Here is a 144,179-nt window from a genome sequence, read left to right as displayed (position 1 = left end):
AGTGCTTGTTTGTGTATAGTGTGTGTATAGTGTGTGTGTGTGTGTGTGTGTGTGTGTGTGTGTGTGTGTAGGATGAAGTGCAGAGCAGTTTTTCATCCCGCCGCTTTGTAAACCGCAGGGGCCTGAGTAATCTACCTCTAACCATGTGTCAACGGGCAATAGAAATCTGACTATCACAGCCATCAGACTTTCCTTCTTGTCTCATTCCTCTTTCATCCCTCATTTCCCCCTTCTCAATCCTCACTTCCTTTAACTTGAGCAATTTTGTTCGCGCCTAATCAGAAGATTTATGCCTGTCCGCAGATAAATATGAACGCTGCGGACCACAGAAAGTATAACTAAAGCCCAGTATATATAGATTTAATACTTTGGAGTTAGTCGGAGGACAGCTCCTCACATGCTGAGTTAACGTTCCTGAAGTCTTCACTCAGAGGGCTACCTCTGTGTTGAGTCATGTATAGGCAATGCAGTCCAGGACAGATTCAGCCGGTTCATTCTCTATCTCTGTCTCTGCCCTCTCTCTCTCTCTCTCAGCAAAGAGTTTGATGTTTAATCACCACATTTTTTTTCTCTCTGCCAATTAATGAGAGAGCATCTGGACAGAGGCATGAACATATGTCTGCCTCTGGTCTCCAACTGCAATTATGCACTGGAGAGGTCACAAAAGAGAGAAAAAGAGACGAAAAAGACTGAGATGCCTCAGTTAAATGGCAGATAAGACAAATAATGTGGTTGAAAAGAAGAGAATGAGTGGGCAAACTTACAAAAACATCCATGAGCATGTGTTCCAGGGTGACCTCCAAGTCCTCGAGTCGGGCTGCGAGAGTCATCGTTCAGCTGATCCACAAAAGTAAGAATAAACTCCACCGGAAGAAGATTTTTGATTCTGTTTTTTTTCGTCAAAATTTTCAATCAAGACCCAAACTCTGGTTTTCCAGCCCCTCTCGCTTCCTCTTACTTATTATGTGTTATTATGGGACATTGACCGATTCGGACTCATCATATTTCAATTGTCCATCGGACCATGCCATGACAGCTTCTAACAGTCCATCCTATTTCGTCCACAGCCTCCTTTCATTCTCCATCCGCGTGGTTTCCCCCCCCCCCAAAAAAACTGTTGTAGTCCAAATCTGACAAGTAAACAAGTATATCTCCACTAAACTTGGCTTGGAAAAGCGTCTGGATTCTGATCAGCATGCTCCAAATGTTTCCAAAACGAGTGCGGGGTTCCTTTCAGCTGTTCCTTAGAGTGTCCTGTGCTTACTGATGAGAATTTGTGACGGACCACAGCTTCGCAGTTCCTTGTTCAGATCTGAATCATGATCCGGGGAAGAGATTAAGACACTGACATCTCCCTGAGAGTGAGTCTCACTGTTCCTGCTAGGATGCACAGAAGAGGAGGACGAGGTGGTGGAGGAGGAGAGAGCATAAGGCTCATTGGGAGCGAATAATACGTGATGCAGTCATGCATCTGTTTCTTTTTTCTTTTTTTTGTTTCTATCTCACATTCTCTAAGTTGTTTGAGCTGGATCTTTCCTCTCTCTTTTTCGCCTGTGCCCTTTCAGGTCTCTGTCCACAGTGGACGTCTTTGTGTGGAGGGAGAGCCCCGGGGCAGCCGATGCCCAATTCTGGGTGCTCTTGGCTGGGGTCATCCTGTCTCACACTGGGCCTCTCATCAATGGGCCTTTGTAGGGGCCTCATTAAGGGTTGGCCTTGGATGCTGAGGCTCCCAGACACACAAGGGGAAATCAACAGCGATATGGCCTGGATCTATGACTGGAAGCTTACGTAACAGTGACAGGGAGGGGTGGGTGGGGTGGTTGCAGAGGACAGAGCATGTGGGGTAGAGGGGTGATTGGGTAGGAGAAGGGTGGCTGGGAGGAGAAGGGTGCATCGCAGACGGGCGGTGATTCAGTGAGGGAGGAGACAGAAGGAAAGATGGGAAGCAGGGGGACGAAGGATGTTGATGGGATGCCATGGAGAGGGGTTGTTTTTGTTTTTCTGGAAAGCGCTGGTGGAATGCCCCGCAACCCCCGACAACACAGAGAGAGCGACTGAGTCAGACAAGAGAATCATAGGAAATGGGTTTAATTGGGATGCATCACCAAACAGGACATGACTGTGTACCGTATTATAACATTTGACTGAACACCTGCATCATGATCTCAGTGCTTGCATCTTAAATGTTTGTGACAAATGACTAATGAAAGATGATTTTAGGTCACATTATGGGAATATCACTGGATTATGAATTTAAAGTGCAAGTGTGTCGACAACATATTGAACAACAGTTAAGAATTTTCGGAGTAATGACTGCTGACTAACCTGCTTTGGGCAAAATTATATATATTTTTTCGTGCAGCCACACTACTATGGTGTACACAGGTGTTTTTGTCAGGCATATGGGGATTTGTTAATAGGTCGTTGTTACTACATCCCTCTCAATCTTATCTCTTCCCACTTCCCTCTTCTTGTCCTAGAACTGTAGTTGCTCTTACACATTGTGAATGAATCACAATTCTTTAGGGTTTGCTTTCTCTCATTCTTAAACCTGATTTTTTTCACACCACATTCATCGAGTTCCTGCAGAGAATAAAAAGTAACCAACAAAACCGATTTATCGAGGGGTAGAAGCCAAATAACTGATTTAATGATATGTTTTTGACTTAACAATATATATTGTTCCTTTTGAACCAAAGTATTTCGATCCACCTGTAAAATGCTGACCATCTAACCTCTTCACTTTTTCGGTTCCTTGTCTCATATTTAACCTTTTTTCCATCCGCTATTTCTTTCTTTCCCATTCTGTCTTCATTTCTCTCTCTCTCAGCCTCACTATGTCTCATCTTTTCCTCATCCTGTCTTTATCCTGCCCTCTCCCAAAGCCACACAGACCCTGAGTGCCAATGACCTTTGACCTTTGCTCTGTGTGAGGTCGACAAGAACAGCCACACATCAGTCCTCGCATCAACTCCGTGGTCAGGACCAGTGGGGTGTGACCAAGTCTATTGCACAGCTGAGATTCGTACACACACACACACACACTCTCGCGCGCGCACACACAAACACACACCACTGGGTGTAAAAGAGTGCTCAGATCCATCAGTCCTTTGTTGCCCTCAGGAGGCTTGCTGTCTTCCTGAAGTCGCTTCTAATGCTGTGAATATGTAACACTCCACCATTAATAACTCCCTCTAATTCTCATCATCTGCATGCCACTCATGCATTATAAATAGCCAGCATGGTGGAGATGGACAGTATATGGCCACTAAGACTTGTGAAGCAGGTGGCGCGTGGAGTCTGAATGCAGCGAGGAGTGTAGGGAGCGGCAGGTAGCCTACATAGACCAGCATTTCCCCATTAGTGAAGAGCTTAACCCCCAACAGAGAGAAGACACAGGACAGCATGTCCCAGTGTGAGTTCTCCTTGGTACGGCTGGGGTTAAAACCCAGATTTCAGTGTGTAATCCAGCATGTGTGTGTGTGTGTGTGTGTGTGTGTGTGTGTGTGTGTGTGTGTGTGTGTGTGTGTGTGTGTGTGTGAGTGTGTGTGTGTGTGTGTGTGTGTGTGTGTGTGTGTGTGTGTGTGTGATGGTAAGTGAAGGAAGTGGAATGAATCGCTGGTGTAATGTTTACAAGAGCCATGTCAGAGACAGCCGGAAATCATCTCACCTCTTTGCATAATATACAGGAGCAAAGAACACATTATGCTCCATCACATGCAGTACAAGGCCTCTCAAACTCTCACATGTACTCACAAATGCACATATGCAAGCGTATGACTGTAAAAGAGGGAGTTGGAACTGTCACACTCCTGTATCTGCGCCTGATTTAGTTACATATAAAAGGTGGAATTTATAAGAAACTCCTCTGATTTCCCATTCACACTGCCTCATAAACATTATAATACACACATACAGCAAATAAACAATAACCATAATATAGATTTTTATAGATCCACATGAAAGCATAATGAAACGGTATAATTCAACATATGATTCATACAAATAATTAACATTAAATCACCTAACCGCAGGCTTGCTCTAGGCTCTCAACTATAGCTGAAAATCGACCAGTACCTTGAGATGAGACAGGCCGAGGCAGTCAAAGTCTGAGGTGTTGTTCTTCCATCTCTCTTCACCACCAGTTTCCTCATGGACGTCGACTGTCTCCGTAATCTGGTAAGTAACAGCAACAACACCAGGCTCGTGGCAGCAGCTCAGACTGTGCATTACAAAACAAACTTAATGAGCCTCTCTGATTCCGATTCACGGTGAAAAAAAGCCCCCACAGAGGACCGTTTTTGCATTTCGAATCTTTCTTTGAGCAGGAGTACAGAGTACGTGTGTCAGCGTGAGGCAGATTGGTCGTGATATCCACCTGGCGTGGAAAGTAGGGATGTGTGCTAATCAAACTCTGGGCAGTCTTCCAAACGGTGTGAGGATTGCACACACACACACACACACACACACACACACACACACACACACACACAAACACACACACACACTGGCACATTCAAAAATAGTATCTATTCCAGACATGTTGATAAAGCCTCTTAGGCACCTGTTTGCGGCTAACTGTGTAAAGGGCTTACTGCCAGTCTTACACACTGGGCAGGTAGGTGTTAAAGTCCGCGGAGAGTGCAACACACTGCGGACATTCGATCACATGTCCACCTGCCAAATGTCCTCAAGTGGCTTTATTCACTCACTGTGTGTGTCATACTGTAAGTTATTTTCCCCTTTGTTGCTTTTTTTTTTCCTATGTTCACCCCTCCGACTGAAAAGCTTTATTATTATGAACATATCTTCACACAATGTAGGTCTGTCGCTGTCTTTCATCATGTTTATCTTTTCTTCCCGACAGTTGTTCTGTCTTTTACAGTTCCTCTCATTTCCTTTCATGTGTCTCTTTCTCTCAGCCTCGAGCGATGGAGGACAAGCGGAGCGCAGATAAAAGGGATTCTGCTAAGTCATTCTCTGCAGCACTCTCAGATTCTGAATTTTTGCCGTGTCACTCTGCACCCCAAATCTGTCATTACACATTACAGAGAATGGTTCTCTGTTATTTCTCTCTCTCTCCCTCTCTCTCTACAAACCTCTGTGAGGAGAGGGGCAGGTGCACTCTACTATCTTGTGTCATTCTTGCTGCAGTGAAAGTCACCTTGGATTTTGAGGTTAGACCCATTCATAAAAAAAAAAACAGCATATCTGATAAGTAAGGGGGGTCGAAAGGCCTTTCATAAAACAAATACCTTCCACCTTTTCTAACTTGATCTGAGCCTCTACTTCTGTCTTTCCTGTCCTAAATACGAGCCTCTCACGACAGGGCGAGTGTGAGTCTAAGAGGCACTGAGCAGACAGAATGCGACAGAGGCATATTTTAGTGGCTGGTTTGTATGTAGGCACTGCATTGAGTCACGCTCCAGCATTTTCTGCCCCAGTAAACTTAGCCCACTTTACCCAGCGCCGAGGAGGCTTCCCAGCCGACGCCATGCACAGAAATAGACACAGGAAGACGCACACCTACCCAGCAACACAATTAAATGGATAAGAAAAAACATTGTTTCCCTGACACTGATTTCACAATTAACACTCGTGAGGGGACATGCATGTCTGCGCCGTGTTTATGAGTTACTCGAGCGTGCAACCAGCACACTCACATCAACTTAGGATCAAGACATGCACGTGAGCCCCCCCCCCTCAAAGTCCACATACGATTAGGAATCTGATTTGTAGCAGTAAGAGCGTTAAATGTTTGATGATACGGCTAAATATTTAATGTTTACAGGCCAGATCATGGGGGTAAATGGGTTAAACATGATTGTATTCCCGGGAGAAAACACTGGGATACTGGGGAAAAGAGGGACACTTGGGTTAACATAGTTTGATGTGTGTGTCTATGCGTGTGTTTTAATAATGTGTCCTGAGCATTTTGAAATGGATCACTGTACTTTATATTCTGATGATTTACGCGCGAACGGTTGTTTGTTCATCTTCGGACAAAACACACATGGATGTAACCGAGGATTATTTTCATCATTCCAAAAATATTGGTGATTTATTCTACAAAATATCATTAAATAGTTTAAATCCAGAGAGTAAGAGGATCTCTCAAATTGCCTGTGTTGTCTCACCGTCAATCCTTAACTTCAAGATATTCAATTTGACTGTGACGCCTGAAAAACCCGATTTGTTCTCGTCTCAGTTGGATTCCGACTGAAAAATCAACAAATCGTTTCGGAACTGTAGCTAAAAACTGGAAACCCCTAAACTGATGTAAATTTTCCCTGTGTTTCCTCACACTCTGACTCCAGCCGATCAGTTTTCATTCCTCAGACTCATTCGTCTACATGCAGGATGCAGCTGTGCTTATAACCCTCGTAAACCTCTCAGCCCCTCGTAAGCAGACAATTCTGCTTCTTCATAGACAATGAATCATTTATGATACCTGGGACTCGCAACACCACAGATATAAAAGTATGCGCACAAACAAATGAAAAGAACAAAGAGGACGCACCTGTACACACCATGCCAAACATATCACACACTCATACTTGCATTTTCTCCGAACCCACTCATTCTATAATCCACAACACTCTTGGGTGCTTTCTCCCATGGGTGCAGTAACCCGAGCCAGACTGTGGCAGCTCCACCTTTAGCTGCAGGCACGAGGCTATAAGCTGCTTGTTACAGTACAGATGGGCCCCACATCTACGACAGGTGGACCGGCCCCCCCCCGCCGCCACACACACACCCATGGCGAATGCTGGCCAAATGACTCAGGCAGATTGTCTTTGTTAACATACAGAGGTGGAGGAGGAGGAGGAGAGCCCTCAGGGTTCAGGGAAAGAAAGATGTAATTTGAGGAGATCATCTCCACCTCCTGACATCACTCCAGGCGATCCCTGCACAACATTGTGAGTAAAATGTGAAAATCACAACAATGCAGTTTAGGGGTTTATCGTTGTTGTTTTTTCTCTGTGTCTAAATCTCTGCAAGGACAAATGGATGGAATCAAGGAGGGATCCAGAGAGGGAGTGTGGGCTGACAGAGCAGAGCCAGACTAACCCCCCCTGAGGCAAAAGCCTCCACTGGGACCCCTGGTTTAGACCAGTGCACCTCCCACCTTTCTGTTGCCTTTGTCCTTGCTGCACCTCCTTCGCCTCCACCAGGCAGACAGAAAGAAGATGTGCTGTGACAGGCAGGGCTTCATCAGTCAGAGGTTTCACTGCAAACTAGGGTCCCGTCCCTTGGTATTCACCGTTTATTTACATTCAACTCCTGTTATTGCCATGGGAACAGTGGAGCTGCTCCAGCCACAAAAGGGAAGGGAAGCAAACAAAAAATTGGGCAGGATGGGGCACATGGAAAATAAAGGTGGAGGGGGAGGATTTACTGGGGAGTGAGCATGGGGGCAAATCCCACATAATTGCCCCTCCAGCAGACAGCAGGGGCAATGGGACGTCCGCTTGGTCACTGACAAACGTCATGATCCACTCATGATTATTAATCAAGTGCAGCCTTTAACATATGCTTCCTTCCTTCCATCTTTTTCACTTGATTTCCCTTATTTTTGTCCTTCACCCACTTATTGTCTCCTTCTCGGACAGCAGGAGGAGCAGGATGAGGTCATTAATTATACATATTCCAGTTTCCTGGTCACCACACACACACACACACTCACTCTCCTCTTTCCCCACCTGGTCCCCTCCACAAGCCTATCTGTCTGTGATGACAGATAAGAGCATCCATGGAGTTGTCCAATAAAAGCTTGGTGTTTATTGGGGCCAAACGACCAGCCTACACACACACACACACAGACACACAGACACACACACTCACACACACACACACACACACACACACACACACACACACACACACACACACACACACACACACACACACACACACACACACACACACACACACACACACACACACACACACACACAGAGCAGCGGCAGCAGCAGCGGAGCCACAGACCACTGCTCATTAGAGCTGAAGGTCTCCCCTTATTGGCTCCATACATCAGGCCGGTTGCATCTCACAGCCAATCATCTTAAGCTTAGAAGAGATACTTTCGAACATACAATTAACCAAGGGTAAGAAATATAGACACAAATTCAACAGCAGGGCCGGGAGGACAAGTTCCTCTTCAATGGATGACAGTGAGATGGACACTCGAGTACCTAGGCTCATGATTTAAGGAAGTCTCGGGCGAGGCAAGGCAGTCCCATAGCACAGACGCACTCTAGTGTCCAATGTGTGGAATACATCTCAATCGCTCCAAGTGGTGGAGAAAATAACAGAATGAGTTCATGAAAGGGAGTTTAAAGGAAAGCAGAACAGATTTATGAGACTTTCAAACAGGCAACGACTTTGCAAAGAGACTGTTGACATTGACAAACAGGTTCAGCAGATGAAAGCTCAGAGACAGTTAACAGTAAGGTTGCAACATGGATTTCATGTATCTGGGAAGAAACACACCTTTGTCTTGCCAAAAATGTGATAATTATTTACAAAGCTAGTTATTATGCCGCACTATTATTTGGGAATCACCTACTTCCAACTGCATCCACTTCAGGACTAGTAGGACGACATTCCACGTGAGACTGATGATATACTGAATAGAAGGGGTCGGCCTCTTCATTATCTGCTATATATTTATGTATTATAAAGGAACTTACTACCTACACAGGAGTCAACATGTAGTTTTTGCATCTGGGAAAAACAAACTTTACCATCTGATGTGGAAACCAGTTTCAAAGTGTAAGGACATTCTATATGCGAGCATATATATATGAACAAACAACAATAATCACACTTTCAGGAAGAGCAGGATGCAACTGTTTCTGAACTGAAAAGAGACTATCCATGTCTCATGAATACACATGCATATTTCAAAATCTTGCAGCGGTGCACGCACAAACATAACACAGCAAATAACAACAGCTGTTGCTAAAAAAATGACACATCCACGTACAAACACCTCTAGACATGTATTAATGGCCTTAACTGCAATGGCAGATGCTCACATCTGTTCAAAAATGAAATACACACGTGTACATGTACGCACACAAACACACACAGGGGTGAGTTATAAATCTGAAACATGTCACATTTGATTGTTGTAACAAGAAGTAATGAGACCGCGGAGGGTCAGCGAGACACTTAGGATGATGTAAGAATTCCTCGGAGGATGGATGAGCATCAATCTGGCAACCTTGATTTCATACTTGGGTGTAATTCAGCGTAAAGGCAGGGTGATAATGGGAAACCTGGCAACCGCTGCAACGCGGTCGAAGCTGGGGAACTGGATTAGTGATAAGACGAGAGAGGGGTCACATAAAACACACAGTACTACACTTTGGTAATGAGGCAAGAAAGAGGGTGAGCTCCTTATGATGGAAAATCAGATTTGGATTCCTCACATCAGTTGAAATATATTTGGGGAAATGACCTTCAGTACGTGCAGAAACATACTGCAAGCAATCCCCTGAAGTGGGCTTCTTAAAGACAGGGATATTTATTAAAAGCATGTTCCCCATCGCTGCATTTCCCCAAGAGATGCCCCCGATGAGATCACTCAAGCCAGAGCAGATTGGTAAACTGCCAGTGGTGTCATGGACTACTGCTTCTGAAAAATCAAAATCAGCCCCAAAGATTCTGCTCCACCTCGTCCAAGTCCAATTTGCCTCCTGAACATATTTATTCCTCCTCCTTCCTGGCACTTTCGCCATCACCATCTCTCATTCTATCTCTCACCTTTTTCCCTATCCAACCATCTATCCATTCGTTCTTTTGGCAGCTCTGAACCCTCTTGCCCCAGCCTCACTGTTGGTTGGCTGACAAAGCGTCATCAATAAGGTGGCCCAGTGGCCGCCTGCATGTGAGCCTGTAGAGTCTCCGGAGCAGATTGCAAATTGACCAGCGTGCATGTGTGTGTTTCCCAATCAGAAATGGCTTTCATATAAGGAATTCGACTCTGGTTTTGACATTGCTCTCAGTGTACTTACACATAAAATAGACCTCCAGCAGAAACGTTGAAAGCAAAAAAAGGGCTCTTGTGGCTCAGGAGATGAGAGAGGGTTGTCCACTAACCAAAGGGTCGAAGGTTTGATCCCAGACTCCTCCAGCTGATGTGTCCATGGGCAAGATACTTAACCCTAAACTGCCCCTGACGGCTGTGCTGGCAGTGGATTAATGGTGTGTGAATGGGTGAATGTGACTTGTTCTGTAAAATGCTTTGGGTGGATGATAAGACTAGAAAAATGCTATATAAATACAGTGTATTTGCCATTTAACGAAAAAGGCCAATAAATTAAAGAACGGGCAAAAAAATAACTAGATAAGGTGGTGTATAATGGTGAGATTTTTTGGGGGGTATGCACATTTTGTGTTTGTACTAAAATGGGGCCATTGTCTTGGTCTCCCTGCACAGTTGATCACTACAGCATACAACATGTAACTGTAAAATTTGGGTATGAAATTTGCACTGGTGACATTTTACACTGAAAAGACTGGTTTCACCCTTATTGCTTTTATCATTTAATATGCTGCAGCCGTTAAGGTACATTATACAAGCGCATCTTTGCAGTGACATCATATCAAGCAAACACACACACACACCGGTTAACAATGACCTGATTATCTGGGGTGGGTTTTTTGTATTCATAGTATAAAGCCTCCTTGGTCTTGGATGAGATTTGTCAGTGTTAAGTGAAGAAGAAACGAACAGAGCAATCCTGTTTCTGTCTTAATTGAAGCAAAAGATGCCTTGCAAAACACTATGCCTAAGAGAGGGTCTGTTTCATGAAACAATGGCAGCATTTGTGTTTCTTTCATGTTGGGTTTTGACTTTACTTTTTTCACCATTCTGTAGTGGCCACTTCCCACTGCACTGCAGTTTTTGCTGCTCCTAACTCCCTCTGTTGGCCTGGCAAGGGTATAGACCTTTGATATGCACATCACAAGTTACTTCTTTTCATCTTCCAGCCAGCAGCTACACCGGGAGGCAGTAAGACATGTGGACGTCCATGTGATCGACTCTGAATGAAAACCAACAGCCAACCAAATGGTAGCGATCAGCGCAGTTAAAAAGATGTGACCCTTTGCGGATACCTAACTGCTACGGGAGCACAATGCTTTTATTTTGCCTCTTTCCTCTCTCTCTCTTCTACAACAACACACCTCTCCCCTCAGGACAGTGATGACATCAGTCCAGGTCTTAGTCAGCCAATCAAATTTGAGGAGTCCTGCTACTGCCTGCTGCCATGCCTCCTCTCTGCGCATGTGAAGAGGTCACAGTTCAGAGCCCAGGGGAAGACGTATGGGGATGGAGGGGGCGAGTGATGGTGGGTTGCTTGTGGGTTTGAGGTGGAAATGGCATAATACAGAGTGTAGGAAATGCTGAAGTGCATGTGACTAAGGGAGATTAGGAATAATAGTTAATGGGTTGAGGGGTAGCACGAAAACGCCTATTTCCTGAGTGAATTTGTGTGTATGCGTAAAATTGTCTGATATGTAGATCAACTCATAGGATGATGTATGATACCTGTACAATGCAGGGTCACCCTCTGTAGTGGGGGTGACACTACTAATCCTCTGCTCGTTCATCAAAGGTGTCTTTGTTTGTGTGAGAGTGAGAGTGTGTGTGTGTGTGTGTGTGTGTGTGTGTGTGTGTGTGTGTGTGTGTGTGTGTGTGTGTGTGCACTCTTGCAATTATATTCCAGTATATGAAAGTGTAATTGTCGCTCTTATTCTCTAAAGGCTAAAAGCAGTACAGGGTGAAGTCTCTTGGGACTATCCATTCTTTGCAATTACACACACAGAGTCAATATACATAATAATAATGCTTCAGGCTCTTCAGAGGGCATGGTTTTAAAAGTGACAAACACAAACGCATTAATTGAAGCGTGGTGTTCCGTGTGTTCTGCCTGTCTTTGTAGGACACTTGACTAATTTTCCCCTCCCATCTTTCAATTGCTTTTCTCAAAAATAATTCAAAAAATGCCTGTAGTCTGATGGCACGCGATGATGTGGAAAATCTGCCACCTCTGTTTCCATGACAACGCCTAACATTAAGTGCATCACTGGTTGGCTCCTCTGGTTGCTCAATTGTGCTATGATTGATCTCATAGTTCGAGCCTCTTCAAGGGGACAAGAGCACATTTGACATGCTTGACACAGCTGCTCACTCTCATATGTGCAGACACACAAACACTCGAACAGACACGATCAGAGATGGTGTGCAGTCCAACATGCAGTGCAACGTTATCAAACGCGGAAAGTGGAGATATGCGGCAGAGAGGAAAGCTTCGAACAGGGAACCGTGGGAGTATTTCTCTCTCTCTCTCTACATAACTCACACTGATGTCATCTTTAGTAAAGCAACAGTTCTGCTCTTTGTCTTTCTTCTCCATCAAGAGATTGAAGCTAATAAGGCTAATAAATATTATTAGCTAGAATTAATTTTATGAAAGTTTGAATGAATCTTATTTTGTATTAAATAAACATTTGCAACATCAAATCTATTGTTGCACCGTCTGTCGCTAATGCAGACTATACCCCTGACAGTACACTTATTAGGCTAAGATGACAGCTGGGAGATGGGGCTCTACATCCAATCAGTGTGTGTGTGTGTGTGTGTGTGTGTGTGTGTGTGTGTGTGTATGTTAGCTGGTGCCCCATGTGGTTCCAGTCACTAGACACCAATGCTCTGCTGCTTACTTTGGCCTTTAAATGCTGCCAGCCAACCTGCTGTGCAGTGTGTGTGTGTGTGTGTGTGTGTGTGTGTGTGTGTGTTTGTGTGTGTTTTGGATGGGTTGCCAAAGGCAGTCACACCTTGTGCTGCAAATCCAAAACCCACCAGCCCTTCCTTTCTCTCCTAATTATTTTCATCCAAGCAGCAAGGCTGTCGGCATCAGGGATGAGAGTCTGGTCACTTCCCCTTTGGCTGTTTCGTCCTCTTCACCTTGACACCGTGACCATAACCATCCTGACAGCCGGCTGTCCGCTACTGAACCAGGTGGATGGATGGACGGAGTGTGGGAGGAAAAAAACAGGCGAAGGAAGGAGCGGGATGGTGGGTTTAAACGTTTGATAGTTGGGAATTTGTCGAAGGGAGAGCGATGAGTCAAACTCATGTCAAGTTGGGGTGCTTTTGTGATGGTTTGCATATGTGGATGCTATGCAAAGGAGCAGAAGGGGAAGGTGAAAAGTGTGTGTGTGTGTGTGTGTGTGTGTGTGTGTGTGTGTGTGTGTGTGTGTGTGTGTTTAAACTGGTCTTTCCTTAATGCAATAAATATGTGCTTGTGGGCAAGTGTGCATGTATGTCCAAGCGCTTGGCCATTTCTGTAATGGCTCCATCTGTCAAGGGCAGCTGGACACACACACACACACACACACACACACACACACACACACACACACACACACACACACACACACACACACACACACACACACACACACACACACACACACACACACACACACACACACACGGGCACACACACACACACGGGCACACACACGGGCACACACACACGGGCACACACACGGGCACACACGGGCACACACACACGGGCACACGGGCACACACGGGCACACACACACGGGCACACACACACACGGGCACACACACACACGGGCACACGGGCACACACACACACACGGGCACAAACATGCCCTGAAGAGGAAAGAGCCAAGAGAGGGGACAGGCAGTGACACTGTGCCGAAAGAGCGATTGAGCCAGCGGATAAACGAAAGGAGTGCAAGAGGAGGACCAAAGGAGTCTCTTTGATTAGATTGATAGAGCATTGACAGGGTTAATCTCTTGATAACTACTCTCTATTGATCTGCTAACACGCAAGAGAAGTTGACTGGAGAGGTGATACACACCACACACAAACTAACTGATGCATGTACAAAGTGTGCTGTACAATAGCGCAGGTCCTCAGGAGGAAGATTTCTGTGAAGCTAGAGCTCCTTGTTCTACTTACCTACATGCATATATTAGACACAACTGGGGACATCATCAGGGAAATTTAGCATTTCTCTGACGTGTGTGTGTGTGTGTGTGTGTGTGTGTTGGTGTGTGTGCGTGCGTCTTGATCTCTCTCTCACATCGTTCCTAAAGACAGACTTTACAATAATAAGGAATACAGTTGAGCAAAGTTCATGAAGCGAGGATAACAAGTCGGCCACTTCTTTCACAGATTCCCACAGGATTACTTTGCTCACTATATTCTGCATTGCACTGTTTGTTTGTGTCAACCTGCTTGTGTTCCATTGCGTGTAACTACACTAACAACACAGACACACACAACTCGCGCTTGTCTTATTTCATCTTCCTGCGTCAGTGCCCATTACTGTCATCTTAAATACAGAAACAGAGAGGAAGAACAATGCAAAGCGCAGGGAAAAATTGCAAATGTGCTGGAGTGAGGTAGAGGAACGGGAGCTGAGAGGAGATATGAGTACAGCTCTTCCACCAGATAGCCTACAAAGCCATCTCAGCACAATTTTCCCATTTTAGCTTGCAGGATTTGGAATGGTGCAGCTTTTACAGGCTTTTGTTCTTCCATGTCTGTGATCTTGGGTTGAGGTCACCTTTCGTCTATCCCTGAAACAGGACCTAGACATATACTGCCATACAAAGATACGAAGAAATTGATTTATTTGATCTTCCTTTTTTGTCTTTTGACATGTAAGGCGGAAGTAAATTGGGATTTTGATTTTATACGAGCAAAGAGAAAGAAAAAACGCCCATGAAAGCTATTAATGGGATGGTGGCACAAATTTTCGTATCAAAGGTAGGGGATAAACTTTGAAGTAGTTTTTCTCGGATTTACTACACTTGTTCCACACTGTTCCTCTCCCATGAGAGAGACCCTGACATTGCCTCCACTGTGAAAAAACTCATTTTGTATATCAGGGGTTTGCTTTTTAACATTTCTCATCTCTTCCACCGTTTACAAGTGAACTGAAAGTTTGGATGAAAAACATAATTCCCAAATCAAAGCTCCATTTATTCCCGGAGGTGAGAAATAGCACACTGAAGAGAGATTATGCAGTGTAAACTTTGACAGTCCCCTGCACTGGCTCACCATGCTGGGATTCAATTCACATAAATCGACCAAAGTGACTTTGATGCCAAAACTGAGATACACAGATCGACTGCGGGGCACGTGAAGCTCAATGTGGCTGATGAAGATAAATGCAAAAGTCATTTAGTCACTGAAAATTGTTCCCACAGCTCTTGGGCAAATCTGGCCATGGTGGCAGACAGCACAGATATACAGTAGCAGACTTGATTCCACGCCACGTCTTTGAAGCCAAGTCTATCTCCAAACAGCCCGCTAACACTCCCCGTTTGGAGCAGATCATGGGACGATGTGCAAATACCAATTACGGCGCTCGTATTAACTGCCAAAGACACAGTGAGGGGCAGACAGACAGGCAGACAGACAGATGGGCAGGTGGGCAGACAAACAGGGCAGGGAACCATGAAAGACAAATCCACACTCTTAGCTCAGAATGTGTGTTGCACTTACTGCACAGGGGGGGCAGTCAAAGAAAGAGCAGAAGAAGAAGGAGAAGAGACAATTTGTACAGGTGAAGGAGGAAAGGTGAGCAGAGAGGGGTACTCAAGTGGGACAATGCCATCAGATCATCCCAGTTGACACTACATAGTTTTAAACTAATCTGTTGGGCTATGCTCAAACAGACTTTAAAAATAAAGGCACATTTGGTGGGGGATGCATCGATGCATAATTTTTTGGTCTTTACTAGTAGTAATAAAACAACGAGGTAGGGAGGAATGTATAAGAGAGAATTATCTCCGTCGTTTTACGTAGAACAGGAAAGAAAATGAGAAGTAAGAATGAGGTTTTTTTTAAGCTGCTGCAAAACTGGGACCATATTTCACAATCAAATCAATGTTACAGTAAAGCCCGAATAGAGTTGTAACTGCAAATAAGTCACAAAATCACTCGTCTCCTTCTAAAAGTTAAATCACACCTTCATGAATATTAATAAGACAATCAGCTTCTACATTACACTGCTTACCTCCAACCACCTATCAAACTGCCTCTCCTTCTCCATGTATATTACATTAACTCTCACTATTACATCTCAAACACAAAATCCCAGCCAGAATAAATAGGTTTTTATTTCAAATCTCAGCAAGGAGGGATTCACTTCACATGGTCAATTACTGTCCACTGGGGAGGGAAAGATTCACTGTTTCTTATTGGTGCACGCGAGTTGGAGGCAAGTTTTGTTTTCCCAACCTAGTTTAGGTGAAACAACATCCACATCCGTATGATGAAAGTCATGAACAAACAGACCAAAGCCCTTTCTCTAACTGCGGGCGAGGAAGTGGGCATGGTTTCATCTAAATTATTGGATTATCATGGAGGAGAAAGATACACTAATTCAAATGAATCACCACAAATATACTGCTTGCCGAAATTTTTCAAGAGAGACAGAAAAATTGACAAGTATATGTAATCTGCAAAATACGCTGCTTTCAAGCATAGAAACAAGAGCCCAACAGATATGGATTTTTTTGGGGGGGCCGATGCCTATATCAGTATTAGGGAGTACAAGATTCCCGATACCGATACATCGGCCGATATAAATATATATGTATAATTTTCTTTTTCAATGATTCCTAAGATGTCGTTATCAAACTTTATGACAAAGAAATGTAATTGGGGATGATATTTCAGTTTAACCATAAACTTTGCCATAAATAACTATAAATTGAAACAAATTACAAATACAACCAAATAAATAGAAGTTGAATAAGGAAAGTAAACATTATTTTAACCTTAAACGTAAACATAAATGTACATTTAAAGGCTCATATCAGTTGGCCGATAATATCGGTTGGGCTCTAAACATATCGGCCGATGCCAATAAATTAGTGAAAGGCTAATATCGGACGATATTATTGGCCAACCAATATATATGTCGGGCTCTAATAGAAAAAGCACCGCTGGTTTCTGCTCACTTAGCCTACCTGTTGGAAAAGTGTAAAGCACATCCAGCAGCTTCATTTTTTACATCGCATCATATCACATCGAATCGCATTCAAATCAAATTGTGCGGATTTGTTCCGAATCGCAGCAGGAGTTTTGTTCATATGCATCTTGTTGCCCGATGCATCGAGAAGTGTGTCGCATCCGCCTCTGTGATGGTGATGCGCATCCCTACTGTCGGTACAGTTGTGCTGGATGTCAAATGCAGTCACGTGGATACAGACAAATAACCTAGCCTGTTCTGACAGCTGCACACATCCACTGACACAGGCTCACACACACATAAAGTCTTTTCTGTATCGTACTGACAGAGTCAATCACGGTCGGACAAATGCTGAGCACAGTGGACTTTGAGAAAGCAACCTAAAAGCGTATAGACAGACATTGGGTATATAACACAGAAGGTTGTGTATAAACAACAATGGTGAATTGCCACTTCTAGAAATTCACCCAATCCACTGCTCCAACCAGCTTCTCCCTTGCACCTCTTTCTCCGCTCCCTCGTTCTCTGTTGTAAATCAAAGGGCCAGTGGTTTGTACTGAAGGGAGATAGGCACCACTCTGGTGTCATTCTCTCAAAGAGATCCCTTGTTAATCAGTGAACGGACGGACGGACACACACACACACACACACACACACACACACACACACACACACACACACACACACACACACACACACACACACACACACACACACACACACACACACACACACACACACACACACACACACACACATCACATGCAAACTCTAACTCTATTTCAGTTTTTCTGCACTGCTTTAACATTTTTCAATACTATCTGAGACCTGCTGTGTCTCCCACTCACACCCAGCATTCTGCCTAGCGCCCCTAGCAACGCCGGAAGCTCGGAAACTTCTCAGCTCCAATTCCAGCATCACCACGGCGACTGCTGCCGAGATTCACTTGAGCTGCCTAACTATTCGCTGCATGCTACATCTTCCTATATGCCATTTTGGTGTAGCTTCCCTGTGGAGGAAAACATTAGGATGCAATCCCCGTGGTAACCTACCCGTGTCCTCATTGGAGACAGCAGTCCCTCCATGGTTTACTGGATTGGTTCCGGTGGGCTCTGGTCCCCTCAGCTGTGTCAGTGTATTATCCCAGTCTGCAAATAGATCCTGTTAGAAACGCTGTCTCATCCTCAGAGCGAACATCTCCTCTACAACGCAGCTCCCTACCCACCCACCCAGAGAGCCCGGCACACTGACAGGCACACAGAGAGAGTCTGTGTGTGTGTGTGCGTATGTCTGTGACACACACACACACACACACACACACACACACGCACACACACACACAGTGGGAAGCAGGAGGAGCGAGGGCAGTGCCAAACTTCCAGTTCTTCTCCCTCTTCCACCGACCTGTCAGTTGTGTGTGAGCTTCCTCTACAAAGCACTGAGATTTTATTGTGCAATGTCCATGGAAGGGCTCTCGCTCTCTCTCTCTCTCTCTCTCTCTCTCTCTCTATCTGCCTCCCTCTTCTTGGCTTCTCGTTCTCCCCTCTCTCTCTCTCTCTCCCTCTCTCTCTCTGCCTGTCCCCTTCTCTCTCACGCTCCCTCACTGCCTCCAGCTACATTTGTTCCCCTCAATGTGGCAAATGATTGCAGGTCTTTTTTTTCTTTTCTTGCTATGGCTCTCCTGCTAGTGCTGTCCCTCTGCCCACACTCTCCTCTTCCTCTACTCTTTTCTCTCCCTCTGTCCCTTCTCATCCTCTCAGCCCATACTGCTTCTTTTCACTCCTCACTGTCAACTCCTTGTTCCCGCCCTAGCCCAAACAGGGGGGAGTGTCAGACGATATGTACATTTATTGTGTGTGTGTGTGTGTGTGTGTGTGTGTGTGTGTGTGTGTGTGTGTGTGTGTGTGTGTGTGTGTGAAAGACAGAGCAAAGGAGGAGAGGGCACTCTCAGGTCCACTATTGTCCCTCCAGACAATAGTGGCTCTTAATCGCCTAGCAACCTGATCACCCTCTATTCTTTTCATGGACAAGACATGAGTCACTCTCTCAAACACACAAAAACACACACACACACACACACACACACACACGCACGCACGCACGCACGCACACACACACGCACGCACGCACGCACGCACACACACACACACACACACGCGCACACGCACACACACACGCACGCACGCACGAACGTTGCTTCTCCTCTCCACACATATCCATGCTCACACGGCTACAGCCGCACCACAACCTACTGTATTCATACCCTGTGACATGGTAGACTGTTCTAATCATGGTTGGATGTCATGTTCACTGAAAGGTTTCTGGTTTGTTCTGTCATAGTCATGCCTTTACAGACCAACTAGGAGATGGAAGGGTGACGGTTCCGCCGGATATTAGCCTTTGTGTGCGTTTGTGTTAAGTGTGTTAATGTTCCTCCTCGTATGAGGGGACGAAAACACATTTGAATCATCACCTCTGCTCTGAGCTGCATCTTGCCATTTCCATGGCAACAATGCCTGTGGGGTTAGGAGCACCGGGAGGCAGTCAGACCATTAAAAAGATGGAAATAAATAAATAAATATAGGTGCATTCCTGTGCCGGTTTCTCAGTTGAAGCGGGTGGTTGTAAAGACACTTGTGGCTCATGGCTCTCAGTACCTGGACATGAAGAAGTGAAGGTCCCCCTCTCTCTTTCTTTCTCTCTCTCAATTACCTTTAGCAAGCCTTCTCTGTATTGACTCAGATAATAAGACCAAAAATATCGAATTAACCAAATTAACCACAGTTGACATTGCCAATGACGAAACACGATGTGATTTGGTGCACAGTGTAACAGAGTGTGCCATGTACCACAGACCCTCACACACATATTTTATCATACACCAGTTTGTACCAGAAATGTAAATTCACAAATAACCAAATCTATGTGTCATGACTACATGAAAATATTGAAAAAAAAAATGGAGAAAATAATTAGCTCTCCCATGATCTGATGGGCCATCAATGTGCAGTAAAATGTGCAGTGTTTGCAGTGTGTGTGTGTGTTTCAACATACATTTAAACCATTTCAACACACGACGACTGTTACACCATCACATTACCATTGCTCGGTGGAAAAAAGCAGGTAGACTGGAACCTGCTGTCACATAACAACATTGATCGCAGGCTTGCCCGGGCGACGCAGACATCAACAGACACAACAATGTGTGGACGAGCATAATAACATTCAACCTGAAGGTGGCACAGTCGCTGTGGCTTTATATATATATATATATATATGTGTGTGTGTGTGTGTGTGTGTGTGTGTGTGTGTGTGTGTGTGTGTGTGTGTGTGTGTGTGTGTGTGTGTGTGTGTGTGTGTGTGTTTGTGGTAATGTCGCAAAGCTAGTGTCAAGCTGAGGTTTTTACATTAAGACTTCAAGTCTTAATTTTTAATAGAACACACGACTCGTGATCACACACACATGATTGTAGGCTGTAAACTGAAACACTGCTCATGGGGCCGAGAAGGTGAAATCTGAGGCAATATTCATGATCACCGAGCTAATTAACATCTAATTATTGGACCTTCGTGTAAAGGGGTTTATAGTCATGTGTTTTATTTATGAAGCATTTGTGAACAGGACATCTCCCCGGGGAAAACACTCCATGATCCACTTCACATCAGCCAATTTACCTCTTCACACAGGACATAGGCATCAGACCATATGATTGAATCTCTCTCTCTCTCACACACACACACACACTTATTGACTATGTAAAAATTGGGTAAATGCAGCAGAGGTCTCTACAGGGAGGCAGCGGCAAGAGCTCAAATCTTATTATTCAGCTGACCTCTGACCTCATAGCTGTAGCTGACCCAAATTGTTCTCCTCGATGTACACTTATAAATAAACCTAGCGGACCTTTACCCCCTTGCAATAACCAGAATATTATCTTCTCCTTTCACTACAATTTCTTCCATTTTGTATTTGGTCCCTTTTTTTCCCACCATGCAGGGTTGATGTGCACGTGTCTGGGAAGCCAAAAGTAACATACAGCCCCATACATCAGCAGCACGCAATGCTGCTGACAGTGAATGTTAACCTGTCAGCGAATCCCGCACATAAAGCACACAGCCTCCGTCCCTGCCCCCAACCCTTCCTTCCTTCACAGAGCCAAACAGAGGAAGGGAATGGGTGGATGTGATGTAGGGGGTGATAACCATTACAATCACAGGACAATACTGCACAGCACACTGCAATATACTGCACATTGGCCTTAAACCCACCCCCCTCTGTCTCCCCATCCCCCTTCTCCCATTCCCCTCACCTCCTCCTCTTCCTCACTCCTGTTCCCGCCGCTCCAGCTGGACCTCAATACGAATCCCTTGTGAGTTTTTACATCACACAGATGTGAGCTGACACACGCTGGTCAGTGTGCTGCTGATGTATCGGTGTAAATCCTCATGGTTCTTGTTTTGCTTCACTTTTAAGATTTCTATGTTGTGCAGTATTCAATTCTTCCCAATGTTCTCTCTGGCTCATGTAGCCAGATGAAAAACATTACTGTATAAACTGCTTTTGCACTGAGCCCATATAGGAGAGCAACATCATGGACAAATGTGAAAATGGTGTGTAATTTTCTCTTACTGTTTGTCTTTCTACTGAAGGCTGCAATTACACTGCAAAAAGCAGGCGTCCAATGGGCTGAGGTAATTAGCCGCTGCTGAACAGACTGTAACTTCATGGGGAAACAAAGGAGCTAATTGCAATGATTATCAATAAAGTACATCACAGCAAGAAAATGTGCATAAGAGGATTTCTTCTCTCTTTTAGAGCCGCTCAAACTCCATGCTTCAATGTGACGTCTTTTTGTATTTTAATCTGTTGTCCCATCTGCCGTTGTGACTGTTCCAATACTCTACTGTTTATTTGGCCAGGCATCACATTTTATTAAGTCTACTTTTGATATTTAATGATGGAATTTCATCCAGGGGATATCCACTTACATGTTGAACGGTTTAAAACAAGATTGTGTCAAAAATTGCCTTGTCCAGCAACCCAGGTGACTAAATTAAACAAGAGTAGGTGGGCTGCCCGGTGGCACAAAATAAAAGAGAGAGAGACAGAAAAAGAGGAAGAAAACGAGAGAAGTCATGTTCATCGTTTCACCCTGTGTGTCCAGGCGCCTGGCTGGGAGTGGAGGGACCGATAAGTCAGTGTGTGACCCTGTCACAGCATTACAGCTAAATCAATGCCACGAGAGAGGGAACTGCTGCAGACACTCATACGGAGTGGGACTTCTTCTACACGCAGACCAACAGCATCGACTCCGGAGGGAGTTGGAGGGACAAGATGTGTGCCTGTTAACAATAACTGTCAATACTATGGGTGGTCACATGGAAACACGGATTGAACTGGAACCTGCTGCTGCAGGTCTTTACGTGCTTGGTCGCGAATGGCAGTTGGGCAGATCCATGCTTTAATGTCCGGGAACAGAAAAAATATACATTTATGACTATGTCAGAATTTATATATCAACTTGTATTTTTTTTTTCATCATTCAGATTAAGACATGTATAGAGGCAAAAGAGCAATTCCCTATTGACATATCTGTGAGGTATGCATCTGTTGGATTTATAGCAAGCCAATAAGAGCGTTAATTAGTGCCTAAATCAATTAACCGCACATTATCATCATTAAATATTTAAAATCATCATTCCTGGTGGAGACTTGAGGTAAGCTGCGGTAAAGTAGATGGGTTAATCCAGGAATTACTGGAGCAGTAATAGGCGGCGATATCTTAAAAACTCACACACATGCTGTACCTCTGAAAAACCGAGGTAGGTTTGTGCCTGCTCCAAGAGCTTTCAACAGGATTTTAGCACAATTGGTTACTGCTGTTTGGTGTCGGCCTCATGGCCAGGGCTCAGATTTACTATGATATATTGGGAGTGTGAAACTACTTTAGCTGATTCCCAGAGCCAAGGGTCCTGGCCTTGTTCGAGAGAGCTGGGCTGGTTGTTGCCAGAGGGAATTTGTCTGACATCCAATCTAAAGTTCATTAAACAGCAATCCGGGAAACATGCTGCAAATGCACAATGACATGCCAGTGCCCCGCTTCTGCGCGCGCACACACGCACGCACGCACACACACACACACACACACACACACACACACACACACACACACACACACACACACACACACACACACACACACACACACACACACACACACACACACACACACACACACACACACACACACACACACACACACACACACACACTGGGAGAAAATGTCCTCCACCAGTATGCACATATATACATTTGCTATGAGTGGCTGCCCTCATTGGCCTGCAGTCCTGGAGGTAGTTGAAGGGGGAGAGGGGAAGCCCCCTTCTCTCACACCTCACCACAGCTCAGAGGGAGGAACATCTTATCTCACTACTGCAGAGAGACAGAGAATTAGAGAGGGAGAAAGATGGATGGGTGAGGTTTATGTGCCCAGGGTTTTGTAGTGAGGACATAAGGGATCGAGAGGGAGAGAGAGAGGGAGACAGACAGAAAGCGGGCAATGGAGAATAGAAGCGAAAGGAAGAGAGACAGAGAAAATATTTAATCAATCTCATTTCCATAACTTTCATGCGCCAAAGAAACAGCCTTTGTGGTCCCACTGATTAGAATGTTGTTTTAGCCAAATCCAACAAAACCACAACCGTCAGACTGACGACAATCACATTTCTGCCACAGGGACCCATCTCAGGAGATTCAGGCACGAATCAGCACTAACGTGAGAACACTTCCTACCCAACAGCCACATAGGCGTGTATGATATCGGTGCTAAAAAAACGTTTGATTCTTATTTAAATGCACATTTGTATGAAAAGGACAAAATGCGAATTTGGTTTTATTCATCATGAGCCACGGTATAAGCGTGCACGATGCTATGAAGTCACTCCAGAACGGTCTCCTAGCAACTGTTGTCAGGGGCAACCGGCATTCTCTGCAGACAGCACACCAAGCCTTGCAGAGGGAGAAGGAGAGACACACAGAGAGTGACAGCGTGGTTGAGGGTTGACCGTGGCAAAATAACCGTTTTCTTCTGCTTCATGGCTTCGGGGGCAACATAATCTTTGTATCCATCCGTGTTCTGGATTCATCCTTCACCATCATGAGTCAGTTCTCATCATATAATGGTTCATGGAAAGCCCATTTCTATTCACAGAGCTCTGGCTCTGCATGTTTAGCAGGCTGATTTAGTTTTCAGGCACAAACACCCACAGAAATTTGACCTATTTCTACATCTCTTATACAGTCTGTATACTCACACACATGCACAAATCAGACACTCACTACTGCATGGACTAGTCCTGTTATACATTCGAAACATCACCCACCCACATTCACACACTGCCATCTACTGCTAATTCTCAAACAAAGCATGCAGGCAGGTACTCAGTTCGAGGAAAATTATGAATTAAGTGTGTGAGAATTTGTCATTACAAGTGCAATATAGTGGAAAACAAATCAATTAGAATAATGTTTGCCAAAAGTTGATCTTCAGCCAAATCTCCAGTCATCGTGAATAATGTAAAAAACACCGGCAGGGCCAGAAATACAATAATAGGATAGATAATGAAAACACTGAACCCGGTCTCCTATCTACATATTGATAAGATCTGGATTCCCATTACTTACTGGAATGTTATAATACACACTTTTTATTCACCACATTCCTCTCTTTGTTGTCTTGACTGACTATAATTGAATCCCTGTCCACCACACTGACATACATCCATTAACAAGACGTGAAGATACTAATAGGATTTCTTCTGTTTCAGGATGGAATAAAGTAGGTGACACAATTCAAAGCAGAAAATAATACAGAGGGTAAACTGTTTTTCACCGTTTTTCAAACACCAGGGTATGGCAAGGAATGTGAATTACCTTAAAAATATATATACATACTTTTCTTACAAATATCACTGATGTTAAAGGCACCACAACTGTCATATCTACTGGAATATTTTAACCCCTGTAGATAAACAGTAATCCAGCATTCAAATAGAAATAGGTACTGTATGAATTCATCTAAAATTCCTGCTAAACTTAAACTGAAGAGCAATAAGATATGAAATGGAAACCTAATATGTTTGAATATTAAAATGTACACTTGGAAAATAATTCTATAGATTTTAATATTTCTACAGCAGCAGCATGAAGAAACTTATTTCTTCTTTCTTCTCATCTTTCTACAGTGTCTTTTCTTTTTAAAAACATTACTGCTGCCTTGTAGGTAAAAATTTTAACCACACCTCAGTTACGCACAATGTACAGAGATTATCGTATCGATCGGGAAACACAGATCAATACAAGTTTGTCTTTTCCTCTTAATTAGTTCGTATGATATCCAAGATGGAGTCACAACTAGTGTCAGTGGGGAAAACAGTCAAGTTTCACCAGCAGCAGCCTGGAGGCTGGAAAAGCAGTGATGTGATTCCGACGGTGTGCAGGTTTCAACCCTGGCCCTGCTAGATAAAGGGCTGATGAGAGCAGAGAGATGACTTTGTGTCAACATGACCCCTGAATGCTCAAGTAAAGCTGCTCTATGGTCCGAAACCCAAGGGTTCTGGGCTGAACGTACTGTCCATGTGAATTTTATGTCAGGAACGGAACCTTTAAGGTGAAAACCTATGGAAAAGTGCAAAGCATAAATGATGTAACTGACATGCAGTAATTTAACATCCACAGATTGTATGTTAACACAGATTAAATTAATTGCAATTGTGATATAAGAGGTAATCAAAATAAAATGATGTGTATGCTTAGATGCAATGTGGTTTTGAGGCATTACAGGCGGCTGCCTGGTTGGTGTGTGTCTGCTGGGTAATATATTATGCATTACAGGAGGGATTAGTGTGGCTAAGGTCTTTTAATGCTGCAAATCAGCAGCTCGGAGATCAGTCATGGCAGACCGTTAGCAACACAGCTACGTTAACTGGGACGAAAAAACACAATCAAGAACTGCTTACCCTTTGTGTTTACAAATGTCAACAGACTAATGGGGCGATGCCATTTACAGATGCACGTTGAGAGGGAGCGTCCACCGTTGACCTTCCTGCTCCCTGACCTGCTCGTGACTGCAGGGGTTTCACATTTTTAACCAAGCAACTGTGTTCAGCCTCAGACCACTTGAAGGGATGCCAACACCAGCTACAAACGAACACTACACTCCCAGAGACCTCCAAGAAGCCAATTAGCCTTGCATAATTCTCAGAGCATCATGAAAAAGCACAAACAGGAATCATTTTCTCTTCCTCTGTAGAGGGTTCAAGACTTCATTTGGAGTCTACATCTCCCTCTGCAGGCAGATAAGAGAAACTACAATAAACAGTTAACCGTGTCCCACCTCCTGTTTCTCTTTGCTGTGTCCTGCTCTTTCATCATCTTCCTTCCCTCATTGCTCCCTGGTGAATCAGCTGTAAATTGTGCATTATGGAAATACCCCTTTACTTTTCTAAATCCTCTCAAAGCTCAGCTATCATGTTTCAAAGTGGAACCACTTCCAAATTTAAAACCAGGGGGAAAAAACTAAAAACACCATGGCCCAGCAGTCATGCACAAATCAGCTATAATAAGACACACACAAAAGAGGTAAGTCTCTCTGTTATCACCTTATGTGTAAGTATCTCTCATTACAGTACGTTTACTTCAACAAACTCAAGTCTTTTATTGCATTCCCATGTTTACTGCACCCATACATCATGTTTGAAGGTTTGTCTGTCTCTAACATTTACTCCTGAAGCTTAATTTGCTCTCTATTTTTTTCAAATAGCTGCAATAATAAATAAACTAAACTAAAATTCCTTTAATGAAAAGATGGCCACCATACTTCAATTTATGATACCAGTAGCTATAAGGCAGATTTTTTCTTCCTTTAAAATACAGATTTTGAGGAAAATAAAACTTAATTGCTCTAAGCATATGGAAGGTCTTAGGGGTAATCGTATATTAATAATGAATTCATTAACTTTGTGCTGAGCATTGAATGTAGAAAAAAGAAAAGAAACGTCTTTTCAAAATGCTTTGGAGTAACGTAGCTGTTGCTAGGACAACCAAGGTCGGTGGAAGTGAAGCAAACCCTTGAGAGAGATGCCGAGGAGTCAGTCTCTGAGCTTGACCATATTCACTGCTGATTCTCTCTTGTGGTGGCTTGTGGTAATGAAATTAGAAATAGACAGTAGCAGTCATCGTAAAGGTGTTTCTCAATATTAAGCCACAACTTAAGTCACACCATGACACTTCCTGTTGAAAAAGGATGTTGGTGCTTGCTCTCCCTCCTCCTCCTGGTTTCACTGTTATTGTGTATGCTTTAGTTCAGTAAAGAAAAACCCTTCCCCAAATAAAAAATAAAAATATGCCATTTGAACTGTAAAGAAGTGCAGCAAAGTTCACATTTCAACCCATAAGAATACATAAAACCCTTATTTGTTCACATTAAATGCTGTGAATCCATAAATGTGCCCTGGTCCTTCCTCTTTTTGAGTCAGATGTTCTCATCACCATCCTTCGCCTTGTACACTTGCTCACTCAGAAAAGAGGAATCAGTAAAATCACTTTCAGATTTATAAATACGCACATGGTCATGTCACAGGCTCATGTGTGCTGATGTATTTTTTGCCTTTGTGCAGCTTTGACATTTAAAATAAGCATTTGTTTGTGACTCTCAGCTAATCCTGATGGGCAAGTGGGACCCTGGTGCAAGAGGCCGAAGTGGAAAAGGGATTAAAATAAACCAATTCTCTTTAATTCAGGAGATAGATCAACTCCAAATTTCAAGAAAGATGTCATCAATAAACTTTGCATCATTTAATTTCTGTGCAAAGTGATTCAGTTATCAACCTGTCACGTCGACACTATGTTTATCCTGCAAGTGTTTCTAACGAGACAGATCTTCATTATATGACCAGGACCTGTCCTCTGTTAACTCACTCCGTATGGAAAACAACCCTTCCCACTGGGACCCGTGTCAACCAGAGTGTGAAACGTCAGAAGCATTCCCACTGCAGTGCACACACACACAAGCACACACAGCAACAGACACACACACAGCAACAGACAGACAGAAACACACACACACACACACACACACACACACACACACACACACACACACCCACACACACACACACACACACACACACACACACACACACACACACACACACACACACACACACACACACACACACACACACACACACACACACACACGTCTTCCCACTGAGACATCTGTTCGGTCCCGGAGACAAATGGTGAGCCAATCAGACCACCTGGTGCCTTTGTTACCCCCTCCCATGCCACCCTGCTGCCCCTCCCCTAAACCTGCATCCTGGGACATATGAAAAGTGGCACCTTGCAAATGTGACTCCGCTATATTGCCCCGGAAAATAATTAATGTAGTCCTTACATTAACACTGACATGCAGCATATAACCAAACGTGAATCCAACCCTGCCTGCTTTACATTTTCTTTTCCACCAAAGTATTGGATTTACACCCAGTTCACTTGGATTAAAGGCTGGGCATGACACGCAAATCCAATGACCAAAAAAAAAAGGAGCAGTCAGAGTGCACTTCTTGACCTCTTCCTTTGCTGTGATGGTAATGCAGAGCATCTACCATACCAGGAGGCTTTGCCTCAGATTCTGCCATGATTGATTAAACTGGAATACACTGAGCTTATTGTGTTTTGATGCTGTGACGCGGAGCAGAAAACCCTCATTTATCTACCCTGAAAGCTGTATTTCCACGGCAGCTTGACCTTCTAAAGGGGACAGCCGTCAGATAAATGTCATATGCAGGTTTTGCTGTGGGCAAGATCCTGCAAGCAAACATAAAAAAGATAAATCTCCTCAAGCTGCAGCAGGAATTTCATTTAAACAGTGCAGACGTTGTGTGTAAATGTAGGACTGTGTGTGTGTGTGTGTGTGTGTGTGTGTGTGTGTGTGTGTGTGTGTGTGTGTGTGTGTGTGTGTGTGTGTGTGTGTGTGTGTGTGTGTGTGTGTGTGTGTGTGTGTGTGTGGTACGAAAGAGGCAGTTCTTTCTCATGCTGCTGTTCAATCAATGAAATGACCAGTATCTCATAGTGGGTGTAAATGTACATCTTGGCGCACGTTCATGCATAGATTCATACACTGCATAAAAATAACTGACTCCAGCGAATCTCATAATTAGCAAGCCGTGTTTCATCTGAGCAATTTCGGTGAACATCTGTGCACCCGCAGAGGTGTAGCCAGAACAGACCCGGGGAGCTCTAACACACATCTGGATGGAGGCAGAGACAAAGCACAGGCAGGCAAAGAGGCAGAATTTGATGAGCATCTGTCAGGGGACACACTGGGTCACGTTCTGGTCGTTAAAGGCTTTTTCATTAACCCCTTCCCCACATCACTTACACAAGCTAAGCTCAGCTGATAACCTGGCTCACAGCCGGTCGACCATTAGACACACAAGGGCCCATGTCACACTCCACTGCGAGGCTGGCCATGCATTAACATGCAGGAGGGGATGCACTATGCACAAACACACACACACACACACTGCAAACACTTCACATATTCACACCCGAGACCTTTTCTCGAGTGACCACAGCTGAGTGAGCAGATACTCTGGTGAAGTCAATTAGAATTGAGACGCCTTCACCTCTGCAGCTTGTCGATAGTCCTTAAACAGTCTGACTCTGCAGTGTAAACAGCTGAGAAGATTTAATAGTATGCTGTGGTCTCTGTCTCACACACACACACACACACACACACACATACACACACACACACTTTTTCCACCTTGCGCAAACCTCTGGACTGTCTCTGGAGTAACTGGGCAACTGGCTGAGGGAGGCAGAAAATGCTAGTGAGATTTTGGTTCATATAAAGTACAACCGATAGATGCAATCAAGAAACAGTTATCTAATGAACCAAGTGAGCATACACATTTACTCCCTTCTCCAGTCAGTCAGTTGCACAGTTCCACCAAAAATGTGTCCAGTGGCTATACTGTGAGAATACAATGAATGAATTTGTGTTACTTGACATTATTCTCAGTTCCTTTCACCTGCTCTCATTAATACGTTTGGGCAAACAAAAAACATCATGTCACAAAGGGTACAACCCAAATTCAACGTGAAGCAGCAGCTCTTGTCACTGCTCTTTTGATCCAAGATGAATCAATACTGTGATCATGGACACATTTTCACAAGTCAGAAAATCAAAGCAGCAGCAATCGATGTGGAACCTGCAGCTGTGCCCATGACTTTGAGGACTCAGCAAGTAGGTTTATAGAATCGACCTTGAAGAAACTAATTAAGTAATGACATCAAGATTAAAACCACTCATATCAATCAATATAATAAGGAATTAAGTAATTCATTGACATCTGGAAGGAAGCCATCACATTTTCATCATCGCGGTATTGCAGGTCCTTCCTTCCTGCTGCTGTGACACTGTACAACCAGCACTGCTCTCAGTAGAACAAACACACACACACACACACACACACACACAAACACACACACACACACACACACAGGACTCAACCACTGTAAAAGAATAATTCACTGGCACACTTAACGTGCAATAACAAACTGTGCAATATTTATATTTATTCTCCATGTGCAACTATTGCTACTGCTCTGTATGTAGTATTTATATCTATCTTTTTTATATTGTCTGTTATATTTTGTATATACCTATTGCTTTTCTAAATTCCTTTCCATATTCTTCTGTCCACTTTGCTGCTGTTGTGCCCAAATGTCCCCATTGTGGGACGAGTAAAGGTATATCATATCTTATCTCTCTTTATCATATTTATGCTCATTGTTTCAGCATAAATATCTGCACATTAGTTTAGCTCATGTGTGGTTCAATCCACCTGCAATATTTTTCCAACAAACAGCAATTTCTTTGACAGAAATGTTCAAACTAAGACACTGTTGTATTCGCAGTGAGCTGCTAGCTTCGAGCTGCGGAAGAAGGCAGGCGGCTAGCAAGCTAATACAGACACAGATTATTTTATAATTTCCCCTTGGAGTTGGTTGGAGAAGAAACCACAGAACTAGACCAGAGAGAGAAAACCGAACTTACGTTCTCCGGGTGTCCAGGAAAATGACCCTGTGGGATGATGATGTTTCTTCATGTCTGCCGGATGTTTGCTAACACGTTAGCTGTGATGCTATTCGTGTAGGGTGACCGTACGTCCCGCCTTCAAGGTCCGTGTCCCAACAAATATCTGATGAACTCTGACATGTCTGTATGTTTGTATGTTTTGAACAGTCCCTGTCCCCTTTTCAACAACTTCTCAAATACCAAAACAATGCGGCATGCTTGCAAACACTGGTGTATCTGTACATATGTCAATCAATGTCGTTGCCAAGGCTGTCGCTTGTTTTGACCAATAGAAAGACACCAATGATGCGCCGCGAGTCAAAGTTCAACGCTGATTTGTCGGTACATGTGTCAATCAATCTGAGCGCGAAGCTGTTTGGTTTCGATAGCCCCGCCCGCAACGTCAGGTAGTCCTGCTGCAGTCACACACACGCGCGCACACACACACACACACACACTGCAAGTGTCCATTTTCAGTCGCCCACAGTGGAAATGCAGAGATACAAAATCATATTAAAACGAGCCTCTCTATCCTCTCTACAACAGCCACCAGGGGGCAGATAGGCTAACTGTGACTGAACGAATCAACATTGAGACAGTTTGTTACTGTTAATAACAGATTGAACTCCCTGCAGTTTCATGCATTAATGTTCTGATTTTCAATTTTATATTTTTATATTAAAAATAAAGGCCACTGATGATTGTGAACCTAATTATTACAGAAAAAGAAAAAGCAGGATAGCCACAAGTACGTTTTTTATTTTAATTTTATTTTGAATCTATCAGAGATCAGAGATACCCCATGTAATTTTTTTGTGTTTTTACATTTTTATTCAAGTTAAATAGGCCACAAGATATGTCTAGGCCTACCTTGTTTTATTGTTAAACAATTGTATATATATAATTTTTCTAATAAAGCTTTGGGGAGACTCAATTTTCATCCGCTGAGGCGCTGTCCATGGTGTTGAAAGGTGCGCTGATGAAAAATCGAATTGTACCATAAGATCATATATGTGGGTTTGCGGTACAATCTAAGTGTCCCAGTTTGGAGATTTGACAATATGATAACCCTATGTTCATGGAAAACATGGGAATAGGTGGGGTAATGGGGTAGTCTGATATAAAAAGTTAATAAGGAGCTCTTGAAACTGACAAATACATTTTTTTAACTGTCTAACCAATTTATCAAGCTCAACATTTCTTTCAGGCCATTTTACTTTAAATTTTACTACTTTAAATTTATCATACTGAACTTACACATGAGGAATTGCTGATGTTTTAACTCAGTTTCTGATGAACTGAAGTGGAGATAATGTGCCACTTTGAGGAAGTGGTAGCCTAACATGTTAAACACAAGGTTGATGTTTAACTCACCTTTATATCATTAGCCTTTTGGAAAAAAAACACAGCCTGTGTTCTTAATTTTCAAAGATGATTTAATCCACGCATTTAGGTTTTTACGTCCCTGAAGTGTAATGGATTCGTAATCTTAGCACCATAGCTCTAAAACACACAGACATATTAAGATTCATATTCACACAACACAAACACAAACATACCAGTCACCTGACACCGTTGATTTCATTGTCATTAGAAAAGCACTGTACTTAACAAAAGTAGTATGGTGAGGTGTGTGAAAGGCATATTTTTCTGTTGTGCTTCATTCCTCCTGCAGCAACTCCGGAGCCTTAGTTAGCTGACATCAGCAGAACCAGCTTCCAACATCACTCAAGCATGACTGTTCTGCAGTCAGACTGCAGTATTAAGGAAATGAACTGTACAATTATTGTTATCCTTATTATTACTATAGGGAAATTGTAATTGTTCAGATAAGCAAAAAAATGAAGTAGAGAGGAAGAAGTGCCAGAGTATGACAGAATGGCAGGAACATAAATTGTTAAATATTGAGACAACAGTAAAAAAAAAACTTTTCAGTCATACTTATTATCATCCACAGGAGGTAGAAATATGTGTGGGTTATATCAGTAGGAGAACTTAAAAATTACAGTCAATTTCGGGCAATTATATGAAGGCTTGTGTGTTTGTGTTGAGTATATTCTGTTTGTTTTCATATGTCTTGGAGTAGATTGTTGATTTAAACTCAGTTGAGCTACTGAGCGGTTATGATATAATTACTGCATCACTCTAGACTGATTGCTGCTGTGTGCTCCATCCAGTTATGCCAAAAGTACAACATATTCTACTCATGCACGCACCTACTCAGACACAAACACACACGCACAAACACACACACACACACACACACACACACAAACACACACACACACACACACACACAGGGTTATCTGCCGCTCCCCATTGTTACAGGACATTAATCAATTATCTCAGTATGATGTCATTCATAACCCTCCCCCATGCTGTTTAGCCCTCCTCCATTTGTACACTGGCTTCTCTATTGTAGTGTGCATCAGTCAAGGAATTGAAAATACAACAACAATCTTATATTTGGTATAATAATTTCTAAACATTAGGATAATATAGATTATCCTTGATTTATATGGACAGGCAGAAGATAAAGCACATTGCAATCAAGTCACATGTATGTTCCCTACATCACGTCATCAACCAGTCATTTGATTAGTGCTGAATGAAACCGCTGGTTTGCTCACACTGAGTCATCTGGTCTCCATCCTCTCCGACAGGATAATTGAATGAGGGACGATAATGAAGAGACACGGACGCCAACATGAAGGGCAAGGTGAGGTCTTTGTTTTGGAGTTTGCCTAGTTATGGATTTGTTGTTGGACCCTTTCCCCAGGTATAAGTAACACTTCAGTTGTGAGGTTATCACCATGTCTTCACACATGGCAATGTGCAATGTGCAAAGTGTTACAGCTTTATAGACATGATAATTGCTTGGTAGCTGTGCGATGATGTCATCTACCAGACAGAAGACCTCTGACATCCTGCACTGAGGAACACACAGTTGCGAGCCACCATTCTCTCACAGTATTCTAAGCAGAACCCTCTAGCGATACGGAGATAATCCACTTAGCTTGTGTGTGTCAAGATACCAACTTGCCCTGCTTTCCCTCAGCTGTATTTACAGAGCCCAGTGTAACTGATGGCAAAATGTATGCATGTTGATCAGCTACCTCAAGACCACCACTCCGATGGATCAAGTGATCTGCAAAATAAAAGATATGCCAGAGTAGAGCAGTGACATAAACTGTTCCCAATTTTGACAGCCTTTATTCCCTTTACTACTGATAATTCCACGTGACACTCTATCAGCATGTGTTGAATTTATAATAAATTCTGGATTAGCTGCATCAAAAAGCTAGACCTTCTGAACGGAGCCTGTGAAATGTTGAATTTTGATTAATCATTGCTGTTATTTGCCTCCTACGTAAAGCAGCTGTTATAAAAACCCATATTTAATTTCCCTTTGTTGGTATTTAATTCTGCACTGCAGCGTGCCTCCATGGTATATGCATCTTGGAGAAAGCAATGCAAGAGCCACTCTTCTCTGAGCTCTCAAGAACAGAACTAATGAGGTCTTATGAGTGTGGTGGACTATAGCTGCTCCAGTTCTGATTTGAAGCACTAAAGGAACCCTGCAATCAAGAGCACATAAATCGGTTAAAACACAAAAGAAAATACTTTTATTTCACCCAAGTCCGGGTTCAAAATAGCATTACAGTTTAGGTAACGGATAAACCCATGAGACGTCAAATCCATATGATAGAGATCTTAGCAGCAGCAAGGCAATAGCTTTTGCCATTCAGGTCAAATGATTGTATCTAGTGATCTGTTCCAATATCAGGTGACATTCTGTCTCTGTGTGTCTTAGCTGGAGACTTGAGACTTGTTATTGATCTCTACATCCTTCTCCATCAGACCAGGCAGACAGAGAGCCTGGTGCGATATTTGTCCAGACACAATTGGCGCAGAATCCCCCTACATGTATAAAAATGTGCCTGTGTGTGGTCAATCTATGAAAATGAAGCACTTTTAAAAAAAATAATACCCCTACGACTCCTTCATGAGTCTCTCCACCCAGCTATACTATTTTGTTGATGCAACCCATCCACAACAATATGAGGATACAGGCCATAATTCTCCCTAACAACAGCCCCCCCCCCCCCCCCCCCCCCCCCCCCCCCCCCGGCCCAGTCTCAATGGCAGACATGAGACCATTCAATATAGCTGAAACAGTGTAAGTCTTGGCCAATCACATTAGTTCCAGACCAGCAGAGCCCAGAGGAGGAATAAAAGACAATTTGCTGCATTTATTTATTTGTCTCAGCTACAATTGGAGCATGAAAGAAAACAAGGAAAAAAAATGTCTTCCTGTTTGTGGTAACTGAATGAGCTCATTTCCTGACAATAAGTCTTTTTTTAAGTCGGCGATGCAGATTATTTGTTGTGCTTTCAATGGAAATTATCTGAAGCAACTCCTGTAATTACTGCAGGAGATAATCACTCATACACCTGAAATATTAATACACAGAGGCAAGAGGCATGATCAATATTAATCTTGGCCCTCGCACAGACACATGTGCGTGCACACAAAACACACACGCACATGTGCTGCGTAAACCCCCATTAATAATTAAGATAGGTTCGAGCTCTGAACACAATGCCAGGGATTTGGTGAACAAATCACTGAGCTTTGAAATGAATTATCTGATGCCAATCTTGTTCAATATGTATGTTAAAGAAAATTCTCTCCACAGAACAGATTTAAGTCATGTTATTCTTTCCCCTTGGTGTCCTCAACAGACGTAAATAATTCTCTGCCAAAGGCCACACCAGAAGAGCCAATGATTCACACTTCAGTGTCGCTGCTCGTAGCCAACTGTGGAGACTAAAACGGCTCTGCATGGTGAGAAAATTGTGGATGTGGGCCTCTAATCATAAATGGAACAGTGGAAGTAAAAATTTGTGACAGTGAGCTCCTTTTCCTGTGAGAGCTGGGGTGACAGAAAAAGAAATCTGGGGTGACGGCAAGGTATTTTAAGGGCTGACACCTATGACAGTAAGAGCACTTGTAAAGAAACACCCACTATGCTAATACGTATACGTATGCAAAGGTGGTGCAAAATGAAATCATTGGGCACCAACTGTCTACGATGTGAGGCAATGCTCAACAAATTAACACATTCGCCTCTCTAAGCCATACAAGAAAGAAACAAAAACCCTTAAGGCTTCATCTGTTTTGGTGGAAACAATAGCAAAGAATTATAATACCACTTTTACTCGTGTATTCCTGCCCTCGTCACTCACAGTTTTCCTCTTCTTTGCCCTGTCCATCCTCTGCTGCACCCTTCTCCCTCCCCGCTACTTTTACTTCTGCCTCCCCCCCAAGTGGAGTGCATGGCCTATTGCCATAGTAACAGACAGCCATGACAGGTGGAGATAGCAGGTAGTGCGGCGATGCATGACTCCCCCTGGGACTGCAGAATGCCAAAACTATAGAATGAGAATAAGTAGATCGTGCCCTCTTATACAAGATCACCTGTGCACAGGATGTACATGTGATTCATTGAAACATATCTTAAGTAGGGTCCATGCGTTATCTGTATTCCTCACATGCAGCAAAGCCACGCTGCCATTGTTTCACTGTGCAGCAGGACAAATGAAAAAGGGGAGCTCAGTGTATTTAAGCATGTTGTGTGTTTCTATGTCACCACTCTCTATGGCCAGACCTGGACCTGGGATTGCCAAGCCACTCTGTTTCATGTCACTGAGGGGCTGTTTTCTATTCTAACGAGCCTAGAAATCCTCTGCTATGAAGATGCAGCAAAACTGTTCCTTCTATCACGTGCAGTGGAATTGATTGAGTCCCGAAGATGATACATTATCCCATGCTGATCTCTCTCTCTCTCTCTCTCACACATGCACAAAAAGAACACAACGTTTTTGCAACTTATCTACATGCACGGCAGACACAAGTCATTTTGCTCACACATCCATAAATAATAAGAAACATTAAATGACATCAGTCTCCAATGTGCACTGACACCATGTTCAGCACTGCGCTCCCACGGCTGCAATGCTCTCCCAGGATTTTCTCCGACACTTGACCACTGCAGCAGTGGAACACGTGGAGGGGTTGCACAAAAACGAGAGTTTTCTGAGCTGAATGTAAAAGACACACATATCTAGAAAAAGAGAAAGCAGCTTCTCGACCTCACTAAGAAGTTATTGGAGGATTTCAAACTGATAGATCGTAGTAAAGAGGAGGAGTAAACAAGCTCGATCCCTTTTAATGAGGTGACAGCTCACCTCTTCTTTAGGGGCTGCATGGGCATTTGCAGAGAGGAGAGAGTGATGTTGGAAAGGCACAGCAGAGAAAGAAACAAAGACAGCCAGTAGACAGAGCTGGCAATGCTATACCCCTCTGAGACTCACCATGAGCAAACACACGGCAGATTCAGGGATGAGTTGGACAGCCATGATGCGATCCTCCTATAGAATCTTGTAAAAAAAAAAAGAAAAAAGGGGAATGTTGCAAATCTTCTGGAGGGAGTCTCTTCGTTATCCTCTTCTTAATTCTGGGTCTTCGGTCAGGAAGCAGTCTAAGCTCTGCCCAGATGAAGTCCTTTGAATAGTCCTCCCACCCTGTGTCCCCTGCTTCTCAGTCAGTGCTGCAGACAGCCTCTGGTCTCTGCCACAGTCTCTGAAGAGCCTGTGACTCCCTAGTTTCTCCAGACTGAGTGAAAAGCAATCTTCCTTCTTCCAGTTCTTTGATCTCAGAGCACAGCAGACCCCCCCTCCCCACTCTTCCACTTTTAAAACACTCCCTGCAGACCCCACGGCCGCCTCCCCCTAACCCCCGTGACTTGGGTGCCCCTCGCAAAACGCTCCGGTCCCTCAGTTGCTTCCCTCTGCCTCCCAACACAAAGCACATCCAAGCGTGCACGTGTGTCCCTTGGCTTTCTCCTCAGGCTGTCCTGCCGCTGCTACAGAGGATTTGACGTGCACCAGTGATGCTCCCCAATCTGAAGCTCTCCTCCACTGTGGTGGGAAAGACAGACGCTCACCTCTCCACTCAGAGATCCAGCGCCGAGAGCTCCCCTTTACAATAACCCCCCTGCCTCATATATCATGAGCATGAGACAAGGGCAGAGAGAAAAGCAAATAAAGGAGAGTATGATAAATGGTTTTCAGCAGGACAGAGAATGAGGTGAAGAAAGCCAGGGGGAGAGAGCTACAGTATAGTGTAGAAAGCAGCCGGCGGTATGAGAGCTCCACTCAGGGCTGAGCGTAGATGAAGGTGGGTGGAGAAGAGGGAGGGGTGAGAGCAGTAGAAATGCAGAGAGTAAGAGCAGACTGCGCCTATCGCTGTCGGCTGCAAAAGCAAGGCAGCATGTAATACGAGTAAATACACCTCCCACCCTAATGAAAGGTGTGTACACGTGTGATTGTGCATATAATAACATTTAGATCCATGTTAGCTGTTGTGCCCACAGGAACCTTTGCTTCAGACTGATTTTTCCAGATCAGTGTTTGGCATTAATAATTTAGACACTAATCACTCACAGTGTGGATTTTGTCTCGTGTTTGCACGAGGGAGCATACAGAGCAGAGAGACAGCGAGGTAAAGAGGAAGAGATGCTAGGAAGGTGGTTAGAAATCATGTAATCATCGGACTGATTGATGCTATAGCCGGATTAAAAGCAAGGCTCAGTGCGGTCAATTGGCTTTACCTCAGCTTTATATGATGTGAACAGGTAATTATCTCTACAAATGTGTATTAACAAGCATGTTTCTGTGGAGGTTTTTTTGAATGTGTATGCACGTGTATTCAAATCTTTACAGATTAAGTTTTTGATATAATAAGGTTTATCCCTTAATGGATAAAGAGGTATAGATAATGGATGTAGGGATATTATTATTACATATTACTTTTTCTCGGGAGAACTTGCAGGCTAATAACTCATTGTAACTAGTTTCATGACATGTATTTAATCCTATGTGATTTGATTATTTGTTACAGTTATTGTCTAAAAGTGGCGTAACACTCCACTGCTCATTGACCTCCATTGGCCAAAAGTCAAGCCATCGCTCTCTACCGTCAAGAACTTCTTGAAAACATTTCTTTTCGGTTAGGAACATCCTTGCACCTCCAACACGTAGTGTTTCTGCTTAACAACATTGTGTTGGACAGATGACAGTTTTGAATGGCAAGTGCATTATTTTACCTCATGCCCTAAATTGTAACCAATCCAGTCCTTTTAACCAGTTTAAATTTCAGTAGTGACTAATAAAAAAAGACCCACAGTCTCTGCTGAATGTCATTCCTAGATCGAAAAATGTAAATTCTTGACTGGCAATTTATACCACCACCACCCCTTCATATAACAGATCTAAAAAAAAAAAAAGGAAGGACCCTTTTTAACTTCCCCTCACATTGCATGCTTTCTGCCACACCAGGAAGTTAAAAACGTGCAGCAGCATTTTATAGCCACTATTAAAATAGTGATCTGTCTGTGTGTTTTACAGGAATTATTTTGCGGCCTTTCAACTTTATAGTTTTCTTTGTAGAGAATTGCAGTGACGCTTTGTTGGTGGAGGTAATTCATTTCGGATCATACAGTCTCTCTACAGAACATGCCCAGCTCTAGTTCTTCTCATGCCTCAGTAATTGCTTCATACTTCTTAGAGGAACAGGAAACTTGAGCTTGTATTGTCTTGCCTCGGTAAGACAAACTCCTATAGTTTGAATTTTTTGAGTGGACAAAGTAAGAAGGGATATATGGTGAGTACAAGCCAGATTTTTTAAATTTATATATATATATATAAAGAGAATTAGACACAAGAAACATGTTGATGGAAAATGTGTGCCAGTGTTGTTCTGCTTTACACAAAAGGTGGATAGGTTTGACCCGAGTCATGTAATTTCCCTGCGATATTAAAACTGCTCCGAGCTGTTTTTGTTCGTGGTTAACTCTTTGTGTACCTGTATAAACACCGCCCACGGGCACAAGAACACAATCAGTTTCGGTGTAAAGAATGTGAGAGGGTCACTCCGCAGAGGAGGGAGTTTAGAGACCGTCAGAATCCACCGGGACACCCCAATAATGATCTTTATGAAACACGTATTCAATATCTTTGATAACTTTCAGTTCAAGAGGTCTCTAGTGCCCTCACTGTGTCCTGCTTTGTGATATTTATCCACCGGACACTTTCATGTTTTCCATCCGTGATACTGATCATGTGATCAGTAATACTGTATGATGTGCACGCAGTTCACGCGTTAGTCGTGTTCACTGGACATTTAAATGTTCTCGCGATCAGTCACGCCTTTGAAAACCAGAGTATAAGAGGAAAATAATTTAAAGTAAAAGTGACAATAATTAATAAAGAGCAATAGATATTTTCATACTAGATGATTGGGATAATTTGGCTGTCTCCTGACAGTGTTGATGCTATTATTCTTATTCTGTCACCATTATCCAAAACAACATGAAGAAAATAAAAACTATTAAAAAAGAAATAAAAACTTCAGACAAAAATATCCATTTGTATTTACAAAAATGTCAGTCTGAAACAGTGTGAAATTTTCCATACAGTATCACATGCATCACATTTTGTTCTTGCATATTCACTGAGTTATTGACCCGATATAATTAATTTTTTGAAATGCCATTTAGAGTGTATCCTTGTTTTTGGTAATTCTTGTAATTCCCTTTTTAAATTTTAATAGATTTGCATTTGCAGCAGCAGATGGCGATGCTGAGTCACACAACTGAGCCAGTTGGCAGTGAAAGCTTGGAGAAATGGGAGTCAGTTGGCTCGGGAGGGTTTGGCCATGTCTATAAGGCCAGGCACAGGGACTGGGGGTTTGATGTGGCCATAAAGCTACTTCATGATGGTGTTGGGTAAATGTATTAATACCAGCAACATTTCTGGAGGATGCATTTTGAATGATTAATGCCTGCACATCCATATGTGTATGTTAAATATGAGTTCAAGCTGTTTTCTCTCTTGCTTTCCATCTTCTTCCCCAATTAAGGTTTTATTCCAGTGCCCCCATTCACAAGGAGAAAGCACTGGCTGAGGAGGCCAGTCATATGGACAAAGTTTCCTGTGAGTTTGTGCTGAGGGTGTATGGACTTTATGAGGGAATTCCACCACTCGGAGGACTCGCCATGCAAAAGGGAATAGTGATGGAGTTCATGGGCGGAGGATCAGTTCAGGCCCTGCTGCAGGACCTGTCTGGTCCTCCACCGTGGCCCCTGGTCTTCCGCTTGGCCCATCAAGTGGCCCTAGGCATGAACTTCCTCCATTCAAGGAACCTTATGCACCACGACCTGAAACCAAGTAATGTCCTGCTGAATGACGAGTTTAACGCCAAGGTGGAGTGCATAGACCTAAACCCCTAAGTCTGTATTTAGTATAAAGCTTCTTTGTTTGATGTTATATGTCCCTTTCTGCTCAGTAGCTGGCAGACTTTGGTCTGTCCAGGGTTTCCACCAGTGCTTTGAACAGCAACAACGAAATGACAGGAGAGGCTGGAGGCACTTACAAGTACATGCCTCCTGAGGCTTTCGAAGCATCGTATGAACCTGTCCGTGCTTTTGACAGATACAGGTAAACATTCGAATAAATGCTTTTAGATAGGAATGCTGCATGGTTCAACACTTCAAATGTTTGAATGTGTAACTAAAAATGATTTTTCTTCATCAGCTATGGTATCCTTCTCTGGTCTATTGTTACTGGGAAAGAGCCATATCCAAGTACGTACAGTATAATTCCTTTTATTGTCTTACCATTTAACTGTAGTCTTTTTTCAAGGTTTTAAATCTTTATTTCATTAAATAACACCCTACCATCATTTCTTTAATTTGCTTATGCTCCTCATGAATTATCTCTTTACAATGAAAAGATAATGTATGTTCATTTCACACATAAGTACACACAGATGTGTTTGTTTCATATGTTATCTCACACGTTCCACAGTGGCTCATAGCAGTCTTGTGGCACTGAGGATTCCTGAAGGGGACAGACCCCCCTGCAAGGAGATTAACCACAGGGAAGCAGAAGGGTTAGAAGAGCTGGTTGACCTCATGAAGTTGTGCTGGGACCAGAATCCCTCCAAGAGGCCAACCTTTAAAGGTGTCTATATGTGTATAAAGTGTAGTAATATACGTGCTAACTATGTCAGAACATGATCTTGACTCAGATGGGCTTGAGGGACTTTCAACGATTAACTTGACACTTAAACCTGCATTGTTTGAGAAGCCACTGTTCATTCATGCACACTTTGTCTCCTAAAATGAAGCTCCGTCTCTGTTCCAGAGTGCCTTGAAGTCACGGAGAAGGTTTTCTCAAAGCACAAGAAGGAAATTCATGGCGCAGTTCATCTAGTCTTGACAAGACTGGTAGAACCCACAAGTTTCCTTTCAGAAAATTAAGTATACTGCTGATAATAAGGACTTTTAATAAACGGGAAATACTTCTTATTGTTTTGTTTTTTCCCTCCTTGTTGTAGGAGTCACACACCCGTTATCAACATTTAAACACACGTGTGCCATTCAGTTTTTCTCCTGAGACACCAGGTACATGGTTAAATACTGCATGGGTGAGATTAATTGATTAATGATTCATTGCTTCATAAAACATGGTGTATATGTTTCTTTCTCTTCTGTTTTTCAGAATCGTCAAAGTCACATGAAACTATGGATCATGTCAGAGTTACAGAGACTAAAAAGGCTCCAACACCGGTAATCTGCCAAATGCATTTTGATCATTGTCTCACAAGAACGTGAAAGTAAATTATGTAGTTAAATTCATGAAATGACATTAAGGTTAAGTCGTGTAGAATGAGAAAAAAGTCAGGTTAGGTTTCACAGTCAAATGCTTCAATGCTCTCTTTTCCTTTTACTGTAATCATACAATGCATGTATTAGTTCATCAGTATAATTACACAGTATAGACTCAAATTGATTTTCACTTCTGCCAACAGGAGTCTGTCAGTGTTTCTACTAAAACAATGAGTGATACAGACAAAGGTGTGTGTTTTTTCTCACTGAATTGATGCATGAGAAGAAATTCAAGTTTTATTTGTAGAGCAAAATCAAATGAGCATGAGACACTTATGATTTAACCATACTTTGTATGTGCATTTTTTCCCCCCATTCCTTTTCATTTTCAAATAGCAAAGTTCATTGATGACAACAGGGCGGTGTTAATTCAAGACGTTTCTGAAGTCATGGCAATAGTAGACGAGCTCGGAGACATGGTCCACAGTGAAACATACTCAGCGATTGAAGCTAAACAGACAAGCCAGGAGAAAATGAGAGCACTTTTTCTGGAGACATTTCGTCCAGGAGGGGTAACCGTCAAAGCCGCCTTCTACACGGTGCTCAAAAGACATCACCCGAGACTAGTGGAGAGGCTCGGTAGGAGTTGTTCCTTTTTAAAGCAGTCAAACACGACTGAATTTAATACACGTTAAGTTTTTTAATTTCACTTTCCTTTTTCCTCAGGTGGATAATCCTAAAGCAAATGTGACCTTCGAGTGTCAAGGACTTTCCCTGCTTCTCACCAACGTCTTCATATTTTATGAAAAATGTGTTTATGGTATCAATTTGTATATTTATATGTAACGTCTTCACATACCTGTACAACATAATTTACCACAAACAACGAGAATATATTCTCAAACATGTTTTTCACCATCTTTCAGTCTGTTGTTACACTGGCTTCCTGTTTGTCAAAGAATTGTCAAAATACATGTCTACACAAAATACAAAATACAATTCTTCCGCTTTGCTACGAACCATCCAGACCTCTCAGGTCGTCTGGAACAAACTCCCAGAAAACTGCAGGTCAACACTCAGTTCTATTAAATCAAGACCGAAGGCTTTTCTGTTTGCCGCTGCCTTTCAGTAAATAAACTATCTATGCATTTGTTGTACTGCACTGTAACTTTTATCACCTGTCTTATTCTACTTTAACATGTTTTTATTTTCTCTTTTTCAACTAATTTTAAAGGGATTTTATGTGTTTATTTCCCCCATTGCTTTGAATGTTTCATGCAAAGCACTTGGAATTGCCTTGTTGTTGAAATGTGCTTTACAAATAAACGTGCCTTGGCTACTTTTTGGTAGTTCAGAAAGTGTTAATTATTATTTTTTTTATTGTGGTGGTGTTACTGTGTGCTTCTTTCAGCAGGTTGAAGAGAGAGACAGACAGACAGACAGACAGACAGAGAGAGAGAGAGAGAGACAGACAGACAGACAGACAGAGAGAGACTGGGTAAGAGGCTTTTCTGGTTCAATCCCTCTGTAACTGTCACAAGCAGTCAGTCAGTCAGTCACCTGCAGATGAAGGTGTCGAGGGCAACCTAGGCAACAAAGTTATTCCCCTGCCTCGGTTTAATCTAAAGGTTTGTTGTTCACTACTCTCACACTGAATAATGATCCTAATGATGACTTGTTGAGGACAAATTATTTTGGTAAAATAAAATATTATATTTAACAGTATTCTCAAAATAAGAGTGTGCATGTACACATTTCTTTCTAAAGAATCAATTCCAGTATGCTTCCTCTGAATGTTCTGCTTTTCTTCACACAAAGAGAAAATTAATGTGCTTCTTTTTCTCTGTCTGTCTCAAAGGGGACAAAACTTGCGTTGTCTGGGATTTGACCTGTGCTTCGTTCATCGAGCCGACTCTGCACAACACACACACACACACACACACACACACACACATGCATGTTCACACCATGCTAAGTCTCTGAAGGGAGAGTGTGTGTTTTAAGTGTCATCTTGACCTATCCTTTTCTTCCACAGTCCTACTTCCACACTCCACACTAAACACCCATTTCACCCCACCCCATCCTGTATTAATGCTCCCAATCCTCTTTGTGGGAGAGTGACGTCTGCTACTGTCAGAAACAGAGTTAAGCTCAGCAGGCACCAGGAGAACGGAGTGGAGAGAAGCTCCCAGCCTTAGGGATAACCAAGCAGCACTGCACTCCTGGTCCTCCAGAGAGACGGATCGCTGCCACCCAGCAAGACCTGACTCTCTTCCCCTGTGGCCGCTCCTGCCTCCGGCTGCGGAACATACAGGGAAAAAATATACTACCTTTTGTGTGTCAAGCTGCTCAACTTCATCCGCAGGTCAGCTCAAAACACCCACATTGCGCGGAGGCCTGGATGACCTCCAAGGATGAGTGTTGAAAACCTGGAATACAAACTCTCCTCTGGGAAAACATTATTGTTTTAGGAGACTTTTTTTGCTGCTTCTGGTTTGAAATTTTTTTTTTTTTTTTGAAAAATACTGACATTTTTCATCTGTTTCAGTGATCCTCACCTGCAAGCATACTACTGCAGGCCTTTGCTTGATCTTGAATTTTTGACCAGTTTGGTTTAACTGCTGCTTTAACCACTGACAACAAACCAGATGGCAGGACGGCTTCCTCCCCTGTCAGGTGTGTCTGAAAGGTGTTTGTGTGAACATGCACTCAAAGCACTTGATGTTTATGAGTGCTTATAATTGAACAGCCATCTAAGTGTTTTAGTGTGCGTCTATTGGGAGCTGCTGGAGCCACTGTTTACTTGGGAGTGTGAGCGTGTGCATTTGTTCATGTGCATGATACAAGTCAGTAGAGCCTGAAGAGTGTGTGTCTGTGTGTGTGTGTGTGTGTGTGTGTGTGTGTGTGTGTGTTTGAGTGGTGGTGGTGCCCTGTGGAGATCATAGCCCTGGATTTCCCAGAGATGGAGGGTCATGGTTATGACCGCTTCGGGGAAGGGGAGAGGGACAGTTACCAGATTGATTACCGGAGGATTGTAGGGGACATGGAACCAGCACGGCCACGCATCTTAAACAGAGATGGCGAACAACCGCACCCCTTCGGGGCCTATGCCCACCAAACGCCACATGGACATGGGCATGAGACTGCAGCCCAGCGATACAGCGCTACACGAATCCAAGCTGGATATGAACCAGAGAGGTCAGTCTCACACTCACCCCTCTACATCACCTGTAAGGTCATGACCTTAACTTCACTCCAGACTCTCTAATTTGCAGAAGTGACTGTGTGAAACCTTGTAACTCATTGTATTGTATCTTAAGCAGCAAGTGAGTTCTTTTCTGATGTTCTTTCTACTAACATTGGCTGTGTGCCTTTACAAGCCCATTTATCAGCTACCCTGCCAAATCCTCTTACCTAATGTACTGCCGTCACAGGTGTATAGAAGGAGTGTCCATTGACAAGGACGGATTCTTTTTATTAGCATTTCCTGTCTCAACGTTTGTAAGAGGATCTGTCTAAAGCAAGAAACAGAGGTCAAAAGAGAGACGAGCAAAACATGTTTGTTTTGCACAAGGGATAAATATATACAAAAAATAAATGGATGTCTAAATGTAGTTTATTTTCAGTTATACATTTGCCAATGATTAATGCATACGACTTGATATCACAAGAGGTTGTAAGAAGTACAATAAATGTAATTTAAAGTTAGAAAATGATAGAAATACAAGTGTGATGTTTTCTTTGTCACACCTTTACAAACTTATTTGATATACTGAGGATTTACTGAGCATTTCGTGTGCACTTTTTTTTTTTACATTTCAGCATGGCAGACTACTTGATAAGTGGAGGAACAGGTTATGTTCCTGAAGATGGGTTAACAGCACAACAACTCTTTGCTATCGGCGACGGACTTACATACAAGTAAGAAATGCTGATAATATTTTTTTAAAACACTGACATATTGACTGACTATTGCATGTGCAAAAATTGCACATACAGAAACACACAGAATTATAAAATGTGTTCCATTAAATGTTTGGTCATATCAGTGATGACACATCTGCCTGTATTTTTAATGTGCAGGATTATAATAAATAATACGCCTTTCGAGGATGACTCTTAGTGGTGTCACACACATTAAAAGCAGTGGTTGTGTGTGTGTGTGTGTGTGTGTGTGTGTGTGTGTGTGTGTGTGTGTGTGTGTGTGTGTGTGTGTGTGTACTAATAAGTGATGAGTGTAGTTTCCTTAATGGAGGCTATATGCAGGATTTATCAGTGTGCAGAGGATAAATGCAGAATGTTTCAGTGAGTTGAGAGGCTGACAGATTGCATTATGTCTGCACACTATTTATCAAGTGTAAAAAAAAAAGATGCTGCTTTGGGGAAATGGATACAGTTCACATACACTGTGAAAGTTAAATGATCCTTATTTATGGTCGTGACTGACACTAGTAATTATGATGATTGATGTTATAATTAATTAAGTTCCTAAATAAGATGCTCTAATTTTCTACCCTCTGATGATGTGTCTCTTTCTCCTCTCAGCGACTTTCTGATCCTCCCTGGTTTCATAGATTTTACCTCTGACGAGGTGGTAAGTATCATCACACTGTTGAGAATATCACAGGCCACATACACTGTTTCCTATAGAGAAAAATATACAAATGATGATATATAAACAGCTACATTTGTCAAAGGGGTCAAACTATGCTTTTTGCTATCACTGACATGTCATTCTTTTGGACTATAAACACGTTGTCCTTTACCTTATACATTCCAGTTTGTTGATATTTCATATTTATCACAATATCTCACAAGCACAGTCAGTTGTTTGTGTGTAATCCTTGTCATTAATCCCTAACTCTTTGCTATATTTATAAGTTAAGGGTCCTTGGGCACAGGGATGTTTATATGACTTGCTTTGTTTTCTTTGCGCTCTGCTGGGACATTAAATTAATTTCATGCCTTGGTCACATGGGTTATTCTGGGAGTAGGTGTTCAAAACAGACACAGGCCTGCATCGTCTAACTCTCAGTAGGTTAATTCAGATGTGTTTTTGTCTTTTTAGGTGAACATGAAATCTTTCAATTATGTTGTGGTCCATCTTCATTTACTCTGACCCAGTCACATCTATACTCGTTTTGACTCGCCTCTGCTGAAATATCACATGCCAAGATATTTCATGTAGACCTTGTAGTTGCAGGGATACATACAATTTTTATTTTGGGAATGTCATTTTCGAGCAGGGACATGTGAAAAGGGCTAAGGAGTCGGGTTTAAGGGTGTCATAAGATCATACCATGATATTCATGTTCCCAAATGCACCACACTTTTAGGATCTAACCTCAGCATTGACGAGGAAGATAACCCTGAAGACACCTCTTATCTCATCTCCCATGGATACAGTCACAGAGTCATCTATGGCCATCGCCATGGCAGTGAGTACACAGCACAACCTTACACACACAGCACACCCGATTGTTCACTCAGCTAAACAACGTCCTGCTTCACAGTCAGTAGCAGGTACACCAAAATCTTCAACTATTGAATGATATTTAATATGTTTTTTTATTTTCTATTTTATTTTTGCTCCTCTGTCTCTTTTTTGGATGTTTTTTTAGCTGATGGGTGGAATTGGCATAATTCATCATAACTGTACTGCTGAGTTCCAGGCCAATGAGGTGCGCAGAGTCAAGGTAAGAAGGGCCAAATCAACAAAGCAACATATTTATAGTATAGAGAGAAAGTTATCTGTGTTGTCTATGACACAACAACAGCCCACTTTAACAAAGTTACTTGCAAACACTGTTCCCTGAAGACAAATGAACCATATCACTGCCACGATAGAAAAGGAAAAGTGGATCAGTATGATATGGTAAAGTGGAAAGTTTATCATTAAAACAAGATATTTTTTCAGATTTTAACTATTTTCATGTTATTACAAAATATTTTACAATATTTATTGAACATGAATTACAGGTTTATCACATTATAATGTGAAATATTACAATAATATATATTATCGATCACATTGTAAAGTGAAACATTTCACATTATAATGTTATAACATTAAACTTTTCACATTGTAAAAACTACGCTTTATCTCATTGTCATATGAAAATACAAGATGAAACCCATTTTGTAATATTGACAAACATTTCACGTTATAACCACAGACTGTAAATTGAGGTGACACTCATCCACTTTTCCTCTTCTGCTGTAGCAGTAATACAGTTCCAGGAAAAGTCTCCTAACCACTTAACACTTGTGTTTTGTTCCTGCCAGAAATTTGAGCAGGGTTTTATTACAGATCCGGTGGTAATGAGTCCTCGACACACAGTGGGCGATGTGTTTGAGGCCAAGATACGCCATGGTTTCTCTGGGATCCCTGTTACAGAAACTGGCAAGATGGGCAGCAAGCTGGTCGGCATTGTCACCTCCAGAGACATAGACTTTCTGTCTGAGAAGGACCATGACAGACCCCTGGAAGAGGTCCGTGTATAACTGATGTGTGTTTTTAAATGTGCATGTGTAGGAGAACATAACACATGCAGCAGTTATATGACCTCAAATAAGTCGGTGGCATAATGTTTTTTTTTTCAGTGATTTAATCATTCTACCGTCGTTTTTATTCAGGCAATGACAAAAAGGGAAGATTTAGTTGTTGCACCGGCTGGAGTCACACTAAAAGAGGCTAATGATATTCTACAACGGAGCAAAAAAGGTAAACCTGTCAGAGAAGTCTCACTGCTATAGATCCAAAGTAATTGGCCTTGGACTTCTTGCTTCCTTCTTGCACTCATTTTTCTTTCTGACTCCTCTAGGTAAGCTCCCCATAGTGAATGACAGTGACGAGCTTGTTGCCATCATTGCTAGGACTGACTTAAAGAAGAACAGAGATTATCCACTGGCTTCCAAGGACTCCCGCAAGCAGCTTTTGTGTGGCGCTGCCATCGGAACTAGGGAGGATGACAAATACAGACTGGACCTCCTCATGCAGGCTGGGGTGGATGTGGTGGTCCTGGTAGGTTTTAACTGTGTATTTTTTTTACATTACATGTATTATCACATTCAGTTTGCATTAGCACATAACATTCGTTCAATTACAACTGTCTGTCTACAGGACTCCTCCCAAGGGAACTCGGTGTATCAAATCAACATGATAAACTACATCAAACAAAAATATTCTGAGCTTCAGGTGGTTGGAGGAAATGGTGAACTTAACTTTTTTTTTTTTTTTTTTAGTTTTCTTGTGCATTGGTGGAATCAAAACTCCCTCTCTCAACATTCTCTCCCTTATTCAGCTTTTTTTTCCCCACCTGTGCCTTTGTCTCTCTCTAGTGGTGACCGCTGCTCAGGCTAAAAACCTCATAGATGCGGGTGTGGATGCTCTGAGGGTGGGCATGGGGTGTGGCTCTATCTGTATCACCCAGGAAGGTATGATGTAGACGACCGTGTTATGAACATCCGTTGTGTTTAGGAAAAAGAAGAGAAAAACAATGTACTTGTGCAATAAATTAACTTTTGGAGTAAGAAAGATATGAAACATGTTTATATCTTTTACAACTAAACTAAGAAAAATGTAATAATGTGTCAATTTTGTGGCTAAACCCTTTCATATATTTTACTCCTGTTCCCTAGTGATGGCATGTGGACGGCCCCAAGGAACATCGGTGTACAAGGTGGCAGAGTACGCCCGACGTTTTGGAGTGCCAGTCATTGCTGATGGAGGAATTCAGACTGTTGGACATGTGGTGAAGGCGCTGGCCCTGGGAGCATCTACAGGTAGAAAAATGAAATATTTTTTCTGATTCCACTCTTAAGTGGCAGGTAGAAGTACAAAAAACAAGATCCAAGAAGACTCGGGGAAAATGAGGACTCATCAGGTGTTTTCTATTTTCTACCCGTTGTCTATTTTGTCTTCTACAACCAATATCACTTAATCCCATTTTTTTGTCCCGTCATATTCCTGCCTCCAGTGATGATGGGGTCTTTGCTCGCGGCAACCACTGAAGCTCCAGGAGAATATTTCTTTTCAGACGGTGTGCGTCTGAAGAAGTACAGAGGGATGGGCTCCCTGGATGCCATGGAGAAAAATAATAGTCAGAAACGTTACTTCAGGTGCAGGCCCTTGTTGTATAAACATTTCTTCTGGAAAGATCTACAGTTGGAGGAATTCACTGTGATATATGTCTCTCTTATTTTGTGTGTCCAGTGAGGGAGATAAGGTGAAGGTGGCTCAAGGTGTCTCAGGCTCAGTACAAGATAAAGGCTCCATCCATAAATTTGTTCCTTACCTCATTGCTGGTATCCAACATGGCTGTCAGGACATAGGAGCCAAGAGTTTGTCCATTTTACGGTAATTGTGAAATTGTGTGTGTGTGTGTGTGCGTGCGTATGTGTGTCTTGTTTGTAAATTTAAATTATCTAAGTGCTTTTGGTAAGCATGAGCTGTGTGTCTCCCCTCCCAAGGTCGATGATGTACTCCGGAGAGCTGAAGTTTGAGAGAAGAACCATGTCTGCTCAGATGGAGGGAGGAATTCACGGCCTCCACTCGTAAGTCTGACCTCTGACCCTAGTGAACGTTTCCCCTCCTCTACTGTACAACTCCTTCTTGGTCCATGTGTCTAATTTTTGTGATCCGTATTTCAACAGTCTAATCCTTTTAGTGCCAGTGATGGTTTGGTGAAGTCTGTTTCCTCTTGTCCTCAAAGCTACAATTGTATTCAGTCCCTGTGTATCGAAAACCTTTCATTGTCAAATTCAATGTACTTTACCTTTGGTTAGCAGCATCAAATGGTCTTCTCTCTTCCTCTTTTCTTACCCATGCTATCATGTTAGATATTCTTTTGTGCCATGTAAGTACAACAATGCGGTTATCGCACCTCCATCTTCATCTTTTGTTCATTCGTCTCCATGCAGGACTGTTTTTGTAGTGGTGAAATTTTAGCACAAAAGCTAATACTTCACTGTTTTCAATTCCAAATGTAGTTATGAAAAGCGGCTTTACTGAGGCAGCAGGAAGAGGACATACTCGATCAGGACCTAACGTCCCGACCCCAGCAGCTATGAGCAGATGCACCGGGCACATGTGACCAAACTACAAAAACAAAGCTGTTGTTCAACATCCACTCTCTAAAATCTGACACGACTTGTTTATGTTCTTGTTTTGTCATTTTGTTTGACCCATCTCTGACCCCTTAATTGGTTAGACAAAACAATACACTAGAAGATGAGTCTGAAGTTTAAAGGAGAGTCAAAGAGTCACTACCATTAATGGACACGACTGCACATGAACTCTTTGTCTGTCTTTCTCCTGCTGTGCTCAAGTTGTAGTGAGGCTAGTGTAATTGACTACTCTACTGATCCCTTTCAACAGGCAAATGCATGTGTCATTACTACTTTAGGAAGGAGAGGCCATGATGGCCCCTGAATTGCACCATGATGCAGAAGGGTATATAAACTTTGTATAGTAGCAGCCCCACATTTCCATGATTAACTTATCACACACAATCGTTCAGTTTCTGCATGAAAAGAGGAAGTCATATATATTTTATTTACAGATAAAGATATTACGAAAAAGCTACTTGTCCATGACATAAAGGTTTGAAGGATTTATTTAAATTAAAGATGGTTTATTTTATTGAAGAGGAAAGAAACACAGGTTTAAGACAGCCCTCTACTGATTGACTGAGTGTAAGATAATGTTGAATTGTATGTAGCCATGCTCAAAATTGTCTAGCCTGCGAGTCAAAAGTAAACATAGAGTACACACAGGTCATTGTGTTTTCATTATCTTCTTAAATCTAATTGGGAGTAGAAAATATTGGATAAAAAAAAACTGAGTGACAAGACAGAAGAGAATCCATGCTTTACATTTCGGAAATCTGATTATCATTCAGCACATTTTCTGCACTTCATACTCATAGTACAAATGATTCTTCCAATCTTCCATAATTTAATTTAGCAAAAACAAATTGTTAATTATATGGCTATTGACTGTTCATAATACAGATAGTTATATTTATTTGTTATATTTATTTTTTCAGGCTCAGTATTTTTAAAATTAAATAGTGAGTCAATAAAATTGGGCTATGGACCAAATCATATATATAATTATATGCAAAAATATATATATTTTTGAGCTTTAAACATAATTTCTTCTTTTTGTGGAAGGTACTTTTTGTATTACATATATTTTAACTGGCAACCAATTATAAGGATAAAGGAGTACCGAATATAATTGTCTTCTTGTATCATCCCCAATAAGTAAAAAGAGTTCCATGAATAAAGGTAATTTTGACAAGGGCATTTGGATATTGTTTTAACCTTTTTGTCATACCTTCAGATATTTTTGTTGTGACAGAAATATAGGAAGCAAAACATATTGCTGATATCCTATGTTTTTTGGCATTTCCACAAGGGGGCAACATGGTACAAAATTCGAAATATAGTTTAAAAAACACACCACTCAAATAGTTGGCTAAGCAAGAGATACAAACTCATCCTGTGTATATATGGATTTCCTTGAATTTCCATGATTTTACACCACACTGAAATAACAACTATTTAAGAAAATTACTACATTCCAAAATGTCTGTTCCTATGATGATGTACACTAAATACACCGTATTAGTACTCTGATGACCATTGAGAAGTCAACATAGTGGGTAACACTATGTTGACTTCTCAATGGTCATCAGAGTACTAATACGGTTTTAGGATTTCCTTATATTGTTTACATATGTGGATGAAATCGTTTCTAAGGTAATACTATCAGATATGGGGGGGGTCAAAGGGGTTATATCACAGCAGTACATCAAAAGTGTTTTGGGTCCACATTGTTTGTCCACTCACAGTGGAAGATGGATATCCTTTATATTCCTATATACAGTATTTAATCTGTATAAATACTTTTATGATGTACAATTTAAATCAATTGTAAACAGAGTGCTATTTCTCTGCAATGCCATGTGCATTTCAATCACAGATGGACTTTTACAACTTCTTACAATTCAATGGTGTCACTGCAAACACTCAGAGCATCAATTTGTCTGCACACAGTGACAAACTCTGCCTGTACAGTGAGGTCCCATTCAAGCTGTTTGCTTTCACTCAGGTGTTTAGTCCCTGACAGTTGACCAGAACTCTGGATGTCCTGAGAGGCCAAGCTCAAGGTTCGGTAACGCCTGTGGTAAGACAGGTGGGGAATCCCTCTTGGAAGGCTGTGCTGAGCAAAGTTTTGCCCTCTGTTGGCCCAGGAATGTGAGCGCAGCTTTCCTGTCTCCTTGGGATTGCTGCACAGACCCTGTGTTGAGCCGGAGGCACTCCCTTTCCAATCCCATTGCTCTGGTGTTCTGCTGTGAGATGTCAAAGAGCTGTGAGGCTGGGAGCATCTTGAACTGGGCAGGGCTTTCTCTTGATCCACATCTCCACAGGAAGAGGTTCGGTATAAGGCATTTACTGAAGAACTGGGCCCTTTCTTTGATGTACCTTGGCTAGGAGAGCTCAATGAATGGCTTGAAGAGGCATGGAACAGCCTTGGTAAACCAAAGATACTGTGAGAGAATAGGGACTCACTGAACAGAGCCTGGTCAATGCTGCGGGACAAGTCTATGGGAGAAGGGGGCCGCAGGTCCACAGTTGAATCAGTCTCTTGACCTAAGCTATCCAATGACGATAGCTGAGATTTGTGAGGTGGGCTTGGGGGAGCGGATAGAGGTAATAGATTACTCTGTGTTTTGCTTGATTTTGGGAGAATATGTAGCCCATTTCCAGGAGGATCTGCCATTGAGCAAAGAGGAAGACCCTCTGACTGTCCCCCGGTAATGACATTACACACCCCCAGCTTTTCCTGCTTACCTTGGGAGCAGGAATCATGTGAGGAGAGGACAGGAGAATTTGCACCTCCATGAGAAGGCAGGGTGATCCCTCGTGAAGGGGAACTACAGGAGAGGCGGGACCAAGATGGCCGAGGGTGAGTTATGGACTTGATAGAAGAGTTGTTTTGACAGAATAGAGGGTGTGTGCCAATGAGAGACAAACCAAGACACACCCCAACTTCGCACAGTCTGCAGCCTACCTGGTAGCCCCACCAGGACCAGGGCCGGAACCCATAGCCATCAACCCCACCTAAACCAAAGGCATGCAGGATCCCATAAAGCTGTAGGCCTCCACACCCCAACAAACACAACGAAGCTCCTACTCCAGCTCCTGCTGCCCTACGCCAGTCCTCCACTTTAGCAAAGGGACAATTTGCAGGTCTCATCACTTCAGGAGATCCTCCATTCTCTCCATTGTCATTCAGTCTGTAGATGTGTTTGGTGTCGACTTGTATTAAGCAATAGAAAATGATATAGGAACATGAAAGAAAGATGGTGAGACATACGAAAAGACTGTGAGGGAATAGCAGGATCATGGTGGGGAGGATGTGGAAGAGCTGGAGCATGCCAACACACCCTAGAGAGACTACAAAATGCAACAGAGACACACACAGTAACAGGTGAGGTTTTGGCAAAACTGAAAATGAGGTAGAAATAGCAAGTGGGAGTGAAAGACGCATGTGTGCGCGCAATGACAGGAGGTGGAAGGCCAAAGAGAAAGCTGAGATCAAGCAGGGAAAGGGCAACTCTGAGAGTAGCAGAGAGCCAAGAGGGGGAAGACGATCTTGGTGACTGTAAGCATCATAGAGCAAACAGAAAGCTTGGATCCCTGCAAATGCTAGGAGGAACAAGTGCAGGAGAGTAAAGTAGGGACTTCCTGGAGGACACCGCAGGGGAAGGCCTAACAGACAGACAACGGAGATTAGGCCGAACACAGTGAAGACAGAGCCCAGGCCATAGATGTGAGCTTCCCAGGCAAATCCCCATGTAGCGAGGGCAGAGTTCCAGTCCGAATACAGCGGGACGTAAAGGGCATGGCTGGGAGCCAGAGAGGGGCGCGGGGACTCATTGGGTATTAAGTCGTCTGGGTAGGTGGCAGTCCAGGACTGGTTTGTTTTGCAGAGTGAGGTTGATGTGTTCACGTTACCATCACGCAACAGTGTGCCACTGGTCTTTGTGACATGCAGGCCGTTGTCAGTGGAGTCATCTGTAAAATAGGAATAATACAATAACATGTTACCAGTGTATATGTTGTGTCAACAGATAAGGTAAAGGGAGAATGTTTAAATACAAATACAGTCGACCAATGGAGCTAACACATTAGAAGAATATGGAGAATGGGCTACAAATGACCTGCAGTACAGCATTTTAACCTTGTTTTAACCTTGATTTTAACATTCACACATCAGTACTGATGTATCCAAAATGCAGCCTCACTTTGCTACTATTGTGATAGTGTACTGTTGTCATTGTATTTTTGTGTAGAGTTATAAGAATGATGACAACCATTTACTTTTGAAACCAACACTACATGAATACAGGACCCCAACATTTGCATTTCCTGTCTTTATTGTCAAAAAAGAAAGCTTGGTGGAATCTGTCGTGTGTGAAGTTAATCTATAATAAAATAGAGCAGGCTCATAGCTCGGAATCTCTAACTGGGTCACAGAGAGAGTGGGAGAATGAGGGAGTAGTGTGTGTGTGTGTGTGTGTGTGTGTGTGTGTGTGTGTGTGTGTGTGTGTGTGTGTGTGTGTGTGTAAGAGAGAGGGAGATGTTGATTAGCCAGTACTGACCTATTGCTGCTGTTATTTTGTGTGGCTATTATGGAGCATGATCAGGAGTTGATATGCTACTGTATCTCTTATTTCCTTTATCAAGAAACTGCAGGTAATGACCTTTCATATTTGTCTGCTATTGTGTCACCAATAAATAATGTAAGCATCTCATTCTCTGAGTGAGATAACGTCCAGAGTAAGCTGGTTGGAGCCATCAGAATGAGGGAACCTACAGGTTATAAATAGAATGTGTCCTATTTCTGCTCCTCCATTAGCTATGAAGTGACTGTTAATGAAGCAAACAAGCAGGGAGAGAATTTCCACGCTAAGGATTTTCTGTGTTCACTTAAAAAGTAATATATATATATATATATATATATATATATCTTTTGGTAATATTTGGTAGTTATTCAACAAATACATGAGAAGATTTAGGAAAGGCAGTTTCTCACACGTTGCTGTCAAATCCCTCCTCTGCCATGTTTGTAGACACAACACATCATTTACTTTGACAAGTGATTGCCATTGTGTATAGTAAATATTGCATGTTACCGTGTGCGCCACATTATCCCATGACCTTTGGCTGTTGGACATTGGTTGAAATGGGAATTGAGTGTTTCAACATTACAGTGGAGCACTCTGTGAGAAGGTATGACAGAAGTATTGAGAGCAAGAGACAAAGGAGAAAGGGTTGAGGATGGACATTTTTTGCCCTGTTTTTTGAGGAGAGAAATCTTTGGGGAGTGAAGTGATTCAAACCCTTCTATGAATGTAAAACAACTGTGTCTGTCAGCAGAATGCATACCACAAACACTGCAGTCACACATCGACTCCATTGAGCCTTTTATTTCAGGCATTTTAAGAGACAACACTAGAAATCCTACCATCCATAATAGGCCATAAGTCACAAGTGATAACTGTGATCGCTGTCAGGTTTAATGATGGATGTTCCAAATGCTTTATATTTCATTCAAGAAAGGACTCTTACCATTTCCTGCCTCCATGCCAACAGCTCCTCTGTGGTTTGTAATATCAAGCAATCGATCTCCAGTCTCTTTCACTGGAACAGTACCCTCCCGTGTATTTTCCTGTGAAGGACCAGTGGTCCATTCCCAACTGCCAGTGGCTACAGGGGCAGTGGTGCGGTCAGGGCTGGGCCCTGATCCAACAGAGATTGGTGATGTTGACTGCTGGTCTTGTGTTTCTGATGGAAGTGAGCCAAACAGTGGAAAAGGTAAGTGGCTACCACTCATCTTATTCTGTGAGGCCCGCAAAGTTAGCTGATTCCCTCCAGTCTGTGTAGAATGCAAAATAGATCCAGCGCTGATCTCAGCTGGCTGATACTTAAATGTTTGTTCCTGGGTAGGTTGAGGTGGTGCTGCTCCTGATGAAGACCTTAATGTTTGTATATTCTCCTTAGAGGTAATATCTTCCATTGAACTTTCAGTGGGTCTGGATTTGAAAAGTCCCTTTTCATTCGGATACAAAAGGGATGTCTTTGTGCTCTCCTGTGAATCAGTGTATTCACCAATCACACCTTGTCCGTCTGATTCCTCAGATGATGACCCAGCGTTCAACAGGAAGTCAACATTCATGGGCCCAAACAGGGGCTTCACCGATGCAAAACCAGATCCATGAAGTCTATTTGAGGGCTGTGGGAGATGCTGCACCACTGGATCTGTTTCTTTGACATTTTCTCCTGTTAGGGCTGAGACTTGAAGCGAGAGAGGCAAGGAGAGGGGGAGGAGGAAATAAAGATTCCACAGAGAGAACATGGCGAGGGTCTGTAAACTCCACGGCAAAGTCACATGCTGTAGGTTTTGGGAGTTATTATCCAATCACGGTTGACAGATCTCCAAAGTCAGGTCTCCAATGATCTCATGATAAACACACTTGGAGATAAAAGAGAGATAAGTCACAATCACAAACAGCAGAAACATTAACTCTGTCTATTACTAGACTATCTGCAATAAATAGTCTCTGCATATGGGGTGAATATCAAAATGCATATGAAAATCATTTCAATGAGGTATATGAAAACACTCTATACCCTATGAAGTCCTGTGACATACATTAGTAATTGAAAGAGCTACATTTTCAATAACATAAGGATTAAAATAACCAATTGCTCTTTTTCTTATAGCCAGTATAGTTTCAGCGTTCTTACCTCATTAACAGCCCGCTCTGCTGCAGCCTCTTTAAACATGTATGCCGCTCTGTGTTGCTGCATCCCTGCAGTCTCTCTCTGCGTAGCACTCTGTGTCCTTTCATACTCACTGTGCTGTGCCCCTCTCCTCTCCATCAGACAGTCGACACATGGGACAGACCCCACCTCCTCCTGACAACCCCCGCTGTCCCACTGCCGCTGCACTGACCTGACAATGAGTTTGACTGTTTGCTCGATCCCATTCTCCCAAATCTGAGACGTCCACCACATGGAAAAGCATCTCTTTAATTGTTGCATTGGAACCCTACTTCTGTCTCTCTTCCCCACACTCACACACATCCATCTGGTGTGTTTACAGTGTGTGATGTTAGAGAAGAGAAGAGAAATATGTCGTAGGGGCACAGGAAGACTCATCAACCAACAGGCACTGAACTAACCAATGCTACAGATCAATACGTCATTGAATGTAATTTACAACTGATTCTGTTGCCTCCCTTCTAAAGTATCCATCACATTAGCAGCTCTGTTTGAAAGATGTCAGAGAAATAAATGAAGCAGAATATTCTCTGTGAATAGCAGACATGCATAATGCATGATAGTGGTTACTTACTGTGTGTGTATGTGTGTGTGTGTGTGTGTGTGTGTGTGTGTGTGCGTGTGTGCGTGTGTACATACAGCACCTCTGATACTATAGCACATACTACTTTGCAAAAAAAGAAATTGCTGGACTGTGACCATGTTGCCATGTCAATTATTGTGACAAGGGATGTTTCAATTAGTGATCTCCCTCTGGTGAAGTCATGTTACTCACTTTCTTTATTTTATTCCTTCCAAAGTTATCAGACTTATTCACATGTTCACTGTTTTTACCCAAATGGGGTAATCTAGTAGCCTCGTGGCCTAATTCAATTCCCAAGGATGGTTCCAAAATAGACACTGATCCACATACCTTTGGATGCATTTAGAGTTAAGGAGTTTAAAGCACAGTCACACACTGTGTACGTCCTCTGTCCAGTTGATGTAATGATCTCAAAAGTTCTGTTTAGACCACTGATGAATTAGTAGTGTGTTTAAATTCTGCCAACTGCACATTGATTATTCTACTATCCACAAATAGATTAGTACTGATGAAACTGCATCCCAAACAAAACTGCCAAAAATATTAAGTTTAAAACTTTAAAACTTTAAAGACATACAGTCTCGTTCTGTATACCAAGAATAATGTTGACTATGACAGCAAATACCACCAAATGAATAATTGTGACACTGAGATTCAGATTTCACATAGACTGAAAGACAGTAAAGACTATTTCAGATCATCTACACAGTGGCGAAGATAGCATCTTCCGGAGGGGCGTGATTCGTGAATAACCTGCTGTCTGATGAGGACACAGGAAATAATCAACCCAGCCGTAACTAAAGGGACTGGAAAGGAACAATGACAGGCCAAACATATGAGCTCAGTGAGGGACATGGCCAAATTATTGCCGCCTCACACTCGCTATCCTAACTCATTGGGCAACTGGTTTCTGTTTAGACAAGTCATCCTCCAACAAGACAAAGTCAGCAGGGACTGGGGTCCAGCTGGGAATATAGACAATCAGGACAAGACACAGAAACAAAGCTGCGCAAGCAAACCATGGCCCTGGTTAGGGTGAAGGGTGTAGATAAGTCAAAGTTTTATACTGTATACTGTGTCCTGGGCAGCATGGTGGTACAGTGGTAGGCACCCTGGCCTCACAGCAAGAAGGTTTGGGGTTTCAACAAGCCAGAGACCTTTCTGTGTGGAATTTGCATGTTTTCCTCGTGCGTGTGTTCCCCCGAGGTACGCCAACTTCCATTAGGTGAATTGGAAACTCCAAATTGCCCACAGGTGTGAATGTGAGCACGAGTGGTTGTTCAGCCCTGCTATTGACCGTCGATCTGTCAGGATGTCTCATATTCACACATCTTTATTAGTTTGTTCCTTTTAAAGGGTTTAGGGGTAAAATCACAGCCACAGAAAGAAATACATTTGGGATTTCAAATTTAAGAAACGTTAAAGTTTCACAAAGACATATCTTTGATATTACTACGGACATAAACTTGTGTATATGTGCCCGTTATGAGAGTTTGATCCTGATAATATTAGTGTCTGACAGACGATCACTCTTTGGCACCACATGTGGCATCTCTATGGCAGATTGTGACCGTGGTGAAATAAAAAAATGTACTCTTTACTAATCCTGTTTAATTATTGATGAGCAAATTGTTATATTGATATAAATGTGCGAAAACAGGTTATAATATAATTGACCGAACATAATTTCAGCGACATGAAGGCCAATAAATGAATAAAAAATACAATTCTGAAAAAAGATTGTCCATATTGTCTTCGTGTTTTTATTTACAAACGTTTTCAACTTTCTTTGTTGTGAAATTTTAGTATACAGCTGGATCAAGTCACTTCGGTCTGTGCGCCCGGTGGCTGTGACGTCTCCACAGCGCCAGACTGCTTGGTAGATTTGACATTATCACCTGTCCCTGGACAACGCAACAACCATTCCCCTAGAACACATTGCATTCAGGACCTGATACCACTCATGAAAGGTGCAATTAGCGGTCATTTACTATTCAGTAGCATCTTAGTCTAAACGATAGGGCCCACGGACTATGCAAATGTAAGTTTTGAAGGCCATAAACAGAATTTCTGGGGTAGACAAGCAGAGTCCAGGGTGTGGATGCCAGTGTAAAGCAAAGCATCTGAAATGTTTTGAAGCTTGGAGTAGCAGGTCTGATCACACTGGGTCATCCTGTCATGTGTTGTTCAGGCTCCTCCCACTGAGTCCAGAGCGAACACACATGTTGATCAAAGGGGATGTGCAGCACCAGCAGGTCTGGTCTGTCCACTGTGACAAACACAAGAGCATAGCCAAAGTCACACAGAAGGAGAGTGACATGCACACTGTACATCTGAATAACTTGAATGCAAGTAATAAAATGGAGAAAATAAAACGGCTCTTTAACTTACGAAGTCCACCATCCATGTCTCCACTCTCCAGTCACTTGAACGCTGGGGGCTGCCGCTGCTCCTGTGAGCAGTGCTGTTAATAACATTAGCCATTTCAACCGGGGTCGCATCTTACGCCTCTTCTTTGGAGGAGGCCGGTCATACAACAGATATAGCTCTGAGTCTGCATTACGGCCCCTGGGCTTTTATCGACAGTGGAAAGACCACCGACAGTTTGTGCTGAAAAGCCGGGTTTTACAGAGAGCACTAGTTCCACCGGCGTAAACACAGCCTCACCAGGAAAGGCCCGTCCAATCGGCGAGAGCCATGTGACACAGACCACTCCCCTTCCGGTAGACGTTGATGGCGTAGTGTTTTCTCTTTCGGCGTAGTGTTTACTCTTTCGGCGTAGTGTTTTCTCTTTCGGCGTAGTGTTTTCTCTTTCGGCGTAGTGTTTTCTCTTTCGGCGTTGTGGTTTGCACTTCAGGGCCACCGTAGAGGGGTCTTGAAAACAATGTCAAAAGTGAGGCCGTACTTCTATTTTTTTTTTTTTTTACCCGAGATGCCTTATGAAGTTAACTGAGGACACAAAGAGGGCGGCGGGGTATTAAGGACACGAACGAGAGATCACTTATAAGCGAAGGCGAAACGCGGACACCGATCTGACCGTGGACAGAGCGCGTCTGTTTGACGGGCGGACGTTACACTGGAGACGACGATGTGCCGTGGAGAAGTCGGTTACCCGATCTATTAACGCATCACCGGGACAGACTCGACAGCCGGTCAGTAACTCAGCCAGCAGACATTGTGAAGCAAAGGGGCTCAACTTTTAATGCAGAAGTTCTGGACGGTTTTTATTCATTTATTTCATTCATCTCAGAGGACGGTTTTATCCTTCTTCAAGGTCGCACATATAAACCAATTCATATTTCACAATGGTGAAAAACGAAATTTTCGGTTTGTGACATGAATTTACTACAAATAATAAAAACAAGAAAGCTTGTTTCACTTCTAAGGGATAGAAGTTCTCGCGAGGACCGCGAGGAGATTAGGAGCAAGATCCCTCACCGGGAGAAACTTAATAAGAAAGCAAAGGAGCGCTACTTAGAGAAGATTAAGGGAAATTTACTTCATCAGCCCCCACATCAATATTCTGTGACACAAAAAAGAGGTTCAGAATTGAAGTAGTTTGTTATGGTAAAAACATATATGGGACTTTCACGTGGCTTGTGGTTTAAACAGCGGGGCACATACAGCACACAGACACAATCTTGTCACCTTCTCGTCTTCTCATGGGAGCACCATGCTCACTGCTAGGTCTCAGTTAGCATGGTGTACTTGGGGCATACACATCCAATCACCCTCACCCTGCAGCCAGCTAGTTGTGATGAAATTAGCTCCCTTGGCATTGTGTTGTTGAGCGGTAACCACATCACACACAACAACATTATGGAAGTATTGAACGACATTAGGGTCAAAAAGGGCCGTCGGTTGTGGTTGGTGCTCAATTGAAATTTTGATCAATAGCCACAATGTTGTCACTGTCCAAGGTAGAAACGATGGTATATGTACACGAAGAAGCCACAAGTCCGTGTGAAATCAACCTTGTTTCAAGAAAAACATCTTTTATTCTCGATGTCATTGGAAAATACCAGTACAGTACACACAATCGAGTGTAACATCGACGTCTCTGATTGGACTACTACACCTGCGAACTCCAAGTGACGCTGCGTTCCATTGTAATCGGAGCTCGGGGGTCAGGGTTGTCTATGGAGCCAGAATTGGGTCAAAGTTGTCCTTCCACTATACATAAGAACTCGAAATTACAAACCCGCGAGTCGGAGGTTGCAACTGGAACGGCTTCTCGAGTGGGAAGAGGAACCCCACCAACCCCGACTTCGGAGCTCCTAGTTCCGAGGTGCAATTGAACGCTGCACGAGCTACTGGTTCCCACTGCTACCACTCAGTGCTGCCAACGTAGTGTCTTTGTCGCTATATTAAGCGAGTAATCAGACCCCCCCAGCGACTGCTTCTCAACGAGCAGCGGGTGCTGCCGTGGCTCCCTCCCCCGTCGCAAAGCACTTTTTTGAGAAAATGTCAGATTCCCATAACACTTAAGGAATGTGCAGTCGTTTTCCGATGCAGTTCCTCCTGGAGTCATAATGCTGCTGAGGGGTATTAACGTCTAATGGCAGCTTACTTACACTCTTAATGTATCTCACACAGCTGTTGATCTTTTCTGCAAAGCTTTAGAGCAATAGCTATAACTCTTTCCCCCCCCCCCCCCCCCCCTCTTTTCCTCCTGCAGACTGTCTGGCCCCTCTTAATGCAACGAGGCTGACAGCAGCAGCCATGTTGGCAAGGGCAACTCTGAGCAGAGGAATTACTTCTCTCCGCCTCAGTAAGAATGTCACTTTGTACATGAATGAATTAGTATCTCCAGCCTCAGGATGTAAGACCCCGGCCTCGGAAGACCATAAACCCCTCATGCTGATGCTGCCATGGCTGGGTTCCCGTCCCCAAGCTTTGGCCAAGTACTGTGAAATCTACTTCCGCACCGGCTTCGATGTGCTTGTGGTGGAGAGTGAGGTGAAGACAACATCAATCAGCAATGATCTTTAATTAGGATTGCTACTAGCCATAATTACATTATGGATATGCTGGCTTCGAATTCTCAAGTCAAAAAGCAGCTGTTGACATCTGCAACTGCTCTTACTGCTGCTGACTAAATGATTTAAACTACTTGCCATACCATACAACATGTAGGAATGTCTACCTTTGTCTACCCAACATTAGAATAATACAGCACTGGTAACATCAAATCCACAGAAGCCCATTTTTGTGTAAACAGGATAAGAGTTAATTAATAATTGTCCCACAGTTTATGAATTCACATTATAGGGCTTAATGTTCAGTACAGATTTATTTTCTTCTTTGTACTCAGATCTGATCTTTTTGGTCATGACTGTTAACACGTGTTAATTATCCATGTCCCACATCAATTTTAACAAACGTATACAAATACAAATATGATATATACCATTTTCACTGGGGCAAACGTTCATTTCAAGATTTATTAGCTTTGGGGGTTGTGTGGCGGTTCAGGGCCAGCCTCTGGTCGGAACTATGGCTGAAATAGCAGCTGATGCTGGTGATTCTAGTCGTCTTATATTTCAGGACAAAACAATTCAGTGTCCATTCATTACAATAAATATCATTTTTGGAATGGAGCAATAAGCAGTGTAATCTGATTCTGTTGTCTGTAGCCGTATTACGTTGCTAGGCTATTGAGTGTTTTTGAGTCTGTCTATAATCTTCATCAACCCTAAGATAGTTTCATTAGTCCAGTTTAACCTTCTGAAGTTTCTGGAGGCTGGTATAACATTTTCTGCTGCCATAAAATAGATAATGACGAGTGAAAATTAGTTCTTAGCATATCCCAACATCTTTACTTCAGAAATATAACAGAAAACTATCAAAGAGCCAAGAATTACATCTGTCACAGTCTGAAAAAATGTTGGAGAAAATAATTATGCCAAAAGAATGTACATAGTTCACGTTTTCTCTTGCATATGTCTGAGTAAAACAACATGTTTTTTTTCTAGATAGTGTAATGATAATATGATACCATAAATGATGTTGATAATTGTCCAAAATTATGTGCAAATGTTTGTCACAGACCCACCCCCCCCCCCCCCAAAAATGTCTGTTATTGTTATCATATTTTTAAGTTTCATTTTATTGGATTTCTTAATTACATACACAGCCCGTAAGGCTGTCTATGAAATGAGAGGTGCTTCAATGTTCTGTTTGTTTCACACACAAGGTGCAAGAGTTCCTGTGGCCTCGCTGGGGTCTGGATCGTGGGAAGACAGTGCTGGATTTGCTCCAGAGTGAACGCTTTGTGTCCCGCCCACTACTTGTCCATGGCTTCTCAATCGGTGGCTTCATGTTTAGCCAGCTGCTGGTACATGTGTCCCAGGACACGCAGAAATATCAGTCACTCACAAAGAGGATCAAAGGTCAAGTCTTCGATAGCTTGGTGGTGGGATCTCTGGAGAGAATGGCCACAGGTATTGACGTGATTTAAGTCATTCATTTCATGTCATTATGAACAGCCACACATACAGATGATACATGTACGAATAGGATTAAATAATTTATTTATTTATATTATTAATGAAATTTTTTCCCCTCTTTTCCCCCAGGTCTAGGTAAGACTGTATTTCCTCGTTTTGACACTCTGGTAAAGAAAGTATGCATGCTTTACTTTGGTATGTTCAAACAAAAAACGGTGCACTACTATGACACAAGCATTAAAGTGTTTTGGAACACTCCCCTCTCCGCCCCTGCGCTGTTCTTCTTTTGCGAGAACGATCCGCTGAGCGACTCACAAAATTTGGAGGAGTTGATCGATCACTGGCGCAAGCGTGGGATAAACATCACAGCAAAGAAGTGGGAGGATTCAACACATGCAGGTCACCTGAGGAGACACCCACAAGAGTATCTGACCACACTGGAACTGTTCCTCCATTCACTCAACATCACTCAGCTGAAGGCCAAGATGTAGGATGGTTTCATTGCAACCTAATTTGACATTAGCTTGACTTTTTCTGTTTTCTGTGTTTGACCTTAAACATTTGTTACTTTGGGAAATACATTAATTAAGGTATGTTTAACTTAAATTATACTGTTAATTGTTATCCATTCCAAGCTATTTGTGAAGATGAGTGCAGACCGAGTTTAGTGGAAAGATGTGAACACTATAGCACAAGCACATATACTGTCGGCGAAAGAAGGCAAAGGAATGTGTATACAAGTTTCCTTACAGGCAATTTCAACCTACTTTACATTATAGTGTATTGCAGAAATTACTAATACTAAACAACTTAGGCTTATGCACATCTGTTACCTAAAAATGTTTAATTTTGAGTGGAAAGTTGAGTTTGTGATAAAACCAGTCTGTGTGAGACTCATTGTCTCCGCAAACTTCATCACCACAATATCTGACTACATGAAGTCCGATAAACCACCCCAGTGGTCAAATTCACTCCACTTAATATCTCATATCTGTTTACAGTTGCATAGACAACTGCTGACCTCATCTTTTAGCACCAAAAAAATGTGCAAAATGTAAATGTCATTGCTATTTATTCCTGATGATTGTTTACACTCAGTACATTTTTGAAAGATTGTAAATTTGCTGGTTTTGTAACTTTCTATGGGAATTTCTTTGTCACACAGGAAGTACTGCAGTCTTGTTGCTGGCAGTAGGGGGTAGTTTTGCATACACAATTGGAAAATTAGTAATAAGCATGAATACAGCTGAAAGACATTAATAGAGCTTAAAATTCCTAAACCTCACGAACAGAAACTAAAACAAACATTCTACTAATGAATGAACTGTCTGTTGAGGTTGGTTGTTGAATGTTGTTGTTTAATGTGAAATGGTGCCTTAAAAATTGTAAACTGTATCTCATAACTTGAACCTTTCACACATTTCAGGAATTTTTTTCCAAACTTTTTTTTGTTACATTTTCTCTTCTTTGTGCTTTAGAAATAAATATGAGATCATCTTTTTGAGGTGTGTGTTGTTGTTTTGTTTTTTTTGCTAGACTCATTTCTACAACAGTAAAAAAAAATGCAGTTATATTCAGTTTTGTGCGTTGACACCTCCGGGCCGGCAGGCGGCGCCACAGTCCGGATTTCTCCTGGTCAACGTGAGAAGTGACGACTTCCGCTAACTTCCGAAGATGTCCTACACATGTAAACATGCGACGAAACTTGGCAGCTAATGGCGTTCAAGTTTAACAGCTCAGCGGCGTGTATTCATCTATCCGACACGTGTGATTATAGAGTAGTTTAATATTAGCATCCAGCGCTGGACTGTTAAGAGACTAGAGAGCAGTTTGTCAGTTACTTCCGAGCCGGACAAGCTAACAACCGTCGTGCTAACTGCTAACGTTAGCCAGGCAGCAGGGAGCCATGCCTGCTCAGACCATATTCGTTGCCTCACTACCAGCCACAGCCACGAACCAGCGACTTGAGGAAATATTCTCTGAGATTGGCCCGGTGAAGCAGTGCTTCGTGGTCAGAGAGAAAGGTGGGTCTGTTAAAGTTAACCATACGAAGATAACCGTGAAAATGATAAACTGAAGCCAAGTTGGAGAATAGCTTGGTCCAATAGACTGACGTCTAAGTCTGTACATGTTAACAACGCCTTACTATTTAGAAGCAGCGGTGTTAGAATATGAATATCAACATAAATAGCATGTTCCCACCTCATTCTCATTTATAAACCAGGTACAGAAACATGTCGGGGATTTGGCTATGTCACATATTCCATGGAGGAAGATGCACAGCAAGCCATGACACAAATAAAGGATTACGACGGACAGAGGATCTCTCTGTCGGTGGCAAAGAAGAAAATAACAGATAAAAAGAAAACAGGTGTGTATGAAGATGTGTCTCCAAAACTAGCAGCTGACTGGAAGCTCCCTGGCACCATGTCAGCTTGATGATAACCTTGCTCGTGTCTTTAATTTAGCACCTAGTAAGCCGGATGCGCCGCCAAAGGAGAATGAGAAGAAACCCGATGGCTTCAGGAAGAAACTACTGAAGGCAAGACTTATCATAAGGAACCTCAGTTTTAAGGTACAGTCTGCTGAAAGGGTGTAGGATTAAATCACTGGGAATCACACTTTGATCTACCAACCTGAAATCCATAGTTACCTAAGGGCAGGTTGCTGGACCTGTAGGGTGATAAGTGTCTTGTGTTACAGTGTTCCGAAGATGACCTGAAGCAGACTTTTTCCAAGTTTGGAACAGTTCTCGAGGCCAAAATTCCCCTGAAACCTGGTATGAATGTATTTCATTCTTACGACTAAGCAATATTTTTGAGCTGTCGTCTGACTGTTGAGTAGTACAATCGATCATGTACTTTCCATTTTTACTCCGTCTGTTTATTTTTTTGCTATAGATGGGAAGATGCGAGGTTTTGCCTTCGTCTTGTTTAAAAATGTGTCTCAGGCAGCAAAAGCCTTAAATGATATGAACCTGAAGGAGATAAAAGGTTAGTGACTGAAACACTTACAAACGTTTATCTAGTTTGTATCATGTGACTGCATTTGTTATAAATGTTATATTTATATTTACAGGGAGGCAGGTAGCAGTTGACTGGGCAATACCAAAGGACAAGTTTATTGCCACACAGCAATCCTCAATTGCAGGTATTTTTTCCCTGCTAGAGTAAAGAACGCCTCTGTTTTATATCTACAAAACAATGAAAAGAGCACCCTGAGTCCTCATAGTCATCAGAAGGTATGTCAGCATTAAAATAAAGCTAGTAATCATCAACACCATTTCCTTTGCCTTGCAGGAAATAAGAATACAGAGGAAGCAACTGGAAAACCGTCAAACTCAGAAAGTGACTCTGAAGATAATGATGATGATGAAGAAGAGAAACAAGCAGCACCTTCGAAGACAAAGTGTGGACCCCAAATATGTTAACTCTGTTCATATGCTTCTGGGTGTGAATTTTTTTTCAATTTAACTGGTTGATTTTTTGTCGAACATTTCTGCAGAGTCGCCTCAAAACCAGCTGTGCAGCAGGTGGAAGAATCCCATTCAGATGATGATGATGATGATGATGATGATGGGCAGGAACAAGAAAGTGAGGAGGACGAGGAGGAAGATAATGATGATGATGGCCAGGAACAAGACAGTGAGGAGGATGAGGATGAGGATGAGGAAGATGATGATGATGATGATGAGGAGGAGGAGGAGGAGGATGATGATGAGGAGGACGAGGAGGACGATGGGGAATCTGGTATAAATTCTTAACAGTTTTTCATATTTTTGCACGTTGTGTATATATATTAATAAATACAGTCTTCGATAAAAAAAATATTCTTGTTATGACCCGTGTTGTCTGCTGCTTTTGACTCTAGCTCAAAAGAAAACCCAGAAGAAACTTCTCCCTTCAGATGTGAAAGAGGGCAGAACAGTTTTCATCAGGTTGGATAACTCTGTTTGCTTCATCTTCAAGTTGTCTCTGAGCATCAACGCTCATTTATTGTCATCACCTTCATTGTTCTTCTTGCTCCTGGCTGATACAGGAACCTGTCCTTTGACACCGAGGAAGAGGGTCTTGAGGAAGTTCTCCTGCAGTACGGAGAACTTAACTACATAAAAATTGTTGTCCACCCAGACACGGAACATTCAAAAGGTCATTCAGCAGTGCTTGAGAAAAAGACTCTTTTTTTGGGGGAAAATGTGCTGCTTGGCTCATTTTGTTTTTTTATTTTGTTCTGCTAGGTTGTGCATTTGCTCAGTTTAAGACTAAAGAGGCTGCAGACAGATGCATGGCTGCAGCAGAGGACCAGGCCGAGGTAAAATGCAATCTCGTATGCATGAAATCTGAATTATTAACCACTAAAGATTTCCATTCTGCCATTTTATGGCACGTCCTAATCTGTTTGTGTGTTTTGTGGAATAAGGTGATGTTGCCGACTTGCTCTTACACTGTGTTGTCTGGTGCAGAATGGTGGTATCCGTGTGGATGGCAGAAAGCTGCTAATTGTGGCTGCAGTGAGCAAAGAGGATGCTGCCAAGCTGAAGGTCGATAAAGTGAAAGTAGAAACGGGCACTAGGAACCTGTACCTGGCCAGAGAGGGATGTGAGTAAACTTGTTCATGCTCTCATTTTTTTTTCCTCTTGTTTTCTCACGCATCTTTACTTGACAATTTCATCTAACACATAGTCATGTTGTTAAAGGGCTTCATGCTGATGGGATGTAACGCTCATGCTCATAACATGGAAACTGTGAATGAATATATTACCATGTGAGATGCAAAGCCAGGAAAGCCATGTCTGACCTTTGGGAGATCTGTATTTATATATTAGAATGGGTTTATTTTTTACATTCCTTTGCCGAATTGACTCTGGATCAATTCTAGGTCTTAGTTACTGTTTGTTTTCTCTTCTGATTTCGCCCAGTGATCCGTGCTGGAACCAGTGCTGCAGAGGGTGTGCCTGAAGCAGACATGATCAAAAGAAACAGAGTGAGTTTATTTTTCGTCACCATTGTAGACCTTTCGATTTGGGGCAGGATTCTTAATGCTCACAATATTGTACCTGAATTAATGACTGATATATTTGTTTGTTTCTATTCCTTAGTTTGAAGAAATAAAGAGGGCCAAGCTTCGGGACATAAGTGTGTTTGTGTCAAAGACTCGTCTGTGTGTCCACAACCTCCCCAAGTCCGTGGACGATAAAAAACTCAGAGCACTCTGCCTTCAAGCCGTGAAGGGTGGAAAGGGTGGAAAGGGAATCCGCATCCCAGAGGTATACCAGCAGACATTTCGTTAAATATAGCACTGTAAGAATAGATTATTATTTTATTGCAGCTTTGTAAAACATTCCTGGAAACGATTTTGTGGGAGCGGCGGTTATGGAAATAGTCTGCGTGCCCATTAGGGGGTGCTGTTGTCATTCATATTCACTGTGAGTGTGTGTGCGTCTCCTGTTTCTCCTTTCAGTGTCGAGTGATGTATGACAAGAAGCCAGAGAAGGGCCAGGTGGTGGGACAGTCGTTAGGTTACGGCTTTGTCCAGTTTCAGGAGCATGAACATGCTCTCGCAACACTTCGTTACCTCAACAACAACCCTGATATCTTTGGGTCACACAAGGTACATGTTTACATTGGAGTGTTTAGGCAGTCAAAACAAATTTCGTGTGTTTGTCGGTCTAATCTTGCATCATCCTGCAGAGACCTATTGTTGAGTTCTCCTTGGAGGATTCAAGGAAACTCAAAATTAAAGAATTACGACAACAAAAAAACAAGGTATGTTTCTAACAATTGTAGTGTTACACCTACAGCTTTAAATACCTGTTCAAATGATCTTTTTCTAAGCAGAAAGTAACACTGTGGACATTTTTGCAGCAGTTTTTACAAAATCGCCCCAATAAAGGAGGAGCCAAACCTCAGTCCCCAGCAGGCGTAGGTGAAGTAGGAGGAAGACCACAGTCATCCTCATCGGAGCTGAGAGGAAAGGAGAGCGGTATGTATTATTAGGCTATAAGACATGAGGGTTCAATGCAGTGAAGTCACAGTTTTTGATGGGTTATGAAAAACCCCTGCATGTAAAAATGCAAACAGATATATTAGCGCATGCCAGTGCTGGGGAGGAACCATATTACATTTGATTGGCTGTGAAATCTGATTGAAATGGCAAATGTGGTCTTTTCATATGTACTGTTATCAATTGCCTCCTTTTTTTAAATAACAAAAAATATTCCTGTCTACAATTTTTTTCTGTGTTGATCAGCACCTCCTCAAAACCAGAAAAGAGACAAACGCTTCTCCGGCTTCCAGACCAACCCTGAGGTTGAGCACATTGATCTGCAGAATGGAAAAAAACGAAGGAAGGTTCTAACTTTTCCTTCTCACCGGGGACCTAAGATCAGGTGCAGTATTTTTATGACCCACTAGTCAAGATAGATCCATGAAACACAACATTTTAGTATATCGGCAATCTGATTTTTCTCATCGAAATTTAATAAATGGTTGCAAAAAAGCACCAGAGAAATGTCCTTCTCTGGAATGTCAACAAAGTAGTGGCTTGTTTTGAAATTTTAGCGATTGGTTTTGCCGATATGTGTATAGTTCACCCGTTAAAGCATATGAGCCGAGCAGTATGAACTTTAAAACCTCTTTGAATTTCAGTGATGGAACTTATCGGTTACAATGACTCTAGATCTTGATCTATTTCACTCCAGTTACCACAAAAACGTCAAATAGTCCCAGTGCGAATAACCAATGTTACTGTTTTGAGCTCTCGTATTACAAACAGGCTTAAAAAACAATTTAGAAAACAGGCATGTAAAACAGTAGGTTTTTCTTCCTAAAACCCTGTGACACATGAACTGTTGCCTTTCGCAGAATGCGTGATAAGGGAAAGCAGCAAGGCCCACCGCCCAAGAAAGCGAGACCTGGATCCAAAAGTAAAGAGTGTCAAAGAGGGCAAATGGAAAAGCCCACACAGCCCAGAAACCAGGTTTGTACATATTCTCGTGTATATGCTTTTTGTTGGTCTGTGGTCATATTAGCTGCTGAAGCACTGATTTATTAGGAGCTATCAAAAACAATGAATTGTAAATCTTAATTTTTTTAATTTCCTGAGGCTGAGGTGATTCGCGAAGACTCTTCAGAAGACTGTTTACAAAACCAAATTGAATATTCAAATGTTGTTGAACAGTACAGCCTATGAAAAATGAATGAGATTTAACCATGAAACATGTTGTGACAGATTCACCAAAGACTGCACATTTAGTTTAGTCCATATGAAATGTTCATGTTTTGTCATCACCAAGTGAAACTGTAGTGGGGTCATCACAAAACTTCTTTGGAGAAGGCAAGATGGACAGCAGCAGTTATATTATTTTAGAGCATTACATTGAACAAGTAGTAAGTAATAGAAGTTGGTTGAAAGTGAAACTGATGATCTGTGAAATATTAGTGTATGCTTAATTATGAAGTCTCCACGTGTTACAGATCACATGACGTGCACACAGCCAAATATCTACGAGACCATAAGAAAACAAAAACATTCTTCTGCCCCGCTCAACCAATTTGTTAATGAATCTCCAGTGGCGGCAGATAAATCAGCCAATATGAAATTTTATTACTAATGTATTGATATTGGCACACATTGCATGTTGAAAGAATTATTAACTGCACCATAAACTCTCAGTACAAAACGATTACGCTGTATATTGCAAGATTTAATCTTAAGTGTTAACCACCACAATCACGTGTCTCGCTTTGGACACTGCATTGCTATTTAACTTTTAGTTTTTAAAACATTTGCTTGTCGGTTTGGTGACTTTCTTTTTGACCTCACAGACGTTATTTTATTTTTATTTTTTCTTTCCCCAGAAGGTTAAAGGAGCCAAGAGGAATTTCAAGAGCAGGGACGGGGACCGTTTTGACAGCCTGGTGGAGCAGTACAAGAAGAAACTGACTGGAAACAGTGACAAGAACATCAATTTCAAAAGAAACAAGTGGTTTGATGGTTAGTGCTGTGTGTGTGTGTGTGTGTGTGTGTGTGTGTGTGTGTGTGTGTGTGTGTGTGTGTGTGTGTGTGTGTGTGTGTGTGTGTGTGTGTGTGTGTGTGTGTGTGTGTGTGTGTGTGTGTGTGTGTGTGTGTGTGTGTGTGTGTGTGTGTGTGTGTGTGTGTGTAGGCTGGTCGTTTGGCCCCAATAAACACCAAGCTTTTATTGGACAACTCCATGGATGCTCTTATCTGTCATCACAGACAGATAGGCTTGTGGAGGGGACCAGGTGGGGAAGGAGGAGAGTGAGTGTGTGTGTGTGTGTGTGTGTGTGTGTGTGTGTGTGTGTGTGTGTGTGAGAGAGTGAGTGATGTGCTGGACCCTTCAACATTTTGAGGATTTGGAGTAAATGCAGTGGTTCTTCATGTGTTAGTTTTGTGACAGATTGTACAGGATGTGATGCCCACATGTTAAACTATCACCAGACTTCATTCATCCTGAAATTTTCTGTAATCAGTGCGCACATGTTTGTTTTTTCCCACTGAAACATGTCTTGTGTACATGTCTTTTTAAGAAAATATACAAAACCCCTTGAATTTCTTATTTCTATTGTTCATCTTTGTGTTTTATGTCTAAACGAAATACAGAATTTTTGCAGGATTCAAAATGTTTCGGTTCATAGTGATAGTTGGCATTCCTTCTTATTTTTACCAGGAGTTAATCATAAGCCGATAGCCGGGGATAAACACTTCCCACTCATGACATACAAGTTGGAGCAAGAGATAAGCACCCACCACATTGACATTTTATATTAAACTGCTCTACTTGTCTTTTTCCACTTGATCTCTCTCATCACGCAACACAGACAAACTTGCATATATATTTTGTAAAATATTTATTAATTTTTAAAATTCAAGTTATAAAAAATACAAAGTAATAAAGCTTAAACTGTACAAAAATATTCTAAATATCTATGATATAAATAACAATTTAGATGAAATTGCATTGAGATAAAAGTTGCCCTTTACCCTTCCTGTCCTAGTTCTCATACAAACAATTTCTTGGCATGTTTCCTCCATCGCTGACATCACAGCTCAACGTGATGCCCTCTCACACTGATGATTCAGGACTGAATTAATGAGTAGATTCATATTTTCAAGTTTTGTTTCCACAACAGTTGTCACATGATACAAACCTACGAGCAGCTGAAGTGTCTTTGTGTGCAAAACGTGCCGTAGATTAATTTGTATAAAAAACATTCCTGTGGCAACAACACCCTTTGCTGCAGACATGCTGATGAAAAGACAATGTTTTTTGCGAAATACAATTTTTTTCTAATAAAGTAGATAAATAAATACATATGTATATAAATAAGTGCACGTTCAAGAATGAACTTACTTCAAAATACATTGCAAAAGTTGAACATGGCCAGGAGGAAATGAAAAGTTGCCCATCACTGATGATCTCTTGTCCAAAAACCAGGCCAACAGCTGATAAATATTGGTCCTCATGTCCGTCTGTTAGCAACTCTCCAGATGATCCAGGTTTTTCAGGAGAAGATTGAGCAGCTCTTTCACCCTCATGAGAGCTTCGATGGTCACCGTGTGAACGAACTCCTTTCGACTCAGTAGATTTTGCAGCGGCCCCGGCACCGAGGGCTTTGGCCGCTGCTCGCTGCAGTGCCCCCGCCTCCACTGATCGACGTAACCCGTCAACGAAGAGATTTCGGACTTGACCTGGGAGACGCCATCAAAGGTGTCGGAGATCAGGCTGTTGTAACCCTCCAAGACGGTCACTATGGAGGAAGCTCCGTCCAGGTCATCAGTAGGTGTCAGGCTAGAAGGGAACTGCAGCAAGAGAGAGAACATGAGTCAGACAAAACAAAAAACCAAAACATAAAAACTACTTTTATAAACACTTTTTTCATCATAAAAAAAACCTATGAATATTACCTGGAAATCTTCCATCCTGATAATAAGCTGTTCAGCCATCCATTTCACTTTGGATTTCATCTTCACCACTTCCACCGGCAGAGGAGCGGCTGTGCACACACTTAAAACTTGCAGCAGAGAAAACAGGAGGACCAGAGTGTAATCCATAGTTGTGGTGTTTCTGGAGATGGGTAGAATTCAAAGATAACACTGCTATTCCTAGGAAGAAGAAAAGGAATTTGACATGATTAGAGACTTTGCAGGGTCATAATGTAGTTTGTAGTTCTCCATCTCTCACTTGGCTTCACCATTGTGTCATGTCTCTAAGACGGGAGGTGTCATTTCAGCAGGTCATCTGTTTTGATTTCTAAACAGGTTTCCGTCCGGTAATTTACTCAATATGTTTGATTATGGCAGCAAATATTTGTGATAGAGACACCTGTGAATATACGCCTGTGCAACTGGTACAAAGATCGCTGACTTTGGCGAACACTATTTTTTCTCAGCCCCCAGTTTTTCCAAATCTCTGCTCACAGGCTCTGTGAGGACTGACTCGAAGGGTAAGCCCATAAAAAAAAAAACTTGGCTGGAGAACTACAAGGCACACGATGAACAACCAACAAGAATTTCTATAAAAACGACACCTTTCATCTTTTACAATAGATCCTGCATTTTAACGACAACGAAAGATGGAGGAGCCGGAGCTCGAGTAAGGTAGATGTTGAATGCGATGGTAAAGAAGAGTTGACCTTACCTCGGCTGGTGCTGGCTTGTGTGACACTGTTGGGCTCCATCAGGACATCTTATAGTGGAGGGCTGTTGACTCATCTCTTACTCACCTCTCTCCGACCCCCCACTTCCCCCCCGCATCCACCCCCTCACTTACCTCTCCCCATCTCATACCCCAGAATCCCCTGGTGGCACTGGGACGGGAGGCAAGTTGGATATGCAAGTGCATTTCAAAGTAACTATCCTTTGACATAAAAAAAAGTACACAATTTGAACATGTTAAATCCAGGATTGCACAACGCCTTCATATTCCAGTCTAAACTGATTCATTACAGACAGGAACAAGGATATTTCAAATTTTGTGACTGCGAAGCAAATGTTTCCGGCTTGAATGACCAAACAGACAATATTACCTTATATGTCATATCCTGTATTGACGCACTTTACTGCACTTTCTGAGCCATTGCATGATGCCACGAAGGTCAGGATTTATTTAGGGTTCATTTTAACGCAGCATGTCAGAGCACAACGGGGCTGAGCAGTGGCAGAAGATAACAATCCTCTCCTTACTGACAACAAGTTCTGCCCTGGAATATGTAAATGAGCTGCAACTCTTAGGTCTTATTGTCTTCATATCTTTAACTTTATCATCGAATTTTTATACACAGATTTGACATGGTTGGGTATCAAATATCAATTTATTTGTTTTGCTTGTGTAATGGATACATGTTGGTGATTACCAGCCACATTCGCGGTGTCTGAGTCACGGGGTAAACATCTACTCAAACATAATTCACACATACTGTGGCATTTGATGAGTGGTTGGAATAATAAGAACACGTTTTCAGTGTATTACATTTTATTCTTGTCTGTTATTTAAAAAAAAACCATTTCGTTATTTACACTACTGTCTACAGCAGTATTACAGTAGCGGGGCACTCTGTGGTAGAGTGCATACAGTCCCCTTGAAATTCAATCAAGCTGCACCAAATTGCATTCTCTCATAAATGTATCAGTCCCCTAAATATGCCTGATTTGCAGGATCCATGCATTATTCCCTGGGAGATCTGTGAAAATGTCCACTAACGCCATATCTTGCACTGTTTAATGAAGACTTGCTGGATGTGGCCCTTTGCCCCTATCCTCGCTAAAACTGAATGAGTTATTTTTTGGCTCCTGTCCCATCCTTCCACCGAGTTTCGTGGAAATCTGTTCTGTCATTTTTTTGCGTAATCCTGCTGGAAACTCAAACAAATGGACAGCGGTGGAAACGTAACCTCTTTGGTCAAGGTAATTACCTTTTACAGCCTTGAAAATGTTTGTTTCACTTGAGGATCAAGGAAGGAAGTCTGTCAATGAACAACAATAGCGTTGTCATGTCATGTGATAGATAGATAGATAGATAGATAGATAGATAGATAGATAGATGCCAGGTGTGTCTAATGTAGGCCAACCGTCTTCTACCGTCTATAACACACAATTCGCCACCATTCCAGTTGTTTGTGCGATATTCTTCCACATTGCTCTAATTCATTCTTCTTCTTGGAATTCCATGTATTTTTCTCACAGTTCGGCTATTTTAGGAAGCAGATATCTGTTGTTGCTCCAAGGAGAAGGACGGGAGAGGCTGTGCAGAGAAAGTTTCTGTTTCTCTGAAGCAAAAAGAGGTCAGCGAGGCCAGGAATCGTGTGTGTGTGTGCGTGGGTGTGTGTGCGTGCGTGTGTGTGTGTGTTAGAGGGAGGTCTGCAAGTAACAAAACAGGACTATGATGGTAACTTCACTTTTCTCTCAAGGTAATTTACAGTAAATCCTGCATACTGTGAACTACCATGTGCACCCAAACTGCTGACAGCACACATGCATGCAACACAGACACACACACACACACACACACACACACACACACACACACACACACACACACACACACACACACACACACACACACACACACACACACACACACACACACACACACACACACACACACACGTCTCACAAAACGATTAACACATGGGTCATGGTCATACTTTCGGCAGAATAAACAGACGTGATTGGATCTGAAAATTGTTGGGAAAAAGAAACACTGAAGGAGGACATATTTCTGGGAAGAAAAGTAAATGGGTGATAGTGTCCGCTTGTAGTTTCAACGGGAATAGTGTATTATTCATGACAGAACAGCCTGAAGGAATGAAGTGTGCGATATAATTGGACGGAGTTTTCTTCAGAGTTGGAGGGTTTGGGGAGCTGTCGCTTGCCGGCAACACAGTTGACATCTGGGATGAATAAAAGCTGCCTCTTGCTAAAACTATTTTTAAATCAAGCTTGTGTCTGCCAGTATGTGACGTCTTAGTGAACAGGAAACATGGTAAGATAATGCAGTGGTCTGTCCAGATGAGGTTTTAACCATAAATTGATGCTACCACTCAGTAGAATACACATTCGTTTTATCTCATTGCAGGTCAGTAAACAAACAGCGTCACACTTTATTTTTATATTTCAGATGGATCCTTGGTATCTGTGGTGTTATCAATTCGACCTCAACGGGTTGATCAAAACGTTAGTGCCTCTTCTAAATAGTCTCAGCAGAACACGTGCTCTTCGCCCGACCGAGTCGTCGGTCCATTGATCTGTTGATTCACAGCTCTCAGCGTGCACAGGCTACTTCCAAAGAGCAAAGATACACTTCTGTGACCCCCACATTATAAACCACAACTGGAATTAACAGCAGCAGGTCCTGCGTTTTTATGTTTGGATGCCGCTTTGATCGCGGAGAATCAGTTGCACATCGCTGCAGGACAGACAAGTCACCCCCTGGATTGTGGCAGAAGGACACGGCAAGGCTTCATCAATAATTCATGAGGACTTTGTGCCACATGACTTATGGGAGCACATGAGTCACATCATCATAAGACGTGTGTGCTTGTCTTCAATCAAACTAAACACACTTGCACGCATTCCAATACTGCACACATAGGACCCATTGACCCTTATGGGTTAGGAGAAGGGATGTGATTACTTTAGCGCTGAAGGACGTGGAATAATATACAGACCATGAGGTTAACACATTGTTTCTGACCTGTGCCCTACAGCAGCACCGGTTGAGCCGTGTTAATAGGCCTTTGCACAGCATCCGATTACTTGTCCAGATGCAGCGTGGAAACCAGGAATTCCACTCAGCAGGACCTGAGCGGATGAGTCACAGGAATGACGGGAATTTGGACTGGGAGTGAGCCTGGATGGGCTTCAATGCAGGAGGATGTGTTGTTTTCACCCCCAGACACTTGAGTGACGTTAATTCCATAAAAACGAGTGTGAAAGGACCTGAATCAGCAGTTTATTGGGGGGGGGGGGGGGGGGTCAGAATGAGCCGCACTGCTGCGAAGTCTGAGCAAGCAAATCATTTTCACAAAATGTCTTGTTAAGCAACACGGAAAACACAGGTCTTTCTTTCATGTTTCAAACATGTACTGAACAAAAGCGACCCATTACAAAAGATTCAGTGGAAGCTCGGCTGATTAGACTTGCGAATTCATAACTTTATGGTTTTATATTTTCTTTATATTTCTGTCTCTCGTCACCCACAGGAACATTCACTGTAGGAGTTGACCTGCACCACCATGCTGTGAACGTAAGAATGGTGCCCGGGCCCTGGAGAAGGCTCGTGGACACCTGAGCTGGACCTTTGTGAAAACAGCCCAAAGGCCCCAACACCCAGAGAACGCATGGCTCAGCTATCGTCAAAGGAGGGCCACCTCCTCAGGTCAAGACGGGGCAGGTTTACCCACACCCTAAGGACAAGGGCCAAGAAGACACCCCTCATTCGAGGAGGAAGTCTTCTTCCAGCGCCTGGGCCAGTGAATAACCTCCGGCTCAGGCGGGTATAGAGGAACTCACAGGGGCCCCCTGAGCTGCAGGTGAAACACGGCAGGTGAAACACGGCAGGTGAAACACGGCGACTCCACGGAAGAAGACCGGCTCATTTTAAGGTAAGAAGAAACACACAACTGCTCTTAGTTTCGAGTGATGATACTCTCAAAGAAAAAGCTCTGATTGTGAAATGTTGTTGTATCTCGTTGTGTTTTCTGAAATGGACCTCAGGGCCACTGTATAGATGAGAGGTGGCATCTTCACGTATCCGCACGCAGGTACAGTTGCCCCACAATTCCAAAACGTCTTGGACAACCGTGACCTGGACGACTTTTGAAAGTCGCCACCGAATTCTGTGTGTATAATCAGGAGTATCTCTCGTCCCCACACTGTCGTGTGAGCTACACGTTAACGAGACGGTCACCTGGCGGCAGGTTTAAGAGCATTCCCTCGTTTCATCTCTTTGAATATGATGACTCACTAACTCGAAGCAGGGGGGGGGGGGGTTCCACCTCCGAGTGAGGTGATGACGAGGCAGCTGCTGAGCAACAGTGGATATACTCTGTGTGAATATGAAGCACACCGATGGCATCAGAAAACATGCAGATGTTGAGAAAGTCAACACAGAGTTATGTAAAAAGACGTGATGATCAGATGCAGAGCAAAACGTATTTTCTGATTTTATTCAACCGGAAAACTGAAGAACTTAGCTGATGACAAACTAGTCGTCAATGACCCCTCTCTTGTCGCGGCATCATTTTGTTTCCACATTGATGTGAAAGTTGTTTGAGTCATTTCCTGGACATTGACTGACTTCCAAAGTGGCTGCGATATCACGATGTGCATACGTGGTTACATTCACATGGGTCACATTCAAGGTCAACACGGAGAACATTTCCTCCAAATGAAGATTCAAAATGTCTTCGTAGTGTCAAGCGCTGCAGATACTGCACGTCCTCCTGCTCAGTGTCAGAGTTAAAGTGCAGTTTTTCAGGCAGGAGGACATTTTAAAATAGGTCCTACCCGAAAAAGAAGTGTCTGACCGAAACTGGTTGAACCGTCGTGAGAGTGACGAGACCCACTGATTTCTCATACGCGTCAGGACATTAGTAAGTGATTGGTTCCGCTTCTGTTGTTTGAGAAACGACACCAGAACAATAGTCTAAAGGCAAATCATTTTACATTAAGGGATTGTTTGATGATGTGTTTTGCGTGCGTGTTTTACTGGAAACAAATTTGCATCACTGCTGCGTAGAAGTTGTTAAACAATTGGTTTCCAGCTGTTCTTTACAAAAGGAATGTTACGGAAATTGATAATAAAATGCAACTGATATTTTAGTCATGCCAGGATGGTTTATTCAGATAGGAAACATTCACAGGTGCTCAAAAAGAGAGACAACAGCTTCTTGTTACTACTTTATGGACAAACTCTTCCAGATACCCGTTATAAAGCCAAACAGAAGTATACAATTAAAGTTAGGTTACTTGGATACATAAAAAAAATATTTGTAGTTATGACTGCTAGAATGAATTGTGCTACATATCATCAAATTCATTTTTGTCACCCGAACTATGTCAATGGATTTGATGTGTGTGTTTTGGGTCAAATTAAATTTAATTAAAAAAAAATAAAAACCTGAGCAATGCTGCCACCTTCTGGTATAAAACATGTAATGCTTAATATGCTGGTTTTCAGTCAAACCAAGTCCGAGAATAACTTGCATCTCGGACTAGTAAAAATGACCGGGTTCAGCACCAAGGCAAATCACAGAAGGGATGACAGACTTGTTCCTGGTTGACAAGGTCCATTTTATGTATTACACCAAAATACATGCATTGACATGCAAAATGACATCTTAAACCACACACACACTTCTTTTGGATAGTAGGTTCTTTGGCTCTGCTGGCCTCTCTGTAAACGTCACTGATATACACGCACACTCAATTGATGGATACATTGTTCGTCATTGTTCAGAGGGGTTTACAGTTGAGCTCAAATATCAAGAGGGATTTTTTATCCTGCAAACATCCTTGATGTAAACGTCCCTTGCAGATGCTTTTTGGGGTAAGGGCTTCCTGGATAGTCGTTTGACAGCAAGCCCAGACCGCAAAAAGACCTGAAAGGAACAACACTGCTCAGCTGAAACCGCGGCCGCGACCACACACAGCCGATGTGGAACGCAGCATCTGAAACACACAGTTATAGAGATCCATGAGATTGAACAGAAATCTGATTCGATATTCACTTTTTGTCTCCCGTCTGCTGGACCAAAAGGCCTCAGCTGGCACATCAACCCTGCACCCGACCAACCCTGACCAAGAACAGTGACACATTTCAGAACTCTCTCTTCTGTAATTTTACCTTGGTGAGTTTAAGTTCTATTGTGGGCAGATTTTCACTAAAGCCACAGATACAATTTCACAAAGTGGTACCACCAGGAAAATGTGTTCATTTTCAGCATGACCTCAGTTCTCTTAATTTGACGGTGCCATTTCCTATACATTTCACTACCTACAAGGTCAAAGAAAAAATAGCAACAACAGCATGCAGGGGAATTTAGTTGTTTTTGAATGTGAAAACATTAAAATGCTATAAATCGGCATCACGTTGTCCATTCTGACGACATTTAAATCATATGTTCGTATTTCTAATGCTGTTTTCCCTCTAAGCAAACAGCATTATAAATATTCAACACGCTAAAAAAGGACTGAGTAGAATCTTCTCAGACGATTGATTATTTGAGTTCCAAGTAGAGAAAATGCCATTTTTGAAATAAACAGCCACGTGCATACATGTACTTGTGTGTGATTTCAGTGTGATTTTGAGTTATTGGCTGATTCAGACTTCAAAGAGAGAAAACATCAGTCATGTTTAATGTCAGGCTGATGATGTTAAATGCTTAAAATCAGCCAGTGATCATTGTTTGCTCCTTCTATAGGTATTGGTGATCAGAGATTGAGATCAGAAATAGAGCCGTCCACTCCCAACACACAAGCACAAATGCATCACCACCAAGCCAATCGACAAACAAATAACCAGGAGTTAAATATGGCAAGAGATTATAGAAAAATGTTGGTGAATTAGGAGTTTCTACGCAGCGCCCTAATATACTTCATCACAGTTGACACTCCAGGAAGCCAGTAACTGACCATGGAGTGTGATGTCTATTGGCACACTAAAATGATTTCTTTTTTTAAAGAAGCACATTGAAATATTGGGGTTTATGGGAATATTGGGGAGTGAACAACACTGAAATGAGAGTCAGGAACAAGAATCTGGATTTCAGGTGATGAGAGTTAAATGTGGACACACAAGTTGGCGTGAAAGGTGACATATAAGTGCACAAACACAAATATCACGAGGTATCATTAATCCAACTGAATATATTACATTCATTTTAACATACACCTATTTACCCACATAGTGGTCAGTTGACATCATCCGCTAGGTGGCAAAAAACGTGATGTGTGCAGGAAAAGGTATGACCACATGTCACTTGTTGCAATAAATGACCTCAAGGTGAAATATCAACACTACTGTTTAGAGGAAATGTGCTCCTTTATCAGCGAAAGTTTTATGTTTCATGAAGTGCTGTTGCAGCCAGACAATGGTGGAGGTGGAGGTGGAGCTGACAGAGGACAGGAGACACCGATGGATGATCTTCACGTGAGCTGTCCATGGTTCTGAAGCCTCACACCAGCCCTGCCGGTAAACGCCCTAACCCCCCCCCCCCCCCCCCCCCTCACGACACTGTGCATGTGTGTGAGTGTGTGTGTATGTGTGTGTGTGTCAGTGTGACCGTGTCCCCCAATGTGTGTGTGTGTGTGTGTGTGTCAGTGTGTGTGTATGTATGTGTGTGTGTGTGTGTGTGTGTGTGTGTGTGTGTGTATGTATGTGTGTGTCAGTGTGACCGTGTCCCCCAATGTGTGTGTGTGTGTGTGTGTGTGTGTGTCAGTGTGTGTGTGTATGTATGTGTGTGTGTGTGTGTGTGTGTCAGTGTGTGTGTGTGTGTGTGTGTGTGTGTATGTATGTGTGTGTGTGTGTGTGTTGAAGCCGGAGAGGCTTCTTCTCGCTTTGTGCAACACGCATCTCTCCTGGGCTTTTTCTTGTAGCACGGTGACAATTCACCCCCCCCCCCCCCCCCCCCCCCCATCGTGGATGCGCTCGCGATCGGCGGGAGATGAACGCGAAGCAATGACACCGCGAGCACTCTGACAAAACACACTTTTTAAAACTTTTTTACCGTAACGAGATGATCCACAGGCGATTATTTGTGTGTGTGTGTGTGTGTGTGTGTGTGTGTTGGAGTTTTGGAAAAGACCAAGACAAATCTCCGCGCCTCTCCAACGCTTGGCACCGCGCGCGTCGGCAGGTCGCCGCGCCGCGAGCGACCGTGACGCGCGCAATCTTCCGCAGCTGGAATAACCGACGTTGCTCTCGCTACACCGCGCGAGCCCCGAGCAGCAGCTCCCCGGACACACGCAACACAATCGCGTCAAACACGAGAATAAACGGTCAACAGCTGCGCCGGTCGATGCGATGTGAAGATGAGGGAGACGTCTCCGGGCGCGAGGCGCTTGGCAGAGGTTGGGTTTGTGCACAGGCAATACACAGAAACTGAACATGCGAATGAAACGGAGCATAATCACACGTAGCGACAGGCGGCGGGACGGACAATACACAGCGTTACGCAGGGAAATACAACAATGAGACAATGTGGCTACACACACACACACACACGCGCGCGCGCGCGGATCACGAGAAGAACAAACAGCCGAGGCACAAACATCAAACCAGAAATGTTCTCGAAGACGATATTCCACGACGCGTCGTCTCTGACAGGCTTCATCCCCCCGATGAGCCGCGGATGAGGAGGGAGAAGAGGAGAAGCATCCGTGTCTCCCGCCGCCGCCGCTCCGAGGGTCGGGGGCGACGCGTCCGCACTTCTCGCATTTGGATTTCGATGCATTCTTTTTTTTTCTTTTCTCCTTTTTTTTTGCGGAGGAGATTTTTTTTTTCTTCATTTTTCACTTCCATTTTGTACCCGTGAATCCGTCCTTTCTGCGGGAAACACTGCAAAAGCCCCAAATGGAAGCCACTCAATTCCTCCAGTCGGCGATTGACCCGCATTGACGTCATTGCGTCATTAGGTCTCCCCTGGAAACACGGGGCTCCCAAAAATAGCAACACATTAATTCAGCCTGCGCCGGGGCTGGCTTGGCGGGGGTGACTATTTGTATCAATCCATAACCCCTCCTGATTCTGAGCAATACTACAGCCCCCCCCCCTCTCAAGGACGAGCTGATCACGACTCACGGCTATTTTTGGAAAGAGAGAGAGAAAGAGGAGAGAGGGAGAGGGAGAGGGATGGAGATGGAGGTGGGTGTGATGAGAGACGCCCGCACCTCTGCTCTCCTCCCCGCTGCTGGCTGGCCGAGGAACAGAAACAGCACCACGGGGATAAAAATAGCACAGGAGCGGTCATCCGGCCCAGCGAGCGGTGCATGGCTGTGTGTGTGTGTGTGTGTGTGTGTGTGTGTGTGTGTCTGGTGGTGGGGGAGGCAGGACTCTAAGCCTAGTTAACGACCATCACACCAAAAAGGGCCCCGTGGCCCCAGGGGGACCGAACTGTCACAGTGAGGAGGAGTTTTCATTCATTCATTCATTCATTCATTCATTCATTCGTGTGTAACGTCGGAGAGGATGATTCTCCAGCCTGTGCCACACAGATGAAATATTCCAGCTGGCCACTGAAAGTGCATCATCTCGTTTGTCCCTCGAGGCCCCTGGATTATTCATTCATATAGAGCAGAGGGTGCTGTGTGACACAAAACCACTCATCTCTCTCTCTCTCTCTCTCTCTCTCTCTCTGACCTGATTCATTCTGGTTTTCTGTTATTTTGTTGTTTGTGTTGTTTTTCTTCTCATTTCATTTGTAGAGGACCGTGATGTTCTCTTGTAACTCTTAATAAACATTGTGTTTTTTAAAAATCAAAAAAATCTCTGTCTCTCTCTCTCTCTCTCTCTCTGTGTTTATGGGTTTCTATATTTTCATCATTTGATTCTTGTGTCACCTCTCTGCTTTGAGACAGATGCGGTGGGACGGGAGGTTATAAGCACGTGCTTTCATGCTCTATACTTTACTATACATTGGTAATACTGACATGAATGTATTGCTGACAGCCTTTGTCATAACAAGAGACTTTGTCGTTAATGTTACATCACTTTCAGCTTTTCTCCCAGTCATTAATTGTCATATTAGCAAATTGGTGACCATCATTGATTCCGTCTTCACGCCGCAGTCTCTGACTTGTATATAAAAACAGCTTTATTAACAATGCTCATGTTTAATCTAACAGCTCCTGTTCTGTTCCTAAGTGTTAATCTTAAACTGCTGATGCCATCTACTGGTGATGGAAGAGACTTGCATGTGAGAGAAATTTCAGTTGTTTCATCCCCGAAGCAGCACAGGTAGAAACGTCTTTCTCTGCCCAACAGTTTGGTCAAATGCTGATGTGGCCATTTCACAACAGCTGGGTGGAGACATGATCTGCTTTCTTTATCATTCCTTTCTTTCCTATTTAAATTTCAGAATTATTTTAAAGGACAGCATCACATTTCAAGACTGACGGATTTTCGATTTCCTTTTCTCGGACGAGCAAAGATCTGCAGACAACGAGAGCAGCGAGGAACTGAACCCCCTGGAGAATAAAAGTGACAACCAACAAGCTGTGCAGTGGGCTCCACGAGCAGCAGGTGGCAGAAGGGAACACTGCCTGGAGGCAAACCTGTTGCAGCACATCCATAAAGTGTAGTGCAGCTTATGTGAGCGCTTTCCTCTGATGAGCTGCCAACGCGTGAGCCCCTTAAAGTTGTAAATAACTGTTTGTGAATATGCAGGCTCACTGTAGCATCTTAGCTGTACGAGCAGCCAGAGACCTCCAGGGCAAACAGAGAAAGACAGTTTGTTATATTTATTTGCAGTCTTGCAGTTAAACTGCTAATTGTGTGTGTAAGAGTGAGAGAGGGAGGAAAGGGGTTTCTTTCCTGACGTACATACTGTTCTCATCTTCACATTTGTTTCTCCAATTGAGAGCCCACGTTATTTAGTCCCAAAGTCTTTTTCCAGCTCGTCTTTCGCTAATGTGTCTCCCAGCATCGCGGCATCGGGGACTCATCACAACATCCACAGTATGAGAAACAGTGGATGGTCTGTATATTACAGTTGCTTATCGGAACCGAAATTGCCTTGTCTCAGTGATCAATTTCCGAGGCCTTCATTGTTGTTTTAATTGCAGCATTTTGCGGCCATATGGTTCAAATATAACACAGCGGGGTACCTTGGGAGACATCAGTGAACTCGCCTTGGGAGAAAATAGCTGCAGCAATATCTATCCCCTGCCACAGAAATTAAGAGCAGACGCTGGCATCCATTACAGCTCCTGACGGTAAGCAGTTTAGCTCAGCCCGCTGTAAATCACCGCCACTGGAGACGTGTGCACTGCACTGGCTTTATGTGTGGTTTTATCTCCACATAGTCCTGATTTATCCGCTGTTCCTTTTTTTTGGGGCAAAGAATAACAGTGCCTCGGCTTCACCTGGCGAACCTCCTCTGCATGAAAACATATCAATTTATTCACCAGAGCGAGCGAGCGACTGAGCGACTGAGCGAGCTACACTCTTCTGCATACATTAGGGAGCTGTGTGATGTTTGTCCTGCATCGAAAAGGGTGTGTGCCTCTTTAACAGCTTTGGGAAGGCACTGCGGAGAGACTGAGACTAGTTCATTTTCAATTAGCCAGAGACTTGCATTAACCGAAGATATTGAAGAGGGGAGTAATGCCGTCGTATAAGCCAATAGTCTGTGAAGGCTGGAATATGCTGAGTCTGAACTCTGCACATGCAATTCACAGACGCTAACACACACACACACACACTCGCCTAGTTTGAAGTTAAAAACACCATTCCCCAATGTACGTTCAATTAGGGACACGCCCGTCACTCAATCAGAGCAATTTATGGGCGCACTGGCTCCACAGCGACATTTGGTGTTGCATGTATTGTTCACTTCATTGCTCCCTGTAGATTTCCAGACAGCATAGTGCGGAGTCAAAGGTGAAGACCATTAGAAACCCCACAGCATCTCTCACTAAGGAGGACCAAAAAAAATAAACACATTCATCATTAAAAATAAGTTGCTTTTTTATTAATTTCAGTCCTGTGTTTAAAACTGTGAGAAATCGAGGCTCGTTTTAGAATGTGAATAATGGTCTCAGCCATAAAGAGAATTTTTGATGTACGGGGTCCATTCTGACGAGCTTGTGCTTGGGGCACCACAAGGCCGTGTGCCGTCTCCACTATTGTTTTACATTGACAGAAATGAAATGACTGAGAACTCCGAAACTGTTCAAATATGCTGACGATACGACCCCTGTTGGTCACGTCCCAAAAGATAATGCCATACTCGAGGAGCCGTACTATGGCCAGGTCACTGTACTGCAGGACTGGAGTCAGGCAAAATGGAGATATACATGTTGCCAAAACAAAGGGGCTTACTGCATAATGCAAACAAAACCGAGGGAAACCAGTAAGTAGCAGTAGAACAGTTTAGGTTCTTCAGCACAATCATAGATCAAACCCTAACTTTTAATGAGAATTCAGAGAGCTTCTTTTTTCAGAGAGCTAATCAGCGATTGATTTTAATTAGGCAGCCGAGGAGCTTTGGTGTTGGCCAACACATACTTGAAATGGCACACGAGAACCGAGTGGAAGGCTTCTTATCATTCGCCATAAATGCATGGTGCGGAGGCCTTTAGCGTGAAGAGCAAAAACAAGCTCTCCAAAACTGTCAACCTCGCAGGGAAGGTCACTGACAAGTCCCAATAGCAATTCTGCAATATATTTTGACAGTGCTGTACGCAGGAAGGCGAAACACGTGATTGCAGATACTCTCCACACACTCACCTCACTCTGAGTCTGGCTGTCGATTCAGGGGCCCGAGGGCCAGACCGACGCATACACAAGAAGTGACTGCTTCAGAGAACACGTGTCACCTTAAAAGATCATTACAACTTGCTACCTTCTCATTTGGTCTATTGTATGTTGTATGATTTTCACCGTGTGCTGTGTTTACTGTAAATTGACAAACCACACATTATTTTCAAGTCAATCAATCAATCAATCATATATAGTGAGACTGAATTCAAACATTCAACAGTCAAAACGTACCCGGTGCCCATTGATCAGTTGACTGACAAGATGCCATAACTCACATTCAGGGCACGAGCTATACTACAAGCTTCATGAAGACCATGATCATTGTCAGGTGCAGTCTGCAGCATGTGCCTCGCATGCCCTTGTATATGAATCATACATCTTTAATGTATAATTCATGTATGTTAAATTATCTATACAATTCTTGGAAGTCCCGCCATAGTATTCTGTTTCATGTATCATCATTGTACACGTGTAACCACTGCTGTTCTGCTGCGGATGGGAATGCCACTGAGCCTTATGAAGCATTTAAAGTCCCTGTGGTCCAGTGGGAAGGGAAACTGAGAAGCCACTGAGACGCTCGTACTAGCGCAGCCTGAATGTCAAGAGAAGGATTGGACCTATATGCACATGTGTCTGTTTTTTAACCCGTGGCGTGGTTCTAACTATGGATGTCTGTGGGTTGGCCCATCGATTTTGGTCTAAACTGAAATATCTCCACAACCATTTGAGGGATTGGCTGTGCTAATAACCATCCATCCGCCAGACGATGAGTCTTAATGACTTCGGTTATCCCCTGATTTACTCCGTTGTACCGTTATCAGCAGGTGGACGTTTTTACTCATCCAGGGAAATATCTCAACATCTGCTGGATGGATAAAGACATTCATTATTCCTAGAGGAAGAAAGCTAATGATTTGGGGGAACTCCTGTTTGAAATTTAGAACCAGTATCATGTCCCCAAGAAGATTAATCATAAAAACTCTCACATCACATGTTTATCTAGAATCATTTGGGTCTAAATTATTTAACCTAATGACCAGTTTCAGCTGTATTTTTGCCTTTTATTGCTTATTAGCCAACATTAGTATGCCAATATGCACTGAAATGGGGAACAAGGTAAATATCATACCCTCTTAACAGCAGCCTGTAAGCATTTTAGCACCACGTGTGATGTCTCGTCTGGATGCTTTGAAGTAATTTACCGTTTTATTTTGACATACAGTTTATTTGTCCATTGCTATTATACTTCCTGCCTTTGTCTTTCAAAGTGAAGATGCAGAATACCATATCTGTGAACAAGCTAGGAACAGGTCAGCTCAGGAGAATATATATCAGAGCCAAGTTCCATCAATCACCTGGAGAGAACAGTCTAAACGGGTTGACTGTTTGGGGAGTGAATTAGCAGAAAAGCTATTGACTGGTGCAGAATGTGGACTTCTAACGGGATCATTCCAGTAATAACCAGTCACGAGCTACAGGACAGTAAAACTGAGAGGAAGCTGCAGTCGGTGTTTCTATCTGAATTATCTTAATTTCTTACCTACTGAGTGGGACAGGAAAACGGGGCCCACTGAGGGAGTGTAATTCACTTCTCAGCAGTATTGCAGCAGCATCATACATCATCTCTTGTATAAGCATTCAGTGTCCCACTGTTCGGCAAATATTGATAAAGTTGCATCACTCCGAGGAAAAAGAATGAAGCTCTTTGTCGTGCGGCGGATCGAATGATTTCACATTCTGCATTGACGGATGATGGATGATGAAACGCTGGCCTAAAAAAATCAAAAGTGAACAAACAAAACAAAACAGCAAGCTCTGCTGGAATACCCAAAGGACAGTCACTGGAGAGGGAAGACGGAGATTGATATTCTATCAACAGTCTTTGTTTGTTTTTGCTGTAAATCTATTGAGAATATGCCCCCACACATTAATAGAATGAAAACTCTATACAAGCTATTTTTTCTTGAAGATATCCGCAGTATTGCTCCCCAGAAACCACCCCTGTGTGTTTTGTTTATGTGAAGATTTAAAAGTTGCATATATTTTTTTCCCTGCTTTAGTATATGTAATACCACTATCAATGCAGTACATCAAAGTGAGCACATCATATACAGTATTATGTGAGGTTTATGTCCCATTTCCAGCTGCAAGGTTGGGAAATATTTTTTTTTCCCATCTGTCAATTCATGTTTGGATGTAACATTTTGATGAATACCTTCTCTAAACTCATACACATGAGCCTCCAGTATAATTTAAAGGGGGGGGGGTTGCCACTTTTAGCTCTTTAATAACAGATGATACGTTTTATTAACCATTTTGGAATTGATGGTTTACAGATTTTTTTGATGCACTTTTCTAATAATGTACCGATTCTTTTTCTGTTCCATGGAAAAGCCATTGCTTTCTTTTCCAAATGCGAAGAAAAAAATCATCAAACTTGCTCAAGTTCTGTAGTTCATCACAGATAGTGGCAGTGATTTTGAGTAGGAGCTCTTGGATTTACAAAGTAATGTGCAGAGTCTTGGAATTTGGTCAAGAGGTTGTCAACGTTGGGATGGAAAGCCACCTAATCTGCGAATACGAACAAATCTCTCCAAGGTCAGATGGTGAGAACCGACTGGGGATTACTTCAGGACAGGCAGGGAATGAGAGGCTCTAAAAAGACAGGACATGTTATGTTAGAGCTGACAGGCATGGATGATTGACTTCATTGTCATCATTTGTCATTTCTTTACCTTTCAGTGTAGCATGTTGAATGACTCTAGTCTTAGCAGTCATTGTGCAGGAAGCAGGGGAAACCAGAGGCTCCTGGCTGTAGTATTCAGAGCACTATCCAAAATACGTCCAAAATTTATTTAGAATCCAAAACTGATTCAAGCTGATGAATGTAGGTTTACAAACGCAACCCCCACTGTCAGTTCACCAGTAAAGCAACGGAATTTTAAGCGTGATGATTGTACGGCACGTCTCTTACATGTAAACCACCGTGTTCCTCGGCTCCTCTCCAAAACATTTTATGTACAAGACCTTGTATACTTGACATTTTATCGATGAACCATATTTCTTTTTTGTTCATGGTTTTTACTGATGACTCAAGATAGTTTTATGTCCATCCAAGAGTTGAAAATGCTCTCATGGCCAAACACATTATACCTGACATAACTCTGTCCGACTTGCTGCTTTATCCAAATCGTCTAAACTGCATCCTTACTTTTTTCTTAACCCCTTTTCTTTTTTTTTTGTTTAGATGACATTCATTTGTTGTTGTTAATTTCTCAGAGAATTGCTCTAACATTCACCATAACTGCTACTTTTCTAACCCTGACCTCAACCTAACCACCCAAAACTTTAAAACATGTCTTGACGTTAAAACATTATGACTTGTGTTATAAGTATTATCTTTATGTCCCCATATGGAAAACAAGTCTCCAAAATGTGACTGTGAATACAGATTAAGGTCCCCATAACATGAGTTATACCTAGACCACACACACACACACACACATACAAAAACACACACACACACACACACACAGGGGCACGCACGCACGCACGCACGCACGCACACACAAATCAACAGAGCACTGGGACTGGGACTGCCTGGGGAGAAAATGTCAGTGTGATCCTCTCATTCTCCACCTTCTCGCCAGGGAGTCTGAGGGATGTGCGTGTCTGTGTGTGTGTGTGTGTGTGTGTGTTGGGTGGGTGGGCACACATGGGTGCCTCTCTGCTCAGTGTGTCCATGCATGGCGCACGTAAGTGAAGAAGCAGCTGGAGTCCTGCCACTGTTATCAGCCCTCCTGAGGGACGAGGAAGGACACCAGAGAACTGATTCACTCTGCGTGTGTTCGATGTGGACACGGAGGACGTGAGTCCGCCTGCAGTAGCAGCCTCTGTCCTGTGTGAGGCGGCAGAGATACAGCCCTCTGTTCCATGGTGATATCACCATGTTGACTGGCACTGTAACAGCACTGACACACATCAAAGTCAAGTCAACACACACACACACACACACACACACACACACACACACACACACACACACACACACACACACACACACACACACACACACACACACACACACACACACACACACAAACAAACACACACACACACACACACACACACACACACACACACACACACACACACGTGCACAAACTGAGCCACTCACTGGGGCCAACATGCTGGACACAGATTTAGACTGGCCAGATCACTGGGTAGTCAAGCCTCCTCATTCCATACTGACACAGATGGCAATGGTTTATAAAGTATGCGGACGGGGAGAAGGAGTAGGTGTTGACAGACTGGGAATTGTTATAAATCTTTGTCTTGCATGGAACAAAGAGATTTCATCCCACATGTATACGGAGGCTGTGTGCGACACCTCTGTAAGACGGCAGGGACAGATGCATGAGTGTATGTGATGGATGGTAATATTTAGCGTGGAGAATTGGAAATAGGGTTAGGAAAGCATTGAAGCGAGACAGAGTGGGCATGAAGCACTCTCCCTCCTGAAACTACGCTTAAAGGGTAAATGTGACTCTGTCCTTGAGGAGGAGACAGACAAGAGATGCAGAATGTGACAATATCCTCGTGCACTGGGTTGGACGGGAGCCATCCTGTGGAATCGTTCATACACGGCGTCATTTCTCAAGCACTTATCCCGGAATGATTGACTGTCGAGAGTTTTTCATTTCATTTCAGATTCATTCTCTTTGGCCAAGTGGCCCCGTGATGAGTGACGGGCCGCACATTGCTGCCTCCTGCCCCAACAGGTGGTGCATAATGATGTGTTCTGGACACACACACACCCCAGTGATGGTCACAGCCCACACAGACTAATTGGGTCACACACACACACACACACACACACACACACACACACACACACACACACACACACACACACACACACACACACACACACACACACACACACACACACACACACACACACAAATGGGGGCATGTAATCAAGAACACCTGCACTCCTGACAGCTGACACTAAAATGATAAATATTAAATGGTAATTTGGATATGCAAAATATGCAGCATGCTTAATTGACTAAAGAGGAAGCGGTTGCTGTACATGTTTTAACAGTGACAGTTTCTGGCTTGCTATTCACAAAAATAATAATAATAATAATAATAATAATAATAATAGATCCGTGAGGCAACTTTCAAGGTCTGCTGAAAGTGTATTCAACGTTTCATGGTGGTCTGCGGAAAATGATCTGGCTTTAGGTGATCATGAATGGAGATACACTCTGTAAATCCACAAAAGGACTAACGGTTTCTGTGTTTGAGGGATTTAAGGAGGGGCTTTGGGAGGTGAGAACATGGGAGGCTGAAACAGTACTGAACCATGTGTGTGTGTGTGTGTAAATCCCACAGCACAGCTCAATAATGACTGGCTGATGAATGACTACAGTGTCTAGAGGGCATCTCATTGTCCTGTGGCTCACGACAGGGGCTCGTCCGAGCCAACGCCTGACATACAGCCTTAACTCACATGTTCACGTCGTGTTTTCTCCTCGCTGCTTCATTATCTCGGCTTGTTTAGTTTACAACCTGACGTTCTTGTTTCAAAGCAAATGTTTTAACTCACTTTGCAAAAAAAAAAGAAGCAGCGGTCTAGTGACACGAGCGGTCAACCTGTTCTGTTCAAGTGTCCGCGTAGGACACGGCAGCGTGACAGCGATTCTGCATGAACGATAGGAGCCGGGAACCAAAGCAGTGAAACCGTAGGCATCACTGACTTATTTTAATGTGTGCTTTTCCAACTGTGACACACGTCAAAAAGTTCTTTGCCCTTAAAAGTGGAGCGGCTTACTGCAAAACTGTAAACAAGGTTACTTTCACTTCAAATAGCTTGCTCCCTTATTTCATACCTTCTTGTAGAGCAACCTCTGCTAACCACTGTGACGGCCTGAAAACACAAAAAGGGAAAACGAAAAAGATCCTGTTGTTTCGCTTGATGCTGAAGTCACATAACGCAATTACATTGGGGGAGTGGAAGGTTTGGCAGATGGTTCATATTTGTTTGTTCGTCTCACGTGTGTATAGCAATTCAAAATTGAAATCGGCGACGCCGAAACTTTGCAGGAGCTCAGCAATCAGCTCTTGGAAAACTAAATGATGAGCGACTGGCAGGTTCTGACTAGTGGGATGAGGGAACACTCCAAGGGGATAACATCTTCATCAACTGTAATTATGATGATTCCTATGTTTGCCAACCTGGAGATAAAGGCTGTGATTTAAAAAAGAAAGGCTGAGTCAAAAGTCAAACGTGCACTGGATGCCTATGAGCTCTTACCCGGTGATAATGAGCAAGGGAAGCTAAGATTTTTCCGAAATGATTATGTAAATGTTATGCTGAATCTTTTTTCTAAATTACTCGGCTCACTGATTGATATTGGATGCAAAAGCTAACAGGCTGTAGTGATGTGGGGGTTTTCATTCCTGCAAACCCACAAGATCAACTACATGAGTCATTCTGCCTGCAAAGCGTTACAATGCTGAAACTCTTGCGTCACATTTTGAGAAATGCTAAGACAATTTACTACACAAGATAGATCAGAATTACGACGAAAGAGCATTAGACCACCCCGACTTTTAGCTTCTCCAAGCAAGATGTACCGGTGCTGCCTCCGCCTGTGCCCTTGAAACACATAGATTCAGGCACCATGGCATGTTTATGTCCACAGCTCCATTTGACACCCAAACGAAGAATCACACTGAGTGTCATGATTCATCTATGGACAATTAGCCTCTCACTTTAAAGGTTCTTGTGTCTGTGAGAAACATTTGCACACGTCAGTAGTTGTGTGTTCCTTGAAGGGGGGAAACGGCCAGCGTGCTGCAGTCAGAGTGCCTTTACGAAACCAGGGATCCCTTTGCTCTGAGTGGTTGACAAACGAATGGTTACACAGCAACACAGTTGTCAGGAAAAAAGACTGCAAGTTCAGTTTACTCAAGAAAAATACAGTTTTTAAAAACATCCACTGACAGTCACCGGAGCCCTGCAGCTAGAAACTGGACTAATTAGTACCTACACTACAGGAAGAGTTCAGACGATGATGTGACACACACTATTTCGTGGCACTCCTGACATGTGTGACTAACTACTTCATTAAGATGTTATCAATATAAAAGGAAGCCTGGTTGTGCAACTGTATGATCTGTTTAATTTCATTTGGTGGATGTAATTTGTTATACACACACACACACACACACACACACACACACACACACACACACACACACACACACACACACACACACACACACACACACACACACACACACACACACACACACACACACACACACACACACACACACACACACACACACACACACACACCAGTCGACATGTTGAATAGGTGCTGGTGATTTGTGATTCAAGGATATGTCTATGAAATATTCTCACATTTGCATCGAAATAAAAATGTCTCTAAAGCGACGAAGCCTCGAATCCCTTGGCTTCTGTTGACAAATACAAAATTACATTTTCTGTGCTGCTGTTTGAGGTAAGCGGTGGGAGAGGTCAACACGGCGGGCTTTGTGTTCCCTTTGTACCGGTGACTTTAGACACGAGTGTAATCCATCATTCACTTCGGTACAGAGGAGTGAGAGTGGTTTGTGTGTGATGTTTCTCCTTTTGTGGGATAATGATTGAGATTAGAGACTGCTGGATGCTGTCATAACTGGTCCTGACAAGGGACCATGAGAACACACACACACACACACACACACAGAAAAAAATCATACACACGTCAAACCGCCACACACAGACACACACTGATCTGCACTGTCACAAGCAGTGATCAAAAGGAAATTGCAGTGTGCTTTGGGAACCCCGATGCGGCGGGGATGAAATTAAAGGTGCTTAATTCAACGCGACATTATTGCTATTACTCACGTGTACCTAGACTTTCAAACTCACCACAGATTATACAGTATGAGGAACCTGGTGGGTGGAGATAGAATAGAACATGGGTGTGTAGTGTGTAGCCTGTAGCCCAGTACAGGTTACAGTCTATTCAGTCCCACATGAGCGGAGTTAGAAGTCTCACTTGATTAAATCCAATCCGGCCGTGGAACACGCTTTCATAAAAATGACATATTTATATTCAGTTACTCTGCACATATACGACTCGTCTCTTTGGAAGTCTTTCCCGTTTCAGTGACGGCTAATATGTTGCGAGGCCAAAAGCAATAAGCTCCCGGGCAGGTGATGGTGAATTCTTCCGCATTCCCGCGCACGACTCCATGTGCAGAGGGAAATAGACTAAACACAGATTACACAGTAAACTTGCTCTTTTGCCCGTCGTAAACCAAACTGGAGCAATGAGCTGCAAGGAACTATCAGCGCAAGTTTGGAAAATATCTCCGGAGGTGAAAGGGAAGCTTCAGTTACGCCTGCATTGTTGTGAAGCTGCCATTCATTATCTGATTTATAGCCACTCCATGTTCCACTTTGCTATAGATGGCCTCTGGCTCTTCAGCCTTCCAAATCCCAGTGGGACCAGAACATCTGTTAGTGTGGACTGTTTCATATGAAACACACACATAATTTACCAGGGAATGTTTACCATTTGAGAAGAATGAGGAGACAGGAAGAATATGTATAGAGGACGATGACAGAGAATACAGAATCACCAGATGGGAGGTGTTTGAGTTGAAAATGAAGTGAAGGCAGCGGTAGCTGAAGAAAAGAGCCTGAGTATAGGTACCAATACATGAAAAAATACACATTAAGTCCTACATTTGTGAATTATCAAGAAAATCTACTTTAAGTGTCTAAAGTTAAAGTCCCTTTTGTTCACAAGAAATGTAATCTGTGACACATATGGCTTTATTAAATACTTCATACTGTTGCATCATTGTATAAGCAACATTTTACTATTGCAGTCTTTAAAGATGGGACTAGTTTTATGTGTTTTACTCCAATGACACCCACACCAGGGGCTGAACCTACTGCCAAGTGTCACATGGTAAATCTTAGGGTTTGTGAGATGATTAATGAGGTATGATAAAGGAAAAATACATTTTTTATATAACTCATATGTGCATGTTTATTTGCATCTAGTGCACAACTTTACTAAGACGGTAGGCGAACGAATTTCCAAGTTTCCCATTAGGGTGAACATCAGTTACAGGACGGAGACACAAATGAGCCCCCAGCACAACCTGCTCCTGCTACTTCCTTTAAATGTTTTCATTACATGTGTAAAAAGTCGGCGTAATCAACATTTTATTCCCACTCAATTAAAACAAAATTAAAGGCTTCAGGGAAATAATAAGAACAAAAAATATATATACACACATACACACACTCTCAACGTTTCTCCTTTGCTGTCTTTCGAACTCACTCTATTTCTCTGCCCTAATCCCCTGTTCAGCGCGAGGTATTTTATTCTGTGCCTGTCAGCAGTTTGAAACGGCAGGCTCATATCCATTCATTGCATTGTGTTGTACAATTACACTGACAAATGCTTGAGTGATTTTCTTGGCGGTGTTTCATTAAAAGAAAAAAAGAAAAAAAAACTATAGTACAAGGGTGAAAAGAAATAGCTTGAGAATAAAACTGTGTTCTAACACTACAGGGTCCTTCTCATAAATATTGTAATTGTCCAGTGATAGAAGGAGGAAAGGCAGCCAGAGATATTGCCAGTTTTCTGGTTAGTAAAGAAAGCCTTAACTTGTCTGCAAGCTGAGCCCAGGAGATAATAAGTGAATATCTAAACAGTATCTTCATCATTATGCTGCCTATAAAGGGATGACAGTGCAGTGTAAAACATGCAGATTTAGCAGACAGAGGTCCATGAGGAGAATACTAATTCTGTGGTGGTTTGTGCCACATTTAATCTGTAAGCTTTCTGCGACAAACATGAAATGTAATTTACAGTCAAAATGTGTGGCGCGCGTGCACACACACACACACACGCACACGCACACACACACACACACACACACACACAGTTACAAAATACAAACACTGGTAGACAAGTGTGTGGACAGGACAGGCCGACGGACGAATGAACACGGCCAGAGAATGGCAGAAACATAACTTCTCATGCTAATTAACTATCTGAAGTGGCAGAGACAAATATAGGCGGCAGCAGGCTACTGGTGGCGTATCAAAATATATGCAGTGCTCTGTGGAAGGAGGATGATGCTGCTTTAGACAATAAAGGATGGTTTGTGTCTCTCAAGAATGCAGACACAGTAAATAAGCTTATTTCCAAAAGTGAACTTTAAAAAAGAAAAGTTGTAGTTTTGCACTTGTTTCCAGCAATGTGCCTGAATAATAAATGCTACTGTCAGTTGCAAAGCCAACCAAGCATTGAGAGAGTACCAGTATTTACAAATATTAGATTTTAGCTAAAGCTGCAACAAGATAAAATATAACTTTCTGAATACACACTGTATGTGCTGGTTTGTTAAGGCAAAATCCAGTACCTTCCACTAGAAACCTGACTGTCTGTCTGTCTCCTGGTGGAAGAGGTAGTTTTTCGATGTATCATAGAAATTATGGGGGGAATTGTGGGTTATCTAGGACACATTAAATATTAAAATCCTTCTTGGGAAGTCCTCATGATCAGCATATGTTGCTCTCATCTGTGGTCCACTCTCTTCTATCACTCCCCTCCGTTACTATTCCTCCCACTTGTAGTGTCAAAGTTCTTTCCATGCCCACTCCGACCGTCATTCATCCATCTCTTCACTCCGTTGGAGATTCAAAAGTAGCTCACTCACCCTAATAATAAATAAATAAATATATATTTGCTTCTTACTCTTACAATGTGTTTTGTTTACATGAGTGGCATTTTCCCCCCTGAGATCTATTTGGCATCATTAAGCATTTGGCCTGTTCAGCAAAACCACCCCCGCACTGGCACATCTACTGATAATGACTTTGTAAAAAAGAGAAAAATGGAAAAAGGTTTTTAAAAATCTAATATGCTTGATAGTTAAAAAAATATTAAAAACCCAAAGGCAGATATAATAATTAGGAAGCCGATGATATTACTGGAAGCTGTTTTAAACAGACTTTAGAGTTTTTCCAAAATGGATTTATGCTTTCATTAGATTTTTCATCAACATTTCCTCTCATCAGCATATCATCTACTCTGGTCCTCATTTCAAACCTTTTGAGTCATTATCCATACGTGTTTGTTGGTTTGTGCTTCTAAGAGTGAAAAATGCCGGCTGCTTCCAGATACCTAATCTCCCACTTGGGAAATAAAAAAAAAAAAAGAGATGAGACAGAGAAAGAAAGACAGATGAGAGCCAGCGATGGCCCATAAAGGTAAACTGGGCAAATGGCCAGACATTTAAAGTCTTCCTTTACAGGGAAATAGCTTCATAAGATAAACAGGGGTGCTGATGTAGAATGCCAATAAGCAACACATCCGAGCAGAGGGATTTACAGACGGAGGCCGTTCAATCCGAGTGTTGTTTGACCTTCAGGAGCAATCTGGCTCTCTGTTAAGCCTGTCCTACTTAGTCTCATTTGGCTGTAATTGGCTCAGTAGACCAGTAGACATGATCAAAGGCAAAAGTTTCCCTCTGAAAGCAGACTTGTTTACGCTGGACCTGCTTTTCTACCGAGAGGGAATCTTCACTAAGTGGAGTGAGGATGGAAGAGTGAGAAGCTGTTTGTTTGTTTGGGACCAAAAATGGGAAAAATGTGATTTTCCCTCCTGGGTCAAAGCAGTTTCCTAAACACATTTGGAGTGTTTTTCTCAAGTGGCTCAGTAGCAATCTGTGTGTGTGTGTGTGTGTGTGTGTGTGTGTGATTGCCACAGCTACATTTTGTTGATGATGCTGTCACTACTGTTGGCATCTTGGATGCGTCCCAGAGCCTCTCCAGGCAAAAAGCAGGGGACGATATATCTTTTCTTGCGTCAGACTCAAAACACACACACACACACACACACACACACACACACACACACACACACACACACACACACACACACACACACACACACACACACACACACACACACACACACACACACACACACACACACACACACACACACACACACACACACACACACACACACACACACACACACACACACACACGTCCTCTAGCCTCCGCCCCACCCTTCTCTCTTCCCATGTGTGGCCTTGGTGGGCTGTCTGGGCTCTAGTAGGAACAGGGAGTGGGTAACTAAGCACATCCCGTCAGACAGTCATGCTATCTTCTCCTGGTCCAGACCTCGCCTTCCCTTCATGCTCCATTTGCCTGTTACTCTCAGGAGGCGGCTGCTCTGAATAAGAAGCCTTGCAGCACAGGCACCTACAGACTGTGAGATTTCAGCAGTCGTTTAGGTTTATTAGAAGCCACACTGTGCCACGGAGGTAGTAATAAACTCGGGTATGACATCAAGTTTGATGTGTGTAGACCAAACAATCATAGCACCTACGGACACATATAGGCCCCGACGCAAATCGGCAATCAGTCACATTGCAACATGGTCATCCCGAATTCTGATAATGTCTTTTTTTTCTCCCAGGCTGTCTTTGAGAGCAAGACTGCGGCAACTGATCGATTTGAACCTCTCTCAACGCATCAATTTCCCTTTTTTGATGAGTTTTCATTGATATTTTCTGTAGTTATATGTCTAACAAGTTTGGATAAAAGCCCCAAAATATCTTCTAATCCTATTCATTTAAGTAACATGGCCAAATTAGCCCAGGTGGTAACTTGCAGGTTAGAATCCCATCCCCTGCTTCGTGGTACTTTGAATCCTAGCACAATGATCCAAGTGGAATCAACGGTTGAACAGCCGGTGGCGATTTGAGTGTTCAGTAAAAAGTATTTATTTTCCATTTTCCTCAGGAGGTGTTCTGGGTTTGGTCCACTGAGAGCAGGACTCACCCTGGTTATTGGATACGTTCAGACATTTAGGCATATGGGCACACATGTTTAAATGTTTTCCTCGCCAGATTGTTCTAACGGTTTTTGTTCATTTAATTGATGTCAGTGATAAATCCTCCATGACTTGATATTTTCTTGCAGAAAAAAAAGGAGCTGAAATCATTAGTAAAAACGAGTCACTACACGTGTACATGTATACATATATCACAACCAATATTTAACAACAGCAGAGGTTCCTCTAGCGCTCAGTTGCATAGTCTGTATTCAAGGTGTCACTTTCAGCCACATTAGCTTAACTGTGTGTGTGTGTGTCTTTCACTCACCATTAGCAGAATCCCTCATTACCCAGGGGTATGAGGGACATAGTAGCTGATGAAACAGAGGTTTCGGTGTCACACTGAATAAATGTGCCTAATGATGAGAGGGTCACAGTGCACGAGCAAAAACATATTTGCGTTTGGCTCCCCGTAAGGACACGAGTGTCCGGGGACAATTCACTCACCAGCAGGGGCAGCGTTCTTGTAAGCATCCCCATAATTATGAGGGTGTGCTTTAATATATTACAGACAGACACTGCCGCGCATGCAGGCATTTGCAAAATAATTCAGCGTGTGCATGTGTAGATACTTGTAGTAATTAAACACGAGTTGCTCTTTGACATTGATTTGCATCGTGGTGTAGGTGGAAACATTTCCCGGAGTCCACCTGGGGACCCACTGCCGGGAGGCTGTTGAGCATGACAGTGGAAGCTGAAGAAATATGATCAGGTGGGCTCCTTTAAAAGTCACACATTTTGGATAGTGAGCAAAACCTTTTGACAGTATGAGAAGATGAAATGAGCTTCCTTCATTATGCGTCCTGCTTGTGCCTGAAAGGAGCTGGATGTTAAAATGCGGCTCCTTTGGAATCATAGTAATATGGTTACTGGTTCGTCTGTCTGATCAGGATGGCTCCCATGCACCTCTGTTTGTTAGGTATTCTGGGCACATGCGACTGGCAGGAAACCCTAGACTCATTCTAAATATGCTTGTGGGATTATAGGCCACATCCCATCTGGCAGGGGACTACCTTGGGATTCCCCAGAAGGAGTTGGAAGATGTGGCCGGGCAGAAAGGATGGGTTGGATGCGTTCTCAGCTTAGTTTGCCTCCGCAAACCAAACCCAGGAAAAGCACTAAACTATGTTGGAGGGATGTGGGCGTCTTGGTGGTCTGGCTCCGTCCCTCTGACACACACACACATACACAGTTCGACAGTTCAAAAGCTGAGTGTCAATTCATGTCGAGGCAGCCCACACAACAAGTAGAGATGCAGGAATGATGCAATATTGCAGAGATGGAAGAGGTGGTGGGTTTGCAAAGTTGATTATGATTAGCCCCTTAGACAATACTCAAATTTTTATAAATATACTGTACGTGAAAACAAGCAACATGAACCGCCAATGACTGAACGCAGGCACGTTTCTATAAAACTTAAAACATACACTGTCCTTTTCTTCTCTTTGTGGTGCTTGTGTAAAAAACTTCCAGGTAGACTTCCAGGTAAAGACTTCCAGGTAAAGACTGTGGTTTTCTCCATCCTAAACTAATCAAATGTGGAGGATCGATCTCCAGTTCCTTACACGGAGAGAGAAAGGAAGAAAGAGAGAAAGGCTAATACTTAAAATTTCCCAGAGGGGACTGAGATAATCTCAGCAGTTTACAGAGTCATCACTATTGCGACCGCGCTGCTCGGAAAGTGTGTTTATATGTGCTGGAGTTTTTCCTTAACTCATCCGTTACAGTCTGGTTGTCCGTGCCGTCTACCGGCAGCAAGGCAAACAAGCCTCAATCATGCAGTAAAGTGAAAGTCAATATATTCGTGAACGGATCTGAGTGAGCTGCCTAAGGCCTATAAAAATAATGGAGTGTGTAACATTATTCCTGGCACCCCAAATAGAAACAGCCTTAAGGGGGAAATATCGAGCACAAGACAGCTCCACTCGTCTGTGCACAGCAGGAGGAAGAGGGTGCGACGTGAACACTCACCTGTGCTGGGAGAGCTGAGTATAACAAAGCATTGCTTCATTGTTATTCTCCTCTCCGCTATAAGCCTCCCTCGTGTTAGTGTACTTTTGTGCATGTGTGTGTGTGTGTGTGTGTGTGTTCTTTCTCTCCCGGTGAACCAGTGTTCACACAGCTCTCTCCATTTGCATGCATTCGGATCCCGCAGACAAAGGGGCTTCAGTGCTTATCTCTGACGATAGAACAGAGGCACTTTGTGTACAATTTTTAAGTGAAGTGCGGCTTTAAAGCTGAATTTCTATTGTCTATGTTTCTACACGTATTACTTCCGTCCAGCTCACGGACCACTCGTTTTTATCCAAACCATGTGCTCAAGCTGAAAAAGATGAATTGACAAATATGTGGGGGAAGAAAAAGGTCAAGGGACTTTCTGTGGCAGCTACTCTCTAAAGATTCACAGTGGAATCAAATATGCTCAGTTTTGAGACGGGCCTGACTGCTCTGCGCAATACAGCATGCTTTCAAAAGCCGGTCCCTTGTGCTAGTGTCAGGGAGGCCAAGGATGACAGAGTTGTCAGGAAAAAAATTCAGTTAGACAATGTCACAAACACGGGGACACGCACCCTGTCTTCATGTGTCTCGGCTTAGCAAAAGTTGATTTTCTCTTCCTCCTTTTGCGTGTTTCTCCTTCACCTCTCTTCAACTTCCTGGTCAAGTCTAACGGTGAGTCACACCAAATGGGAAGCAAATGTTTCTCACGATGAGATTACATGCAAATTCAATGCAAAGACGCAAGTATACGTGAATATTGCGTCACTCGCTTGAGCTGCGATATTTGAACTCGAGCGAAGTGTTCGCGTCACGCGATGTCAAGAAATCCCCCTGAAGTCACTGACAATATTCGCGTTTGACAATATTGTGCTTATTCGCTTTACTTGTGCTTTTACACACAAATGATCCTGCGGCCGAGCGAAAATTCACTTCATGTCTGACGCACCATGTTTGAATAACTGTGAGGTGAAAACTTGCTTTAGTCTTTTGTGCACGCAGCAAGAAAACTGAGTAGTCGTTCGGCACAAAATGTCTCTTGATTCGCTGAATATTTCAGTGCTTGAAAAATACATGAGTATGGCAAGATAAAACTTTCACCGTGACAATAACTTGATGCATTCCACTGCCTTCTCTGTTTTGAAACACATTTGTCTTTCAGCCAGATGCACACGACAGTGAAGCCCCTAATGCCTAGCTCGTGTTCTAGCCCGATTTTTCACTCGCCGACAAATTTCGGAACTTGCTGTCAAAGGCCTCGGAGATAAATCTGCGTTTAGGAAAAAAAGCTGCCCGAGAGGCGCACTCACACGCCGCCTCCTCTGACTACATTTCTGGCAGGCTGATTATCTGGATGAATCTGGGACAGCCGCAGCCAATCAGAGCACAGGACTACGGCGTAGTCGGGGGTTTCTCCTGGTGAAGCTGTTTAAAAACACGAATGGGGATGAATCGAAAAGTACGAATCCTACTGATTTTGGTAAACCAATGACTTTTATTTAGCGCCACCATCAGTCGAAATTTCTAATTTATTGTTTCCGACCAAGTACCTGCTGAACTGATTACATTCCAATCAGCCTCAGCTCTATTTTTCCATTCAGTTCTAAATGCAAATGTTGAAGATTATACCTGCGAAGCATCGTATTGATGATGTTGTTTTACGTGTGCCTTGATAACATATCATGAACAAGTATGGCCACGTGACAGATGGAGCGACTATGAAATAGATATTTTTTGCCCTTTATCATTTTCCCTTTCTGTCTCTCTGTCTGCTGCTCTCCCTCACTCTGTTTTCATCTGTCACTCTTTTCTAACTAGGTCATCCCACCTCATCTCACCTCACTTCAAAACGCTACAGCCATATCATCAGTTATTTCCATGTCTCCATCTCTGCTCTGCTTCGCGGGAAGTGCTGCTCCTTGGTATTTCAAGGTTCACGGTCAGTGCCTCCTGTTGTACCACTTTGTGTTTCCTGCATTTTTTGCCTTCTCAATTACAGCCCCTCCGGAAAATTTCAGGAAAATGTCTAGACTTCAGAGCGTGTCTGAAAGCAGCTTAATACTACCCAAGTCATTCTCTTTGTTCACTTCTTTTTTTATTTTTAATAATTCAATTCCATCTTGTTCTCCCTCTTACCTTTCACCAATCTTCCTCTTCTCTCTCCTCTACTTCCTCCCTCCACAACTTTCTTTCCTACATTCTTCCTGTCCCGCCCTTGTCTTACAATGTCTCCCGCGATGTGTCTAATGACCCCGGAACACGCGCAAAGCGAAGTACAGCGTTGTGGAGATGGAGCAAGAAAGAGAAGAAAGTGTCTCAAGCCCTCGCAGGGCAGCAGTAAGTGACGGGCTCCCCCCCCTCTGAGCGACGTTCTGGGGTTGCCTGTCACTGCGCCCTATCTGGTACCAACACTCCCTCTTTGCACTCCATAAGCTGCAAAACTGTCTGTGCCCCGTGCGACAGCCTTAGTGTCACAAGCTGCATTTGCCCCCAGAGTCTTGTTCGTCTCCCAGTCCCACCCTTTGGTTTCCCATGGGATAAAGGCACCTTATTTTTAATCTGGTGAAAAAATACATAATTTAGCAGAATGCGTGGGTCTAGATTTATTTAAACTGTCATACGCTGTGCATTTGTCAGGTATTTTGTTTGTACTTATATTACTGCATATTACCTCCTCATTTACCGTTTTGTTATATGCATGGTGCTGCTTTTTTTGTGGATTACATTGTGGTTATGTAATTACTGTTACTTGAATCACTTTGCCGCTCCATTGTGCTGCCTGTCTTCCCACAATGTCTGTGACCTGTTTCTTTAGTGTAAAATACAGTCATTTAATTGGATTCGGCTGGTAAAAGGCTCCAGCGGAGAGCTGCTTTTAAGTTATAATTTAACAGCGTTTAGCAATCACATTCAGTCTTTTTCTATTTACTCGACCCGAATGTGCTGCTGACAAGCATTAAGGGTTTAGTAACGTTTCCTGAGAGGGACATCACACCTTCACTTATTTCATCATCTGAACACTCCTCGAACATCGGATGCTCACACTCCAGAGATGGAGGGCGGTTCTTCACTATATTGCATTAGTCAGCTCACTGATGTCAGCAGACGAGATTTAGCACAGTGATACTTTTTAATTAACATTGTTTACATTCATCTGGCATCCATCTCACATTGATCCTGCAAACAAGGCAGCCACTTGCCAAGGAGAATGGACAAGTCCCTGTCCCCTAAAAGTAAAAGCAAGCGTATCGACCTTCACATCCCCCATCAGCCCTCTTCGTGCACACCTACTAACCCCCGGCCCCGCTCCTCCTCCCCCCAAACCCCAATGTGCGCGCACGCACACACGCGCCTCTCTCCTGACCCATCTAATCCTTAATTACCATGTCTAATTAGGTCTTGACAGCAGAGGTCAATCAACTAATTACAGAAACACAGGATGAAAGGAAGAAGGAACAGAGGAGCAGTCAGTCAGCGACCTCCCATGATTAAAACCTGAACATCGCCATCATCTCTCTCAGCACATGCATGTACTGCCCAACACTCGACCTGCTCTTTGACTGATTTAACATGCAAACATGCACACTCACTTCCAGGCATGTGCAGGCTTCAGGGGCAGAAATGTTCCCACACATACAGTGCGCACACGCACGCACGCACGCACGCACGCACGCACGCACGCACGCACGCACGCACGCACGCACGCACGCACGCACGCACGCACGCACGCACGCACGCACGCACGCACGCACGCACGCACGCACGCACGCACGCACGCACGCACGCACGCACGCACGCACACACACACACACACACACACACACACACACACACACACACACACACACACACACACACACACACACACACACACACACACACACACACACACACACACACACACACACACACACACACACACACACACACACACGTCAGGCTCCTCTCACACATGATAACTACATGGACAGTAAAGTCTATTCCGTGTGACAGGAGATTCCCCCACAGTGCAGCTTGCCCCCGGGCCCCTCACTCACAACTGTCACTTCGGGACTCGTCTCTCATTGATCTACAGCCGGAGACCCGTGCTGGGTACAACTCTGATCGATCCATTGGTTGTGTGTGTGTTTTTGTGTGTGTGTGTGTGTGTGTGGTGGGTCAGATAACCTGCCTGTTGGTTGTTTTCAGTTATTTGTATACAGGAATGTATGTGCTCATGCATTTGTAAGCCTCTGTGTACGTGTATATGTGCCTGCAGATATAATATTTGGCCAAAAAAAGTGTACCTGCGTGTGTGAGTGTCTTTTGTTGGGTTAAGACCTGGATCAATCCGTGGTGAAGTATATCTCGTATTTTATAGCCGCATCAATACAAGGATCAGTGTCTTAATCAGCAATGTGTGTATGGCCTGGAAACTGAGTCTCGAGGGAAATGCTGTTTGGAACGCCGTTGCAGCTTTGACGCAGGCAGCCCACAACCCCTCCCATCATCAATGTTACATTTATGTACAGTGAAGCAGCTACAGGATGCAGCATTATTCAGACTAAAGACGACCGATTATTTGCTCCTCATAAATGATGCCTAGACGATGGAACTTCACGGGTCCTGGATCTATTCATGATGAATTAATAATTTCATCTTCAGTGCAGTGCTTTGCTCCTACAGGCTTGTCAGTCTGTTAGCTTGTCGGAGTTTCATGAGCACATTAACGGCTGTCTTACATGGAGAAGTGCTGAAGATCAAAAGCTGGAAAAGGGGAGGAAAAAGGAGGCTGTGGTTTTCTCCAGCCTTCGTATTTTAATGGATCGACATGGAGACACTTTATTAAAGGATAAAGGCGAGCAATATTTTGTATTTGGCTACTGTCAACAAATCCAATTCAACCACCAAAAATGATATGTGGTAGAAGAGCGGTGGTGGTTGAGTTCCAGCTGATGTGACAGGCTGGAGGTGAGGAAGAGAAACAGAGGGGGCGGGCAGACATGCAGATTATAATGGGGAACTACACGAGCGGGCAAATAGCCGAGGTCCGCAGGTCGCGCCTACGTCACTCTGCTATCGTAGGCTGAGATTAACACTGATGCGTTTTCGAAGTAATTACCTTAAACTGGCCTGAGAATCGACCCACTGACGTACTGGTTTGGCTCCATTGGTAACTGGGTGGTTGTGACCAGACTACTTTTAATTCATCATTTGCCTCAGGGGTTGCACTTGTACTTGACTGTAAAATCACATGTCTGACTCGTCCCTAATTTTCTCCTCCTCTTCCATCTTTTTCCCCCTGCTCTCTGCTCCTCCCTCCCTGCAGTGTAGATGGGCATTAGTGGAGATTAATAGAAGGTAGTCATGTTACAAATCATCCGCTGTGCATTTCCCTGTTCATCCTCCACCCCTCAGTTACTCCTCACTTCTTTCATCATGTCTTTCTCATTCTCTCTCTCTCACCTTCCCTCTGTCTCTTTCACACGTCCACTCTCTCATAAACAGCGAGTGGTGAGATTGGAGGCCAGGCCAAGGGAGCAGACCATTTATCCACCACTGAATACTGGAAACCTGCCACAGGTGCAGTGGAGCACAATAAGTCTTTCTCTTATAAATGCACAAGCTTCCATTTGCTGCAGAGGATGCTATCCAAAGTGTGTGTGTGTGTGTGTGTGTGTGTGTGCGTGTATGTGTATGGGTGAATTTGTATTTGAGCCCATGCCATCATATGGATGCAGGTGAGATAAATTGTGATGCTGTGCAACCTTTAAAACTGGCTCCATAGAGAGTCAACATCCAACATGCCCCTCTGGTTCTGGCCAAATTGTTTTTCTCATCTCATCTTATCTCATCTCATCGGGGTGCAACTGTGGCTCATGAGTTATAGTGGGTTGCCCACTAATCGTAAGTGTCGGCGGTTCAATCCCTTGTTCCCTTTTGTCTGCACTGGACCCCAAATTGCAACTTACATGTGAAGGGGATGTATTGCTAATAGTGATGAACTACACTGTATATAGAAGCACTGTATGAATGTGTGTGTGTGTGTGTGTGTGTGTGTGAATCAAGTGGCAACGTCACCCTTTGGTTTGTGAGCTGATATTTTGAAGTTTGCGCGTTTATCATTTTGTTCAGCGACATCTTGGTTTTTAGAAACCAGAAGATATTTGCACGTAAATTCAATCACGCCCCAATTTACTCTAACTGGGACCATAATTTACTGAAGGAACATCATGCTGTACATGAAGAAGACTTGAAACTAGCAATTGAGACCAAAAACTCAGGAACATGTTTACTCATGTTAAAAATCAAATGAGGACTAGAATCATTTCCTCATAGACTTCTACAGAACCTGACTTCTTTTTGCAACCAGTGGAGTCCACCTCTGCTGGTCATTCCAGCGACTACAAGTTTCAGGCACTTCCATTTGGCTTCACTCTCCGAACCCAGTGACTATAAGTCCATTTTTATACGCAGTCCATGGTGTGAATGGGATGAATGTCAGTAGTGTACTGTAAAGCGCTTTTAATGGCCAGTAAGACTAGAAGAGCTCTCGTCTTTTCTTACTCGTTTGTATAACTCCACTCTCTCTCCTCCCACTCTTCAATGGTTCTTTATTTCTTTCTTATTTTCTTCAAAGCCAACTCCTCCTCCTGTCCTTGCTTTCCCGTGCCAGCGTTCTGCTCATATTTGTTTTCTTAGCCGTCCTCCCCGGCAGGGGATTTGTATTGTCTGTAATAAGCTCCGCTCTTTGCCACCTGTGTCGGCTGGCTCTCTCCTCCTCCTGCCGCTCGTCACGCACAAAGTTGTTAATGCATTTACATCCTTGCTCGCTGGGAGGCAACCTGGTGTTTGATTTGACGTGCGTGTTTGCGGAATGCAACGTTGTGTATCTCTGTCGTGCACGTTGTGTAGGGTGTGTTTGTTGATACGCTGGCGCATGCGTGAGCATCTCTCATCCCTGTCATATTCATGACTGAGTCGGTCTCCATGAATTTCAATGTGATGTTATCTGTGGCGGCTGGTGACAGTTCGTGATAAGACTCCGGTGCTACCTAGCCTCTTCAAACCAAAGAGGTTTTATTTACAGACAGTGTGTGTCTGTGTGTGTGTGTGTGTGTGTGTGTGTGTGTGTGTGTGTGTTTGTGTGTGTGTGCTTCCAAGACAGTAAAAATCTTTCATCTGTTTCTTTCTCTAGTTACCTGTAAATGCTTGTTTCAGTTTTGTCATCACACTAAGAAGATGATGTAAATATGGTTTTGCAGTACATTTGATATCTGATGAGTTTCCATATGATCAAAAAAAAGAAAAGAGTGCTTGATGTGCTGTGCTTTTGGACTTTGATCCAGTAGCGTTCAACGCATGGCCCCTCTGTGAAACTGGTTTCTGGGGTAAATCTCCAGCAGCAGTATATCTGAAAGTCTGTCTTGCTGATGAAAGGATTGTGATGAAATGATGTGATATGTCTTCAGTTGATGAAGTCAAACCAAAATTGTGACCTGATGCAAGCAGCTTGCTCCAGACTGACTGAATGATGGACAGACGGGACGTGCAGTCTCTTATCAATAGTGCACACTGGCAGAGAGGGACGCTCAGAGGCCAGTTCACGGGGGACGTGTGTCAACAATTTTTGTCTGGAAAATTGACACACAGGCTGCACTCGTCTACTGTTTGAGATAAATGTGGACGCTCTTCACTTCAACTTTCATGTGGAAGACAAAAAAAAATATCTTCTTGAAACTGCTCTACATGAAGATAGTGAGAGCAATCAGTCATCATATTTAATGTCTTTAACCCACTAAGACCCAAGGCTCCCTCAAAGAATAAAATCCTTTTTTCTTCTCAGCCTCTGCGGCAGACAGACAGCAGCATGAAAGAAAACATTAAAGAGTTTGAACCTTCAGCTTTTTATGCCCTGCAAACTGGATATGGCTGTAAACATCAAGCCTTTATAAATATTTTCAGTTCAGTCACATTTCTTATTGCTAAGTGAGTTTAAAGCAAAGGGGTTTGGCTTACAATACAAGCCAAAGTATTAAACTTTCATTTGAAAAAACAAATATATATTATAATTTTTTTCAAATCTGCTGCAGAGGTTGAAAAATGTATGTTTTAGTGACCCTGTATCAGCTCTGCATCAGGTCAGTCTTTACTTAGTGATACTCTAACCTGCCAAAATCCTCCTCCTTCCTTCCTTCAGCTCAAACGTATCTCCCACCCTGTGGCTCTGGTGGTGGCTCAGCAGGAACGTCGGAGTCCATGTCTGAATCTTCTAAGTTGTTTTCTTCCTCACTCAGGTATTCAGCCATTGTCTGAACTGCCTGTGACTCTAAAAACTTTTGCAGGCTCAAACTGTCAAGAGAAAAAGAGAAAAAAAAGTCATTTGATTAGAGAGAGAAAGAACATTTTGATCAACAGATGCATTTCCATTGAACCTTTGGGATTTAAAACTCACAATATCCCTCACACCTTATGAGGGGAGATATCTGCTCCTTGGAAGATGCCACATCTGTCTACAACAGATGCTACTGATGTGCAACAATGTTGTCAACATCTGTGAATATTTCGGTTAAAACTCAGTTAACAAAGCAGGTGTGTGTAGCCTGTGATATGTTAAGTGGAGTCAACTAATTGATCACAAAAAATAAAAAAAATATATCGGGCTGGCTGCGTAATTCTCAGCATAACATATCTGAATATTGTTGATTTTGAGATTATTTTATGCACTTCCTAATACTGGGCTGGACCATGATGCTGTCTAGTTATAGTTTTTACTTCATTACTTGATCCTAAAGTTGAGTGGTTTATGGAGAGGGAAGAAATGCATGTTGAAATGAGGTACCCCTAGATATTTTTAACCTTTATTGCATGATTACTGTAGTGGAGGCTGGTAACATTTGCATATAAATAACAATTGACCCTGTGTATACAAAGATAAATCAAAAAAGGATGCATCAATCAAAGCTGATGAGATGAGCTGCTCATGGAGAGATGCATTGTGTGCGAGCGTGGCAGGCAAACAGGTTAACATGAGGTGATCCTGAAGACCAAGGAAATAAAGACTCAGAGAAAATTACAAATCCCATTTGAGTTGCCCACGTAGATGTAACTTGCAGTATATGTGCTTGTCCACTACATTTGAGGTTCCTGAAGCACAAAATCTCATAAATTGCTGACTTTAATCTCCAAACTTCACAGCCGTTAAACTTGTTAAAAAGATGCATAGTGTACACTCTTACTAATGTTTTTTTTCACACTAACGGAGCAGCGGGGGTAAAAGTGTCCTCTTTATGCCGATAGGAGAACACAGAATTAGATAGCTGCTGCTAACTCGAACAGGCAAGTTCAATGATGTGATGCCTGAGTGTGCCGTGCTCTGTGATGGGAGGTCACCATGTAAGACAGGCAATATGCAAGTGGAGAGGAGTGGAGTGAGGTGGACAGGGTTGCAATTGAAAAGGGGTTTCCCCATAGTGGCTAGGGATGCATACAGGGAACATCTGCTATGAAAACGACCCAGAACTATGTAAGAACATCGTTGTATAAATGACACACCGAACAGTGGGTCACATCTCAAAAACACAGAAATAGAATTCAAGAGTGAGTCAAAGGCTTACCAGAAAAAACGCACGACTTTGTCTGTATAATTCATAACAATTGTTGCCAATGGTTTCCTTTAAGACTCCGCATTTGATAGAAAACATTTGCAATAGTATCAAAATCAGCTATCGTGTCATTTCAAAGAAAAAAATACTATCTGACAATCACCGAGAACTATCTTTGAAGACACCCCCCAAAGATGCCAAATGTAAGTCTGTCAGTGTTAAAGCAGCACAACACTAGATCAATTGTGTCCTCCTTTAAGGAACGGAGGCCAAAAAAAAGAGCATCTCTTGCTCCCTTTATCACATGCACATTATAATGGATTGTTTTGTTTTTTTTGTCCATAAATTCACGCCAGAGCGGCACTTGATGAATGATGGGTCATAGTGAACCAGAAAGTCCTATAGGGGCTTCCCAGATTAAGGCATCGACGGGTGCCGTACTCCCCATGCATTTATATTGGACAATAATGATGAGAGCAAATGCAAGAAAGACCATATGAGGGAGATTGCCCCAAGTTTTTAATATTCTGCACATGAACTGGAATTACAGTGCATAACTGCTGAAGCCATGAGGGAGAAAAAAAAAAAAAAAAACTCCCCGCAAAATTATATTTATTAAAAAACTCAAATTACAGAAAATAGATTATAGTAATTTTGAAAGATAATTTGTTTTCCCTCTGTGAGCGTTTCCTTCCATTAATTGGAAATGACACACAATTTTTTGTATTCATTACACTGGGGCGGGAGGGTGAAGTTTTTAGCCGGTGGCTTTGCACACATTTCTCTGAGTTGTATTTTGTGGAGACAAGTCGTCTGGGGCGTTGGGGAGACAGAACATCCCTGCTGTACTGAACAGATGCTCAGAGGACAGGGATTTTTCATCTACTACCAAACAAACAAGCTGCTATCAGCAGAGCAGAGCAGCAGACCTGCTGGGACACGAAATTGCCCTCACCAGTGATAAATGAGTAATTAAAGCATTTTAGCAATCAATTCTTCCCTTCTCTCCACATTAAAGCTCTGTGTATTTCTTGTTGACAACATACGTAATATTTGCAAATATTCACTTGAAGACATTTGAGATTTGCCAAACATGGTGTTTGGATTAGGGGGACAACGTATTTGTATTTTTCTTTTAATAAATATATGCTGTATGTATTTGTATGCATGTCTTTCGACGCTGGGCATTAAAAATGCATGTGGGGGCAACAAACATAAGTTTTTTATTATACATGCATTTATTTCTTCAAAAGGCCTGTTCACAAGTCAAATGGTTTTGCAGGGTTTATATACGTGCCTTTGCTGGTGTCTGCAAGAAAAATGTCTTTTGGCTCATCCGCCCTCAGGCAGTTCACAGTACAGGTCCAACTAAAGCACAACACCTGTGGAGCTGTGAGGCCAGATGTACAGTTTGTGAAGCACATCTGCCTCCAGCCCTTCACAGTCATTGTTGCATTGTAGCATCAAATAGTTTGTGCCAGTTTGCCAATGTTAGTTGCACTGAATGATTGGAGGTAAGAAAAAAGACCTAAAAGTTTATTCACTCCAATATTAATATTAATCTCTGCAATCGAAAGGGCAACAGAGGGAAGACAGCATCGACGCTCTGGGCAGCATGAGTGCTGATTTGCTGTTTAGATATTCACATTTTCAACAATGGTACACTGTGTTATTTGGATGTTGGCAAAGTAGATTTTTTTTTTTCTTCCATTGCTTCTATTGTCCGGTCTGTGTGCCGATGGTGTGTTTGTGGAGCAACTCTGAGCGATTACAGCGCAGAGCAACAGTACAGACTTCCATTCCACAACAAATTAAGCCGGAGTGCCGGGGCCAGGGGGAGAACTCTCCGTCGGAGGGCCGTGGAGGAGATAAAAGAGTGCTCCAACTCAATCACTATCTGGTCACAGAGTTTAACAGGAAACAAAACTCAGTGTGACACCTGCAATGTATCTAATTACCACGAGGCACACAGATTGAGGCAGGAAACAAACAGAAGAGAAGGAGAAGTCATAAATGTGAAGTTCCCTGCTGCATAAGAGTCAGAACAGAGACACAGCTTTTGAACATATTATATGAAGCGTGGATAAGACTCCGGGACAGACAGTTACGTCAGCGCAGACTGACGCATGCACATATATGACGCACATGTGCATGTATGACGCACACAGTTAGAAGCACACGCCTACACTGAGTACACAGAATACTCCACAAGAATCCTGCGCTGTGATTACTGCCTGCAGTCACAAGGTCAAGAGGGTGAGTCAAACAGCGACACTAAATATCCCAGAACACAACACTTCCCTACGGGACACGAAAGGCCTGGACGAGCTGCGGAGCACACAGTGCTCCCCAAAACCCAACAACCAGGACCTCTGCTGGGAATCGGAGCAGGAGAATCTCCCCGTGGGCTGGGGCCCCTTGGAGATGTACACTCAGCAGCAGCAGCAGCAGAGGACCAGAGCCCGGTGGACAAATTACACCAGAGTGATGAAGCCAAGCTGTTTCAGAGACACGGTGACCATGGTGGTGATCAGCATGGCTGAATCTGCTTGTCTACAAATATTGTGCCGTTATTCTTGGACGTTCTCGAGACAAAATGCTTCAAAATGGTCTAAATTCGGATGTGAAATAAAATGCAGAACCTAAATACTGTGTTAATTTGTGTATAGGACAAACTCTTTTCAGGACACTTTTTATCCTCATGTAACCGACCATTGCTGCTTATAGAATTAGTTTGTCATTAAAGGAAAATTCTGGTCTATTAAATCTAAGACGTATACCTTTGGCAATAACACTGGTAACATGGTGATATTGCTGCAAAGGACAATTTTGTCATATTCAGCTTGGAGGTCAGACCAAAAGTGAGCAAAGTTGGGAGAAAGAAATGAGTTGGATTTTATTATTTCTCACTCCCAACTACTTTTAGACTGACTTCATTTTCTTCAGAACTACAAATACCACACTGCCATATCGGTGGCACAGCCTATCTTTCGATTGCTGAGAGACATCGCACCAGGTGAAACATGCCGATAGCGGCACTGCACACAGCATGACAGGCTGAGGAAATGAAGCAGAACCATAGATCAGAGTGAGAAGGAGGCTTTCTGAAGGACGAATTTGTCAAGCGTCCCTCGACCCACATGCAGATAGATTGGAGGCAGTCTCATTAAAAATAATTGCCCTTGAAACGTATGGCCACCCAGACCCTGAGGAATACCTTTGGCTCTCAGGGTTGGTAATTGAAGCTGACCACAGTAAATCAGCCCCAGCGGTTGTTGTGTCGACAGCCTGGGAGAAGATTAAGCTGGTATCTCGGCATCGGGAGAAACCTGGATTTACTGCGCAAAGTAACACAGTCACAGACAGCATAAGTCAAGCCAACAGGCGGTGTGCGTGTGAGTCTGTTGTGGTGCGTTATTGCAAATTGTGCACGGATCAGTGTGATTTCACACGTGCACCCTCAGAAAGACACCAATGCATTAACCTTGGATGTGAAACTTAAATGTTGACAATTGACCCAAAAAGACACATCTCAAAGATGTCACAACCTTTTTCTTGGGAGCATCGGCGTTGCGTTGCTGTGCTTCTTTGCCTGGACCGGCCCACAATTTCAAACCCCCGTTGCCGTCTCGAGGGGCCTGTCAGATGTCGGCGAGAGAGAGGGACGCCAGCGTTTCTGGTGCAGTGCATGACGTCTCACTGTGCCCCGTGAAGGGTTGAGAGATGAGAGCTCGACTCTCTAACTTCGGTCTCGTTCCAGACACTGATTACTCTCTGTGCAGTTAACTTGGAGCCGCGGCTAATTAGCATCAATGGTAATTAGCGGAGTCGTTAAGAGCCTTATAATCAACTTTTCTCCTTCACTCATTAAACTCCCCGGGGCCGTCAGGTCTGTCTGTGTTGATTCCCTTTCCTCAGCAGGCAACATACATTATACATGCTGGGCTACAGAGCTTATTTTTGTGAAGGGATGATGCTGAGTCAGTTTGAAATTAACTCAACAACAACAACAACAACAACAACAACAGCACAGTCCCGAGCACTCTGCAATCATGTGCATTACTTAGCATGGATGATCGCTTTACACGGTGCTCAACAGTGGCAGGCCGTGGGTTGCTTGTGGGACGTCGGGGTGGACGGGGAGCAGAAGAAAACATTGAGGAGGAAAAGCTTTGGTTTATTCATTCGATTAGTCTACAACGGAGACATGAGAGCAGATATAAATTCTTCAGTGAGTAACTGGGTTGGTATCAAGTTATAGGGGTTTTTTTTTCAAAATGAAGGAAACGGTGCGACGGCTCTCATCTAACTGATCTGGTAGAAATAATGCAAACTGAATGTCAGTTTGTTGTTGTTGTTGTTGTTGTTGTTGTGGCGGGGGTTCACTCTGGTTCTACCTCGGTTTCTATAACTCTCCCTCCTCACACTCTTTGCCTCCTCTGACCACGGGGCCCACACAGTTTGGTTTGGTTGTTCCATTGTCCTGTTACCTGGGGAAAGCAACTTGTGAAGCAGTGGTATTCTCTTTCCGTTTTTTGTTTCTTTTTTGCACAGTGGCAGAAGCATTTTCTTTGCGGCGTAACTCAGGCCTTCATTTTGCCGAGGTCAAAAAAAATGAAAAGTCTAATGCCAGTTTAACCCATTAAGACAGACCCAGGTTTCCCCTTAAATAAGCATTACCATCCTGCATTGTTTGAAAATAATCTCTTTAAAATGTGAAGGGTTTTTTTCCATGTTGAAGGACATTGGGGGGGAAAAAAGCCAAAGGTTCAAGTGTTCAAATCATTTTTTTTCATTCAGAGGATACAATTTTTAGTACATACATGCATATATACACCAAAGGGCCTACAACTTTGCCTTGTTATGTAATATGTGGCAGTGAATAGATATTATTCAGGCAATTACTTTACAGGTAGTGGGCGAATGTGAGAAAAAGTTGTTAAACCCCTCTTGGGACATTGGCAAACGTGTGTGTGTGTGTGTGTGTGTGTGTGTGTGTGTGTGTGTGTGTGTGTGTGTGTGTGTGTTTTGGCTGCACGAGGCCTAATGTGTTGGCATGAAGTCCTCCTCAACTAATCATCAAAACACACCTACGCACTCTCCATGTGGCGAATCACAGAGTTAACGCAGGCTGTTGTCACACCTGTTGCTCATGTCGAATATGGAAAAAGAAAAAACTGTTTGTGAGAGTGACATTGTGTGTGTGTGTGTGTGTGGGTGTCGGTTGTGTTTATATGTGGGTGTATTGAGTTGTGATTTCTAGTTTGTTACAAAACAAGAGAAGGATTATTGAGCTACGACCCAGTCTGATGAATTACAGTCTGATGTAACACAGAGAAAGAAGGTCGACTTCATATTACAAATGTATGTGTTCATTATGCTGTTAAAAATAGGTTGTATATCAGTGCAAGAACAGTTTCCAGCTTCTGTGATTTTATTGTCTTTTCTGCACATGAAGGATTTTTTTTTTACCCTTTACTGAGTTGAGACAATTCTTCAACCTTTCGGGCTCATGTCAGAATGCCTTGTCATAAACACTGTCTTCAGACAAAAACGAAATAAATACCAACAAAAGAGCACAAGCACAGGGTGAATAACAGCAAATTATTAGAAAAGTGATAATTACAAAAGACAACAATTGGAATGTGAAGAAAAAGGTAATAGCTTTGCTTCTTTGTTTCTTTCAAACTGTATATTACCACAGCTTGAGATGAAACTCGAACAAGTATAATAATGATATGGACAATTTTCTTAATTTTGTGTGTGAATAATTGTACTGGTTGATTTATTCTACCTGTCCTCATATTATCTATGACATATACTATGATTTTTCATTATTGTAGAACTGTTGCCTGGATACAGGCAGATACTACTCTGTTATTCAACTGACCTTCAAAAAAAACCTCAAAAATGTTTTGGTCCAGTGTAAACAACTAAAAGAGTGAAACAATTAAACAAGTTAATCATCGCAACAGCGTCTGAGGCCAAGTCCTGTCTCCTTGTGGGTCCCTCACTGCAAGTTAAATGAAAAGTTTCTCCCTCGGATCTGCTGTGCCCATCACTCTCCGACCTGATGCAACCAGATACAACCTTCACCCTTGACTGAACCTGCCAGCCAAGGCCATTTGTTTGCATAAAGGACCTGCCAGCAAAGCCATGTTAGTGCGGCCTAGGAATTACTGAAAGTGCAATTTCAAAATGCATTTCACGGGCATGAACACTCACACACTCACTCTTATACACCTTCACACATACATAAAAACGTGACACCAAACAGTAATGAAAATGTTTTGGCGGTAAGTGAAATGAAAAATAATTTTTCACAGTTCATTATGATACTATGGCGGGACAAATTAGACTGTGGCTAGCTGCCATAGGTTATAATGAAAGGATCAGCGACCAGCGGAGCCCTGACGACCTGAGGTGATCATGTGTGTGCATCAATTCAGCAATATGACTGTGAGCTAAACTATGAAGTGCTTTAAAAGTGATCATTTAGATTGGGAAGGTTTTGGTGCACACATTACATACAACTTTTGCATCATCTGCCTAACACATGTAGGTTTTGCTCTTAATTATGGTCTCTGCGGTAATAGGTATGTGCCGAACAAGGGTCAAGGATGGAGCCACAGAAGAGGAGTCGTTACCCATGACTACTGAGAAAGTTAGGTTTTAGAAATTGGATTTTAACAAGTCTAAAGTAGTGTCCCTGATGCCATCCCATTTTTCAAGCCATTTTTCAACAGGATAGTGATCCAGTGTCCAATACAGTGTCGAGTCCAGGAGAGTTAAGATTGAACAATCACCAGCATCTGCTGAAAGTGAAAGGTCATTAATCCCTTTCTGGGATTCTTAAAAGAAAAAAAAAAAAACGTAAAAAAAAAACTGTCAAGGTCGTCAAGGCTCTGTTTCTTGTGCGTGCATAAATGCAAATCTTGCAGCCATAAAGGACTCAAGCAAATGTAACATTTGGCATTTTGGTAATTTGAAATGAAAGGAACTAAAATAATATAAAAATAAGAGCTTTTTTATTCATTTAATTTTTTAGCAGTTGAATAGAATTTGCACTTTACTAACTCAATTCCTCCTTGAGCTGAAACATCATTAATGCCAGCATGAACAACAACATCATTCACAGAGGATTCATTTTTGATGAGCGCTATTTTTCCATCAATTATAAATGTAACAGCTACCTTGCACATGAATTCCCCTACTATCAGTGTGGAACCCAGGTTAGTGGCAGCGGCCAATGGGTCCCTGCTGGCTCCAGAGACAGAGCTTGTGGCTGTTCCGGATTGTCGCCAACCACAGATTGCAATCTACAAGGTACCAGGTTTTCCTCCAGCCTCGGAGTTTGTGACTGTCATCCAAAAAAAAAAATTAGCAGATAGATTGTTTTTTAAGCAACGTATTATGAGCCATGTGGTCGACCTGGTATGTCCGTCAAGTTTGTTCTAATCCTATTTTAGGAAACGGTCGATTTGGTCGTTTTTACCTCATATGACATATCATTCATATGAGCTGGCGACCTTGTTGTTTTGTTGCTAAGTTGCTTGGGAGTGGGGGCTCCTTGAAATGGCAGAAAGCATGTATTAATCCATGGGATGGTGGAGTCACAGCAACCAAATCACCGGAGAGAAAACGTTATTTGTGTGTCCAGCTTGGCTCATAGCGCAGCTACCTGCCCAGCAAGCACCAGGCAGCCATGGCATGGAGGCGACTGGCTGGAAAATTCCTTCTTCATAGAGCCGGTTTCTACAGTCTGTAATAAACAGACTTGAAGATAAAAATAGAATTAAGATGATTAGAACTATAAGGTCAGGCTGAGAGGGAAACTGAATGGCAGTGGTTTTCTACTTTCAAGTGGGCACAAGCAACCATCAACAGTGTCTTAGGCTGAATGAAAAATTAATGGGAAACACTGTATCACTGGTGCGAACCTCCGTTCGCTGGCAGGAAAAAGACGACTTTGATGTTAGGCCATTAGGCTTTTGAGACAAGAAGGGTGAAATTGAGACATTACCATCTCTTGGCAGAGAGAATGGCTGGAGCAAGAAAATGACACTTTCTTCTCATCTCTCATTCAGTAAATGGGGTGAATTATTGCTGTCAACACATGTATTACCTCCCACCCCACATCTCATCACACACACACACACACACACACACACACACAAACAAACACAGGCACATACCCTTGGAGGCTTGCTTCATTTGTTGGGAAATAAATCAAAAATATGCAAAGTCTAATGATACAGCATGATCCACAACAGTGTGCGTCAGGATGCCAAGGGCAGACGGTGTACCAGCCTGAACCAAACTGCACTTAGGAAAACTATTCCAAATGTGTTTGGTTTATTTCATGATGATGGTAATGATATGATACAGATGGAATGATTAGACTTGACCCCTTGATTTCTCTACCTACATCTTACAGTTAGTTGTTGAACTAGTGTGAATTCACCTGTGGGTATTCACTCTAATGTATGGTATGCTGACTACTGGAACCACGAAACACACACATACACACACACACACACACACACACACACACACACACACACACACACACACACACACACACACACACACACACACACACACACACACACACACACACACACACACACACACACACACACACACACACACACACACACACACACACACACACGGAGAGAGTCACCCATCGTCCCTAACATGTCTTGCCCACAGCCCTTCTGGGCTGGTCTCCATGGTAACAACAGCAGGGATGGTGTCCTTGGCAGAGATGGAGGGATGGAGAGATGGAAAGAGCAAGAGAGAGAGAGAGAGAGAGAGAGAGAGAGCACTGAGATACAGACACTTGTTGAACGCTTAAAAGGATTTTGATCTGTTGTACATTATGTTTCTCCAATCCTGCGCTCATTGTCTCAAGGACTCTCCTCTTGTCTGTCTCTCAATGCATTTGAGATGTGAACCTGTGATGAAACTGATTTTTTTTCTGAGGGGAAACCTTGACATTTTCACTTTCATTCAGTTTTTTTTTTAATCTTATTGCCTTTAACGGGGAGTTTCAGCAGAAAGGGCAATGTCTCTAACTTCTGAAGGCTCCTCAGTGTACATTGAAAAGCTGTGTTTGTGTTCTCCAGTGCGGACCACAGTGTCCAACCAAGTGTGCCTGAAGTCTACAACACATCAACAATTAAAATTATGTACAGCCCTTTGTCAACAGCTGCTTTAATGGCGGGCTTTACTGTAAGAATTTTGTTTGCTTTGACAAATATGATTGTGGTGAAATGTCAACATTGCTGTAAAATATCCAAATGAACCTCCGACTGGTTCTCTAGGTAACTCAGAGCAGAACGTTGTTAATAATCAAAAAGCTCTACTTGCCATTCCCAGAGGCAGTCATTCTTTTACATCTGAGCCAAGAGATTGTTTTTAAGAGCGTTTTCTGATATCAAAAAGAAATTTACTAAAGAAATGAAAGCATAACTCTTCCTCAACTCAATTCTAGGAAATGCCCTATGAGGCACATTTCCCAAGTAAGTGAATACTGGACAGCTCTGTGGAAATACTTCAATGAAGCCATGATGGCTTCATAAACAAGTGACTGTAAAAGCATTTCTGACGTTGCCTTTGTTGCCTTTGCATTTATTCTGCACTAAAACAATTCTGTATTTAGAAAATAAAATATTATGATAAAACAATATTCTATTACTCAAAATTATTATTTTTAATCTTAAACCCTCACTCACAGCCCAAAGTCCTTTTTGTGTAAAAAGACTGTGGAGCACAGTCTCTCGAGTCCCCGCCACGTCATGTGTCAGCAGCTGTGTTAGTTGCTAAAATGTCTCTACAGAAATGTCACTAAGGAAAATCAAGTTCCCCGATTTTCAAACCGTGCGCACTCCAGCTGACATCCGGCTGCGGAATGAAATCCCTGAGCCTCACAAGAAGGACAACAACAGGGCTTCCTGTGCCTCGTGAGCATGTTGTTAGTTTTCCGGAGTAGGTTCACAGATCAGAGCAAAGCAGAAGCAAAGCCCCTCCAGGGTCAGGAAGGACAGAGAGTAGACCTCGCTCCTCATCATTATCTGTAGGTGGATGAATGATGTCAATGAGTCTACACTGGGAGATGTCACAATAACAAGAGCTCTGTGTCCTGGTACAGTAGTTTGTGGGCAGTGTGTGTGTGTGTGTGTGTGTGTGTGTGTGTGTGTGTAAAACAGACAAGGGAGAGATAGATTGAGACCGACAGAAAGGGAGTTGTACCCCAGGTGTAGACACTACTTGTCTTGATAGCAGATGGGACAAATCAGATAGTGAGGTCCTTTTGGTGTACAGGGCTTTCAGGAGGGCACAGCTGGTCATGCACACACATGTACACACACACACACACACACACACACACACATGCATTGGTAAAACATGCTGCTACTGAGGGAGGTAAAGTGTGCATGGGATGGTGATTCGGTGCTCCTTTTGACCTGCCTGACATGGGAGACAGGACTGTTGTCAATGTGTGTGTGTGTGTGTGTGTGTGTGTGTGTGTGTGTGTGTGAGAGAGAGAGAGAGAGTGACAGCAGGGGAAGGAGGTGCCGAGCAGCTCTTCAATGAATCAACAGCGCTAAACACTCCTTATGTTACCGTGAGAAGCATAAACATTTTTTCCGGCTCATTATGAAACTGTGGTGGGACACATTAGACTAATTAATGGGAAACACTGGGGGTAGAGGCCGGACAAAAAGAAAGCAGATGATGGGAATCAAGAGAGGAAAGAGAGGGGAGAAGAAGAGAGCTAATATTTTATGTATATGGACACAGATTTGTAGCATTGGCAGGGCACAGTTTCATTATGCTGTGGAGGTAGATGACACTAAAACTTAAAATATGACCTGAAAGATGAAGCATCACTCAGAGCTGACTACTAATTTAGGTCCAGCCGGGTACTTTATTATATTAATTTTTGATGCTCTATACATGCTGTGAGTGTGTTTGTGTGTCCTCAGCTGAGAGGTTATGTCGCAGACACACACTAAAACACTGACTGTTAGTCCTATAGGCCTGTGTTGTGAAGAAAATGTCAACTGTAATTCTATAGTTCTAGTCCTAGAACACTTTTGTATTTTATGCCATTGATCAGTTATTATAAACTATTGTGATCTGAGGTTTACATTTTTAGTTTTCCTGTTTTTGTTTAAATTTCCCCTTCTTTGTGTGTTCATTACCTCTGCTGAGGAGGATTTGTTTTCGCCCCTGTCCTTTAGTTTGTTTGTGTTTTGTTTGGTTGTCCACAGTATTACGCAAAAATTACAGAACGGATTACCATGAAACTTGGTGGACGGATGGGATATCGGTCAAGACAGCACCTCTTGAACTTTGGCACGGATTAGAGAGAAAAGGGTATGCGTGTGTGCTAGTTTTCAACCTTTCATTCTATCACAATGGAAATTATGTTTCCATAACCTGCACCGTCAGAGGCTTTGGCAGGCGCAAGTGGGGGAAGCAGGGATCGAACCGTCCACCCTCTGGTTTCTAACTCCTGAGCCACAGCAGTCGTGGTTGAATTTGAGGGGGACTGTTGGGCCTTGGCAGGGGTACGAGCTCTACTCTACTCTAAGGTTGAAATGAATAAATGAGTGGCAATGATGCAATAGTAGCATTAGAATGCACCAGAGGTACTACAGCCACTAAAGTATGTCTGAGGGGATCAGAGACCCAGCGGCTCCTTTGTGACTTCCCCATGCAGTGGGCATTAACTGTATACTTGTCAGAATCCATCCCTCTCTTGCATGTTGTCTGAAAGTCTTGAGTAGCTGAGTGAGGGGACAATAAATAAATACAATCCCGAAAAAAACACACGCCGTTAGCTCCCACAGCTCACGGTTCTCTTTGATTCTTACATACCTCATGCCTGCCTTGCAGCCTTTATTGCCACTTGTCTGCTTATTGCCTCTTCCTCTCATCTGTTATAGAGTTAAATACAGACGTATGGCATTACAATCACCACTGACTCATTCTGACAAACCACAGAAACCAAGTTTATATTAATCTATATAAATGTCCACTGACACAGCCCATTTCTCTTTTAAATTACATGGAACAGGTTTTAGGACCATCTTTTTTTTTTTTAAATGGAGCTTCAAAGTACCTTTTAATGGCTCGTCGACCCTACACTCATTTGTTAATGTTAGCTGTCCCCGTACTCGTATAGTAATCGGGTTGAGTGGAGTGAGAATACAATAAACTCAATAATAAATACTTGAAAAAATCCAAACAATCTGTTAACCTCAGCAAATAGTCAATGTAGACTAATTACTATACATAGATACATTTTGAAAATAAGAAAACTATTTGGCAGAAATAAAACAGAATAACACAATTCTGTCTCTTTTCAAAACAACTAACTGTGAGTAACAGCCAGGAAATCGGGGTGACCTGCAAATTGGCCTGGTTGTTGAGGTAAACTGGGAAGACCTGGCCTCCATGCCACTATATCTGCAAGAGCTCAAAGTCCCACATCTTGATCTGGAGCAGGGGTCGGGTTCATTTTTTAAATTTAGTTTTTATAAATCCTGAACTTCTCCTTCAAACTGAGGTTCCAGCTTCCTCGCTATTAGTTTACTTACCCCAAATGTTGCCTGCATTACATTCTCTCTGTCAGAAAATGGTCCTGTGAAAGCTGCTGAAGAGTGTTCACTTTATCCGAGCGCATTTGTCCTTGCAACTCATACACTTCTGCTGCATGTTTCCAGCTGTAATGGTGTTCGAGGTCAGCCACTTTTTCATCACTGCGTCCCCATGAACTACAGGCACAATGCACTAGCAGAATTTTGGTGGCCCAGTGAATGCCTGAATCAGCAGACAGGTATCCTCTGGCAACAAGGAGTGCAAATTCTGTGGCTTTAGAAGCAAAAATCATAATGTGGGAGGAGATCTGACTTCAGTCTGACAAACTGTCAGATGACTCAGGAAGTCAGCGCCTGAAATCCCTGTTCACACATAAAGCAAGGGGTTATCTTTTATGTTACAGTGATTGCTGAATGTTAAAAGAATAAAAAATGTTGATGTTAACTGCAGTTAGTCAGAATAGATGTGGCAACAAGATCAGGACATAACACACTTAGAGCGAGTGAGAGAAAGAGTGGACTCCAGCGTGTGGCGATAAACTGACAATCTTCTGAGGGCTTTTCAATCTTAATCAGCACAAGGGATGTGGGGAAAGAGCTTAGTGGAAGGCTTTCACAAGCCTAGCAAGAAATTTAAAAAAAAGGTCTGGTTTGAATTATTCAAATTGAAATGGACTACTAAATACCGTGCCAGCAGTAATTATGATATGCATTCATTTTATGTTGGCGCAGATTTGTAAATGCATGTACAGTGTTTGTGCATGTTTTAATAGCCGACATTTGACTGAGTAAATCGGCTGTTTTCACTGAAGTTCCTCCCACTCCTTATTACGTGCAGAGTCAGAAAAGTACAGAACTGATTGTCGCGGTAATCACCCGTATTGAAGAGTGTTTAGTGTCCGAGCAGCGTTTTGTTCCCTCTGGCTATCCAGCTTAGCGCTTAGAAAAGAATCAAACCGCTGAAGGTTACAACGTGCCTCAGCTTTAAAGGATAAAACCCCCATTTGAAAAACAGATGCTTGAGGGAAATTAAAAGAGAAGAAAAAAAAACAGAAGAAAAGTTCACTGCCTGAGATTGCATCATTGTCAGCCCCACAGCATAATACACAATCGGCTTATCTTCCCACATTTGGCCTACACCTCTCTAAGCACTTAAAATAGAGCATCAAAATGGTTTTACCTGTTCCCATATGTGAGGCTGGATTCAAGCCAAGTGCCAGTGTTTCTGGCAGATAGCAGCCTGACTCTATGGTCCAGAGGTGTACTGTGGGTCAAACTGTTGAGTAATTATAAATGTCAGCATCCTTATTGATTAAAATGGATTAAAATTGTAAAATAAGCCCAGATAATGGGACAAACCAACCTCAATTTATCTTCACTTAGAGATTAGACTCTTGGGGGCCTTTCTACATGATTGCATCGGAGAGAAAGTATCTAGCATTGCTTTCCACGGAAGCTCTGAGGATTTCCTTTGCAATCCACACTACACATCCCATCTCCTCAACTTAGAAATTACAGCCCCAGTAATTACAGAACTCTAATTAAGCCAGAAGTGGCAGAGAATGGGAAAGGCACGCTCCCATGACATTTCTTCAGCAAGAAAAACGACATTCCATATTTAGCTGTGGTTCGGAGAAAATGTGGCAGGATAATGGATATGGTGGCTTGGCGAGGCAGAGGTCCTCGTGTTAGCATCCTCTGATAAATACCACACTTTATTTTGTGCGACCACTGTAACCCATGAAGAAAAATCCTCTTTCAGATCATAGTGGAGGACTGCAGTGATATTAATCTAAACTAAATACTGTGAAATTGTATAGCTTTATCATAATGAAACTGGGCGCATGTATTCAAATTATTTAATTAAGGGTACTTGAAAAATGTCCATCAGCAAAGCCATTAGGTCATTTTTCACAGAGTAGAGTTGTGGTTAGAAGAAAAAAAGGCTACATTGCGAATCTCTGCAGACATCAACAAAATACATGATCACGGTGATGGCAATAGCAACAGTTTAGCCTGAGGGAGAGAAATCTTAAATGGAAAATGACAAAAAGTATATCCAGCACTAAAATGATTCGGTATGCATGAACAGCAATATTCCTCAAAAAATGTTATTATTTTCGATGTCAACCGTGTCTCCGGTAAATTAGGCTTCATGCACTAGTAATTTACAGCAACAAGTGATGCAAAATGTTCAGCGACATCATATTGGTTTTCTCCATCTTTCATTGCAATACGCTCGCAGTACAAATGCAGGATTTCAACCAGGAGAGGGAAATGACAGCATGAAACTGGAAGTGAGAGGAGGAAAAACCAGGATGTTGAGAGTTTAACTACGACTGGAGTATGCATGAGGGTAGTCTTCCTGACTGCGCTTAAGCTAGAGCTAAATTTAATTAATTTTATCGTTATATGAATATGCACTGAAAGCACTCGATCAGGTCAGGCCAAGATCTTCATCACGGTTAAATATACAAAAAGACAAAAAAATACTGGAATAATCCATCTATTATCTATACGACTTTATCCTTTAAGGGTTACTAAAACTCTACTAAAATGTACTTAGGGAGACTGTTATATGCCTGTTATGAACTACTCTGTGCGACATGGAGGCCAGAACAAACAGCTCAACTCACAGAGAGCAGTTTCCTGAGCCAGTAATCAGTGTCAGTCAAAAATCTGTTGCCATGTCGACACTTCAACACAACCCCTGAACCTCCAGGGCTACTGAAGCCCCTCTGCCGACGTGCCTCAGTTGCCCACTTTGTCAGCAAGACAGCTTTTCGTTTGAGATAATGAGCTCACGTGGCTTACAGGGCGCCACTCAGAATTGTACATACAAAGCATACACACTTCAGTTAAACACAAATCGCTTCTTAAGTCGCACACATTTGCTCACAACAAACTGTGACTCAGAGTGACTCTTTGCTGCAAACATTATGCCTTGTTCTGTGCCTCCAAGACAAAGATAGCTCTGCACTTGCTCGGTTGCAGTCGGAGCTGAATAGTAAACACGCCGTTTGGCGACAGAAGGCAGCTCTGTGAAGGGTAAGCAACTTGCCAAAGGGGCATATTTTGCAATGTATGTGCTCGGTGACTTTTCTCTGCATATTCTGCAAACTGTACTTGAGTGTGCTGATCAGATGTTCTGCATATCGTCACCTGACAGCATACATTCTGCCGTTTTTTCTCAGCAAGCTGTGATCAACGGGAGCCGGCTGGCAGACGAGAAAAACACAGCGAGCGTCCTGCACGCCGACAATGTGGCTCCGTCAGCCCACACAGCTCTGGTTGTAACCACCACTAGCCTGTGGACTGGAGAGATTGTAGACCGAATAACAGACAGATTGACTGTATATTTACCTTTTTGTTGGTTTGGTTGAACGTTTCTTTGTTGTGCTATTCTCAGAATTCTAACTTTTTTTATTTTTGTTAAGGAAGAGTGAGGCAATTTAAAATATAACAATGGAAATTTGAAGATAATTCAAAAGATTTAACTGGGGGAATTAATACGTAGGTAGGTTTTTACATTTTTACAATTAATAATAATAATAATAATAATAATAATAATAATAATGTTCATTATGACACATTTTCACTTGGAACTTGATGAAAAATACCTTGTTTGAAAAACTGACTTAAGAAATATGTACAATTTCTACAACAAAAGAGCCCATTATTATCCATGTGTTACTATGCTAATCCATTATTCTTGTGTCAAAGGTGTCATGTATTTTACATCCAACCCACTTTTAAAAATAAAGGACTCCACTTCCGTCCCCAATTTCAATACACAGCTTCTGTGGGTGTGCCGGGTTCTGTCCCGCTGAGCTTTGGATACGCACTCTGCTGACTGAGATAAGGAAGTATGTGGACTCACTGTATATACAGTATGCGCTTGTGTGTGCTTGGTATGGGCGGAGGAGAAGCTAAAGCGAAAGAGAGATGTGTGATTGGAGACAACGCTATCTATCAGGCTAAGAGTATTTGTCATTGTGAGTAAGGAGGAGAGGAGGAGGAGAAATAACGCTGCCTTGTCAGGGAAAATGTGCTTTTTAGTAACAATGGCATTCTTGGTACACAATCTATCTCTCTTTGCCCTGTGGGGAATGTGTTTGTCTCTTCCTCCAACTGACAGGGGACAAAATCAATCATGACTTATTGCTGGACTTGCCTTTACAGTGTCTTTCACGTACGTGTCCTCAGTCTACCTCAGCCATCGGAGAGGACAAACACACAGTCACACTGCCCAAAAAAAAAAGATGAAAAAAAGAAGAAGCACTGACAGATGTTTGACGGACCATCGCTCTGGTCTAGTGGAACATTATGAACGAGAACGACGGTTTGTCTTTTGAATGCACCAGTCATTTGAATGACTTCCCTTTGTTCTAAAATGTTATGAGCCGTTGACAAGAAAAAGTACAGTGCCACTTCTAATTCATGCCATCGTCGAGATCTCTCTTTTTCATCCACTAATTTGTCCCTGTTCCCTTCTGATACCTCTCTTTAGCCCAGCACCACTTTCCAACTGACATCCTAATGAAGGTGCAATAATGCATGAGGCTGGTAGAGGGGGATCCTTTCCATGTCTCATTATACAATATTAAGGGACCAGAAGCACGGGGTAAGATTTTTCTCCATGTATCACTCACATTTTTACTGATGTCCTTGTAAATGAGAGAAGGTTTTTCACACAGGCCAATTACTGTGCCTTGAATACTTCACAGCGCTCGGCTTCGGATCAAGTTAGAAACGTGGCCAAGGAGCCACAGAGCTCAGAGCAAAAGGCTGCATTTATATTCTTCCTCAAAGCAAACACACGTCTCCCTCTCTGTTTACCATTCGTTGCCTGCACTTGATACAGTATGAATTCATTATATAATATCACATTATCCGTGTATTATGCATCTGTTATGAGTCTGTAATTTCTCTCTGATGCATAACAGCTAATAGAAACAGATTGCCTTCACTCAACCTTGACATGCCTTTCACCCTCTCTCCCTCTTTCACGCACACTTTCACGCACACTTTCACGCACGCACGCACACACGCACGCACGCACGCACGCACGCACACACTGCTGATGCTTTATCATGTGTATAGGATGAATACGTTTATGCAAGAAAAAGGGACAATATAGAAAATGGGACGAGTATGAAGTGAGTGGGGCTGTAAAAGGAGGAGAGCAGAGCCGAAGGCTGGAGGAACGGGGTTTTAGCTGGTCTTAGTGTGGAGTCACATCAGCCACAACAAAACCAAAAATGAGGAAAGAAAAGCAAAAAGAAAATAATGTGTGTCCTTGTGAAATAGGTTGGTGTGATACTATAGTGACATAAAGTGAATTGCTTGCTTGCCAATCTGTCATCTTCATCAGTCATCAGTCTTTTGGAAAAAAATGAAATGCGCTCTTTTAGTTTATTATTCATATTCAAATATATTCTGTAGGTAGGTTGATTGATTGATTGATTGATTGATTCTAATATCCCCCTCACTGGAAATTGTTCTGGCTTCGCTATGCATAACACAACACCCCTTAAAAAAAACATACAACATAAAAGATGAGCTTCCGCTGCAGCATATCAAAAATAAGAATTAAAGTATAAAGTATAGAATAGAATTACATTAGTAATTTTGCAAAAATAAAAGAAAGAATAAAACTGTCACGTCATCACTGGTTATTGCCTGATGAGTAATGACAATTTTATCAATTTAAAATTAAATCTACAACACAAGTGTACAGAAAGGGAAGTTGTGTCGATCTTTTCTGAAGCCACTGTTTATAAAATTGAACGGTGGTTGTTTCTTTCTTTTTTTTTGTACTCTCGAGCGCTCAATTTCCTCATGTCAGCACTTTCAAGATCAGTTTGCAAGTGGCCTTTGGTCAAAGTTCACAAAAATTCAACCCTGCATGAAAGCTCAATGCATATTTACTTAAACTTTGGACGCAAATCCACCGACAAAAGCAATTAAATTCAAATGAAATAAAATGTTGTGATATCAATTTTTTTTGCTGCTGTGAGTGGGCGGTAAAAAAAACAAAAGAAGTGAGAACGTCCACCATGGGGAAAGGCACAATGATGCTGAGAGATAGAAAAGGCTGATGTAATGAAAGGTGATGAGGGTGAGAAAAAAGTATAGTGGAGTAGAAAAACCAAGATGAGGAGAAAGGACCGAGGAAGGTTGTGAGAGGAGGAGACAACAAGAAGGTTGTGCGTTCTTTGATGTGGTGCAGAAAGTACTTGAGAAATGGGGGTGACAGAAAAAGGGACAGACGAGAGAAAATAAAAGGTGGGGGGGGGGTAGAAAAGAGGCGAGAGAGGGCAAAAGGAGACAGAGATCCTGCACTCGGAAAGTAATGAGAGGTGACAGTGTGAATTACATTACTGCTAATTAATCCACGCTTGACCACACGCACTAACGAGAATACAGACACACACATTTGACCACACTTTACGTAGGTAGAGCAAATACACAAGCACATGTACAGTACACACACTCACACGTACAGCGTAGAGCCATGTGGAGATGACCCACGTGACTCGGATCAGATAGTAACATGCACACACGGTAAATCACTCACGATTCCTTTTCTTTTATCCCCGGTTTTCACCTTGATCCCTCCACTGAGAGAACCAAAGCACTTGGAGGTTAAAACAGGGCAATTTTGACTTCAGGAGGCAGGTCTGCTGCCAGCGTTTGCCCTTTATTGGATTATTGGAGGTAAGCAGGGAGGCCACACCAGGACAGAGGCCCAGGTGCCAAGAGACCCTCCGCATTGTTCCTTAAATTCATATTGAAACGTTAATCGTGGACATAGAACATCAATTTATGAAAGTGAAGTCACCATGAAAGGGACACTGAAAAACAGTTGTTGAATGTTCTTTTGGTTAGGGGAAAGGTCAGGGAGAGACTGCAGTTACTGTTCAATGAAACCAACATCAGACGTGTACGAGTTGTGGTGTCTGACACAAGCGGCAACCCAACTCGATGTCCCCATTGGTTTGTGAGCTGCCGATTTGAAGCCTCGAGAGCCAGAGGACACTGTATGTCCACCTACTGTACACCTGCAGCCTGCCCCTATTGGACGGTATAAGCTGTCAATCACGCGGCAACCATGCGCCACTGCACACCATGCTTTAACGTCTAACTCTAAATGGGACCATCATTTACCAAATGAACATCCTTCTGTATCGAAGAAGACTTGGAACTGATTGAGACGATAAAGTAGGGTTATTTTCTCATAGGCTACTGTGGACACTGTTGTTGCCCCCTGCTGGTCATTTCGAGAGGATGCAGGTTTTTAGGATCTTTCGCATTGGCTTCATTTACAGGACCAGGTGACATTTTTATATTCAGTCTGTGGTCTGACATCAAAGTCGGACACTTTTGATATCTCCTGTGTGTCCAGTTGGCCACCATTACCTCCTCCCTAGCAGGTTTTTGAGTAACATAACTGAGAAAGAGGAGTCATTATTTACTTGACCACTAGAGGTGTCAGTAAATGCTGTTTTTCCCGGTGAGAACAGTCTCAGAGATGCTGTGAAACAACAACTCAGTACTTCAGTGATATAATTTCATTGAATCAAAATCCAAGTCAGCTCACATTTTTCTGTGTCACTTAAATACAGTCAATGGAAGTTTATGGACTGGCTTTGCAGCATTCTTCACATTTTATAACCCCTTTGTTTCAACCAGCATCGTGAGCAAAATGTCAAGATGGGGCTGTTGTGTTGCACAGCCCCATCAGCTTAAGGTTATACAATAAAAATGTCACTCCCTCTCGTTGTGCGATGCATGGCTTGCTAACTTGGATCCAATTCGGCGGTTTTATTTAAGGCCAGTGGGTTCCCTGGCTCATAATTGAATAATAGACTGTCTAGCCTAAAAGGCCATGCCCACAGAAAACGCACACTGTCTGTGGCATTTATTCTGGCATTTGGTCTGTCCAGAGAAGCATGCCGAGGAGATGTCCCCGAACACACAGTGGTAACGCTACCTAAATGCTCCCTCTCCGTCGTCTCCCTTTCTCTGTTTGCCTGCTCTCGTTTTCACAAGGGGCGTCTCGTGTCTGCTTACTTTGTCTTCGGTCGTCAGAAAGCAGAAAACAAACACGGTGCCCGCCGCTCCACCCGCACACATCGTCGTCACCTCCCGACTCAAATCTGCGGTGGACTGTGAGTGACATTCAAGCCTGCTGCTCCAGAGGGGAACTCATTACAGAATGCTAAACACTGCCGTCTAAAGGGCCAAGCAGTGTTAATGAGTGTTGGCGGCGGGTGGGACATGTGTGTCCTGTCTGCTTACTATAACACCAACATACAACTCTGACCTCGACTGAAGGCTGTTTCCAAGCACCAACACCCTCTATTTTTTTTCCCCAGTCACAAATGTTTCAGTTTGTGTCATTTGGTGCCACGAGAGTAGTCTGTACAAGACTACTTGTCTCTTTTTCTTGCTTATCTGCAGCACTTTCAGCCATTACAGACAAAACAATCACCAAGTTTACTAAAGGCAGCTATTCATTCTCATTTGAATATGAGAGTAGAATATTCTTTTAAAGTTTTGTTGAAAATGTATTAGATAATTGTCTTTGGAAATATAAAGTACACTTTCTAACCAAAACAACAACTTTAGTTACTAGATATCCATTTGGGATTCAAGCTTCCCGGTATAGTGCCCATGTAAAAGACATGCATTGTGGTCTCTGCAATCCGTCTCCTACTACCTCCCCTTTTCACACAGACACACACTCAGCTGATCTGATTTCTCTAGACTCTCTAGCCCCCTGATTTCTTTTTTTACTCCCTCCTCGCCTACCGTCCTCCTCTCGGTCTATATGTGTAACCTGTATTTCGAGTGCCACCAGAGAATGCCCCTTATCGTGTCACTCATACGTGTGGGCTGTCAGCAGAGATAGCAGCCCTTCGTGTCACCTTGCTCATTTACGCACACTGCCGTTGAGTGTGTGGCGGGAGACGCTGCTCTGATACACCATCTGAGAGAAATGAGGAGGCACTGCAGCTGCACAGAAACATATGGAAGGAGACATAACTGATTGTAATATGACTACACTGACAGCAGTGCTGACCAAGGCAGAAAAAACAAAAGTCACTCACTCACTCACTCACTCACTCACTCACTGACACAGCCTTGTAGTCATTTATCTGAGGGACTTGAAATTATGCACTTTTGCAAATAAAACATAATGAATTCACTCTGGGCACCGTCACTCTCACTCTCAGTCTCGCTCACTCACTCACTCCACACACACACATTTCCATACTCTCAGACGTACATGCATATCAAGAGCATTTTTAGACTGACGACTGGCTAACACTGGAAATCCTCCCCACTCTCTCTCTCTCTGTCTCTCCCATCCCTCTCCCACTGTCTTTGCTGCCCGCTCACTTCACCATCCTTTCAGCATCTCCCTCCTCCTTTATTTCTGTACCACACACTTGACCCTTTCCTTCAAGCCTCTCGCCCATGACAAGCAATCAGCCTGGTATGCAGCACAGATACATATGTGCTTCCCTCCCTGTTTCTTGCCTCCCCCGTCTACACGGTGTCTCCCATGGGGCATTGAGCGAGGAGCGGACCGGTGGCTGCATTGATATGCGCACGGCCGTAAAAAAAAAGACCTCTCCTGCGACGCGGGCCCATAAAGTCATGTTTGTAGCATTCTGGATCTTATTATTTTAGTTCAGAGGTTGAGAATGATGGGTGTCCTTTGATTGAGCATATTGACATGTTGAAATTAAATCAAAATGAGGCTCTGGTGGTGGCGAAGGGATCTATGTGGAAATGTATGGGCATCGCATTGGCAAATACCACGCACGCACACATCCACGCACACTTTCGATTTCTTACTTGCACAAGCCCCGCTCTGCCGCTGCCACTGTCTCTGTCTCCCTGTGTCTGTCTTTGTCTGTCTGCGCATGACAGAGTTTTATGTGTGGTTCTAAATCACTGCAATAGTCGTGCTTTAGCCCAAGGCTACAAGAAGCGGAGAGAGGGGGTAGGGTAAATGGCCCAAGATGAGAGGATGGTAGGGGAAAGAAACAGAGAGAGGCAAGGACAATCTTCCAAACAGCTTTTAGTCTTTTTCTTTTAATTAAAAGAGGCAGGGAAGAATCCACTCATCACAAAGTCAGAGAACCCCCCCCCCCCCAAAACCATACTTATATATATATATATATATATATATATATATATATATATATATATATATATATATATATATATATATATATATACTGGATTGATGAAAATCAATTGCAAGAGGCAAGAATAGGGACCCAAAGGGATGGTAATTTCAAGACCTATACAGAGCTGTTCTTGTACCATGCTGCTCCATCTTGCCTGACCATGCACAACATGTCCCTTTTCCACATAACTGACAACTGACTGATTTTTTTACTGTGAGAGAAAATGCTGCACCCTGTCCAATTAGCTAAAGTTAGTTGAGTGTGTTTACTCTGTACCGGGACGGTGCAATCAAAACGGTCAAAAGGTTGAGTGTAAAATCATAGGGACACTCCTCACCATAAACGGTCGCCATCTTGGCTAGATAACGGACGGAGAAGGACTATCAATGTATTTTCAAACTTGTGAAAAAATGCCATTGTTGTTGATATGTTGTTGGACCTGATTTCCACGTGAATCAGAGGGCAGACACACAAAAAGTAAAACGGTCTTTTAAGTCACGTGAGCAAAGCCGGTAGATATTTTGGTGGACGACAATCATGGTCACATTTTTTTTAATTTTGATTGTAATTTATATATATATGTATGTACACACATATTTTGTTCGCACAAAACATGAATTCAGGGCCCTTGCTGACTATCCCACACCTACCACATCCAGCCCCCTTCCCTGAAGCCTGGGTCAAGGAAAATTATTCCGAAGGTCTCTGTAACAGTTTGCTATGCAATTTAGTTTGTCAGTCTAATTTATGGGACACTTTATCAAGTAATTTTAATAATGGGGGTGTTGTAACTTTTGAGCCAGTGAAGGACAAACATTAAATTACAAGAATACAAAATGAGTGAACAGTGAACAAGAGAAGGAGGATGTTTAATCGTTGAGCCAGCAAACAGTGGAGTAACTCAGTGTTATTGAAAGCTTTGTCGCAGGTCCTTAAAATGTCTTAAATTTTTAAAATGCAATATGCTTAAAGCCTGAAAACGTCTAAAGATATCTTCAATTCAACACTCGGTTTTAAACTAGCTTTTGGGAAATGATCATGCTGAAACAAAAATGCAAAACACAACCAACAAAACCACTTTATTTTATAATAATAATAATAATAATAATAATAATAATAATAACAATAATAATAAATATAATTTATAGAAAACTTTTCATTGCTAAAAGTATGACCAGCTAGTGTCGCGATGTGGTGTGTGGGCTAAAGAGGTGTCTCCTTTAATAATTAAAAAAGATACCCATAGAAGTAATAAGTAAAAACTGTTAGTAAAAACGTATACTTTAATCTAACACGGGTAAGTGTAATAGTGACTGCTTGTGTGAAGCCTTTTGTAAACAACGAATTTGCAACCCCCTGTATCTTGTGCAAAAGAAAATTAAAATAAGGAATTCTGATATGAAATTGGTGTAATATATATAAAAGTCTGCAGTCATGTCTGAATCAGTTTCTATGAATAAAATTGATATGTGGCCACTACAATTTCCTTCCTCTCTGTCACTTGTTTGACAGCATAAACTAGAGTAGAAAACTCCAGTGGAACAGGAAATGCTGGAACATGAAGACACAGCAGTCATCTGAAAGTGGATTGTTTGTGCACTCTGCTTATTCTTTTGGGAACCATTGAAACACAATGAAAGCCATTTGCCCTGTATTGACTCCTAGGTGCGGCTCAAGAGCTCTGGATGGTGACAATGCACACGGAATAGTCCTCTATAGCCCTTTAGGATCCCCGGGGAAGAGGCTTGGTGCCTGACATAACAACATATTAGACAGTTAACTTTGACACCTGCTATGCCATCCCAAACAAACCAAGAAACACTCACTGAAAATCCTCACATATATAGGCAAAGTAATATCATCGTTGTTGTTTCATTAGGAATACTGTGGTCAGCTTCGGATGTGGTGAGGTCATGTAATTCTCCAAAAAATAAAATGTGATAGATCGCCTTGACCAATATATCCCCAAAACACCTGTTTAAATCTGTCACTACAACTTAAACTTAGGTGAACTTGTATTGCATAACACCCCCCCCCCCCCCCCCCCCCCCCCCCACACACACACACACAAACTAATAATAAAGACATTTTTGCAAGCAGTAAAACATATTTGACAGGCCTTCATGGTTTGTGACAAAAGCAGAAAAAATAACCCAAGACTTCGATCACAAGATCTCTCTGTTGTTTAGTATCTCCATCTCTTTTCTTCTCCCTCATTCCTTAAAATACACACAATACTCTAAATTGACTCAAACACAACAACATGAATAGTCATGAAATGCAGGACTGTGTTTGTACTATAACCCACTCATGGTTTGATAGTAAACCCCTCAAGCCATTAACAATGGAGAGCTCTTCTGTTCCTCGCTGTTATGCATGAAATATTAAGATAAGAAGAATGCTTTACTGGCCTTCTGCAAGTCAGTGTTTGTGTGTATTTATTACAGCTGTGGATCTCTACTTAGGCTGTTTTGATATAAATCTCACAAAGTAATGGCAGAGCCACTGGATTAGATAAACTGTATGTTAAAATAATGCTACAATTCAATATGCTTGCAGTGTTTTTTTTCCCTTTCATGTTATGGAAAAGGAATATCCATCACAAAAACTGGAAACAGTAATAATTCAAACAATAAATCCTCCCAAATTAGGACTGATAACAAATCAAAGTCCAATGTAGAATGCAGTGCCAGTGCACATGTGAAATCCTAAAATTGCTGTAGCGTAGCCTACGGATATCTGTCAATTAGATTCCAGAGAGGTCATGTTTGAGAGCAGTGAAGATAAACATATATAATTTTAACTTAAGAGGACAAAACCCGGAACTGGCCTCCCAGCACACAAATCATTCTCCGTTGTTGGTTGTTTGTCTCATGTCATGTTATGCTCTTGTTAGTTCAATTATTGTTCGGTAATTAGCAGTAAATTTTACAGGGATCGGAGTTAGTGGGTAGAGAAACGTTCTGGCTCATAAAGCAATTGCTAATGAAAAGGAACGATTGGTTTCATGGCTGCAGCTTGAATTGTGTTCAAAGCAGAAGTAAGTCAGCCGTTTAATGTACTGGATTCTCCCTAGCATCAGCTAGTTAGCCAGTTGGCAACTGACACGATGCAGAATGATTTCAGTGTTTTTGTATATAGATAGAAGTGTATCTCTTGTTGTGTCTCGTGTGCTGCGGGACAATGGCCAATCACAACCAAGTCAATTAATGTACTTCAACATTCTAGAGTATATGTAAAATGATCACGCAGCAGTGAATATATGTAATCAACCCCAACCCAGGCTGACTAAACCACTTAACTTGTGCTTTATTTTGAGATAATGCACTTTAATGGGGAAATTAATCAGTTCATTGTTTTTAAATTTATATTGAAATTCATAGAAGAGATTCATCTTCTGGTCCCACCATTTGTGATGAGTCTCAATTTGTTCCCCTGAAATATGCAGCATGTTTTTTTTTCTCCCGCCCATTGAGTGTCAGCATAACGGGTGTGTAACGTTGTGTTTGCACTTGTGTTTTGCTTCGACTTTTTGCCCTGCTGCCTGTGCACGGTGCATGAGCTTGTATATCTTGAATGAAGTGAGCTTAGCACAGCTGTCCTTGTCATGCATCATTCCTCTGGTCACATCCTGCCTACTTTATCCATCTGCTCAAGGCCTGCGCTGTGTGTGTGTGTGTGTGTGTGTGTGTGTGTGTGTGTGTGTGTGTGTGTGTGTGTGTGTGTGTGTGTGTGTGTGTGTGTGTGCGTGCGTGCGTGCGAGTGAGTGCATTTGTAAAAGATTGCAATTGTAATCCTCACCCTCCTACATGAGACCAGGTTTTTTTGTCTGTCAAATCTGCAACACCCAGAGGAAAATGCTGAAGCCGAATGTGTGTCCTTGTTCATGTTTCACTGATGGTGGCGTCGGAGTTTGAAAACTGATGGATTGTACTTTAAAGGAAGTGACAGTATGAACATCCAGACTCTGAGTCAAAAGTGTGAACTGACTGAAGGAACACGGTCAAAACTCTTCCAGACACCTGGACAGAGTGAACAGGCACAAGTTCAGATGCAAAGAGTTGTTAAAAGAGCAAACGTGGCTGAAGCAAGAGAGACTGTTATCGCTGCTCTGCAATATTAAAAACCACTGAATGTGCAGTAAAGAAAGGGGAAGCGTTGTGTAAGTTAAATGCCTGGGTTTTCATGTGCTTTGATAAGCAGGTCTTACAACAGTTTGAAACACAGTGAAATTACATTAATTGTGTCGAGAGACTACAATAACAAAAGCAATAATAACCGTGACGGTGTGAAATGGAATAAAAATCTCATAGAATTAAGTCCATCTCATGAGTTTACAGTCTATTAAGGGTGTGAAAGACACAGAATTATGGGAGAACCATTTGTTTAATACCATATGTAGTAAGAATGTGAACAAATACCACATGCAGCAAGAATGGCACAGGCAGCAGAAAGTCTGTGCCAAATGAATCAACAATATGTGTGATTTAAATAGATTTGGAATTAATTGGGTTACACACAAAGAAGGCTTTAGAAAACATGAGCACAAGCAGACTCCTATTCCCATGTTACAATATTAGTTTTCACACCTACTTTATGTTGTGCTTTATAGTCACACAACTACTCAGGCTCCCTTACAGAAATTGTAGAAGATAATATGAAATGTAATGAAACCACAAATCCGACATCGTATTGTATTGTGTTTGTACAAAAGATTGGTTGTAGGTCATGTTGATGGTCAGAATTCACTGCAGGAATAACGCAGAACATAATAATAATAATAATAATAACACAAGTTATAATAATGCTTCTATTCAGCCCTTATATTTTCCACATGGAAATTAGATCAGATTTTTTAACTTTTCAAGTTCTTTAACACAGTATATATCATCAGTATTTTAGAAACGCCACACCACACAATTTAAAATGTACTTAAAATCTATAGTTTGCAGGATGAGAGAGATGAGAGATACAAAGTATATAACATCAACAGAAAGAGAGAGAGAGAGAGAGAGTGAATCATAACCATTATTCTCTGGCAAAGACAGTTTTCATCATCTGCTTGATGTGCATGTCATTCATCTCCCAGCACATACCTTCTCCCCCCCAGGCAATATACTGACGTCACGACATCACAGACAGACACACGAGCACACACATCTGGACCTTTACAATTTTACATGCCTATGCACCGCACCGCACACACACACATTGTTTTTTTTTTACTTGTTCCCACTGTTCCCTGTGGCCTGTGATGGAAGTGACACACTGTCTCAGTTGATCAGTGTGAAGCCATTGTCTGACATCTTTATTGGAGATGGGGGCTTCAGGGCGGGAGGTTGAGGGGATACAATATATGAGCAGACGTAGAAGGCAGAGAGGGAGGGGCGGGGCGGGGGGGGGGGGCAGACGAGGGGCGGTATTGACCAAAAGTGACCTCAAAGTCTTGGAGATTTCTCAATGAAGGACGGAAGCTGAGAGAACGACTGAGGGGTGGGACGATGAATAATAAAACCCAATCTGACCAAACGCTCGAAGGCATTTGATGGCCACATGTGCAGACGTGATATAAACACACACAGCCACGCACACAAGCACACTTTTGCTTTGCCAAGCTTCACTGGTCTGATATTTTTTTGGACTCTTTTTTCTCCAATGGCCGTCAGCTGGGAGGTCACAAAAGATCCGGTCACACATACACACCTCCCAAGGCCTGTATCTGTGTGTGTGTGTGTGTGTGTGTGTGTGTGTGTGTGTGTGTCTACAGTACATGTCTATGTTTGTGTGAGTGCATTGCAGTGCAGTGCAGTGTGTGGATATGTGAGACAGCATTTGTGTGGGACACTATGGCCAATGTACTGGAAAAGGATGTCAAGAACACTTGGCAGTGATGTGTTACCATGTTGACCAGAGCCCAGCTGTGGTGGCGATTTAACTGGTTGTCATCATGTTAATTAGTGTTGTCATGATAATTTGAGTCTCCAGGGCTGTGGCCACAGATTGCAAATCAGCCCCGCAGTCTTCAGGACACATCTGGAAGCCCTGATTGCCTTACAATTAGAATGAATAAAAGCAACACTGTCACCAGACTTAAATGGCCAAATATGAATAATATCCACGCTGGTCTTTGAGATATGAGGTGAAATTAGCATAATGCCATATCACGTGTATGCACATGTGTGTGGTCCAGGTTTGTGTTGATGTATGCATGTGTGTGTATGAACCATCCGTGTTCTGTAGTGGGAAGGGGCTCTATTAGATGTGATTGCCAACAAACATTTCAGCACCTCAAACAGCATCCTACATGTGAGGTTGTGTGAGTATGGGGGATGGTGGTAACATGTATATTTTATTTTTTTCAAGGTGTATGTTGTGGCTACAGGTTGATGAATAATGCAGGATTTGTTTTTAGCAATTGCGTGATCTTAAGCAAGTATTAGAGGAGACACAAGTACTGGCTCTAGGGATGGGGTTTCACATTTTTACAGTATCGGAGAACCAGGTTCTCCTACACACAGGGTCCAACATTGACTTTTTGGTCTGTCTTCCAATGGTGGGTAAACTGAAAAAAACAACAACCCAGTAATGAACTGGAGATAATCTATACCTACGAGTGTTTTACACTCTGAGCTTCATCTGATACTGAACTAACCTCTTCCTTCTGTCCTGACTGTGGCTAATTTTTGAAGCAACTTTATAGTCAAAAGTACACCGGTGCTTAAATCCTTGAACATGTCTCCAATGCTGTCAACAAGCCTGTCAATCATTCTATCCTGGGATGATCTTTCCCAGCAGTCAGGGACACTGAAAATGTTGCCCTTGGTCCCCTTCATCATTAATCCCTCTCTCATGGCATAAATTGTATTTTACAACCCTTCACTGTCACTTCTTTTCTCATTTGTAGTTAGTATAACATTTTATTCACGGCTATCTTCTATCAAACAAATCAAAGCTATTCTCATTTGTGGCTGGTCTTAAAATTAATTGACACTCATCATCTACCAAACAAATCAAACCTGATTTTGTATTTCACCAAAATAGCTCAGGTCGAGCGCGGGCCACTGTCGGCCTCGGTGATGGTAAACATGGATCTGTGAAGTGACTGACGGGCCATTCAAAAATGACATAAGGTCACGGAGGATATGGATGGTTATCATTAAGATATCAATGGTACTACCACTCTCACGATACTGCTTTTTGATTCATCACTTTAACGGTATTAACTCTTTAGAATGAACATTGTCTTGTTATTCGCATTAGCATTGTTGTGTAGCAAACTGCCACAGCATTTTTTTTGAAGAAATTACTAGTATAGACGTGATTACTGAAATGTTTAATGAACAAAACAAACATTACACATCCCACTCCCTTTATCTGTTTGTAAATTACCTTTATTTTTAATTTAGTGCAAAGGCCCATCCAATAAGTCAATGTTATTCGACAATACAAAAGGTCTGTTTTTATTATGGTGAGACATTAGCACATTTATTTAGTGATATGA

General features: G+C 42.7%; 7 protein-coding genes and 1 long non-coding RNA gene across 15 annotated transcripts in view; 4 read left to right on the top strand and 4 right to left on the bottom strand.

Annotated features, from left to right (window-relative positions):
- Positions 1 to 31,389, bottom strand: part of frmd4a (FERM domain containing 4A) — a 99,730-nt gene extending 68,341 nt beyond the window's left edge. The window contains exon 1 of one of the 2 annotated variants that reach the window (XM_035642221.2): positions 31,164 to 31,389. Coding sequence is in view for 1 of the 2 variants with exons in the window: in XM_035642219.2 (XP_035498112.2) it covers positions 18,090 to 18,122 (33 nt within the window). In the remaining variant the exon portion in view is untranslated. Of the gene's footprint in view, positions 1 to 18,089; positions 18,214 to 31,163 lie in introns of those variants that run through there. The other variant, XM_035642219.2, reaches the window with a different exon arrangement.
- An 8,161-nt stretch (positions 31,390 to 39,550) lies between these two features.
- Positions 39,551 to 44,261, top strand: LOC118315714 (receptor-interacting serine/threonine-protein kinase 3). Of its 4 annotated transcripts, none has more exons than XM_035643202.2 (12): positions 39,552 to 39,912; positions 40,875 to 41,035; positions 41,170 to 41,512; positions 41,599 to 41,747; positions 41,844 to 41,893; positions 42,117 to 42,272; positions 42,456 to 42,538; positions 42,649 to 42,715; positions 42,813 to 42,880; positions 43,123 to 43,168; positions 43,316 to 43,558; positions 43,646 to 44,261. In XM_035643202.2, exons 1-12 carry the CDS (start codon positions 39,910 to 39,912, stop codon positions 43,651 to 43,653), a joined length of 1,377 nt encoding a protein of 458 aa, XP_035499095.1. In that variant the 5' UTR covers positions 39,552 to 39,909; the 3' UTR covers positions 43,654 to 44,261. The 4 variants fall into 4 exon arrangements, with proteins under 4 accessions (XP_035499097.1, XP_035499098.1, XP_035499095.1 ...); XM_035643203.2 differs by having other exon boundaries at positions 39,553 to 39,912; positions 40,861 to 41,035; XM_035643204.2 differs by lacking the exon at positions 42,117 to 42,272 and having other exon boundaries at positions 39,551 to 39,912.
- Positions 44,262 to 44,874: 613 nt separating this feature from the next.
- On the top strand, positions 44,875 to 53,245 carry impdh1a (IMP (inosine 5'-monophosphate) dehydrogenase 1a). Of its 2 annotated transcripts, XM_035643410.2 has the most exons (16): positions 44,939 to 46,117; positions 46,742 to 46,840; positions 47,465 to 47,513; positions 48,256 to 48,357; positions 48,541 to 48,615; positions 49,205 to 49,411; positions 49,556 to 49,643; positions 49,744 to 49,943; positions 50,043 to 50,133; positions 50,261 to 50,356; positions 50,561 to 50,704; positions 50,899 to 51,040; positions 51,135 to 51,278; positions 51,392 to 51,475; positions 51,761 to 51,777; positions 51,911 to 53,245. In XM_035643410.2, the coding sequence occupies exons 1-16, from the start codon at positions 45,882 to 45,884 to the stop codon at positions 52,012 to 52,014; spliced, it is 1,878 nt and encodes a 625-aa protein (XP_035499303.2). In that variant the 5' UTR covers positions 44,939 to 45,881; the 3' UTR covers positions 52,015 to 53,245. The 2 variants fall into 2 exon arrangements, with proteins under 2 accessions (XP_035499304.2, XP_035499303.2); XM_035643411.2 differs by lacking the exon at positions 51,761 to 51,777 and having other exon boundaries at positions 44,875 to 46,117.
- Positions 53,246 to 53,605: 360 nt separating this feature from the next.
- prrt4a (proline rich transmembrane protein 4a) lies at positions 53,606 to 58,460 on the bottom strand. The gene is made up of 2 exons (XM_035643409.2): positions 57,566 to 58,460; positions 53,606 to 56,008 (listed from the first exon to the last, which is right to left on the bottom strand). Exons 1-2 carry the CDS (start codon positions 58,350 to 58,352, stop codon positions 53,928 to 53,930), a joined length of 2,868 nt encoding a protein of 955 aa, XP_035499302.1. The 5' UTR covers positions 58,353 to 58,460; the 3' UTR covers positions 53,606 to 53,927.
- Positions 58,461 to 61,103: 2,643 nt separating this feature from the next.
- Positions 61,104 to 62,125, bottom strand: LOC118315664. Its single transcript, XR_004794900.2, has 2 exons — positions 61,755 to 62,125; positions 61,104 to 61,632 (listed from the first exon to the last, which is right to left on the bottom strand). It is a non-coding gene; the product is annotated as an uncharacterized LOC118315664 (long non-coding RNA).
- A 96-nt stretch (positions 62,126 to 62,221) lies between these two features.
- On the top strand, positions 62,222 to 67,316 carry si:dkey-5i3.5 (uncharacterized protein LOC565091 homolog). The gene is made up of 4 exons (XM_035643124.2): positions 62,222 to 62,515; positions 64,042 to 64,322; positions 65,560 to 65,806; positions 65,942 to 67,316. The coding sequence occupies exons 2-4, from the start codon at positions 64,086 to 64,088 to the stop codon at positions 66,301 to 66,303; spliced, it is 846 nt and encodes a 281-aa protein (XP_035499017.2). The 5' UTR covers positions 62,222 to 62,515; positions 64,042 to 64,085; the 3' UTR covers positions 66,304 to 67,316.
- Positions 67,317 to 67,460: 144 nt separating this feature from the next.
- On the top strand, positions 67,461 to 73,912 carry rbm28 (RNA binding motif protein 28). Of its 3 annotated transcripts, none has more exons than XM_035643155.2 (20): positions 67,461 to 67,836; positions 68,037 to 68,183; positions 68,281 to 68,387; positions 68,516 to 68,591; positions 68,713 to 68,805; positions 68,891 to 68,962; positions 69,112 to 69,220; positions 69,317 to 69,561; positions 69,683 to 69,749; positions 69,851 to 69,960; positions 70,050 to 70,123; positions 70,275 to 70,410; positions 70,731 to 70,795; positions 70,911 to 71,078; positions 71,273 to 71,422; positions 71,503 to 71,577; positions 71,680 to 71,794; positions 72,062 to 72,200; positions 72,676 to 72,790; positions 73,672 to 73,912. In XM_035643155.2, the coding sequence occupies exons 1-20, from the start codon at positions 67,719 to 67,721 to the stop codon at positions 73,810 to 73,812; spliced, it is 2,322 nt and encodes a 773-aa protein (XP_035499048.2). In that variant the 5' UTR covers positions 67,461 to 67,718; the 3' UTR covers positions 73,813 to 73,912. The 3 variants fall into 3 exon arrangements, with proteins under 3 accessions (XP_035499048.2, XP_035499049.2, XP_035499047.2); XM_035643156.2 differs by having other exon boundaries at positions 71,677 to 71,794; positions 73,675 to 73,912; XM_035643154.2 differs by having other exon boundaries at positions 71,677 to 71,794.
- Positions 73,913 to 74,099: 187 nt separating this feature from the next.
- On the bottom strand, positions 74,100 to 76,547 carry LOC118315687 (leptin). Its single transcript, XM_035643157.2, has 2 exons — positions 75,740 to 76,547; positions 74,100 to 75,634 (listed from the first exon to the last, which is right to left on the bottom strand). The coding sequence occupies exons 1-2, from the start codon at positions 75,884 to 75,886 to the stop codon at positions 75,308 to 75,310; spliced, it is 474 nt and encodes a 157-aa protein (XP_035499050.1). The 5' UTR covers positions 75,887 to 76,547; the 3' UTR covers positions 74,100 to 75,307.
- Positions 76,548 to 144,179: the final 67,632 nt, after the last annotated feature.

The sequence above is a fragment of the Scophthalmus maximus genome, chromosome 7 (assembly GCF_022379125.1).
Source record: "Scophthalmus maximus strain ysfricsl-2021 chromosome 7, ASM2237912v1, whole genome shotgun sequence".
NCBI classification, from domain to species: Eukaryota; Metazoa; Chordata; class Actinopteri; order Pleuronectiformes; family Scophthalmidae; genus Scophthalmus; species Scophthalmus maximus.
This window is presented reverse-complemented; position numbering and strand designations above follow the sequence as displayed.

Coding starts and splice junctions, on each gene's coding strand:
- LOC118315714 (XM_035643202.2), top strand. Junction 42,273..42,455: donor CAAGAGGCCAACCTTTAAAG/GTGTCTATATGT, acceptor TCTCTGTTCCAG/AGTGCCTTGAAGTCACGGAG. Junction 42,539..42,648: donor ATCTAGTCTTGACAAGACTG/GTAGAACCCACA, acceptor TCCTTGTTGTAG/GAGTCACACACCCGTTATCA.
- impdh1a (XM_035643410.2), top strand. CDS start 45,882: ATGGAGGGTCATGGTTATGACCGCTTCGGGGAAGGGGAGAGGGACAGT. Junction 49,412..49,555: donor ATGACAGACCCCTGGAAGAG/GTCCGTGTATAA, acceptor GTTTTTATTCAG/GCAATGACAAAAAGGGAAGA. Junction 51,279..51,391: donor AAGAGTTTGTCCATTTTACG/GTAATTGTGAAA, acceptor TCCCCTCCCAAG/GTCGATGATGTACTCCGGAG.
- prrt4a (XM_035643409.2), bottom strand. CDS start 58,352: ATGTTCTCTCTGTGGAATCTTTATTTCCTCCTCCCCCTCTCCTTGCCT. Junction 56,009..57,565: donor TGGCATGGAGGCAGGAAATG/GTAAGAGTCCTT, acceptor CCTATTTTACAG/ATGACTCCACTGACAACGGC.
- si:dkey-5i3.5 (XM_035643124.2), top strand. CDS start 64,086: ATGTTGGCAAGGGCAACTCTGAGCAGAGGAATTACTTCTCTCCGCCTC. Junction 64,323..65,559: donor TGCTTGTGGTGGAGAGTGAG/GTGAAGACAACA, acceptor TTCACACACAAG/GTGCAAGAGTTCCTGTGGCC. Junction 65,807..65,941: donor TCTGGAGAGAATGGCCACAG/GTATTGACGTGA, acceptor CTTTTCCCCCAG/GTCTAGGTAAGACTGTATTT.
- rbm28 (XM_035643154.2), top strand. CDS start 67,719: ATGCCTGCTCAGACCATATTCGTTGCCTCACTACCAGCCACAGCCACG. Junction 69,221..69,316: donor GCAGCACCTTCGAAGACAAA/GTGTGGACCCCA, acceptor ACATTTCTGCAG/AGTCGCCTCAAAACCAGCTG. Junction 69,750..69,850: donor GGCAGAACAGTTTTCATCAG/GTTGGATAACTC, acceptor TGGCTGATACAG/GAACCTGTCCTTTGACACCG.
- LOC118315687 (XM_035643157.2), bottom strand. CDS start 75,886: ATGGATTACACTCTGGTCCTCCTGTTTTCTCTGCTGCAAGTTTTAAGT. Junction 75,635..75,739: donor TCAGGATGGAAGATTTCCAG/GTAATATTCATA, acceptor CTCTTGCTGCAG/TTCCCTTCTAGCCTGACACC.